Source organism: Mytilus edulis, chromosome 1 (genome assembly GCF_963676685.1).
Source record: "Mytilus edulis chromosome 1, xbMytEdul2.2, whole genome shotgun sequence".
Lineage (NCBI taxonomy): Eukaryota > Metazoa > Mollusca > Bivalvia > Mytilida > Mytilidae > Mytilus > Mytilus edulis.
The window spans coordinates 64,641,757-64,761,834 of NC_092344.1; the positions used below are offsets into that span (position 1 = coordinate 64,641,757).

At 31.5% G+C, this 120,078-nt stretch overlaps 4 protein-coding genes across 13 annotated transcripts; 2 read left to right on the plus strand and 2 right to left on the minus strand.

Moving 5' to 3' along the window:
- Positions 1-11,588: 11,588 nt before the first annotated feature.
- LOC139486824 (cilia- and flagella-associated protein 54-like) lies at positions 11,589-77,894 on the minus strand. 9 transcript variants are annotated; one of them, XM_071271823.1, is made up of 62 exons: positions 77,593-77,888; positions 76,746-76,851; positions 75,911-76,054; positions 72,570-72,741; positions 71,496-71,554; positions 70,183-70,326; positions 68,977-69,090; positions 67,440-67,964; positions 66,200-66,779; positions 65,693-65,928; positions 65,086-65,172; positions 63,269-63,604; positions 62,278-62,439; positions 61,118-61,297; positions 59,844-59,936; positions 59,337-59,519; positions 58,546-58,688; positions 57,985-58,132; positions 57,305-57,460; positions 56,880-57,002; positions 55,828-56,140; positions 55,458-55,475; positions 54,953-54,970; positions 53,802-53,894; positions 53,364-53,490; positions 52,816-52,918; positions 47,540-47,689; positions 47,051-47,119; positions 44,202-44,306; positions 43,234-43,331; positions 42,541-42,773; positions 41,782-41,969; positions 41,076-41,312; positions 40,483-40,712; positions 39,573-39,823; positions 38,890-39,045; positions 38,391-38,576; positions 37,715-37,802; positions 36,740-36,910; positions 36,204-36,270; positions 35,584-35,784; positions 34,883-35,146; positions 33,545-33,696; positions 32,859-33,007; positions 30,949-31,116; positions 30,056-30,236; positions 28,730-28,756; positions 27,094-27,296; positions 26,586-26,761; positions 24,880-25,059; positions 23,471-23,649; positions 22,817-22,941; positions 22,093-22,201; positions 21,244-21,424; positions 20,268-20,535; positions 19,140-19,265; positions 17,885-18,560; positions 16,738-16,891; positions 16,214-16,297; positions 15,199-15,219; positions 14,540-14,677; positions 12,341-12,690 (listed from the first exon to the last, which is right to left on the minus strand). In XM_071271823.1, exons 1-62 carry the CDS (start codon positions 77,781-77,783, stop codon positions 12,466-12,468), a joined length of 10,770 nt encoding a protein of 3,589 aa, XP_071127924.1. In that variant the 5' UTR covers positions 77,784-77,888; the 3' UTR covers positions 12,341-12,465. The 9 variants fall into 9 exon arrangements, with proteins under 9 accessions (XP_071127979.1, XP_071127924.1, XP_071127958.1 ...); XM_071271878.1 differs by lacking the exon at positions 14,540-14,677 and having other exon boundaries at positions 11,589-12,690; XM_071271857.1 differs by lacking the exon at positions 65,086-65,172 and having other exon boundaries at positions 77,593-77,894.
- A 2,506-nt stretch (positions 77,895-80,400) lies between these two features.
- On the plus strand, positions 80,401-85,451 carry LOC139486845 (myb-like protein AA). The gene is made up of 3 exons (XM_071271910.1): positions 80,401-80,488; positions 81,259-83,991; positions 84,457-85,451. The coding sequence occupies exons 2-3, from the start codon at positions 81,345-81,347 to the stop codon at positions 85,374-85,376; spliced, it is 3,567 nt and encodes a 1,188-aa protein (XP_071128011.1). The 5' UTR covers positions 80,401-80,488; positions 81,259-81,344; the 3' UTR covers positions 85,377-85,451.
- Positions 85,452-91,749: 6,298 nt separating this feature from the next.
- Positions 91,750-116,247, minus strand: LOC139486861 (slowpoke-binding protein-like). Of its 2 annotated transcripts, none has more exons than XM_071271935.1 (14): positions 116,136-116,247; positions 111,799-111,863; positions 110,850-110,947; positions 109,409-109,486; positions 108,863-109,011; positions 107,665-107,775; positions 106,581-106,676; positions 106,226-106,311; positions 105,284-105,390; positions 103,618-103,715; positions 97,422-97,475; positions 95,878-95,943; positions 95,487-95,551; positions 91,750-92,958 (listed from the first exon to the last, which is right to left on the minus strand). In XM_071271935.1, exons 1-14 carry the CDS (start codon positions 116,169-116,171, stop codon positions 92,643-92,645), a joined length of 1,425 nt encoding a protein of 474 aa, XP_071128036.1. In that variant the 5' UTR covers positions 116,172-116,247; the 3' UTR covers positions 91,750-92,642. The 2 variants fall into 2 exon arrangements, with proteins under 2 accessions (XP_071128036.1, XP_071128032.1); XM_071271931.1 differs by having other exon boundaries at positions 105,284-105,402.
- Positions 99,917-102,138, plus strand: LOC139486851 (uncharacterized). The gene has a single exon (XM_071271923.1). It carries the CDS (start codon positions 99,955-99,957, stop codon positions 101,653-101,655), a length of 1,701 nt encoding a protein of 566 aa, XP_071128024.1. The 5' UTR covers positions 99,917-99,954; the 3' UTR covers positions 101,656-102,138.
- Positions 116,248-120,078: the final 3,831 nt, after the last annotated feature.

Genomic DNA, 120,078 nt, shown 5'->3' on the forward strand with positions numbered 1-120,078 from the left:
ATTAAAACACTGTCGTAAATGCATTCTAGGTGTTTGCCAAATGAATTTATCTTTCCATGAAATGGCGTAATCATGATAGCTAAAATTGGTCATTCAAAATATATGAAAAAGGTGAGGTACTTGATGTCTCAGCTTACCATCCTTACCAGGACAGAAAAGAAGTGAAGGGAGAGAGTAGATGTCGTTATCTCTTACGATAAACCACACAACTGTTGTCAATGTTTGTTCGGATGTTTTACGTTAATTGTGCATTTTTATGAAGCATGTCCACACAATTGTGATCACAATTATTGTCATGTATGCAAATATCATTTTGGTTTCCTCGCACAATTTTGTTGATATTATGGAATTGCATGTATAACCATATGCAGTGCACGTAGGGAGTAACCTAACTAGAAAACTAGGTTTAACCCACATTTTCTTTCGGGAAATGCCTGTACTAAGTCAAGAATACAACGGGTTTTTTTCATTTGTAACGTTTATAGATAGTGTCGAGCATTACGTTTTGTCAGGTTCTATAGCCTTCCTCTCTATTTTAAATACCTTAGCGTTCGCGATCGGTATCTGTGTTTATAGTTTTGTTTTGTATTCATGAAACTCGTCAATGCCTTCTGAATTATAACAGTAGGGCAACTAAAGCAATCACTAAATTAATGAACATAGAAAACGAAATTAAACATAATTATATTAATATTTCATTGCAATTCTATTTTTTTTAACCCAAAGGGTTTTACTTGTACATTTGGTACAATGCAATGAAAGTTAATTTCAATGTTAAAACAATAAAGCAAAATAGTTGCATTGTATTCTTGGAGTGTAAAATTACATCTTATTTGTATGCATATAAAGTACAATAATAATTAAATGATTAACATACGAGAAATTCACATAATCAATTTATCGTCTTGAGTGCGTTAAAGCGAGAAATAACAATATACATTTACATGGATGTCAGAGTAAACCTGCACAATAATTTAGTAAACCTCTGTCAGGCTGTGTCATTGTATACTTTAAACGTAACTGCACATTTATTTAAACTCTAGTCGATTTAATGGTTTTATTATCGTTTTGTGAGATTTGTTCAAGATTTAATACGCTTTTCTTTTTTAAGTGAATTGGGGATGGGCATTTTTATAGTCAATTGACATGTCAAATAAGGATTGTGAACTTCTTAATTATGTTTTCCTAACTACAAAATTTGACTAAATTTAATCTTTAGTTGGACAAGTTTCAAAATTTCAATTTGAAATTTAAAGAAAACTTCACTACAATTTCAAAACTTGTTAATCTTTATTTTCTTGTATAATAGAACAGGAATGGTATGGGGTATTCATGACACAAAATCAGTATGTGCAGCTCAAAAAAACACAAAAGGATTTGGTACTCATCTCAAAGTCAGAGTGAGACCTTCAACAAGAAACAAATATATCTCACATCACTGCAAATTCAAGACGGTCCTTAGCACTGGTTGGAGCGGAAGTCTTTACAAACTGACGATCATGCAACAACTGTGATAATGCATTTTATAGCTGTATACGAGAAAATCTTCCATACCTATTTCAATAATCTTAAAATTGAGAATGTCGTTACGTTAAATGCGACCGAAAAAGGTTTACTCTGTAACTTTCTTAGAAATATATTGATAGAACAATGGACATTTCTCATTTATATTGTAATCTTTTTGCTTTTCAGAATTTTACAATTAAAATGCAAATAATTATCCGTATAGAACTTATTAAAATTATTGAAAGGCTGTATGTTTGGAATTAAATTCTGAATAAATTCATTGATGAATAGTTAACCCTCAAAAGTTCATACCATTTCTATTTTTTCTCGATCGTTCAAGATTGAATGGATTGTTATAGTTTGCAAACCAATACTAACTGTATATGAAGTAACAAACCTTTCTTAAAACAAAAAATAATAGCAAATAAATCGTCAGTTTTTTTCAGATTAAGATAATGCTTTTTTTTGGCAAAATTGATCTCGGTGTTACAATTTGTTTGATTTTAAATTGTCACGAACCTTCAGTCACAGTATGTAATATCAGCAGGTGATGAAATATCTCAGAACAGTCAACTCCATTATTGTATTGTGGTACATAATATATATCGTTTGAAGATTTTATGCTTTTTGAAAATAGTTTAAGTTCCCAATATTACAAAAAGGGATTAGTATTTGGGTTTTTTTTTTTTTTTTTTTTTTTTTTGAACTTTTTTGGATTTGAGCGTCACTGATGAGTCTTTTGTAGACGAAACGCGCATCTGGCGTATATATAAAATTTAGTCCTGGCATCTATGATGAGTTTATTATGACACTTTGAAAAACATTATTCTTATATTTTTCAATTGTAAATACACAAAATACCTACCTTAATATCTTAGTTATAACATCTCAATATTCTGTAAGTCGTGTACGCATGATCGGTAGGATGTTTCCAAAACAATCGAATATGGTATCTATGATGAGTTTAATCATATCAATCTATAGTCTCTTTCATACATCTAGATTAAATTTGCAATAGACAATATGCATAGTGATTTGAATGACAACCCTGGGCAATGCATGAATGTTGAAGTACTCTCAAGGTGTCATAAGAGTCTTTATGTATCGTAGATTGCAAGTGATAATGATCGTTACCGATTTTTACTGAAATCTATATTGTTGGAAAAATATTATTTACATTTGGTCTGTGGTCTCATTGTTTGCATTTTAATTGATGAGTGTTATTTGTAACAGTTTTTGTTCTAATAAACCAATTCAAAACTATATAATTAGATATCCTTTTTACCTTCTATACGTGACACCTGATCTAAATGAATGAAGGTTATTCAGTCACATGAGTGTCTAACCCTTTTAAAAAGAAAGGGGTTGTGGTAGATTTTTCTGTCTGTGCACGACCATTTTTATTGTTCAAGCATACACAGTCTTAAGTAAAATAGTTTTTCTCAAAAATAATTATTGGCAATTCCATTAATTCTAATTTGGAATTCACAGCAAGCTTTCAGTTCAGATTTTAAAAAGCACAATTCGGTATATCTCCTTTTGAATTATCTTTAAAAGCGATGAAAATCTCTTATTTTTATTCTCGATACCAAAACTTTAAAAAGATGCTCATTACTGTTTTTATTTCCAATCTTTCTATTGTAAAAGCTGGCCTTCAAAGCTATTGTGATAGAATATACTCAACAAGTGTCAACCATAAGTTTAATCTTATATTTCTACTAAAATCTTATAACTACAATTTTGCAATAATATGAAAGTTTTTCTGCGCTCTACCATCCAATTCCACATGTTCAATTCCAAGATCACTTTCATCGTGTTACTTAACAGTACCTTCTTACAAAAAAACATTCGAAGATTCAATTTCCTTGAACTAGGTCATTAAAAAACTTTACTTTGTGAAGAACTACATTGATTCCAACATCAAAAATACCGAATATTATATCATTAAAAAGAACTAATTTGTTGATTTTGTGGATTATTTTTTTCAACAAACAGTCGATGATTCAATTAGTACTTATTGTACATCCCTACTGGACGACTTCTTTATGCATACATATGAAGCAGAATAAATACCAAACCTTCTAAAAGGTAAAAAGAAAAGCAAAAGAAAAAGTAATTTTACTTTCAGTTCTATCGATGATGTCCACTCTCTAAACTATCCACAGTTCAGTGAGTGCTTGCATTTTTATATCTAAGAGAACTTAAAATAAAGGGAACTAAAACACCTTCTAGGTCTACGACATATGTTGTATTCCGTGTATATGTAATGGAAACATCTTGACGACTTCAAACAGGAATCTCTGACAAACTTTATATTAGGTTTCGCGTGAACAACTTCTCGTTTCTCAGTAATATTATCTTCTGTATCATCTTATGGCGTTAACATATCAGTCTGTGTATTTCCTGGCTCTTTAATTTTACTTATACTATAAGAAAACATTTAGATTATCTGAAGATGGGGTTATAACCTTGATTCTCTACCAAATAAAAACATGTATGTTAACTATCAGTTGTATGTATAATACAGCAAAATTTCCATGAGCATAGCAGACCAAGACATTGTCTTAGAATTTATATGTTTGAAGCCTACATGTGTACAAATATTGTGACTTGCGTTGATAAATAAAGGCAACAGTAGTATACCGCTGTTCGAAACTCATAAATCGATAGAAAAAAATCAAATCCTGGTTACAAACTAAAACTGAGGGAAACGCATTAAATATAAAAGGAGAACAACGACACAACATTAAAATGTAACACACACAGAAACGAAGTAAGCATTAAACAAAATCCGATGAGAATAACAAATATAACATCAAAACTAAATACATGAATTTGGGATCGAAAAGTACCGTCCCACGTCTTATAATAGTAATGTGAATTAACACTCGAATATAAGAGGAAACGAACGACACAACAGAAACACAACGTAAACATGTAACACACACAGAAACGAACTATAATATAACAAGGGCCATATTCCTGACTTGGTACAGGACGTTTTTTTAAAGAAAAAAATGGTGGGTTGAACCTGGTTTTGTGGCATGCCAAACCTCCCGCTTTAATGGCATTAATATTGTTAAATATAACATTAAAATGACAACACAACATAACAGGACTATACTACAAATTAATAGAACATACTGGACAAAGAAATAATCGAACAACAGCCAACAAAAGGCACCAGATTTAAAATTTAATACGCCAGGAGTGTGTCTCGTCAACACAAGACACACTAGCAACGCCCAGAAACAAAAGTTTAAAAGCCAAAACAAGTACAAAGTTGAAATGCAAAAGTTCAAAAAAGCTGATCTAAATACGGCCAGGGTTTTCTGCTTGGGATACGAACATCCTTATTATTTAGAATAATTTAGAACTAATAACAGGGAAAAAACTTAATATCATTACATAATCACTGTTTTTTTATTACTGATAAATTCAACGGCAGTCCGGTCTTTGGGTCATTCGAGTTAACAGCATGTCAGTACTTTGATTGTATAAAACTTTTTATACATATAGTTTGCGTGTCATTATATAGCACAAAAAACTAGCTGGTAGTTATAGTTTTTAATTGTATGTAAAAAAAATATTTATTATCACTTTATGCAGTGAGCGTATTATAAGTCGTCTTGAATATGTAGTAAAACCATGAAAACACTATAAAGACAGGTATTAACTGAAAATTTACAATCATCTATTTACATGATTTATACACATTTTATTACATTTGCAAATATTTAGTATTGACAGAACATGCAGAAGATCATGAACTATAATCAAGGTAAATAGTTAGCAGACCACATGCACATTCATGCAAAATGGTAATCTACTGATAAATTGTTGATCATTGTTATACCCTCACTTGGTAAAGTATAGCGTTTATTGCAAGCATACAATTATTACAAAGTAAACCTAGGTTACGACTACTTCCGGTTGCAGGTCCAGTTACATAAAAAAAAATGTAAAAAATCGGAAAATTTTAGAATTTTTGTCATCACATTTTAATTCATCGGCATATATTTGATTTGGCAGTTGTCATAAATATTTCTTTTGATTACAGTTTGCATTTATATTTGAATAACTTAATAAATTTAACGTTCTACTATTATAATAAACAGCTTCCATTCTATAGTCTTTTTTATCTTTAAATATATACAGTACTATAAATAGGTTTCAGAAATACAAATTGCGTCGTTCGGAAAAATAATTTATATTTCAAGAATTATATTGTGCTCGTTTGTTTACTAAGTTTACGAAATTTTACATAAACATCAAGCATTAACAATTAGTTTGTAAACTGAAATTGAATTCGAATGAATTTGATGTATAGTTTATGTAAATCATTCCATATTTTGTTCATATTTAAAATTTCTTACATTTTTTTTATAATACTTAGTTTTCAAAACCATTGTCAAGTAAGTATAGAATTTTTTTGTTCGAGGTTTTAATTTTAATAGGTCTAAATTCGATCCTCTATGTGGGGTAAATAAATATACTACATAATTAGCTATAAAGGACAGTTGTACAACACGTTGTGCGATAATATGGTGCGCTTTCTAGGGGGGTTTATATAATGATTTTTAAGAAAGGCATAAGCTAAAGTGAGAAGCAATATTCAGTGAGTGATTCCATTAATATATTTGAGAAAATAAAATTGAAATTTATCATCTCAACTAACGTGCTTTACATTAACTCATTTACAATGACGCTGGATTCTTTCGGATTGAATCACATCATCTTATATCTGATGAATGCTTTTTAAATAATGGATGAAAAATTTAAGTAACAATAATGTGTCCATAGTACAAGAATGCCCCACTTGCACTATCATTTTCTATGTTCAGTGGACCGTGAAATTCGGGTCAAAACTCTAATTTGAAAGTTCATATCATAAGGAACATTTGTTCAAAGTTTCAAGTTGATTTGATTTCAACCTAATCAAAAACTATCTTGACCAAAACCGTTTTCAAAAAAAAATTAACCTAAAGCGGGACGAACGAAAGGACGAATACACAGACCGAAAAACTAAATACCCATAAATTGGGTGCATAACAATAGGCGTGCTTATTGATTGCCAGCGAGGAAAAACAACCCTAGACCACAGAAAAGGTTAATAGTTCACTATGCGGTCGGAAAGTATGACCAAATCCATGCCGGAAAGACAGATAATAGGTCTAAGGTATGACAAACATTCGATACGATTGGCAACAGACTAACATATAGCAACCAGTGATCAACAATAACTGTATTGTAGGTTATTAGCCTTAAACAATCAAATAAAGGTTCAGGCGGTGTTTAACATGTGTATGCACTCTCAACCCTCCCCAAACCCGATCAGTGGTGTAAAGCATTTAAAACTGTTTTGTCAATTGAAATTGAATTCGAATGAATAGTTTATATGAATCAATCCATTTAACTTCGTTCATATTTGAAAATTTCTTACTTTTTTATATGATATTCAAAACCATTTTCAAGTTAGTATAGAAATGTTTTGTCCAAGGTAATAGCTTTAGTCTAAACCCGATCCTGATTGTGGGGTGAATAAATATACTACACATAGCTAATGTACAGATGTACAACTCGTTGTACGCTAATATGATGCGCTTTAAAAAGGGGATTTATATAATGATTTTTTAAGAACTGCATTAGCTAAAGTGAGAAGCAATATTAATATATTTGAGACTAGATGTGTAGAAACGACACGAATGGCCCCGTCTCAAAAAGTCAAAAAATCGGCAATTTCAACAACATAAGTGGACACAAACATGATGGTAGTCTTACTATCAAAAATCATCTCAAAATCTGAAGGCGAATAAAAAAAAAGTCAGTTTATATGAGATTTTCAACAACTTTGAAAGTCCAAAGCAAGTGATTTTGACAAAATTTAGCGGAGCGGAACGAAACATAAACTTGATCTGGAATTCATCATGGTTAACTCACATACCAAAATTTAGCCTAACATGAGACTGAAGGCGTTTACAAAATAAGTCAGTATAATGGTTCGTTGCGGAATGACGGAATAACGAAATAATGAAATGACGGACAAGGGTAAACCTATGTGGCACCGACAACTTAATTTGTTGCGGGGCCATACAAATGAAATTAAAATTGAACATGTCAACCAAAGGGCTTCATATGAATTCATTGACAATGACGCTGGATTTATTCGGACTGAATCACTTTAGCTTATATCTGATGAATGCTTTTTAAATAATGGATAAAAAAATTTAAATAACAATAATGTGTCCATAGTTAACGTATGCCCCACTTGCCCTATCTTTTTCTATGTTCAGGGGACCATGAAATTGGGGTCAAAACTGTTATGGGAAAGATCATATCTTAGGAAGCATGTGTTCAAAGTTTCAAGTTGATTGGACTTTGATTTAATCAAAAACTATCTTGACCAAAACTGTTATCAAAAAACTTTAACATAAAGCGGGACGAACGAAAGGACGGACACACAGACCGAAAAACTAAATGCCTATAAGTTCCGTTCATTAATCATGTGTTTCTTTGTCTTATGCGTTTTCCTATTTATTTGTATTGTAGTCCTGTAATATTATGTTGTCATTTCTATGTTATATTTAACATTGCCATTAAAGTGCGAGGTTTGGCATGCCACAAAATCAGGTTCAACCCACCATTTTTTCCTTTAAAAATGTCCTGTACCAAGTCAGGAATATGGCCATTGTTATATTATAGTTCGTTTCTGTGTGTGTTACAATTTAACGTTGCGTCATTTGTTTTCTCTTATTTTTTAGTGTAAATTGACATTGCGATAAAATGTGTCACGGTACTTGTCTATCCCAAATTCATGTCGATTTGGTTTTGATGTTATATTTGTTATTCTCGTGGGATTTTGTCTGACCTTGATCCGTTTCTGTGTGTGTTAGTTACATTGTAGTGTTGTGTCGTTGTTCTCCTCATATATTTATGCGTTTCCCTCAGTTTTAGTTTGATACCCCGATTTAGTTTTTTGTGCATGGATTTATGAGTTTGAACAGCGGTATACTACTGTTGCCTTTATCTATAAATGGGGTGCATAACAATAGGTGTGCTTGTTTGATTGCCAGCGAGAAAAAACAACCCTAGACCAGTGAAAAGGTTAATAGTTCACTATGCGGCCGGAAAGTATGACCAAATCCATTCCGGAGAGACAGATAATAAGTCTAAGGTATGACAAACATTTGATACGATTGGCAAAAGAATAACATATAGCAACCAGTCATCAACAATAACTTTATTGTAGGTTATTAGCCTTAAACAATCAAATAAAGGTTCAGGCGGTTTTTAACATGTTTATGAACTCTAAACCCGCCTCCAACCCCATCAGTGGTGCAAATCACAATAAAAACCAGGTGCTTCGCAGAGCTCAGCTTTATACGACCGCAGAAGTCGAACCCTGAACAGTTGGGGCAAGTATAGACACAACATTCAAGCTTGATACAGCTCTGAATTTGGATTGTGATTAAATAGTTGACACAACATAGGTTTCTGACACAGAATGAATGTGGTCTAAGAACTTAAACTTAAAAACTACCTATTATGGTCCAATATCCAAAATCAAAATACATGGTTAGATTCAGCATATCAAAGAACCCCAAGAATTTAATTTTTGAAGAAATCTAATAAAGTTCAATTTTGAACCCTTAATACCTTACTGTAGACCAATTTGAAAACGGGACCAAATATTAAGATTCTAAATACATGGTAAGATTCAGCATATCAAGGAACCCCAACAATTCAATTTTTGATGAAATCAAACAAAGTTTAATTTTGGACCCTTTTGGCCCCTAGTTCCTAAACTGTTGAGACCAAAACTCCCAAAATAAAATCAATCCCAACCTTAATTCCTTTTGTTGTTGTTACCCTTGTGTTTAAATGTCATAGATTTCTATTCACTTATAACAAAGTTCTTGTGCGAAAATCAAGAAAAATGCTTATGCGGGGCCTTTTTAGCCCCTACTTCCTAAACTATTCGAAGTAAAACTCCCAAAATCAACCCAAACCTCTTTTTTGTGGTCATTAAACTTGTGTTAAAATTTTATAGATTTCTATTTGCTTATACTAAAGTTATCGTGCGAAAACCAAGAAAAATGCTTATTTAGGCCCTTTTAAAGCCCCTAATTCCTTAACTGTTCGAACCAAAATCCAAAAATCAATCCTAACCTTCCTATTGTCGTCATAACCTTGTGTTTAAATTTCATAGATTTTTATTTACTTATACATAAGTTATTGTGCGAAAACCAAAAAGAATGCTTATTTGGGCCCTTTTTTTTGCCCCCAATTCATAAACTGTTGGGACCACAACCCCTAAAATCAATCCCAAGCTGTCTTTAGTGGTATTGAACCTCCTGTTAAAAATTTATAGAGATCCATTTACTAAAACTAAAGTTATTGTCCCGAAACTAAATGGGTCTTCGGACGATGATGGCGACGCAGAGGAGGCAGACAACGACAACACCATACCAATATACCAAACCAGTATGTAAACCTTATTTTGATTAAGCTGGAGTATTTACTTGCAAATATATCGTTCTTATTTGCAAATATATCGTTCTATCCAATAAAAGACCAAAGTCACCTGGAATAACTGTGGTTTTTGAAAAGATAAGTACTGTTGATTCCTCAATGAAGATTTCTTTGTGTTTTATACAGATTATAAGTTTACTAACATTGTGGTATATGTAAAGTGTGATCATCGATTACTTGTAACGTGACAAAAAGAAGATCAAAAACAATATTAACAACAATAAAGGTCTTATTTAACTTTGTGTCTATAGTTTTTTTTGTGTCAAATTGTGACTGTCTCAAGTTAGAAACCTTTATTTCAGTGGTTTCCGTTCGTAGCTGTATATTATCGTGGTTTTAGCTTGCTTTAATAGCTTCCTATGCGGTATGGGTTTTGCTCATTGTTGATGGCAGTGTAATTTGGTCTCATCCCATTATTTTATATTATCGAGTTTAAATTTCATTGTTGTGGTCTATGTTATGTCAACACGACTTTTGAAAAGCGGTTAACTACTGTGGCCTTTATCAATATGGATCGGGATTTTTCGAAGGGTTCTATAGTTCTATGAATTATTTTCGTTAGGAAGGCAACTTAAATGATATCCTTGATGTTCAAATAAAGTTATTATTATTGTTGCAACATTTGAAAAGGTTCAACATTCACTCCAACCTTCTTATCATTCTCAATTTAAGCATCTGTCCTCACAACAAGCTTTTAATCATAAAGAAGCTTCTATCCATGTTTAAATTCCCTGAAATTGTTGATATCTTCTCATAGCAATGCCTTCACCAACAAAATCTAACATTTCCATGTCCTGTCTTTAATAACTGTCATAGGTAATGCTTACGATTTATTACATGTTTCTTAATTTTTCTCTCTATCATAATATATCTGTTTGAAGTTACTATGTGATATTCTTTCAGTTAGCTTTGACTGACAATTTGACAGTCTATGATCACAGAATGGAAATTTCATACGAATTCAAAATCTGAATTCCTTTGTGCTGAAAATTGAATTTTTAATTGCCAAAATGTTGTCAGTCTCTTTTTTTTAGTACTGGTATGTTAAAGAAATATGCAAATGATTAAACCATAAATTCTTTTCATCAATATTTTGTTTTATTTTAATTGCTAGTTATAGCTACTCTACTTTCTTCATTGAATTTAGAATTATATTTTTTCATGTAGATTTGTATTTTGATACATATTTTTCAGGGGGAAAAATATTTTTCCCAAAACATTGTGCTACTTACTCTAAACTGAAAATTATGAAATTGCAGCTCAAATGGAGAAACTAAATAATTAGCACAAAATTAATGTTGTACCTTCAAATTTCTTTAATTTAGAAAATATAGCAAACCCTTGCAAAAATAAAACTGAGGTTAAATAGAAAACTAAGTAAAATTGTATGCATTCATTTATATGCTATGGCTTAGATAATGCAATTGCTATACATCTATGCTGCTGGTTAAGCATTCAAATAAATTAATTCATTTCTTACAATTCATACAGGCTGTTCAGACTCAATTCCTCATGTTAACTTTATTATAAATAAAACTCAAACAACAATAGAACTGCAAATAATGTAATAGGATATCCATATATTTAATAAAATATCTCTTTGAACAATATAAACAACAGCACACAAAAGTGTGTTCTATTACTGCAATTAAATACATGCTCTGCAAGTAAATAAACAAATTAAAAGTATATAAATTACAAAATTTTAATAAAAATAAATTAGTGTAAATATCACAGATTATCACAGAGGACGGACATAGAATAAGTGTACAATAATATTTTTCCCTTTATCATTTGTTTGAAATAAGTGAGATATTTATGGAATAAAACATAAATGAATAGGTGTGGTATTCATTTTGCATCTATTAACTGATAACGGTGGGTTTTATTTTTTTACAGGTTCTTATATAGAGATCTTTTCTCCTAATTATAATTTTATTCATGTTTTCCTTTCCTTATCATTTAACATATTTTTGTATGATAAAGATGGATAGGTCAATGTTTAAAACAAAAATCTTTCATGTATATAAATGTTCATTAGAATTCAATTTATATCTTCAGACCTGCTTCAAAAAAAGGCTTCACATAAACATGTATATGCATTAATTGGTGAAATGTGTTACTTAATTGTGTTTAGAGTTACACAATACACAGCTCTTATCTTTTCAAATCGATGCATTCTTATTATGACGGACTTGTTTTGACTGACTTGTTTTGAAAGAAAAAAACTACAAAAAAATATCTAAATTAAAAAAAAAATTCATTGACAACAATGAAATTGTCTTTTTGTAGCAAGAAATTAATCACACATATTAAAAAAAATCTTTTAAACCAAATATGACAGTCATTAAAGATGATAATTGTTTTAATTTTATTAACAACAGGTGGCAGTAAAAGTATCAAAGTATTGAAGGTCTATTTATTGTTCTAATTTGTTGCAATACTCTCTCTGAGAGACTCTTTGGTCAGTTCTTTTGTTGGTGAAGATGCTGCTGTATCTTTAGTGGACTCTTTACTCAGTGATGTATCAGATGTGTGCACTATCTTCAGCAGCCATTTGACCATTTCACCTCCGCATATCAAGGCACCAAAGCTTGGGTCAAATAAGTTTTCCAAGCATCTGATGTTTGTCTTGCTGACCTCAAATGGAATCTGTAAATTGAAGATCAGAAACAATGTCAAATGTATATCAAGATTTAAAGGTTTCTCAAAATAGAGAATTATTTACAAGATAAAAAAAAACATAGGTTTACAAAGAGGTGGTATGTGCATGGAATTAAAATACAAAAAAAATAATTTTCAAAGCCATAACCTTTGGTCAAATTTTACACTTGTAAAACTATAATCACAATAATGTGCATGCATCAATCTCAAATTTTAGTGTAAAAATTAAAAATAATAACAATTTTTCCTGACTGATTTTGGTCCCTAAATATTATTCAGTTGTAATCTAACTTTGAATTATGCCAAAGTCAATGATAATTTACTATCATATAATAAAAGAAGAACAATTACTATATTATGTCAATATGTCATGATTACTAATCCTTATGATTATTACTATTATAGATCATTTATACTACTGAAGTTTTTTCTATAATAAAAGCAGACTGAAAATATACCACTATAACTACTAAAGCATAAAGATATTGCACATGCTGGTGCACCAAGTTAACCCTTACTCTTTACTAGACAATGACAAAAATCAATGGTAAGTGAGCATAATATTCATTTCCAAACAGAGAGTGACTTCCCAGCAGATCATAAAATCAATTACATAGTATTTTTCAACACAATTAAAACTTGAAGACAAATGATCAAATCATTCTACAACACAGAAGATAGTAATATGTTAAACAAGAATGTTTCTATAGTACACTAAGTGCATTAAAATTAAAATTAAAGTATTTTCTTTTAAAAATGGTTGCACAGCAGATTTGAAAATCATTTACAAGGAAAAACTCAACATAATACAGTTTCAGATCAAATATCAAATAATTCCTGAACACAAACACTGAGCAATAAGTTATAACAATTTTGCATGTTCAGTGGGTACAAAAATATTTCTAACAAGCCCAACAATTCTGAAAAATAACTTACAAAGTAAATTTTATTAAAAACTAAGAATTCCACACTGCAACAAATGACCTGGACAATGCAATTGCAATCAGGCCCATAGCCAGGAATTTAACAGTCACAATTAGAACAAAACGTTGACTTTAACAGTGCTTATTGTTTCCGAACCCCCCCCCCCTGGCTACGGGTATGGCAATATTGGAGATACATGTAATATATGTTTTAGATTGATAACATACTGTTAGTTTAATGTTCATATATTTAGAACTGCTGTTAGTCTACTGTATGACTGTTTTTATTGTATATATTTAGACTGAACTCAGTAGATTTTCTATATTTTCATTTTGATACTGTACAAGAAAAAAAAAAATTAAAAATTAAAGAAACGTTTATGCAGAAAAGACATGCACCTTTTGCCATCTAATGTAGAATAGTAACTAGACTATCGATTCTATACAGTACACCTTAAAAGCATTTCAGATGAATATCACTCTTGCTGGTGCTGAGACAAACACTGTGCTCACTTATGATTTAAAGAAGTTACACATTGACTAACAAGTCATTTCTCTTGAAGGGAAAGTCAAAATTAAGGAGAAAACTCTTTAAGAATCAGTAATGCGTTAGATAATAGATAGTTTCATCAATTTTTTTTAGGCACACATGTGAAACTGAAGTAAACAACCTGTGTTACTTAATTAGAAGCTCAGTATGAGATTATGAAAATGATTGATCTAAATGTACCATTGATTTTCAGATGTGCATCCCTTGAATTAGATCTAGTCTAGTTTTTTAAATAGAATAATAAAATTTAGGGTAAATCTCTTACAATCACCAATTCTGAGTGGAAAATCACCAGCAAGAATGATTCTCAACTAAACCCATGTGTGTACTGTATATTGAAATGTTTATACTTTTGCCCTCCTACCTGTTTTCTAATGTCAGATTGTCTTACCATCCGAGCAGAAGTAATGTCTGACCTTGAACGTTTTGACATTGCGCTCGACATTGTTCTTGATTTTATAGGAGTATGTGGGTAAAACTCTGGTGCAGTTTTGGGTGGTAGCTGAAATCAGCCCTAATGTGTTAATATTGTGATTTCATACATAACTAACCGGGGTGAAAATCAAAAGTTTGTTATATGATTATTTGATTTTCAAAATAAGCTGAAAATAAATTATGTTATAAAATGCTTTTTATACATTGGATACTTCAATATGCTGGAAAGGTGGGTGACTACTAAGAATTACGGTGCAAAAACAAATATTACAAATAAAAAATTATCAAACAATATTTCAAATAATATTTTTAAAACAAGCAAATGAAAAAAGGAAATAACTACTTTGTGTGTTTAACTAGCATTGTGTGACAGTTTTGTATGTAACAGAGCATTGTGCAACTTTTTTTTATAAAATTATACCAAATGTGAACTAATTCTTAATAATGTGTGGGACAAATATAAATAAAATATAAATATTCTACATAATTATAAAACTGCATTTTAACATCTAAAAAATATACTATTTAAAAATGATAACATTTTTTGCCGTGTAAAAATTATGCAAGAATACATGATCATACATTTACCTTTTTCTTAATAGACTTTTTCTGTAAGACATTATTTCATTTTGGAATCAAATTCATTACTGAACCTATAGTCTTATTTCATTATGTCTGAATAAAATAGTTTCCTTATGTAATTTAAATCATACTTGGGTATGTTGAATCTATAGATGATTGATGGTTTCCCAAACAAGAGAGTATCTAGGCTACAATCTCATTGAAGGGGGATAGTTTAAAAGAAGATTGATAATTTGTTTATTCCTATTTTCTAGGCAACATCAATGACATAGGATTATGACATTATACTTTCTCTTTCTATTCAAGTGAGAAAATCCAATATTAAGTTGCATGATATGGAAAATAATTACATAAAAAAGTTCAAAGGAAAATTGGAGAAAATAGCAATAAAAGATCACATAAGGAGGCTCTAGGATACAAAAATTTCAGCTAAAATCTCACCATTTTTTTTTTCAGTACAAATTTTAATACACTATTAGTTGTTACTTTATGATATGGTACAAAAATCTACCCCAAAATATCAATTTGTATTGGCCCCAGATAACTTTTAAAATGTTCATAACATTGAAACAGCTCTAAGTTATCTCTCTTTGATTAAAAATGTCAATTTTTTTCAGTGCATTAAGTTTTTTTGCATAAAATTGAAAAATATTGATTTATATTCTCGAGCTCCACTTAAGTCTAGACATTTAAATTTTTGTGAAAGGTGATATTCTTAACATTTAATTATGAAAAGATCTGCATGATCTTTGTAAGTCAAAAGGTACATAATCACTAATCAGAAAGAACATAAACACTGCCAAACACAACATGAATTTTAAATGGCTTCAAAGCCAATTTTTTTTCGGTTAGAAAATGTTTGCACTTCAGCAGAAAAATTGAAGAGCAAATCAAACTTTTCCTATAATTCAATTGAGAAAAGAAATTAAAATAAAATTTTTTAAAAACATGCAACTGTTAATTGTGTGAATTGGAACACCAACACACCATTCATATACATGACAATTTATATAATACTTACATCAATAGGTAAGTTACTAGGCTCTGGTTCTGATACCATTCCTAGTAGTGACATTACATCTGTGATACACTGCATCAGTAAAGTCTGAAAAAGGGGGGAAAAAAACATTACAAATCCATGTGTATTGTGCAAAATTGACACAATATTTACATAGGTAACCAATTCAAAAGTAGTTGTGTTAACATGGTTGATCAAAGTGTAAACCAAGGAATTTAAAAAAAAAATCTAACTGACCAATAAAATTCACATATTTGTAGATTTGCAAATCATATCAGAAACATAGTAATTATAAGACCTTGTCAACACTACCTATGTTTCTGAAATTCTTCTTTGAAATAATAATCTTTTAAAGGATGTCTAATTCAAATATGGTATAAACAGACCATGCAAGAGCTGTATAGCCTCTCAAGACATCATCATCATATTGTATAAATTGAAGTAAGACCATACTCAGCAAAAATATCTGGACAACTTAGTGTTTATATGGCAACTTAAAACTTTAGTAGGTAGGTAAAAAAAGGTACCTCTAATTGTTCATCCCTCTGTACTTTAGGAGACAGTGCCTTTATCCTCTGTGTTTTCTTGGCCTTGGTAGAGGGTGTTGGTGATGGAGCAACTGGTTCCTTCTTCTGTTTCTCTTGAAGGGAAATTTCCCCTCTCTGACCCAATACTGCAAGCCTATTTTATAATAGCATCAATAATAAAAGGTATAATCAAATGTGATTAAAAAAATAAACAGTGCATAATAGAACAAATGTTGACTTTTGATAAGGTTGATACGATGATTTATCAACTTCAGAGATATGACATTAACCCTAGGCCATTGATCTCAGAGAATATCATATCTTTGGGGATGATCAATCATTGTATCATACTATCAAACTCTTCAAAAGTAAAAAAAATGTATAATATTTGAAGCTGCAACTATAAGCATTTTAAATTTATTGTCGTCATTGACAAGTCCATATGACATGATGTAAATTTGAAATCATAATTGGTTTAACCTTTTAAAACTATTTATGAATGAATGAAGAAGAATTTATCAAAAGTATGCACTATGGAAAATGATAAATATTAACAAAAAAATTACAGAAAATAAGAAATCAATTATTGGTTATTTACTAATCAATTCAAAAGGGATTTCTGTGAATATATTATTATTTGTTAGATACCCATTATTGTGGATTTTTGGGTAAAGGTAACCACTAATTAAAATGCAAATTCTAATGCAACAACGTTTGTAACGTTCATTTTGATTGGATAACGTCACTTTCTTACATGGCATCAATTGACAATTGTTGCTATGGGACATACGCGCAAGCGCAGACGGCATATGGCAGATTTTAAATACATGTTTTAACGTTTTTTTCTGTCAGTTTCATTAGAATGGAGATAACAATTTTGTATTTTAAGCTCAGACGGCATCAATTTGGGATTTGATGGTTGCAAATACCCGCTAACGCGTCGCCAGTAAACTTAATTTGCGACCATCAAATCCCCAATTGATGCCGTCGGAGCTTAAAATACAATACAGTTATCTCCTAATTTTATAAGGATTGGTATGCAGACTTTAGAAAAACCAAGAAATTAAATATCTATGAACTTACAAAATATCCTTTCACCAAAATTGATATCCACAAAAATATGTGAAGCCCTGGGTGGACTACTAACCTGTCATGGAGATCATTGAGTTGTGCCATAGAAATCCATTGTAATCCTTGTACAGTAGGCTGCGTTGTTTTCTTAAAAAGAGCATACAGCAACAACACCCTGGAGTCAGGTCCTTTAGCATCTGGATTCAGTGGGTCAGTCTCTTCCAAAGACGGTTGATAGAACTGCAGTGCCACCTGTGGCTCAGTGGGTGATGTCACAGGTCTGTCACTTGGCATGTATGGCTCCATGTTAGAACCAGGAGGTGGGAGGGGCTTGCCTGGATCTGCAGTGATTGCCAGGGGAATAGATGGATCCATATCTCCAGGATTGGTCTGGTTTTGAGAATATGACCTACAAATAACCTCTAAGTCCATTTTTGGTAATGCTGGTACAGGTAAGGTCAGCATTGATGGTGGATAAATTCCACAACAGGTGGAGCTATAAACTGACAGATTACTAGCTAAGTATGTATGTAGTCTGTTCAATCTGCCAATCCATGATCCACACAGTAACATTGATCTGACAACATCATGGTTCAATGATGTGTCGTACTGAGCATGACTGATGAACCCAAGGTCAAACCCTGGTCCAAGGTCACCTAACTCCTCAGCCATATCCTCTTGCTTATTTTTCTTTGTACTAGAAGCTGACACAGTAGCTGTGAAGCACATTCTTTGAAGTATAGTCTGATAACCTGTGAAATAGAGAAAATTGGACTTTACAAGTTTAAAATTAATGTACATGTAACTGAAATGTGTTTCTTTAATAGACAAGTTCTTAAAATTAATGTGCAAGGAATGTTTCTCATTTCTCATTTTTTTTATATAGATCAGACTTTTGGTTTTCCTGTTTGAATGGTTTTATTTTGGGGCCCTTTTAAATATAGCTTGCTGTTAAGTGTGAGCCAAGGCTACCTGTTGAAGGCAGTTATTTGACCTATAATGATTTACTTTTACAAATTGTGACTTGAAAGACAAGTTGTCTCATTGGCACTTGTACCACATCTTCTTCTATCTATGTAGCTTAAATAATAATGTTACATAGGCAAGTTCTATCTACGTTCTTTAGTTTTCTATAAGTGTTATGAAAAAGTTATGGACAATCCAAAATATATTATTTCAATTCAATGTACAAACATTTGAAATTCCCACAAGCCTTTTAGATTTTGAAAATAAGAGTAGCCTATACACTTAAAATGCATCAGTATGAGACATGAAAAACAAAAACTGAATTCTTTTTGCTTTCAATATTACAATGAATACTAATTTGAGACCTAATATATGTATCCATCCCAACTCCTTTGCAGTGTCCTTTGTTCTAGATACTTGTTCTTCATATGTCTCTACTTTCTTTGTTTCCTGAGCCTCTATGAGGGGAGCTAACTCTTCTTCTATTTCATCTGGAATAAGAAATACACAACATTGAAAATGATGAATAAATCCATGAAGTGAAATAGCAAGATATTTAAAAATGCTCGAAATCTTGCACTCTGTAAAAACATGTAAGCATCTGAATTCCTTTTTTTCATTTACCAAAATTTCATCTTTAAAATAGTTTTAATTTGGAGATTTATACTACTGACAGTCAAAGTATGATTTTCTGTTATTCAAAATAAAGACAGTATATCTTAAAGTAAACTACTATTCATCACACAAAAAAATCATATGTATCTTAATTGAAGAAATATTATAAGCTGAGGTAAAACAAACCCTTGTATGTATATGCTGTAAATTCATAAATCATTGCAAGGTTTTTATTAATGGGAAAGATGAGACTGAATGAGTATTCATTAGAACTTGCATTCTGATCTATCTGTATGCAGATTTTCCTCAAATGAAATTTAACTAATTATACATTTTCCTTCATTCTTTGAAAATTGCAATAATAAATACACGCATTAATTTCAACTAGAAGTATGTGAGATCTAATTGATTTTAATTTGCTGAGGATATCCTTCATTCTTTGAAAATTGCAATAATAAATACACGCATTAATTTCAACTAGAAGTATGTGAGATCTAATTGATTTTAATTTGCTAAGGATATCCTTCATTCTTTGAAAATTGCAATAATAAATACATGCATTAATTTCAACTAGAAGTATGTGAGATCTAATTGATTTTAATTTGCTGAGGATATCCTTCATTCTTTGAAAATTGCAATAATAAATACACGCATTAATTTCAACTAGAAGTATGTGAGATCTAATTGATTTTCATTTGCTGAGGATATCCTTCATTCTTTGAAAATTGCAATAATAAATACAGGCATTAATTTCAACTAGAAGTATGTGAGATCTAATTGATTTTAATTTGCTGAGGATTGTGTGACAGAGACAACTCTTTGACTTTATCTTTCTATCATCTATTCATGTAGACAAAAAAAGACATTAACAATCTTACTTTTGTACTTCTTCTTCTTCTTGCCCAGGGTATAGACACTAACAAGATCTAGAGATAAAAAGTCTGGTATATCATCCTGAGCTGTTTCTGATAGTGGCTGTGATGTTACAACTGTGTCACCAATCAATAACATTCTACTTCTCTGAGCCTGTGCCACTGCTGTGGCACACCTGATTGCCACATAGGCTGCTCTACGATGTTTCTCAGAATCATCCATATCTTCACTCTTACCAGACTTTGCTCTGCTGCTTAAACGGTCCTTCTTGCTCTGAAAATGTAAAAAGTTAAATAATAATTTACACAAAATTTAATTGTTTTTTGCTAGAAAACATGAAAACATTTATAAATGTTCAAACATTTTCTAAAAAGATCTTATTTGGTGTAGCTTCTTTAATGTCTGGAGACAAATCCTACTTCATTGGATTAGGTATTTTATATAAGCTAGTCTATTAGGAAGACAACTTGGGGTTCGTGTTGTTTATTCTTTAGTTTTCTATGTTGTGTCATGTGTACTATTGTTTTTCTGTTTGTCTTTTTCATTTTTAGCCATGGCGTTGTCAGTTTGTTTTAGATTTATGAGTTTGACTGTCCCTTTGGTATCTTTCATCCCTCTTTTATACAGCTATTTAGAAAAATATTATTATTTACCGTTTTCACTTCAATTTATTTCATTTTTTTTTTAAATAAAAACATGATATACTTACATTTTCCCTTTAGATAAAAAAAGATTAAAGAAATAACAATAAGAATATGATCAAACTTGCAAAAGTAAAAATTAAGTAATTTCTTTATTGAGACCTGTTCACAAGAAAGAAAATCCTGATTATAAAAACAGGCAAAAGGGGAGGTAAGCATTGAGAAATTTGTCACAATCTTCCTACTTTAAATTACATGAGATTTGAACACCAGTACATTACTGTTGTCCTTAGTTAAATTTGCATCCATTGCAATTTATGTAATCCATTTTCATACACACCTTATAAGATTTAGTACTGGTGGCTTTACTTTTGACAGAGTCCATTGTCCCTGGTCTAACACTGGCTGTTTCATCCATGCCATCTTGTATAATTTCCAGTGACCCGTTAGGCTTTAGAATCACTAGTCCAACAGCAAACAAATACACTAGGGCAACTTCTAAATAGGCTTGTCTCATCAACCTGTAATATATGAGTTGTATGTGAAATAAACATAGAAATAAAACCAAGTCTAACTTCTAAACCCAATCTGACTTTCTGTTCTTTTTGTAAAGTTTTTTTTTTTTTTTTTGTGTTAATCTGATGAGACTTGCCTTTTTAATCTGATTTTTATGTGTGTTCTTATGCCTTGCTGATACACTATTAATTCAATCTGTCACAATTTGTCTTGGCTTGAGTTTTACAATGATAACTGACATTGCATACAAGTGAGAGGTTTAGCTAGCTATAAAACCATGTTTGATCCACCATTTTCTATATAGGGAAATGCCTGTACCAAGTCAGGAATATGATAGTTGTTATTCATTTGTTGGATGTGTTTAAGCTTTTAAAATTGCCATTTGATTAGGGACGTTCATTTTTAAATTCAGTATATTAGTGATTTTACTTTTTTTCAGTATTTAGCATAAAATGACTTCAGTATTGATCCTGAAGCACTAATTTTGTAGATTTCATGGATGTATGTTAACCATATTTAAACGTTGAAAGTACAAATTTCATAGATTTCTATACATTATAAAAATAACAAAATCCAATATCAACGAAAAAATTTCGCTTCCTAAATCTGCACAATTCAATACTCATGAATACAAATAAATCCACAGTATACATTACATGTTTTAAATACGTACCCTAGATCATGGTCATTCCTGTAGGATGTCTTGATAGCCTGTAACAGAGTATCAGCAGCCTTCCTTGGTTGGACTTTACCATGTAACACCAACATCCTCTCTACTTTTCCTATAGTTAAAAAAAACCAAAAAAACATTTCATTATGTATGTTCTTGAAGATTACAGTATGTCATACATTACGAAAATCAGTGTCTCAAACTTACTCACAATCAAATACACTTTTATGTATATGTAGTAGTCAAATATCTGCTTTATATATATGGGTCAAAATGAAAAAAAAATGTTTATTTGATTTCTGAAGAAGGAAAAAAATGAAAAAAGTACTGGATTCTGATCTTAAATCATTAAAGTTTTTAGTACAGTTATTGTACTTTGACTAATATTCAGAAATCAACAAATTTGGCAATTAAAACAGTGAATTTTGTGTTTTGAGCACAAATTTTGCACCCAAGGTACAAAGTGGAGTTTTAAGACTGGACACAGAGTACCAAATTTAATACAACAAAAGCAAATTTCTACAATTAATGGCCCTTCTTTGATGTTTAAAGCAAAATACTTGAAAATCCTAAATTCTTACACCTAAAACATTAAAAATCGATGAAACAAAAGGGACCAAAGAGAAAAGCCAAACAGAAGTGATACTGAAATGCAAGATACAAATAAATAGGAGCTATATTTTGACATTTCTTTTTATTGTTTACCATCTTTTTTTTTAATTCTCACCTAAGTTGAACAGTATTTCAGCCTCTAAATTGGCCTCTCTGGACACACTAGCTTGAGATAGCTCTAAAGCTGTTGTTAATACCCCTAAAACTTCTGTCCATAATACAACAGGATCTTTGTCAGTTCTACAATTTAAGGAAATAAATAGTATTAAATAAGTTAATCACATTTTTTTTCTTATTGAAAAAATATTGAAATCTTTGTGCAGATTTTTGTATGTTATATCTTGTTGTTTGTTTTTGTTTTCTCATCACAACGGAACTATATATGAACTATTCAAACTCAAGGATGTTTCTCAGATACTTGTCGTCTGCTTTAACCCTTCGATGAGATTGTAGCCCAGAAACTTCTCGTTTGATGAACTTTCAATAATTTATAATAAGAATGTACACGGGTGTACAATTTGCACTATCATTTGTTATGTTCAGTGGACCATGAAATTGGGGTCAAAACTGTAATTTGGCATTAGAATTAGAAAGATCATATTATAAGGAACATGTGTACTAAGTTTAAAGTTGATTGCACTTCAACTTCATCAAAAACTACCTTGACCAAAAACTTTAACTGAACTGGGAGACAGACAGACAAACAAAATGATGCACAGACCCTAAAACATAATGCCCATAAAAGGGGCATAAAAGTTACATATCTTACCCATTCCTAATATATTTAGCAGCATTACGAGCCATGGCATGTCCTATACGTAGTTTGACCTGAGCTAAACGTAACATATGTGAAATATAAATATTCTTCATTGGACTGATAGGTGTTGAATAGAATGATTTCTCTCCTTCAGGGAAATAGTGCTGTATCTCTTCTCCTAATGTCTCCATCTATAAAATATTTATACTTATATATAATCACATTAAGGTGGTAGACCTTGGTTCAGGGAGATAACTCTTTAAATCAGTTAAGCGTTTGTAAAAGTCAAGTTCATCAATGTATTTTAAGCATTTACCTGAAACAGATTGAAATTAATCTATGTAACCTAGAAGCTTAAAATATATTTTTGAAAATGGTTGACACAAACGTACTGATGATTTTAAGAGTTATTTCCCTTAACCTAGGTCTACCTCCTTAAATGAATGTTTCATTAGAATCTGTAATTTTTATTGGCTGATACAATCTGGGCCTTCTAATGTAATATTTTATTTTCAAACAAAATACAACTGCTATAAATACACACGCAATCCATGGCATAATGTAAATCATGAGCATGTTGAGCTTGATGTAACTCTAATTTCATTGATGTAGTATACATATAAAATGTTATTGTATGAATTGAATGCTTCCCTTTATAATTTTATAATGTTGCATAGATGCCAACCCCCTTTTGACACAATCAGTAACAAACTATCAAATTTTCCTTATTCTTGAAAAGTTTTCAGTAATCATTCATAAACGTGCATTTACCAATAAAAATTACTGACGAGTGGTTGCAAAGTGATGTACACTAAAATTTGTCATTTAACATGTTGTCTGTAGTATGTATTCCATTCATTAATTGTTCAGATGTTCTCGACTCAAACATTTTTGTTTTATCAAGGAGAAGTAGAGAAAGGGGGAAAGCTACTTAATAAAATGCAAGTTTGCCTCTTCGGAAGTCAGTTAGTTACCCAACAATAGGTTGATAACTCCCGAGAAACCGGAAGCATTACATTGGCGTTTCCTAAATACTGGACCAGGACGGAAAAGTAATGATAAAAATCCGCGTTTTACAAAATTGAACGTCGATGATTGGGAATCCGTAACTATTCGACTTTGACCGTAATAGCGTAGTTTTTATCGCAAAATCGGAAAAACTACGGAAAAATCGTAATGGTTGGCATCTGTGATGTTGAACTTTTTTTAGTATGCTTGGGCAAAGCTTTTACACCCCAATAAAATTATAAATACAGGTATTCAATTATTAAATATAGTAAAATTTTCAATTAAAGCTGATGAAGCTCAAATATATTTTAACAGAATGATGCTGCCCTAAAACAGGATTCCGAAATCATGCTACTGCAATATACATCAATAGAAAGGATAAAAGAAAGATTGCAAATTGTAAAGATACCTACCTGTTTTAGAATAAGCTGTTGAGCACTGAGGTATTGAACTAATGTTTTCTCAGTAAACAAAACACTATCATTGTCCCTCTCAGCAGCCTGTAAGTCAGTCTTCAGGACCATACATGTAACCAGCTGTTGTTGTGTTGGGATTGACAATTTTGGTACTTTGTTCAGCAACATAATTGCGTCCTTTAAAAATAAATCCTCAGTTGTAAATTAATGATTCTAAAAGCCATTTGAGAGTTAAATGATATAAAACAAAGTTACCTTGGAAAATGTATTAACCTTAAGTATATGTAATATCACTTTGACCTCTGACCTTGAAACTGAATATGTTAAGGGCTCTAACCCATCAACAATCATTCTATCTAGTTTGTTACAATTTAGAAGTATTACTTGGCTATTATATACTATGCAGAAAACAAAGCTTTTAAATGACATAGAGTTAATACTGTCAGCATATCCCTCGATCAAAACAAATGTGAGAAAACACATCTTTTTCAATGAACTCAAAAAAAAGAAAACGTGCAGCAAGATCAGATTTATACTTTGACTCAGGGCTTCCAAAACGGTCATATATTCCGGTCATTTGTATAATGTCCAGTAAAAGTCCGGCTGTGCAAAGCATGAAACGGTCATATACTTTTTAGTTTTCAAGGCTTTTTTACATAATTCACGATCTTTTTGACCCAACCTTTTGCCTTTAACATCAACTCATTTCCCGTCATAAATCTGACATGATGATTTATTACTATCAAAACAACACCTAATCCAATACTTTCTCATTTTAATTAAGCCTAATTAGTAGTTGGACAGCTGAAATCTACCTGTTCAGGTGACAGGTGAGTTATGTTCAGTACCGGACATCGTATAAATTGATCGGTCTATTCACAATTTTTTTCTTACTTTTCAGAGGTTTGTTTGTAATTGATTTAGTTCAAATTATTAAAATTATTAGAAATTAGTTTATCAACATGATTTGATGAAAAATTTAAAAAGGTTTTAAATGAAAAATCGTCAGAACTACGTCGTATGATCTAGAACATGTGTGCGCATGTGCACAGGTGGGAATTTTAATTATGCATCCTACATTTCTTCAAAAATGCTGAAATTAGTATTGATACCTGTATCTAACTTTCATTTCAAGTATTTTGTTGAACAAATAACGTGGAAAGAGCTTCTTCACTCAGTTGTGGTTTGTAAACATACACGGATTTTACGTATCCGTTTATGGTCCATGTTTTACCATTGTCAAGTCAACATCCGGTTAGAACATGTGAAAACGAAACTAAAGTTTTTGACAATGTCATTTTGCACAAATAAAAAGTCTAAGGCAGATATGAGCACGCTGATGTGCACACTTCGAATGATGCACTGCCAATTTAACAGTTACATCCGAACATCATTTTTTTAATGTAATGTCAATCATTGGAATGGCCATCTGATTACCATAATTGCCTTTTGTGACTACATCTTAAGGAATTAAAATCGGGATCAGATATGATATGTCCAGCTCGCTCAAATATTTTTTGGAAGCCCTGCTTTGACTAGGGTAGTAAAGTATATTTTTTTCTTGCAATAAATTTTTATTTCAAAAATTTACAAGCTTGAAGCTCATTAATAAACATGTTTCGTGCAGCCCCATCCCCCACCTCTGTACAACCGTTCTTGACTAATATCTAATTATTAACACTTTCATATAATCATTAAAGTACCTCAATCAAAGATATAGTATTTTCTTGACTCTTTCCTTCCATGATGTTAAGCAGTGCCCCCTGGTACAGGAAATCAGCCTGAACTTCTAAATCCCCACATGCTTCAGCTTCACCTAATCCTTCTATACAATACTGACGACAGTCTGCCAACTCTTGTAGAACTTTAGTTTCTGGATCTATAAATTGAATAAAGAGCATGTTGAAAAACGATCAATTTATCAATATTAGTGAGATACCTTAAATTTACGTGGATATCAGAAATATTTACATATCCTTGAAAATAAATGCTGAAAGAAAAAGTGGGACTATCTATTATGTCGATCAATATTTACTATGACAAGACTAAATCTAGACTCTTTTTCTGTTCCTAGTTAATATCGTATCAATTTTCTTCTTTAACTGTTAGGTTCAAATTTGAGGAAAATTACTATATCTTTGTTATAAGACATTTGAACAGAGCTTATGTAAAGTAGTGTTAAACAAGATTAGAATCTATTCCATTTCTCACCTTTGACCTCTCCAAGGCCTCTAACCTCTATTAGAAGACATTTGACCAGAGCTTGTCTACAGTTAAGCCAGAGTCTGGCATCAAGCCTAGCTCTGCTTTGGAAGTTCTGGTACTGGAATAGACTGTTTTCAGGATTAGATACTGGTACATCCTTATACATATGTCTCCTTCTGCTTGTCCCATCACTCTTCAATGATGATGGCCTGGAAATTACAAAAAAAGTTGAAACAACATTTTTCAATTTAATCTGTAAACCAAATATAAAATCATTCCCTTTCATCATTTGTTCATAGAAGCCAAGAAAACTTTGATGAAGTTTTTTTCTTGTACAATGATTTTTGTAAAATTTCAAACTATCTGAAAGAAGGAAGTGGCTGTATGTAAAAATTGTTTACACCTTTCTGCTTTATATTATCAAGCTGCGGACAAAGTATATATTTAAAATCGTTCCCTTTCATGAATGCTTAGAAAACTTTACCAAGTTTTCTTTCCCTAAGTCTTTCAGATGGTTGGACAAACAGAATGATTCTGATTCCTCACACATCCTATTATTTGAAAAAAACTGTGCAAATAATTTTCAAAAACAATATAATATGAAGCAATGAAAATTAGCTGATTTCAATTGTTAGGTGGACATGCAATATGAATATTAACTGCTGAAAAGTTAAAATTGTCAACAACAAAAATAATAATAAATACAACAAACAAATGTATAAAACTATAACTTGTTATTTTTTCAATCTATCATTTAAACATGCAAATGTACTCTTAATATGAAAATATAATACAATGAAAAAACTATGAAAATTAGTTTAACTGGTACAATACTTTATGATCTAATCATAAAATATATCATATAAGTAATAACAAAAAATTCAAATTCTTCATGCATAACTGGACATTATATGCCTTAATCTTAGAAATCTCTGAACACTTGGCTGAAGTAAGAAACTTGTTGAAATGATGAAACTTAAACCTCTTCAGAATACATAGAATTCATCATAAATACCAAAGTTGCTGTTTAAAGATGTACACCTTATTTCAGGGAGATAACTCTTTAAATCAGTAATGCGTTTGTTTTTAAAAGTCAAGTTTCATCAATATATTTTAAGCATTTACCTGACACAGATTGGAAATAATCTATGTAACCTAGAAGCTTAGAATATACTTATGAAAGTGGTTGACATAAACATACTGACAATTTTAAGAGTTATTTCCCTTAACTAAGGTTACCTACTTAAATTAAGAGAGACATAAATTCAGCAACAAGTCCTTAATTATCTACCATGGATTCATTATTATAACGGGATAAAAATGTTCGTGGATATCATGTGTATATGTTAACCACAAATATAAATTTAAAACTAAGTACAAGTATTCTATAGGCAGGTATGCAGACTTTAGAAAATCCAAGCATCTACGAAAATACAATTTCTTCTCAATCCACGAAAATTGGTATCCACATTAATAAATGAATCCTCAGTAATCCACTTAATGTCAGGTCTATGATTTCTACGATCGGTATCTAAATTATTAAAATTAGGATTATAAAGTTTTCTACTATATCTATAATGATGTGAATTATAAATATAATAATTGTGAAATATAAAAATATAAGCTCGTAAAAAACTTTTACCTCTCTTGGCTACTTGCGCTTACAATCCTGTTAATGAATGTATGTAGTTAAAAAGATTACCTTCACATTGAAACAACAAGGGAGATAATAAGAGAGAGAGATCAGAAGCCTGAACCTCATGAAATTGAGCAGAACTTCTCAACTTAGTGCATTTAGGTCACCCTGACAAAAATTTTAATTCTATCAATATGTAACTCTGGACAATTAAAGATTGTCCTGGACTATCATAGATTTCAAACCAAGCACCAAATTGTCTACCATAAGAGTTGAGATCTGTTTCTGAGTAGCTAAGCTTGGAGAAAAGTTTAAGAAAAGATTTTTTTCAAACTATCAGAGTCTTCATGAAATTGAATATTCAAGAAATAAACTCATGGAGACCAACAGGCATTTTTGTACAATCCCCAATAATCAAATGAATCAGATGACTACCTATTCTTCTTCTTTAAATATAACAAACTGAATCATTTTTTTTCAAGATCCTGTGCAATCATTTTTTGAATATCCATAAATGAGGGGGGATAGGACCTTTATTGGGAGTCCGGTATAAGGGGTTTTAAGCACGGGATTTTGGGATTGACCCTTTTGGGATTTGGGAATTCTTTTTTTGGATGTCGGGATTTTAATTTATATAAATTCGGGACCTTAGTATTTCGTGTTTTTAAGCCCGGGATTTCGGGATCAGGACCCCTCCTACCCCCCACCCCCCTAAATATACTTGTATTATATCAGGATTTCATGTTTTTAAGCCCGGGATTTCAGGATCAGGACAATAATCAACATTTAAGACTGAAGAATAGAAAAGCCTAAATCACAGTTGCAAGAAAAACCAAAATCCTTTAAAGTTTTAATGATTTGTGTAAATTAAATTAATCCATAATTAAACAATCTACACCCATCTATAAAGACTCTCCACTAACCAATCAGATTCAGTACTGTAGAAAGATTCTGATAACAGTGGAGGTAATACTTCTCTGACCTCATGTTTTGTCTTAAATCTACAATATCTGCATGCGTTTAATATGATTTAATATGAATATATAATTCTTTCAAAGAAGATAAAGTGTCAATTTAAGTTCTTAAAAATTATCCGTTAAAACACATCAAAATTATAATTGCATAGGGTTTTCTTCTTGGAGATTAAAAATTTTATCTTTTTTTTACTTTTAACATATCAAAAAGGAAACAATTTGGAATAGTTATGTTCTTAGAATTTTTTTTTAATGGAACTTAGTAAATTAATAGACATTACTTAATTCCTTGAAATAGCTGCATTTAATTGGACATATTTAGAAATTTTAGGTGTCTAAACATTTACTCTGTACAAACCTTGGTTGGGCAATAACTTCTTTCCTCTTTTTGAATAATCGTGATGATTTCAGTAACTTGAGAGCTGACATGACAATCCTGGCAGCCATTGCAGAATGGTGTTTCTGACGAGCTATGGCAGCTTGTTGAAGTTTACACAGAACAACTAATTCCATCTCAGCAGCAGGTAAACCTTCCAGACCTAGAAATATATAAATGTGTATTACTAGTTTAACTTCTTTTCAAAAACTCCTAAAATTTTACTGTTAATTTAAAGCAATTTTTACATCATGTATTGGATAGGGCTTTGCATACTAAAATTCACAGCATAAATGATTGTAAGGCTTCTTTGAGAGATAAATAATTTTCAAGAAGGAATATTATTTTATTTAATTATACCTGTAAAGAATTTATTCTTCTTGAAAACATAATATATATTTTTAATTTCTCTCAAATTTTCAAGATAAATATCCATTACGTAAATCCTAATTTTGATTATGGACATCTATCTGTTATGCAGAAAAAAAAGATTTGTGCAAAACTTTTCCTAGACTAAAGGTAATTTTCATGTATTGCTGAGACAGTTGTCTATTGTTGAAATTGTTATCGCCACTCTTTAGTTTTTAGTGGTATGGTTTTCTGTCTAACTGACTTATACCACAAATATCTCCTTCTCTTTTTGTAGATTCATAATTATCTGTTGGGTATTAATTTTTTTGTGGATTTTGAGGGTAAAGGTGGACCACAAGTTCAAATGTTCAACGAAATACAAATGTTCTATGGGCTTGTATGCAGACTTGGCTAAACTACGAAATCAAATATCCATGAAAATCTAATGTTTCCTCAATTCACAAAAATTGCAGCCCACAAAAATATAAATAAATTCACAGTATTTGAAAGACAAATGTATTTACCATGTTTGTCATGTTCAGCATTTTCCTGTATCACCTCAGCAATGGTTCCTACCATCTGATCAGCTATAGCCAGTAGTGTCCCTTTGATCATTTCCTGTGTCAATGGTTTCTTACTGGCTGTAAATCTCTTGTTAGCATGCTTGTGTTGTACACTGTCAGCTTCCTCTTCTGTAAATATCAGAAACCAATAGATAATGATTTGGTATTTTAGAATCTAAAGGACTTCTTATTTCATTTTGCCAACAACGCAATGCAATTGACTTGACTGAACTATAAGTTTAAATTTTTTATTTAAACTTTGAGTTAACCAATACACTGGAATACGTCATAGAAGTCCATACAGAATTCAAAAGTTTCTTAAATGTGAACATCCATTACCAAAACATGTATAAATTCTTATTTCATTGGTGGGGTCTGAGAAAAAAAAAACCATGTGTTACATATTTGCTTTTTGTTCATTTTTTTATATAAATAAGGCCGTTAGTTTTTCTCATTTGAATTGTTTTAAATTGTCATTTTTCGGGACCTTTTATAGCCTACTATGCGGTATGGGCTTTTCTCATTGTTGAAGGCCGTATGGTGATCTATAGTTGTTAATTTCTGTGTCATTTTGGTCTCTTATGGAGAGTTGTCTCATTGGCAATCATATCTGTAGAACCGTAGCTCTTAGGTCATTATGTTATTTTTTTACTATTTGCGGACCATATTGAATCTCGTCGTTACGTCACGAAAAACAAGAAAAGATAACTCTTATAGGAAAACTTGTGTTGGTTTGTTTACGTTGTCTTTTATTTTATTTCCATGACTTTTTGAATGAAAGTACGTTTAATTAAAGTTAGATACTAACAGAAATAATAATTCTTTCAAGCAATTTAAATATTTAGTATGAATAATATGTTGTAAAGTCTTATTAACACTTGATTCTCGCTTAGAAATAAGTAAACAAATCAACACGTCTTTTTCTATAAGAGGTATCTGTTCTTGTTTTTCCTAGGCGTTCCTTACCTCCAACGTAGGAGATCGAGGATATTTGAGTTATCTTTTCTTGATTTTCGTGACGTCACGACGAGATTCAATATGGCCGAACAAAATAGGCGGAGAATGTATACAAATGGGAATAATTAGATAATAGTGTTTAGAAAATGAATATTCAAACATAAAAAGGTAGGTCATATCCTAGAAAAATATCTAACGAAACGAACTATATATATTGACAAGCTTTGCATTGATTATAAACAATATTTTTTGGGGAAATAAGTGCGACCTGAACCTGGGTCGCAATTCTGAACGTTTTGAAATAGGAAAAATTCGTAGCTCTATGGTCCGCAAATAGTCAAAAAATAACATAAGGACCTAAGAGCTACGGTTCCGCAGCTATGGCAATCATACCACATCTTCTTTTTTATAACTAAATAGCCCTTCATTTGGAATTGTATTTTGCCTATTCCATACAAACTCTATTCATTCATAAAAATTATTATTCTTGATTATTCATATTGAGAAAAAAAAATTATACAATTACTGTCTTTTGATGAGGTAAATATGGGGTTTTATTGACTTTTGAAAAAATGATATTCACTGAGGCCGACGGCCGAAGTGAATATCAGTTTTTCAAAAGTCAATTAAACCCCATATTTACCGAAACAAAAGACAGTAATTGTTTTATTCCATATTCCGAGAAAAGAAAATGTATTTAATGACAAACATATACCAAAACAAATTTTACACGAATCATTTTACCATAACGTTGCATGTAAAAGCGTGTGACGTTTAGCACGGTGAATAACACTTTCTCAAGTGAATATGCTTTTTTATTCAAAATCCAATTCATATAGAGAAACCTACTAAAATAATTCCAATATAGAATAAAAAATATTATCACTTTTCTCCCCTAATATTACTTGGCTTACCGTCTTCTTTCTTTGGGTCATTGGACTTTCCTGATTTAGTTGTAGCCCTGGATTGAGCACTGCTTGTTGAGAGTTTAACTCCTCTACTACCCAATCCACCTTTTGACATGGTACTCATGGTATATGGTTTAGCACCACTATCAGTTATCCTGAATAAAACAACAAATACATGAAAATGCTACCTATATATACTTTCTCTCAGAATTATGTACCAGAAGCAGACATTATTTCCATCACTTCTAAATTATCAGGCTTTGGCTTTAGATTAAATGTACATATTACTTATATAATTATGTTTCTTACAAACCAAAATAACAGAAATTCTGTTATTTCACATTTCAAACTACAGAAAAATGAAAACATAACTTTATAAAATTTCATGTGTATGAAGTGCTTTTATTGATTTACTATTGATTTTCTTCTTTTATTTCCATTTGTCTGTCATTTCTAAGTTTTTATGTAGTGAAAATGAAGAAGACATTTGACATAAACTTATGGAAATTTTTATATTTTTAACTAATATATTGATGGAAGTCCTGATAAGGCCAGGTGCAAAAAAGTAATATTTTCATATTTAGAACATCTCTTGACTTGTCTATACGGTATGGCTCAACTTTTCTAAAATGTTATAAAGAGCTATTATTGAAATTAAGTGTGGTCCATGGGCCTATGGCCATCGTACTTACAGTGTATCTTCTATCAGTGGAATAACATGGAGTGTCTCTGCCAGTTTGATGAACAAGTTGGCCTGGGCCAAAGACAGATGGCAAGTCATGTGTGGACCATACAGAGTTGCCAAACTGGAAGACAGTCTTTTATCCAATACCATCTCAAGCAGCTACAATGATTGAGAGAAGAATGAGTACTAATAATTGTGAAAAAAAAAACCATATCAAAATGTTGTAAATAAATATGAAATTCAGATATTTGTACTTTTCTAAGGAAAAATCTCACAGAAAATCATTATCTACAGAAAAATATCAGGGAAACTGTAAAATCTGATTTTAACAAGTGAAACTGCGAGCTACTGCTCACTGATGATACCCCCGCCACAAGTGGATAATATTAATAGTGTAAAAATATGCAAGTGTTCGGTAAACAGGAAGTTGTCGAGTGATGAATCTGAAAACGCATCACACGGTATAGCTGACTTATATAAATCCTGAAACCAAATTTCAGAAATCCTTGTATTGTAGTTCCTGAGAAAAATGTGACGAAAATTTTCAACTTGGCTATCATGTGTAAAATCATACAAGTGTTCGATAAACAGGAAGTTGTCGAGTGATCAATCTGAAAACGCATCATGCGGTATAGATGACTTAGATAAACCCTGAAACCAAATTTCAGAAATCCTTGTATTGTAGTTCCTGAGAAAAATGCGACGAAAAATATTCATGGGAGGACGGACTGACTGAAGGACTGACGGACTGACGGAAGGACAGACAGCGGTAAAACAGTATACCCCCCTTTTTTAAAGCGGGGGTATAAAGACAAAATCTATGACTTATTTTTTATGATAAAACTTTAAAATCTGTACAAGACAAGTACAGATTGAGTGTGCATTAATCCAATATAAATATTAATGTAATTCTTTTATATTTGAAAAAACAATAAATGGTAAACATGATGTGTCTCAATAATTTGTCTATCCTTTTCACCACAACATATCAAACATCATACACCAAATATTCAAAAATTAAAAAGATGTAAATCTTAAAATATTATAGCATGATTGTGTATCATGTCTAATTTTAAATAACTGGAAATAACACAAATACATAAATCTGAAAGTATCATAAATGCTGTGTTGGCCCTTATATTGGTAAGACTTATCATTTACAACAAAGCCATAGCATGTATCAAAATAGAGTAAATATTTAATTTATATTATATTAAGCTAATATGCAAACTTAATTGACAAATTGAAATGTAAGAAATCAGGTAATAATAAAAGTTTTTCTGGTAATGGAAATGATATGAATTAAATGTATTAGCTGAAAAAGTTTTAGTTTTATTATTCTCACCTTCAGGTTGTTAGGCTCTGTGATAGGTTTACTAGTGTTATACTTCAGAGAGCTCATTTTAGATTCCACCTGTCTGAAATTACTGTCTCCAATGTGTGGTAGTCTTTCTCCATGTAATAGTCTTTGCATAACAATAAATGCTTCATTAAACAGAGATAACTCTGTCAGAACCCTGACCTTTAAAATCCTTCCATCAACTGACCTCTGAAGGTCACGGCTAACAAATGTGGCTAAATAGGAGTATAATGTCAGAAGTGGAAGTACCTGTAAAGTTAATAAATGAAAAATAATATAAAATGCTTTTATTTAAATACAAGCAGCCATTGCTAAATGTTCTGAAATCTAGGAATCATTAATCAATATTCTAATATAAAGCAAATCCTTCAAACTTTTATTGTTGATTTCAACAAAATCTCTTGTTTCACATGAGAATGTGACAGTGTTTTTAAATAAAGCATAATGCATTGTATTTTTAAAACTGATCTCTACATCCACATATCATATCACACATATACTTTCAACAATGTGTATGGTTGCTTCTGCTACTTTTTTTTTTTTTTTTTTTTTTTTTTTTTTTTATCTAAGACCAAATCTCACTTTAACAAACAAATGATAAATGCATCTTGCTAATTCTTCAGTAATATTTCATATAAAAAAGATATAAGCAGTGAGTCTACATTCAGATCTCTTACAATACTTACAAACAAATTATGATTTCCTCTGGCTAATTCTTCTGTTACCCATCTCAATGCAGCAGCAAGTTGTCTGCCATCACTCCTGAACTTCTCCGACAAAAGGTCTATTCCTGGAACCAAGTTTGTAACTTCACAACCTTCTCCTACATCATACAAGGCATAGTCTCTATCAGCCCTGGGGTGGGGCAAAGATGATCTAAACAACGCCTTTAATGAATAAAACACATTTTGTAAAATTAAATTGGTGAAAGAAAGTACAAAATTTTAAAATCAGAAAAAAAAATCAAAATCTTAAAATCAGGAAAGAAATCTAATTTGTAAAGGAATACAGTCTCAAAATTGTGAATCTGGTTCAAGAAGTACTGAAAAACTTTCATTCATCCATAGTAAAAATAAAAAAAACTATGTATTCTTTTAAGATGTTTGATAGAATAAGATGTATTTTACCTCACATTGACCAATATCAATTTGATTCTCAGTGATATAAGTTAAGTTTTCAAAGCTAGTCCTCATTGAGATTAACAAAGAAAACAGAAATGGATTAAAGATTTACTTTTTAAGTTTATCAATAGTGATTTTTAACATATTAAATATCACAGAATCAAAGGAGTATTGAGTATACAAACCTTGAAGAAATATCCAGATAGAAAACAGCATTCCATCCTTAATCCTAAATCTGATGTCAATATGTATCTGCAAATATGAAACACAAGATTGAAAATGACACTGTGAAAGTTAAATCCTTTTGCATATTCATATAACTGCTCTTAAATACAATATTTTTATTCTGGAAATTATTATGGAATAATTTACAAGTTCAATATGATATAATGATCATGATCACAAAATAGTTTCAAACTAAAATTACATATTCTTAAAGAAGTGTGAATTTAAACTGTTAAATCAAATAAATATATAGAAATGATTGCCATACCAGTCAAAACCTAACCAAAGACAGTGGTAACCATTCACAAATTGTCTTCAATTCAGATAGTTTACAGTTTGCACTATGAATTGTGTGTTTCTACATTGTCAAATGTCATTTGTTGATCTTTAGTTGTCTATTCTTTTGAAAAACCATTTGTTATTCAGTTGCTGTATTGTTGACCATCCCCCATACATTCTTTTATTAGATGAAAATATAAGAAAATATAATGCTTACTGTGCTATATTAGAAGCCAGAACTCCTCCTACCATACATCCCCATAGACCACACCTCTGTAGCATGTCTCCACTGACATCTGAACTGTCCAGTAAACTCCTCCATGTATGGATAGCATCACTTGTATTCAACACCAGGTCAAGTGAATCTGACCAGTATTTATATGCTCCTCTACAATAATAAACAATAATAATTTAATGCATGAAATGTCCAAAGCCATGTAAATTAAAGCAGAACCGTAGGAACAATTATGTTTTTGGTAAAAATAGAATATGTAGAATAAATATTGTAAAAGCATGTATTTTAAGGAGGCTCAAGGGTATAAAAATTTCAGAATAAAATTAAACAGTTATTTTTCCTTACAAATATATTTATTACCTTATAAGATAATACTTTATCATATGGTACAAAAATCATTCAAAAATATCAATTTGTGTTGGCCCCAGATGACTTTTAAAATTTATGAGTCATTGAAAAAGCTCCTAATTATCTCCCTTTGGTGCAAAAATGCTATTTTTGGCATTAAAATTGAAATATCTTTTTTAACTCATCAGTGTCCTATATTTTTTATTATCATTTTCAAATAAGCTGTACTTAAACTCAACTTTTGTAAAATTTGAGCGATTTCTGTAATTTAGTTCTTTTTTTATTTTTGATATTACCTTTTTCTCTCCTATTAGTTCAACAGAAAAAAAGTAACTTTACAAAAATGTATGACCCGATCTTTTTATTTTATTTTTCTATTAAGTATAAGATAAAGTTCATTTGTAGAAAAATATAGCGAAATCCTATATTAAAATAAAATTTTGACTTAGACATGCAAGCCACCTTAACAAATAACCATGACTTTTTGGAATCAGACAAAACTGTAAAATTTAAATGTCATATCAAATTAAAATTTAAATGTCATATCAAATTAATACACATGCATGTATTATTCACTGTATCAAAAGTACTAATAAGAATTAACCATACCTAATGTTACCAGCATGGTACTGGAGATTTCCAAGTTCATGCATGGCTTGTGAAGCCAATCCTTTCTCTTTCTTGGCATTCAGCATGTCTGTTAATAAAAAGGTTAATCCAAAGTAAATCTCTTCCTCTATACGATAGAAATGAGTATGTTTTATATTCTTTTCCTCTTTTTTCTTCAGTTAATGGTATTTAGATTTATTAATAAATCAATGAGAGATACCTTTATCAGGGTTGTCAAAATGTATTGGATATTTCGTTTATTTACTTGGTCTCATTATACTAGAAAAAAAATTAAACATTTTTGTTAGTTATATCTAAAATTTGCCATCAACCTTTGATAGTTGAACTTCGTACTTAATATTTCAAAACCTTGAATCATTTGTTGAATTTCATGGATAATTAAAACAAACAAATACATAAAACCAAAATATTTCTTTTCCTTTTATCAGAGTAAAATAATCTTAATTTCCTGTAGGTACTGCTACATACATATAATGCTATAAAAAATTCTCATACATGTTTTGCAAAACTTATAAAAAAAACATCCCAAAAAATTCTGCATCTACAGTATACTCTTCATCTACACAGTTCAGTCCTTTTAAACATACTAGTAGCACACAACTCTGGGAAAATAACAACCAACTATTTAATAATAAGAGAAATATTCAAAGCATACCAATAGTTTTCTCATAAGATGACAGAACTGTAGGTAACTGTGATCTTGGCATACATGATGTCTGTACATCTTCTACATATTCAAACTCATCATGGCTGATATCCTGTGGCATGGTTGGTTGTGGTCTGGCAGTGTTTGGTTGGAATTCGACTTTAGATACCTGTCTACTTAGGAAACCATCACCTGCTGAAATAACAAACAAAAACACAAGATGTACTGTGTGTTATTACTCACTTATTATACACCCCCCCCCCCCTTTTTCCCCTTTTATAATCTTCAGTCAAAATAGAAAAAATTGAAAACATTTCATCACATTTTGATATAAACAGATTTTGGATGAAAGGTTCACTTTAATAACAGAGGCATGATAAAAATGTGAAATTGATTTTAACAATTCTTTGTTTTTAATTTTTTTTTATAATTTTTGAAAATATCAATAAAAAGTGTAATCTCTTTTATATTTTGAAAACTAAAATTTAGCTACTTATTTTGGACTTACAATTTAATTGCTGTCCAGCCAGATATAACATTAATAGTTTGCGACTGTGCTGTAGTGCCCTACTGGTGTATTGTGACTTATCTAACACATCTCTCAATGTCTGTAGACTATGTGGAATGTCCAGTGGTACAGATACTACTCTTTGTCCATCTTTACCTGCAATGGAAACTTTTCTATAAAATGTTGAAAACTGATAACTTCAATGTTTTTTTCTGCATGTCATAAGCTTATTTGTCAATTTAGCTTTAAAGTAACTATACTCAGACTAGATGATTTTAGTACAATTCCGAGACTGAAATAATGACTTTATGCAGTTCATTCAGTTTTCTAAAATAACTATAAATATTCAAACTTATTTGCCCAATTTGGCCTAAATTAACCCTACTGATACTAATACAGTTTTCATAAGAAGTGTGAGACTGTAAGAATGAAATTTGGAGTCCATTTTTTATTTCTGTTTTTCAAAAAACTATAATTATTCCATCTTTTTTTTTTATTTAACTTAGTTTGCTAGTATATTGTTCAAAAATAATCCACCATCGTTTGGGCTATTGGAAAAGTAGCATGCCCAATGTATCAAATTGTCTCAGCTGCACTTTTTGTTTTTTTCTGTTGCATACATTTTCATTTCATATGTTCAACAAACATTTTACTGACTAAGTATCAAAAGTAAAAAAACTTACTTGTGTAGACTCCGTGTCCCATGGGATCAATCTGTGCTCCAGGTGATATCTTAGACAAGTTAGATTTGTCTATATGAGTCAGTAGTTGGGCATGCAGATAGTCCTTAGCAGTCACTACACCTCCAATTTTCTGCATTAATGACAGATAGTGAGATTGTGGTGGTCCTTCACCCTTCAAGCTCTTTATTTTCTTCTGTAGCTGTCTCTGGGCTTGTACAAGTATAGGAATAATTTGTTCACCATACCGATCACTGAAGTAAATAAAATATAAGTGACTTCTGTTTCTGACAATCTATGTATGGGTAATTTTAAAAAGTGTTGAACATATTGAACTATGAAACTTTGTTGTCAAAGTTGTATTTCATGAATAATCAACAATGATCAAAATAATTAAACAAATATTCCTGAACTATTTAAAATTGTTGTTTGAAACAAATACATAGGCTGAACTAAAGAAATCTGGTTATAACATGTTTTTCATAATTAAAGAGCTGCTTCAACAATTTATTCAATAAACTATTTAACTTTCTAATGTGTAATTCATAAACTATTTAGCTGTTGTTGTTCCAAACATATCTTACATGAACTATTCAAATATTGGTTCAACAGTAGATGACCTTTGGAATTGTATTTTTTTCTTTTTTTTTATCGAATATCAAAATTGTTGTTATGAAAATACATTTCCTAAACCTAAACTTAGGTTTCAAACATTTACTTCATGCATTATTAAAGTGTGCTTTTTACATCAACCATTATTCTAAAAATTAAAACCTGATATCTTGCTTTTCCTTTATAGAAAATTGTCCTTTTGGCTCTTGCAAGCAAATTGCTTCACACATGTTCAAAGAGAAACTGAATTGTTCTGCTGTCAAAAATAAATATAAACTTAAATATCTATAAGTCTACTTACTTTGTCAGAGCACTAAACCTAAGGGCAATGTCAACCAACTTCTCCCACTTCTGTTCATAATACAGTAATTCTATCACACGTAGAATCAGACGCTTCACCCAACGAATGTCCAATGAACTCATATCATCCAAGGGATTTTCATGCTTTAAATTTGCTCCTCCCTTCTCATTTTTAATGTCCCCAGTCCATGATTCAAAATAATCTCCCAATTTTGTAGCTTTCTTTTTTGCCTAAAATTACACATTGTGAACAAATATTTATCAAATTAATGTTTTCAATTCAAATTTATTTACTTTGGTAGAAAGAAAATAACAGGCATCAGTACACAATTTTTTTTTTTAATTTTTAATTTTTATTATTTATAACTTCCAATTTACAACATAATATACACAAAAATAATAGCAATATATAATATATAAATCTATAGATATAATCTAATCAATACATCTTTCTATTACGAAGCAATTTTTTGGTTAATCTAGCAGGGACTCTGAATTTCAGCTTAATTTTGGATAAAAAATTTAGATAAAAAATGTCTCTCTATCTAAATAAATTCAATTTTGAAGACTGTAAATATCAGAAAAATAAAATACCTTTAATGCTTGAGCTTCCAGTACATTTTGGAATTGGACCATCATATCCAGAATACTGTCGGCAGCCATGTACATTGGCATCCAGACAAGTCCTCTGAGTTCATCAATGGTCACAAGTCCTTCCTCTCCTCCAGGCTGAGAACTGACAGCTCTGAGTAAGGCTGTATGGGCACAATTCCATAAAGCACGACAGGAATTCTGTAGTAAGGTCCAATGCTGTCCTCTATGGGCTAGTACCTATAATATTTTATGCTTGAATGATTTATCAATTTTTTTGATGATTGAATAAAAGTTGTGTATGACTCATGAAGTAAACTTAATACTTGAATTTCATTTAAATAGACCATAGTTTTTTCATTTATTTGTTTTTTGTAATTCTAGTTAAACTAAGAAAAGATTCTGGGTCAACATTTGGGATAATAGTTCATAGACCTTTTCTTATACCCCCTTTGTACAATTAGTGCTGGTATTAAAAAGAAAGACACAAAATTTATTTATTTGCATGCTCATTTATTCTTATAGTACACTGAATTTCATAGGAAACATTTTTGCCCTAGTTGGATAGTTTTTGTTTTTTGTTATTTTTTGCTTTATTTTGGTTTTTTTATCATTTGTTTTCTTTTTTTCTTGTACAGTACCAAATTTAGAGGTAAAACCCAAATAAAAGAAAACATAATGTAAACGAAATTAACAACCGAATACTTACAATAGCTCTGTTGAAGTATGCAAAGGATTTCTTCATAGATTCCAATGTAATTTTAGTTGATAGTATCAAAGTATCAATATTCTTAGGCTGAACCTTAGGAGGGTCTGCATTACTGGCTTCAGATCTATATGTCCTAGGTGTATCCTCCTGCTCTGGTGGAAAGAAATACATTGGTGGTGGAGGAGCACCTGTAAAACATAAACAGTTATTGTTATATTTACATACTTGCAGAGTATTGAATTTTTTTTTTACCTTATTGCATTTCAAGAAGAGTTACATACTCAAAATAAGTTCTAAATTGCTCTGACATCTGACATTTTTTTGTATTTCTGTGTCATTAGGACGTAAGTTTTCTGTGAATAAACTCTTCATAGATATTTGCTTTAAACTTTGTCTACAAAAGACTCATCAGTGATGCTCCAAATAGAGTACAAGGTTGAAGGGCAGTGAGGACCCCAAATGCAAGGTTTTGTCAATAACAGCTAAGGCAAACAAAAAAGAAAAAACATTAAAATCCCGGATCCAAAATTATGATGGAAAATTTTAAGTCTCAAAACTTAATATATCCATTTTCCAGTAGATAAATCATACATATTTCGATTCCTTATTCATTTTCCTCCATAAATATGTGACTCTATGTACCATACTGTTCCCCTGACAAATGAATAACAGACTAGGCTTAAACACAACCACCCATACTTCATTAATTTGAGGGCCTCCAATCTTCCTTAACCCAATAGATATTGGAACTACCCATACCAGTAGCTAAAGCAGCTGCTATTTCAATGCCAGTAGCTGTAGTCCTTGGTCTCTCATCAGCTAAGTCTAGGCTTTCATATACACGGTCCTCCCTGCTGGCCTTCATTACCCTCTGTAGTTCTTTCTGATCTTTCTTTGAGAGCTCAACATTCCTTGATGGTCCTCCTTCCCAGCCAACAATTAGGGTACCAGATGTCTCAAATGTAAACCATTCTTGGTCAAGGAAATTAGTTCTGAAAATAAGAGAAAAGTTTTAATATCTAGATCCACTTATAATTGTATATTTCTATTGATAATCATAATTCTTTGAAAATTACAAAAAATATTTTACATTAAAATTTTATTTCATGATTTAATTTCAGGTCTGTATTTTTCACTTCTAGAAAAAGCATGTTCTTATTGGTGACTATTTTGTGTACTGGTTTAACCATGGTTAGATGCATGTTATTTCTTGCAAGATTTACCACACTTGCTTCATTGAATTCATGTTCAGTTGGTATTATAAAATTTGTGTCAAACAGGAATATCTGAAAATTGGTAACGCAGGTACCCCTGACATAACTAAATTCAAGACCAAATTTAAAATCATCAATACAGAAACTTGAATTCAATTTAGGGAAAGTAACAGCTGAATGAAGGTGATTGCTATATACCACAATAACAGCAAGACATTTTCCATAATTAATCACTTACTTATACAAATTACTGCTGTATGCTCCCATCATTTTATCTCTGGTCTCAAGTTTGTGAAGAAAGTTGGAAAAGTTACTCAATCCTTGTATTAGTGACATCTGTGAAAATGAATTAAATTCAATTTCAAACAAAGTCGTAAATGCATATAAACTATTATAATTACATTACATAAATTAGCTTATTTTCAATGATAAAACAATATTGGCAAGGTATGTCTTATTCCTAATAAACTGCAAAATCAAATGACTGGATATCCTTTCCATGATAAAGTTACAACCATGCATGATCAAAATACATTTAACTTAACCTGTAATGTCATGGTTATAGAATATAATTGTAATTATAAGAATTGAATGCTTCTTTTTATTATAATGTAGGGTTGTAAAATGTGTAGAAAGTAAAAATCATTTACATACAAAAGGATTTTTACCATATAGCTACATAACATGTAAAATGTTAATATGATAACAAACAAAAACAAATGGAAGGTATTTGTATTTGATTGATTGAATGATTGTCAAAGTTAAGCTCCACTGTTCTTTTTGGCATTAAGTTTTCATTGGTAGAGGAAGACAGGATTGATGGAGAGAACCACTGACTTTCAACAGGAAAGCAGCCAATCCTAGTCCAGTAAGATTTGAGATGAACCCAGTGTTCTCCCCAGATATTTCAGTTAGCATCATGGTAAACAAGGAAATTTGAAATACCATCTTGTTTCAAAAAATTATAGCATCACATTCATAACATAATCTATAGGAAAACCAATTCAGATAGCATCACATTTCAAAATATAGCATCACATTACCATGATGCTAAAAGGCCCTAGGGAGAACACTGGTCAACCCACTTGCCATGTGCAGAGTTCATACTCACAACCTCAATGTTGACAGGCTAGTGATACAGTAGACCAACTATTTAGATCACTCAGCCACAGAGATACTTAACGTGTACATGTATTTGGTATTTACCTGACACCGCCATGGCATCTCATCCATACACCACCTCCTCAACTTCTTCCTCTTTACTGACATTCTGAAGATTTCTGGGAAATATTTGGAGCAGGTATCAATTGCCTAAATGAAAATGCAATTGATCAAATTGAATACAAATACATAGAAAAGATTTTAATTGAAAGATGAAATTTATGTGATGATTATAATTGACAAAATGAAAATTGAATTAAACAGTTTTGAGTCTCAAAAACGTTAAGTCATATTTTTTATGCTATATTTTGTAGTGTTGTCAACGGTTAACCGGTTAACCGGTTAATCGGTCGAAAGTCCGAATACCAAATACCAAAAACGCTAACCGGTTAACCGGACTTTTTTCAATTTCGATAGATTTGATATGCATTTGTGTTGAAAATCAAATCATTAAATAGTTATGTTTTATTTAAAAATTGTCGTCGTGGTAATTAGTTTGACAGATCAATTGTCCAGTATATTGATTGCTATTGTTAATCCTAAAAACATAAAATTAATTAGAGTTCGGGGCAGGATCTTTAAGAAACATAATTAGTAAACATGTTTTTTTAACAGCAGGGCTCACGCTACCAGGCGACTTGGGCGAAGAAGTCGCCTTCCCGACCGTCACTTCGCTTTCCCCGACCCCCAAAAGCGAAAACAAGTCGCCCTGTCCATGACGATACTCGCTTTCAGTCGCTTCCGTCATCGGACATTTTCAATTTTTACCAAGTTGATGAAACATCAATTTTTTATTGATAATTAAAGAAATTCAGACATAAACTATTCATTATCTTTAGAAAAGAGGTTGAAGCATTGTCTTCGCAGTGTGTAGCAGGTTATTTGATAAAAATACAACTTTTTATCACTTCGTGCATTTCTGCAAGTTCCGGTGCTTGTTACTCGAAAAACGTACATCAACCTAAATTTCGGCGGCAAAATAAGTTTGTCACTTCATTTAAACGTGATAAAAGTTGCCCCCAGTAAATGTTTAATCCATTTATTGTATTAAAAACGTCATGTTCCTTTCCAAATAACTTGTCAAACATCGTTTATTTTTGTAAATTTTCTTGCATTCGTCCGCCATTGACCGATTTCTAAACTACGGATCTGAACCGGACCAGCTATGATCGAAATCCGTACTTTTACAATAATTACTACCGACGCACGGATGGAACAGCTGACAGAAGAATATTGATCCCAAAGGGAAAAAATACACATACCACACGCATTAAGAGACTTTTGGTTACATCTAATTGATTGGTGTATATAATTCCCTATATTTTTTATGGATTGTTTCAAACTATTGATTAAACTTGCTTAACTCTGAGACTATTATACTAATAGCAATATATTATGGCCCAGCTTAATATCTTTTATATTTTTTTATGAGAAACACTGAATTTCATACACAAGATAATTTTAAATTAAATTGGAATTGATATATTATAATTTCTTTACATTTTTTAAAATATTTTTTTTTTTATAGTGCTAGATATTTAGTTGATAGTTTCTCACAAGAACCCTTAGTAAAACTTAAACAACTTTTAATTTCAAATGTTACTTTAATTGTAATTTTTTTACTCAGATATGAATTGAACAATATAAAAAGAACATTATTTACATATTGCCCTTTATACTATTGTAAAATCCAAACATTGTAGCGCACCGCACGAATGAGCACTTCTCCCTATCAGTTTCAAAAAGAGAAGTCACTTCTCCCTATAATTCTGAAGTAGTGTGAGCCCTGAACAGTAACTTTAAATCAGTAATGAGATATAATTTTACTAATTACTTCGTTATTTCGTTTTCGATCTAATATTGTGTAAACCTTGTACATTTAAATGTGCAACCTCCGTAGTGCAACGGTTAGACTTACTTTAAATTCAGAAATTGTGAAATGCAAACCAATGTGAATGTACTCAATGTATACGTGAAAATACGAGTAACATGCTTAAAGAAAAACGCAAACACAGTGAAGAAACATGTCGTACAGCATGTACAATGACCTATAGTTGTTAATTTCTGTGTTATTTTGGTCTCTTGTGAAGAATTGTCTCATCAGCATTCATACCACATCTTCTTTTTTATAATTAATAATTTCAAATTGAAACACACCCCATTATTTTCGGAGACAACAAGAGAAAAGGAAAGAATAATCGGTTTCAGACATATGACATATTCAATTCTACGAGATTAAGATTTTTTTTCTTATATTTTAATCTGAAGTTGGTACAAACGCTATTATAGTTGATACGGTGTATTTGATTATTAAAAGTCAAACTTCGCCAGGAATCCTCACAGACAAGCCTATAATGCTAAAGGAAAAACTTCAATTCTAAAAGCGTATTTATGACTTTGATGAAAGGTTGTCAAATTGACAATCATACCACATCTTATATCTATGTGTAGGGTTCTTTTGATAAGGCTTTCAAACACCAACTTAAATTACCAGTTAACCGGTTAATCAGTCGAACGATTATCCGAGTAACCGGTTAGGCAAAAGTGTACGATTTGACAACACTAATATTTTGATCAAAAGGAGCAGAGTATTTAGTCCAGAAAATGTATCAAGAAATCCTAAATTTCTGTAAGTTTTGATTTGTTTACTATTTCAATATAGAATATATTGAAAAACCAAACAGAAAATAAAATGTGTATATTTACTGAATGTCAATTATGGACTTTGTGATTAGGAACTTGGCACATTGTGTAGCTTTTAAAGACACCTCTATATGTCTTCTTGGAATTAATCTCACTGGACTGCTGTCTCATTGGTATGTACCCTTGATCTCAATTTATTCATAATCATTTTTACAGTTTTCATTAATAATTTGTTAGCATTTTTATAGTACCTTTACTTCTGCTTCTTCTTGAGCCTGTCTAAGAACATCATTGGCTATCCTAGCAGTAGATTGCATTGGCTGAAATACACAATTACAAATAAATTCTTTATAATTCAGTATAAAATATTTTCAGAATTTAACAAATAATGACGATGTATAAAACTTTATATATAAAATTCACATATTATTCAACTTTACAAACAGTAAAAGTTAAAATTTTAATTTTTTGAAGGCTTCATGGAAGATTAACATGTAATTGTTAAATGTGTTACCTTCTTTAAATAAAGAATATTATCATTATAAAGGAAAAAGACGAAAAACAGCAACAAAAACACTGTTTCTTAACTTTTTATTTAATCAAGTGCTTGCAAGTATTTTAGGAATTTAGGATTTTTTTAGTGGATTATTTTGGAAATTACAAAGTTAAGAGCCTAGCGATAAATTTGATGTCCTCTTTGACATGCCTATTCTTATAATATTCTATATACCCTAGCTTACCTTGTATTTCATTCTTTTCTTAGCTTTATTAGGAGACTGTTTTGGAAGTTGTGAAGCTTTAGAGCCAGCCATCTGAGAAGCAGCCTTAGAAGTACCAGCCTGTGACACCATTTTGGACTGTTTAGATGCAGCAGTTGCTCCTGCTCCTTCCTGAAATACCAAACAAAATAATGAAGTCCCTTTTCTTTATATGCATAAATCCTTGGAAATATTTGACCATTACTGCATGCCCATTTTACTTAAGGTAAATAATTTTATATATATTTTTTTTTTAAACTTTACAATTTTAAGTAAAAAAAATTTCATTGTATTATAATTGTTATAATTATTTTTTTTATTATTTTTTTACTATTATTAACCAGTCAGTTGGAAATAAAATTTTAGACTGGTCAAGAAACCAAAACTACAAGTGATGTCATCTGACTTAAATAAATATAATAGATTAAGAGGAGCTATGAACTTTATGAAGTTATACAATTATTCAAATTGATTCAATGTATCAAAAATCAAAATTAAGTTAGTTCTTTCAGCTTTGAACTTAACAAAATTCCCAAACTTTAGAAAAGTGCAATTTAAAAAAAAAAAAAAAAATATTTTCAAACAAGAATGTGTCCACAGTACACGGATGCCCCACTCGCACTATCATTTTCTATGTTTAAAGGACTGTGAAATTGGAATAAATTCTCTAATTTGGCATTAAAATTAGAATGATCTTATCAAAGGGAACATGTATACTAAGTTTCAAGTTGATTGGACTTCTACTTTATCAAAAACTTTAACCTGAAATTTGCACTATCATTTTCTATATTCAGTGAACCGTAAAATTGGGGTCAAAACTCTAATTTGGCATTTAAATTAGAAAGATCATATCATAGGGCACATGTATACTAAGTTTCAAGTTGACTGGACTTCAACTTCATCAAAAACTACCTTGACCAAAAACTTTAACCTGAAGCCAAAAACTTTAACCTGAAATTTGCACTATCATTTTCTATGTTCAGTGAACCGTAAAATTGGGGTCAAAACTCTAATTTGGCATTTAAATTAGAAAGATCATATCATAGGGCACATGTATACTAAGTTTCAAGTTGATTGGACTTCAACTTCATCAAAAACTACCTTGACCAAAAACTTTAACCTGAAGCCAAAAACTTTAACCTGAAATTTGCACTATCATTTTCTATGTTCAGTGGACCGTGAAATTGGGGTAAAATCTCTAATTTGGCATTAAAATTAGAAAGATCATATCATAGGGAACATGTGTACCAAGTTTGAAGTCGATTGGACTTCAACTTCATCAAAAACTACCTCGACCAAAAACTTTAACCTGAAGCGGGACAGACGGACGAACGAACAGACGAACGAACGAACGAACAGACGGACGGACGAACGAACGAACGGACGCACAGACCAGAAAACATAATGCCCCTCTACTATCGTAGGTGGGGCATAAAAAACTAAACTGTTGTAAGTTGTATCACAACAACCACTCGTACAACTAGATTTGGTTAGTAATTTACACAAACAACAGCCCAACAAATGACCCTCAGCAAGTCTTCTTTTCACACACATAAAAAATATGGTGACTTAAACTAGTATTTCAAGTACTTAGTCAACCTTAAAAACGAATCAGGTCTATAAACTTTTAACAATAAGCATATTGAAAATGCTGATGATGTTATCTATTGTGTATTGCCAAAATTCTCTTATTTGTATAACGATAAAAACAGCACACATAGATATTGTTAAAAAATACACATGTTGTCATAACTACAACATAGTTGTCACATAAAAACAAATTTGACACTATTTATAAATCATTCAGATAACAAGAATGTGTCCCCAGTACACAAATGCCCCACTCGCACTATCATTTTCTATGTTCAGTGGACCGTGAAATTGGGGTAAACCCTCTAATTTGGTATTAAAATTAAAAAGATCATATCATAGGGAACATGTATACTAAGTTTGAAGTCGATTGAACTTCAACTTCATCAAAAACTACCTTGACCAAAAACTTTAACCTGAAGCGGGACAGACGGACGGACGGACGAACAAACGGACGAACGGACGCACAGACCAGAAAACATAATGCCCCTCTACTATCGTAGGTGGGGCATAATAAAAACAGATTAGGTATTATATTTGCCACTTTCCCTCTAATCCATAGTTAGTTTCTTTGACACAGTAAACCAATTCACTCATATTAATATCTTAATAAATAATATTAAAGACATATGATTTTAACTGTAGAAAACTTCTCTCCAGAAAGCATCTTCATAGAAGCAAGCTAAAGAGCGATAAGACAGGATACTGATTGACAATAAAGTCAGGTTCTGTATATCTGCAATTCAATCTCGCTATAAAGAATTACCTCCCCTTAGCAAAATTTCAGTTTCTTACTTATTATTTGGAAGTGTAATTTCAAACTTTTAAAATATTATTTAGAAGTACTGCAGAGTATAATTTTACAAAATATCATTAAATATAATTCTACATTATCAAAAAATCAAACAAGAGCTTTTTTCTAAGCTACAATCTCACCAAATTGGACAGTTCTGAGATGAGATGTGACAGAGAAATATCCTGGCATTTGAACAGTGTTCTCCCCAGGATTTTTGGATAGCGCTGTGGTAAGCGCGTGATTTTCGACAATTCTCAGTAACTTTGTCGCGGCGCGCGGTTGGTTTGTAATTGATTTGTTATGTGTTTTTCTTATATAATGCTATTGATGTTTTCTCTTGTAATGATGTCCTCATCATGCTCATGGAAGTTACCCCTTTGTTTGCTAATGTTATTGTCTGGATATAGACATGATAGAAGAAAAGTCTTTTTGTCTCCATTGTAAATACATATAATCCTCATATCATCTGTCTATAAAACCCAAGGAGAAGTCTTTTCCATGGTGGGTCTATACCAGACTGCCTAGATGTGAAGATTTCTTATCACTAACAGGTGATGTTGCAGAACATATAGGACCAACAATAAAGTCATTGTCAGCTTCTGTGAGAAAGTTTTCAATGACAAGATTGGTATTTTTTACATTTACTTTTATTAACATTTCTAGCAAAGTACAACTTTTCAATAAAAATCAGTATAGTATTTCAAAGGAAGAAATGAAATTGCCCTTTTAATAATATTCAAATCTTATCAAAGACTTGCTTAAAAAAAAGGCTAAAATATTCCAATTATGAATATGAAAGAAATCCTTTAAAAATATTTTAAAGAGATTTTTTTATTTCAAAGGTGAATTACCAATCAAATACATTATGTATGCCAATTGAAACAACTACCACCTTTAAAGGTTTTGTTTGATAATTTTATAAACATTTGAATACATGCCACCAGATAAGTTTATCAAGATTTGACAATACTTCTTTTAGGTCTTTCCCTCCCAAATTATCTCCCTTACTGGCTGACATAACTTCCTGGTTACACCTGTGTCTTTTTTTAGCATTAAATACTATTCCTTATCCAAGCCATCCTCTGTTTACATTAAATTTAAAGCAATATTTAATTAAGATATATTGATGATTGGTTGACAAATATCGATATTTTATATATATTTACACAAAATTTTCGTTTTGTATTATTCTCTTATCCATTTGAAAAAGAGCCATGTATGGTCAAGTAATCGTAAAATACGGGCTTATAATGAATCCCTTGATAACAGGGATGCTTCTTTCAAGCAATACAGGTTCGACAGTTCGGTTGTAAACGCAAAAAAAGTAATGATATAATCGTAGATGGTTCAAAAAATGGTCGAGACAACGTTGTCAGGGAAGGGGGTAAAACTTCCCTTATATAATTTAGAAATGAACTTTTCAGCATCCGAGACATGTATTATATGTCTCTGTTAGCACTGTCCATTCCTTTCATACGTTTCGGCATCTTTATAAAGCGAAAAAATGTAGCAGTGTTCTGTTAACCTTACGACGTTTAACTTTTTCAAATCTTTGTTTATTTTGATCTCTCGACGCCATTTTGTAAAATTTATTAGACTGGTCCCGCGGAGTTACTTTAATACAACGGAAATAATTCTTTCAAACATCGTTAACCAGTCAATCACGTGATCCGAAAAGAAAAATAAGCGGGAAATTTTAAAAAATACGAAAAAAAATATAGCGAGGCGGTTGAACGGGATAGCGACGCGGTCAGTGCAATAGGACAGCGGGAAATTGAAATAGCGCTGAAAATCGCGGCGCTAAAACGGCCTGGGGAGAACACTGTTTGAAAGACCATTGATAATCTGTTTATTGCAATTTTGGCTATGACCTTGTTGATGATTACATTGACAACAGCATGTGCACCAGCATTACTTGAAAAATTATCACAAAATAGTGTTAATAAACAAAATTCACGAAATCATGATAAAAGTTGACATTTTACAACGAGAAATATTCAACCATGTTTCTTAATATTGCTTGCACTTGAAAAACTGAAATTTCATGAACATTTTTCAAAGGGAAATAATTCTTTATAGCCTGATTGAGGACCTAATTGCATATATACAGAACCTGAAAATAACAGCTACAAACACTTTTACATATATAATATATACCTGCTGTGGCAAAAACTTGATAAGAAGGGAAAAAAAAGAATAATAGATATCTTTCTCATTCCAAATTCACTAAATTTAAAACTATTGTGTTTTTTAACTTAATAAAAATATTATGCTATGATATGTTTACAACTATAACTGAATCATGAGATCTATATAAAATATTTAAAGGTAACAAATTGTCTTTATTATACTCTGACAAAAGAGAACGTGTTTTTGCAGACAAAATGACATGAAGGTGTTTTTGCAGACAAAATGTCATTTTGTTTTCCATTTATCTAATAAAATAAATTGTAAAATTGAAAGTAAACAATAAATAAACAAGTGAAACTGCGAGCTACTGCTCACTGATGATACTCCCGCTGCAAGTGGACAATTTTAATAGCGTAAAAATATGCATGCGTTTGGAAAACAGGAAGTTGTTGAGTGATGAATCTGAAAATGCATCACAAGGTATAGCTGACTTGTATAAATCCTGAAACCAAATTTCAGAAATCCTTGTATTGTAGTTCTTGAGAAAAATGTGACAAAAACTTTCAACTTGGCTATCATGAGTAAAATCATACAAGTGTTCCGTTAATAGGAAGTTGTCCAGTGATGAATCTGAAAACGCATCACATGGTATAGCTTACTTATATAAACCCAAAGCAGGGGTATAATAAAAGATTTCTAAATGATAACTTCAACTTAACCTTGTAACCCCTGTAAAATGTACCTTTTCTTTACTGTATTCTGCCATAGCTACAGCAAATCTTTTAGGGTCTTCCTGTGATCCTGTCTGCCCCTGTTGTTTTATTCCAAGGTAATGTTCATTTCGCCTAAAACATTAAATTGAATCAGACATATCAACACTGCTTATATTTTAAATATTCCACTCAAACCTAAACAACCACTTCTATAAAAAATCAATTCAATTAACAAAACCTGTAGAAAATAATGCTAAATATTTCTCTTTCATCGTATACCCTCCTTATATACATGCATGATTATATTTTAATTCTGGCTTCTGCTTTTCACTGCGGAAATTGTAAATAGGCAAAATTTTAGTGAAGAAAAAATATCTTAAACCAACATTATGGATAGTTGTCATTTGATTTTGTGAGAAAATCTTAAACTGTATTATTTTTCTCAAACTGAAGCTAATTTAAAGACGTTAAAACTGGTACAGTCATTGTTCCATATTTTTTAGTAACTTCTGGAGGTTTGAGGTAAATATTTTTTATAACATCATTAAAATAATCATATTTTTAAATGTCAGTATACCTTGTGAGAGAATTAGTAGTTTCCTCACACCAATCTACAAGTTGAGTATACAACCCTTCTGTTAAAGCTTTTTGAGCAACTTGTACAAAGTATTCTAAATACTTAGGTCGTTTCCTGAATTTCACAACTAAAATAGAAAAATAAACAGAGGCTTTAGCTAGGTAAACTTTAATAGGAGATTCAAAAACATTATTCATTTAAAAACAGATTTCTTTTATTCTCAGATTGTTATAATATTAGGATTATCAACTGTACTTTATCATTCAAACTTTTTAATGGATTTCATTTTTGGAAACTTTTGATTAATTCACCTATAAACATAGTGCAAGTCTAGTATCTTAATTTTAAAATTTATTTATAGAGGTATTGAACAAATTATGTCTAATTTCTTTTCAACAAAGTATTTTCATACCCTAAACATTCAAATTATATATTTACCTTCTCTATACGCCAATTTACTTGGCAGGTAAGCAATGTAGGCATGTAGGACAACAGGATCTTCAAAGCCAGTCAGTTCATGTTCATAATGTGCTGCAAAGACAATAAAATCTTTCATGAACCCTGAATTAAGATTTGTAGAACCTAAAAAATTGAGGTGTTGCAAGCAATATCTTATCCTCACAACACCTCTTCTTGTAAATTTTATTCAAAGTGCTTTACGTCACAGTGATATCTATGGTTTGTTGATGTAGATATGGACTGCAGCCCTAAATCAGTCATGCATGTAAGTAGTCATATAAGTCAAGATTGTAATTTTTGTTTGAACTTTAGTATTAAGAACCTGTTGTGGCTTTTTTCTATTCTTTCTTCCACTACATAGGGCATATTGTTGACGTTAACATAACTTTCCACCTTATGTACGAGGGTTTGGATGGGGTTAAATGATTACAGAATAATGCCCTTAAAAAATTAAGATTAGAGAATAACGGTCAAAAATAATGAAGATAAGAGAAATGCATGGTCTAATTTTTTGAAGATTAGAGAAAAAAGGGTTAATTTTTTGAAGATTAGAGAAAAAAGGGGTGAAAATTAAATGTTTACAGAATAACAGACCCCCCATCCAGACCCTTATGTACATGTTCTACTGTAAAAACTTTTAAGTTGTAGAATTTTAAAATTATTTGGTTTTTTGATTTCATTTTATTGTGCTGGATGGTTGAAGTAAATATATTTACTATCAGTAAAATATTATTGTTGTAAGAACATGTTTATAAGAAAGAAAACTTGTTGATTAATAACAAATGAACAAACATTAAATAATCAGAAGGCATGCTGAAACTCAATGATATTTGTCTTTATTATTGCTGAATGAATGTACTTATATGGTAAAGACCTCTCCTCTGAATACAAATTTCATGCAAGTCAATTCTTTAAATAATTGCTAGCTGTTAAAAAATGAAAATTACACAATGAAACATCTGAATTTGACATCTTTAGCTAAGATTAGATAATTTACATTTTTTTTTCACAAATGATGTGGGCCACAATTTGAAAAAAATGTTTCTTGCAAGTAAATTTGTAAACAGAGTGAGGATCTTTTGCAATAAAACATGAGAAAAAAATAAAACCATTTCAACTTGAAAACATACCCTCTTCAACAAAAACCACTGTAAACATAAAATATTTAAAATGTTTTTCAAATACTTAGGCTTTACCTTATATTAACCTAACAACATAGGTTAATCTATCAAAAAATTTAAAACCAGTATAATTCTATAAAATCTTAAAAGTTTAAAATCACATTTAAATCAGATAAAATATAAAATAACATATGGTAACACTATCACAAATAGCATATATCATGAACACACACATTTTAATCAACACATATCTTGAAAGCACAGATCTAAATTAACATGTATATGAAAACATAGATCTAATTTAAAACATAATATTAAATGCATATCAAGAAAAACACATATCATTTAAAAAACTTAAACTGCTGTAATAAATAGATTATTATACTTTCTGTTAATTTTCACAAAAACTTCTATTCTATAAACTTACACAATTGGAAAAAACGACCAATTTTGTATATTGCATGCTTTAATAAATCAACAAATGAATTATAATTTTTATAACAACAGAACATACCCTCTGTCTCATACTCAGCTACAATACATATTAAACAGTTGTGATATGGCGAATATAACACTCAGAAATTCATTCAATTTGATAAAACTTACTAGCAATTAACAACTGAAAGGGCATGCATGTAAAATCACAAATAGGTTAACAAACTGAATTTTTAAGGCAGTTTACTGAAAACTGTGCGAACAAGATGTCATCATTTGAGGTGCCATGCAAACTTATTTCTGCTGAAAAAAATCAAATCGTTATGCCATCAAAACAAATAACCAAATAAAAATATCACTATTAAATGCACCAATTTCAAAGGTTATACATTTAGGCTACACATTTACAGAGCTACTCAACCATAATAAACCTGATGAAATCCACTTACTCTGTTTAGAAAGGCTATACATATGAGCTACAAGAGCCTTAAGTTCCTCGTTCATGACTGAATCTTGGTCATCCTTGCCAGCCCCAGGTGCCTTCTTCATCTTTTTCTTCATCTTAGCCAGAGGAGCAGATTCCGCTTCATTGTCCCCAATAGACTGGTCAATTGGTCCATCTTTATCTGGACCATCAGGCTGTTCTTTCTGGTCCTTCTTTCTATCTTTCTTCTCATCTTCAGCTGTTTCTAAAGCAAGTAGTTTCTTTCCAGCTTCATTGAAGTTGTTGGCTAAACCTTTTTGACCCCATGACCTCAATACCTATAGAAAAATAAAACAGCTACTGTAGATTTATGTATTTTCAGGTATACCAATTTATGTATTTTCAAGTATACCAATTTATGTATTTTCAGGTATACCAATTTATGTATTTTCAGGTATACCAATTTATGTATTTTCAGGTATACCAATTTATGTATTTTCAGGTATACCAATTTATGTATTTTCAGGTATACCAATTTTTGTTGATTGTGGTAACTTTAACTTTCTTTGATATTTGATTTTGTTGTTTTAAAAATTAATGCATATATTCCCATAGAAAATTTATAATTTGTTTAGCATTTAAATGTGTGGTATCTCTGTAACTACCAAATTCTAAAATGTGTTTATTCTGATTATCTTTAACAGTTTGCATCAATGTAAGAAAGTCTCAAGCACAGTTCAACATGATGCATTCAAAAGAAATTGTTTAACAAATGTAAACAAATCTGACAAAACCAACCAACAGTAAGATTTTTTGTCACAAACAATTTTTTCAGGGTAAGATATTTTAAGGAACTCTACTCTCTGATGTCTGTAATTAGACAATTTTCACACTGTTAGAAGTTCTTCATCAAAGAAAACTCATTATTTTCCAAAAGTATTTCTGAACATATATTAATAACCATGAAAAAACTACTTTTCATAAAAAGTTTTGCACTAACAAGGCAGATTTTTTTTTAATGGCATAAACAAATCTACTTATATACTTTAAAAGCTTAATGTTTTCACAGGATCTTACCTTAGCCATGTGATATGTAATACAAGCTGTCATGTGATGTAAACTATCAGCTATATTCTGTTGCCTCTTTTGACGCAAACCAGTTGGTATTTCTTGAAGTACAGCATGGCATCTTTGAAGTACCTGTGAAAAAGATGAACTAAATAAAAATCTTATTGGCTTTAAATGATCACAAACATAAAAATTTGAACTCAGTGCCTTTCTAAAAAATACTCAGGAAATAAGAGTTTTGTGCTGTTTTAGAAGACAACAAATCCTATTTCTGTTGCATTATTTAATTAAATTTGTAATAATTTTGTGAAAATATGGACTTCACTTGGAGAAAACATTGTCAATATGCAAAAATAAATCCTGACTTTTTTTATGACTAGAGACAGGAAAAATGCATCTTTTTTGTTTGGCAAAATGTTAAATCAGTATCTAACCTGGATAACAGCCACAGATGGTATCTTGTAGAATATCAGAGGAGCTAGTAGTCCATAACACTGTACAACACCTTGTAAAGCTAAGTTAGCTTCATTCAGCCAGCCAGCCATTTCTATAGCTACAATCATCTTCTCACATTCCTTAAGTCTTCTCAACTGAAAAAACAAATCAAAATTTAATATTGTAATATGGAAGTTTTTTTCCATAAAAAAAACTATAAGGGGAGGGGGTATGCAAAGTAAAATGCAATTGTATCGGGGATGGCCAAAAAATGTGCCTTCCAACCCTGGCCTATAGCGTTTCTTGTAAACTTGGCAATGCCAATGTATAAATAATCTACTTTCTTTAATTCTTTTATAACAAATTATATTTTTCTGTTTGAATTTTCTTGGCTCTTCACATGTTGCTCTTGACTAGAGATTTATTACCTCATCATACAAAATTTTCATCATGATGAAAGTAGCTCAAAATGAAGCAAGATTATAAAATTTTTAAAACAATCAAATTGAAATTTAAATAAAAATATTATGATGAAATATTATATTTACTTAAATATTGATTTGAATAAAAACAAATGTGGTATGTAAGTCAATGAAACTGCAACCTGAAGAGTAATAACCAGACATCTTTAATCTATAGGGTAAAAATTTGTTGAACAATTCAATACTACATAACTCACTTGTCCTTTAAGTAAAGGTCCTCTATCATTGATGACATCACAGAAAAGTTGTCCCTCTCTTACAGCAATATCTACATTGATGAAGATACTGGTCAGGAACTGTCGTAAAAGCACAGGGGAAGTCAGGCATACTACTTTCTGGTTTAATCTGAAATAACAAAAAATATAGAAATGATTCAGAATCTCAAGTATCCATGATTATACAGTATAATATATCTGAAGTTACAAATTATAGCAATCTTTAAGTGTAATTTTAAAAGCTTAAGTGTCAATAACTGTTTTACATTATTTTTTGTCTGTTCTATTCTTTGTGTGAAATATAAAATTTTAAAATAATATCTATTTTGTAGTGCATTAAATAACTGATGTTTAATTAAAGTCTAGTTATAATATATAATTTCACCCATATTTTGGACAAATTAAATGATACTGTTGTCTTTTTTTATCTGGTATGCATTTTCATTTTAGGCTTGATACTACATTTCTGGGTCTCCTATATGGTTATATTAACAAGTCTTTAAAATAAAAAGATTGAAAACAGCATGAGAAATTGAGGATTACTTCATCAAATCTATAGCAAATGCTCCTTCTGATTGTGTATTATAGGTCACTCTCTGTGGCTCAGGAGGCTCAGCAATGAAATGGTCCCATAGAACATTACAGGCCTGTTTGGCTATATCATAACATCCAACCTGGTAGGCAATCTACAATACAAATTGTATAGTATTAACAGTATGTATTTTCAAAATCTACATTCATATATTATTGCAAATCTTCCATCCTACCAGTATTAAAACATCATTCATAAACCTAGTAGAATTTTCTTAAATAAATATAAAATGCAAGTTTTTATTCTTTTAAAGTGTATTCTGTAGTACATGTAATATTAAATCCATCATGTTAATTTCTGATTTCTCATTATCACAAATATACATATATTTTCTCATAAGAAAGTCAAAGTGAAAGATACGAAAAAAAATCTCTAAAAGATCTAAATGCAAATTATTTCATAAATTTCATTATGTTATGGTTGTCACTTGAAATATTGAAGTTTCACTTCAAAAATCTTCAGCAAAACTTCAATGTAAACCTTAAGTTTTTGTTATTTTGGAAATACCCTTTTCAATATTGATGACAGATCTTTTTTTAGTCAGTACAAAACAATTCATCATTGTCCAGTTACCTGAAAATTAAATGAAGTCACTTACCTGACTAAGAAAAGCTAATGTCATCAGTACAGGTAAGGGTCTTGATGATGAGATTGGTTTAGAGCTATCTCCTATACCACCTCCTATAATCTGTCCATCACCATTATAAGCTGCTAAAGCAAAAACTTAAGTGTAGTCACTTACCTGGCTTAGGAAGGCCCAAGTCATCAGTACAGGTAGGGGACTTGATGCTAAGATTGGTTTAGAGCTATCTCCTATACCACCTCCTATAATCTGTCCATCACCATTATAAGCTGCTACAGCAAAAACATATTTCTCATCTGGCTTCAATCCTGATACTCTAAGTTCTGATTGGTTGCTTGGTACCTGTTATATTATGCAAAATAAGAATTAATTATAAAGGAGCTAGTGAGATCTGTTAATTGGCACCTTATTCATATGCAAAATAAAATTTATCAATAATCAACAACAAAAAATTTGGTTGCCTTCACATTTCTTCTGTTTTTTTTTGTTTTTTTATTTTACAGTTTATAACAAATTTCTGAAAGTTTGGATACATTATATTAGATTAAACGTAATATAATAAAAGAGAATTTACTGATTCCCGATTAAAAAAATAACATAAACGTATCAAACATTTTTTTAAATAATCTTTTTCCATTTTATATTTTTGCTTTTCTACAGACTTACAGATTCTCCAGTTCCTGGCAAGAAATAATCATTGAGCCTCACTTTGACATTACTTCCAGATGATGACCTTGCAAACAACTTGTACCATGAAACCTGAATCAAATAATATAACATAATCCAAAATTAAGCATATTGAAAATTAACACGTATAAATCCTTAAATAAGTGCAAATATTTTCAGCTTTACAATATTTTTATACTTCATAAACATCTTCTATTGGTGAGGCCTCATTGAAAATCTTTGGTTTATTGTTTTAAGCACAAATCAGGCTGTTAGATTTTTAAACCTTTTGTTAAACAGGCCCTTTTATAGCTTTCTATACAGTATAGATTTTGTTCATTGTTGAAGGCTATTTTATAAACAGTAAAACCTACAAATATAACAGATTAATTGGACACAAAAATATCCATTTTTTTTGGTTTGTGTGTAATGTTTGTTTAATGTCTCAAAATTGTTGCCTTTCATCCAATTTTGTACATACCTATATAAAAACTTATCTTTGTGTTAACAAAATACAGTACATATCCAACACAGAAATCATGTTTGCTGTGTTATATTTCAATTTTTTGAATAGATGTTTTAAAACTGATTAGCTTATCTTTTTCAGAAGCTAAACTTGATATAAAAAACCTGACAAAAGTTGAAAAAGTTTTTAGAAAAATTCAGATACTGTGAATTAATTTATTTTTCGTGGGTATCAATTTTCGTGGATTGATGAAAACTTACATTTCAACGGAAATTTGATTTCTCGGTTTTACCCATCTCTGCAAAAAAAGCCTTTAGGAAATTTGTAATTCGTTGGACATCTGAATTCGTGGTTTACATGTTTCCACCAAAATTGGTATCCAACAAATAATAGTGACTCGACAGTAGATTGATTGTTGTGATTTTAACTTTCAGTACTAATATTTCATAAATATTAAAGACAAAGTTAAGGTAGTACCTAACACTACAGGGAGATAACTCTGTAAAGTCAGCTAAATGTTTTAATTACGTTGTGTTGTATTAAGCTTCTCAATGATCAAAATTGGTGTTTGTCAAATTGCTATATAACCAGTGTATTTTTTCTGATAAAATGGTTGGTTCAAAAATTTAAAATTTTTTATATTTTTATTAAAGTCTCAAAGTAAATACTTTGACAAAATTTTATAAAAATTAAACGAGCTAAATTAATTTTAGTGAATGTGTTGGGTACCACCTTTAAGTTCAGATTAAACTTGACCATGTGCAAGAAAATAGGTTAACATTTTATTTATGGTGTAAAGCAAACTTGCCTGTTGTCCATCCTCAGATTTAAAAGGTGAAGGTTTGAATATCATCATGGTATCTGTCCTACACAGAAGTATAGGTGCTGTTGGTACTTTGGTAGGTTTAGGATCAGTAACTACAGCATTATTGACGGTAAATATCATTTTCTCCTCAGTCTGAGCTTTCTGTATACATGCCACAGCATCCTGTATAGTGAGATTGTAAAATCAGTTAAAACAAAAACATCCTTTGTAAATATCTATTGATATAATATTGTAGACATTAACAGTATTTTGTGGCCAATTTGGAGTGTAAATATCAATGGTTGGTACCAAAAGCTTTACAAAAATAGTTCTACTTTTACATCTTGGCATGGTTATGATTGACCTTGAAACTCCTACATATTGAAATAATGGTTTTAATATTGATGGCAAACAAGGGCACTAACTGCTCATTCTCCTTTTAGCATTAAAAGTTGAATCATTTTCATGGTGATCCATATTGTTCTCTTTTTCTGTAGATTTATAAGAAATATGTTCTTTTTCCATGGCAATCCATGTATGGCAACCTTTTCTAAGACTGCAATAATGGCAAAATCAAAGAAAAGAATTCTGATAGAGAAAGAACATTTAAACCATTCAAAATCTATGAGAACAACAAAATCACATTCATTTATCAAAATAAATATCAGCTGTAAATATTACTCGATTTATTTCACTTGACTGGGCGGAGTTTAACCGGTTCGCTGATAATAAACCAGTCCATCTATAGATAGGTGTTTCAGGATAAACTCATCAATAAAGTGTCCAGTCATTCTTTTGTAAATTTCTTTGATGACACTGATAGGTGATTAGAAATCAGTAATAATTATAACGGCAATCATCCTAATCACACACATCTTCAAGTAGACTGTCCGTATGCAAATTTTAAAAATGTAAGCTCCGCCCGATCAGTTGAAATAACATTGGTAATAGATGTAAAGTATTAATTTTTAGATTCTTGCCATTTATCTATTTTCATAACTCTAAAGTTACATCACTTTAAAGTTAAGATATTCTATTTCAACAAGAAGCAGTTTGATAGAAAATTTAACCAAACAAACAAAATTAACAAGCAGGCACACACTACCTACCAATATTTTAGTGCAATGATGAATCTAAAAATAAATTGCTTTCAGATATTTTACCTGTAAAAGTTTTTTCTGTTCTTTTGTATATCCTACACCATCACTCAATAACAGAGACCTCTGCATAAGCAGAAGAGATTTAGATAACTGGTTTCTATTACACCTGGTTAAAAGTTCTTCATAGTTCTCGACATAACTACTCATCATTTCTCCATTCTCTCCCTAAAAAATAATTCTCCATTAGGTTTTTATCTTTCAATCAAGTTATATCTTTTTAATAGGCTGGTAAAGAAAAGTTTGGTTGAACAACAACAAAAAATCAAGTACTTTTTGACAAATCCAAACAATTTTGCCTAAAATCCGAAGACTATGATGCATGCTCCTTTTGATATAGTGTGATATATTTAATCTTATGATTTTTTTTCCGAAAAAATGTTAGAAACTGATGCAAATCCTGTAAAATACAATATATATTTTTTGTTATGATATCTACAGGTAAGGTTCCAGTTTTTACAAGTCTTGTTGAAGACTAGAAATAAAAAAAATCTCATTGAATATATTAAGTTATCATTTTATATACACTAAATTATTGATAAACATAAAAAAAAATTAAGAGTTCAAATGAAAGTCAAACTTTCAAAATCAGCAGAAATCATAAATACAACAACAAACTGGCTATAATTAATTTAAAGTAGCATAAACATGCAGAAAATTCAAAGTTTTGCTATCATATTAAGTAACTTATGATTTAATATAATTTGCAATATTCTTGGTCTGTTTGCTTTGTTTCATGATCTATCTATTACTTTTTGAGATAATTCATTACTCTCCATTTATTATTTTTCGATGGATACCAATTTTCAGGGGATTTGCAGGTACAGGTGAAGCAACGAATAACATATTTTCAATCGGCTTTGTATACAGAGATTGGCAAAACCACGAAATCAAATATCCACAAATATACAAGTTTTAACCAATCCACGTAAATTGATATCCACGAAAATAAATGAATCCACATTAGTTCAAAAAATACTTTGTTCAAGCAACTTACATATTCCATTTTAGAACAAGTTCTTCTTTTAAATGGCTGATTACTCTTAGGTGCTGGTTCAGGGGCCAGACTTGTAAGTTTTATGCTGACCCTATGATACATCAAGATGAGTTCAAGATGGAGATCTTTAATAGTATTCCATACTGCCATGGCAGAGCCTCTCATACTCTCTGGTATTAAGTCCATTTTACTGGCTTGAGCATCCTCATCTTTCGCATCGGTCATTGTGGTTGGTTCCCTTGTTCTTGGTCCTGGCGCTTCATCTTCTTTTGTATCTGTTATTTTTGTATTTTCTCTTGACTGAGGGTCTGGTGTGAAAACATCTTCATTCAAGTCCTAAAAACAAAAACAAAACAATTTCTTTCACATGCAGTTGTATTATAGTCACTTCAAGCCCAAGAAATCCAAAATTGTCTTGAATATGCATGAAATGTTTGCCACTGAATTTTCAGCATAGCACAATCAAGCCAACAAACAAAACTCATAGAAAAAAGGCAGATATTTTTACTTGATTTTTCATTTTTGTTTAAAAGGTCCATATAGCCTCCAGTCAACTGATTTTAGACAATAAAATACCCTTTTGTTTTGAATTTTTGATCGTCTTAAAACTAGATATAAGTCACAGCCCTAGCTCCAAAGAGATATTTCTCACAATTTTATAACTTTATAGTATAAGAATATAGATGCTTTGAATCCTTATATCTTTATGGGGAAATGCAAGAAATGTAAAACTAATAAGTAAAATAAAATTTACAAATTCTAGAAATACTGATATCTAATTATAATATGACATGACACGTAAATGTTGTAATGAAAGTAGCTGGAACTATGTTCCTTTCTTATTGTATATTTGTTTGTCTATGTTGGAACGTCACTGACATCGGCGTGAACAGAAGTAAAAGCTATATGTTATTAAATATTGGACTAGAACAGCTGTATTCCTATATATCTCCTCTTGCCACTTCAAATGTCTGAATGACTTTTTTGATACATTTATAATACTTTTTTACTTTAACAATTTTTAAGAAGCCAAAATATTTAGATATTTCATTGACATTGAGCCTGAAATTCACACAAATTTTCATTAGTGAAAAAAGAAAATGTTGATGCTTTAAATGTTTGAATCTGTGTTTAAATGTTATTATTTCACAATTCTGTTTCTAAAGTTTTACGTCCACACATAAAAAGTTAATGTTTGACATAATATGGTGCATCGATTGAACAAGACTTTGTTATAACTGTTACAGTAACAGAACTTAATCACATTCAAGTACTGTCTAATTTGTTATGAACAGTACACCACCACATATTAAGAGCTAACCGACACAAAACACATATAACTTCATTGTACCATTGTTAGAACATATATGGTTAAAAATAACAAAATAAAGTTAAAAACAAATTTCCAAACATGTAAATGTTTTCAATAACATCTTGTCATTTCACATGTTAGGCAATTCAAAAATATTTTTTTTTAGCTTCACACTTTCTAATCAAATTTTCAAAACATAAAATGTGTTTACTTTTTTTTTCATCCAAAAAAAAAGGTTAAGAATGGAAAGGTTTTCAATTTGTATTTTCCACTATTAAATATTTGAAGCAATTCCAAAATTTTGTTGTGATTTTATCAAATAAAATTTAATTCATGAGGAAAGTGTTCATAAGCTTAGAATTTCTTTTCTTTGGCCTCTGATGTAAAATATGTAGCAACCGCTGGGTTAAAACCCATCAGTTGGAATAGGACAGTTAATTTAACAGAATGTTGACCTGTTAGAGGTTTTGTCTTGTCTGTTAAGGGGAAGTCACTCCATACTTACTTGAGAACTGGCATTACTGCCAGCTATAGTTTGTATTTCTATATCATCCCTAATCATAGTGGGACACTTTTCCATTTCAGTGTCAAGCTATTAACAATACCATATACATATTTTGAACTTGATCAGAAAAGTTACAAATTGTCAGTTTAATATCATATGATAAAATTCACAAATAGCAGTGTTATATTTTCCTTATTCTACGATTTTTCTATGCATTTTTTAATTGAATTTAATACTGATATTTTTATAGAAATAATTGCTGGCATCTATGCATGAGAATATGAACAATAGACAAATTTACAAGATTAATTACTATGTATTCTGAAAATGCTGCATTCTTGTATTAAAAAGTTCCAAATTTTCTAAATACAGTTTGTTACTATTGCAAACCATACCCCTATGCCATTTTCTCAATATATCAAATTGTCCTCATCAATGGCAATCAATATTTTTAAATGTAAAATTGGAGCTTGGGCATAATTTAAGAGCTCTGATGCGCATGACACATAGAACTCTATTTTTGATAAACTAATAGAATCTTGTGTTGCTTCTTTTACATAGCTCTTCATAAAATTAGTGATTTTAATGTCAAAGGCATAGAAAATACCTTAGCCCAGGAAACATCAGCTATGCTTGTGCCATCTTGTTTGGCGCTAGCTTTTCTGGCATATGCCACATTCTGTAAGCCTAACTCTAGGATGTCTCTAGCCTGTAGGAGCTGGTTACGTGGATTCATGTTGATCATTGACATAGATAACATGGACGTACGACTGACCAATAACTGACTGCCATCTGTAGGCTGGGTGTCAGAAAATGATGATTCTTTTATTCCAGATGGATCACCTGAAAAAAACATACATAAACTTAAGTCTGAAGTAAATAATTGGTTGACTTAATAATTCTTAATATGAAATTCATATTTACAACATAAAAATGCATTTGCTAACCCATTCTTCTATAAGATTGTTCAATCTATATATCTAGATTAAGCAAAACTGTAAAACATGTTGCAGTAAAATAGTTTTTTACTGTAAATTCAGATATTATTATGTGCATTTATCAGTCAAAAATGATGCTTAAAAAGAAACTTTAAATTCACTTAACTAAAACAAACCTTCATCAATATTAGCACTACTCTCTAGTACCAGAGCCAATCTAAGGACCACCTCAGCAGTCAGGGCAGGATCTACACTACTAATACCACACCAACACAAAGCCTTGTGTACAACATCCAGTAGAAACACCCATTTACTTGGGTTTTCCATTTTTGTCAGGTACTTAGGGTTGTCACTAGATCCTGTCTGGTGTTTCTGGAATACATTCTTTGTCTTGTTCCAAAGAATCAGGGCAGCATCCACAATAATGTCTACTTCAATCCCAGACGGCTGAAATGGTCCATTGATCACAGACAGAAGACACTCAGCTGCAAGTATCATCTCGTCATTGACATTCATTGACCTAGAAGATGGTACTTGCTGTGTTGTAATCCCTGTGCCAGTTCCACCAAATGCACTTTCATGATCTTTGAATGAGTGACTGGTATCCTTAGTTTCCCTATCTTTGCTTGTATCTTTATCATCTTCAACAATTGATGTAACAGTTCGCTTGTGTCGTCTGCTTGGATTTAACTTCTCAAATGCCAGGAGCAATTCTAAAGCTTTTTCATCCCAGGAATATTTTTCCTCACCAATTAGCTGTTGGAAATATTATAAGATAAAAACTAGCTTTGAAGAGAAATGTACTAATTTACTTAGCATATTGTGTTTATGTAGGGATTCTTAAAACTTAGCCTTTGGACTCACCATATTCAGTGTGCAATTTTCAGTCAAACTTTTTGAAAATTGCTGAAAGTCATTTATGAGAGATTCTGCCTTAACATTGTTGAATGCTGCACAAAAGAATGTGAGAGCTTTTAAAAAATAACAGACTCTGTTCATTTACTATTCATGTAACTAATGTCACTAACAATACCTATTGTTTACGTTGCCTATTATCTACGTAACATTGCTTTGTGCTCAACAGCTCATAACTTGAATACAATTTGATATGAACACACGCCTTTCATTACTAACCCTTAAGCCAAGTACTAACCACAAGAAACATGATATACATATTATAGGGTAAATGTGTACTAAGTTTCAAGTTGATTGGACTTCAACTTCATCAAAAACTACCTCGACCAAAAACTTTAACCTGAAACAGGACAGACGGACGAACAGAGGAACTGTCAGACAAAAGAATGCACTGACCAGACAACATAATGCCCCTCTACTATCGTGAGTGGGGCATAAAAATCTTCAAAGTATACTAGAATGTTAAACATGAAAATAAAAACAGCAATCTTGACATCTTACCCGTAGATATCCTAAGACACTTTCAATCAAGGCATCAAACACATCCCACTGCTCAAAACAGAAGGCCATCTTGACAAGTTTAATGGCCCCATCAATAGTAGCTCCATCCTCTCCTTTAGTAGCCATTGCTATCAATGATCTGTCAGACACTACTCCGGCTAGGGCAGGGAGGTGATATTGACTCTGTGGTTTAATTGAGGCACCTCTCAATCCTCCTCCTCCAGCTAAGATCTCTTGTCCAGACATAAACAATTCCGCATATACATCAAGGATTTCTACTTCCCTATCAGCAGCTGGTGGGGATGTTAGTAAGATACGACGATTCGTATCATTCAGTGCTTCTAAAATGCACAGAAACTGGGAGGCACTTCCTTCAAACATATCAGCTAGTAATCTCTCAGTTGGTGTTCTTGGCCATGGCATGTTTTTTGCCTCTACCAAGTTAGCTCTGGTCTTTGGTCTCAACCATTCTTTTGGTTTTCTTCTTGTTTCATACACAGACCTTTTGAAAACCATAACTGCCATCTGAAATACAAAATTTAGATTTGCTTTATTTTAATACCGATAAATTTCCTTTACATCAATAAATCGGAGACCCAAAAGTCATGTTTACAATCAAACAAGATAGAAATCAATTGCTTATTTGTTTGCCATTAATCGATTAAGGTTTTCAAAAGAATTTGGTTTTGCTACACATTTTGAGTTCTCGAAATAAAAGTGACTTTCTCTTATTTGCTTTCATGTTTATCTTATTCAATTTTCGTTGTTTTTTGTTGGTTTTCATGGCAGCCAGTTTCTATTGGTGAAGGAAGCTGTAGTGCCCAGAGATAACCATGACCTTCAATAGGAAAACTGACAATCCTAGTAAATTAAGATTGGAGTCCAGTGCACCCACACAAGCAGAGTTCAAACTCACAACCTCAGTGTTGACTGGCTAGTGATTACAGTTACTGTAGTAGAACTACGTAGACCACTTGGCCACTGAGGCCCCTCCCAGCAGTATATTGGACTTAAGGATGTACTTAGGTGAGGTTAGGTGAAAATTAATAAATTAAGAAGTTAAAATTGATACTATAAGCTGGTAGAGCACTCTTTAAGGATAAAAATAAGTTAAAAATATTGATAGGTCATGGACCTCCTTTTCGAGATATTTGAGATTTAAAATATGGCGGGAATAGGCTGACTCAGACAACCTTTTATTTGCATTAATATTATTTGGGTCTCAAAACCAAAGAAAGAAAATCAAGAATCTTCTAAAATTTGGTAAATGACCTTTCGTGAGATAATAAATCCTATCTGAAAAAAATAAATGGGTGTTATGGGGCAAAATATTTTACATTGTATTGTATGGAAAAACACCAAGGAGTTCGAACATTTGAAACAAATTCCAAAACCTCACCTAAGTACATCCTTAAGCTCAGGTCCATATATGATAAATTTACCAATTATCTTAATAACATTTGAACATGTATGCTTTAAAGCAAAATTGAGCAATATCAAAGAAAATTCTGCTTTCCTAACATAAATAATTACTCACCTTCACTGTGGCATGTCTGAAGGATTCTGCTGAATCAGCACTTTCAGATGCACTGCTTAAACTTTCTAATTTGTTTAATTCATTAATTTTGGCTAATCCTCTTCTTGCAAAGGCCTAAAATAAAAGTATATATGTTAACGTTAACATTCTCATTAAATATGCCATTTAAACAAGATCCTCCCAAGAGCCTGAATTGCTCACCCGACAGAAATATGCCATTTAATGCGGGGTTCACACATTGTCGATTATTGCTCCCATTTGAGATCAGACAGCGATACGACACGAAAAGTGAAAAAGTCGGATTAGTATCCTCAATTATCTGGAATGTCCTATTATTGTCTGAACGCAGTCGTTTTAGTTCGTAACAAATTCCTACTGGTCGGGAAGGGTCCGAATAGTTCGGTAAAGCACCCCGACAGTTAGGTGCGTCCCGTAACATTCGGGGAAACTCGGCCGATTTTGTCTAGTCGGATTACAATCGTGCCTATGTCGTGACAGATTCTGCTGTATCCGATCGAATTCCTAACAATGTTCTGTGTATTCTGGACGGTGTCCTGTTGAACGGGAATGATCTGGAGAAGTCCCGACAATAACAGAATACAATACGACTGAGACCAGACAAAGCCGTTTGCAATGCGATAGAGCGGACCGTGATAGGATTACGTTCCAACAGTACCTGATCATCCCGATTAAGCCGACAGTTTTCGAAAGGATAACTTCCGTCAACGTCGGTTCACTGTCTTGTCACTATCTGATCTCTGTCGGATTACATTCGGTAAAATCGGGACGCAGTCGTGACAGACTCGGTCGAATTTTACCTGGCAAAAGATACAAATCAAATTTTTATCCACGATTCACAGGATCTTGATCAGACTTTTAATCAGGAATGGTCCTGTCAAGGACGCCAGAACAAATCGTGAATGTGTGACCCCAGCTTAACATTAAAACTTCTATTTGGGAACAGGGTAAAATGTTCAGTTGGAAATCATGCTAAAGTATATATATCAAGTTTTTCAGAGATTGTAAGTTGGAAATGTCTATTCAAACTTGGTACAAAGTATTTACTTATCAATTAAAATTGAATGATAAAAAGAAAATATCCAACCTACCAACTATGCATAAAGATAAAAAGTTAAAATTTTCCACTAAAGCCTATGCAAAAAGTTTTATTTTAAACAGGATTTGTTCAAGTTATAAGTTATATACCTCAGCATGATGTGATGCTTTACAATCAAAATAAGACTGGCAAACAGCTGTATAAAGTGTAGATCTCCATGGTAAATATTTGACTGACAGCAGTGGGACAGATGTCTCCATACACATACATGCCCATAACAGGAATTCTAAAACCTGAAATATGTAAAACGACACCACTGTAAAAAGCATCGATGAACATTTGAGAAATGATGATTTAAATTTAATAAAAAGAACATTTTTTTCAAATAATGTATTAATTTCTATGAATCATCTTCATACATGGATTGATGGATTTAGATTTATTTAGAGAACATGAGATTTACTGTGTATACTATTTTAAGACTAATAATACAGGACATGATTATCACTGTTCTAAATAAATTCTATACTGAGCCAAAAAAGTTTACCAACATAAATATAAAATTTAATTTTATTAAAAAATCATAACATATAATTTTGATAATAAAAAAATGGAATTATGACATGTCAGAAGCAACATGAATGTTTAACACTCATATTCATTAGGATATTTTTTTGAATGGAGCGCAGGAGGGTCAAAAAGCTGAAATGAGTATAGTGTTATTCAAAATCAATTTCTCGGCCATGCTTTAAGGGCATCAATTAAGGATTGGCAGGCACACCAGCAGCTGCCCTTAGTCAATGCACTACTCTTGTGGCCACAAAAAACTTGTCCCGTGTTGACGTAAAGCGAAGGTAGCGCTCCTCTCTTGACGATGGTTGTTTTTGTTCTACGACATATCGACCTATCCTGTGCTGTTGCAATTTGTTGATATCTGTTTTTTAGTCCCTAAACTGTTGACTTATGCACATTAAATCGAGCCAAGACGTCAGCAACACTCATGCCGGCATCTACCATTCCAAGAGCCATCTGACAGTCATTTTTGGAGAGGCCTGATTGACGCCTCATGCAATTTTTTCAAACGTTTATGTGTTTTTCAGAAACAACCAAAAAAAAATTCAAAAAAAAAGTGTTGCTAAACTTTTTTGGCTCAGTATATATTTGTATGTAAAGTTACTTGTTGATACTGTTATTACATTGTAATTATGCTATGCTATTGAAGGCTATAGTAAATATGCTTCTGGTAAAGATGTGTTTTCATGTTTTTCATTTAGGCCCTTTTGTAATTTGAGCTCTCAGGTCTTTTATATTTTTGGCTTTTCCAAGCAAGTGTTTCTGATCCCATCACAAATTCATTTTACAGAATTATGTATTATAAATAATTGGCAAAACTCTTTTTCCCCTTTTGACATCTGATATTGCGGCGATACCTGATAACATATATCAATAGTATTATACTTACCCTAGCTGAATGACCAAGGGACATCAGATGTCTAGATATACTGTAGATATGAATGGTTCCTAAAATTGAAAAAAAAAATACAAAGTGTCAGAACAAGAAGACAAATAACTCATCAGTTAATTTTCATAAATGTATAACAATAATATCATTCAAGAATACACACCAGAAGTGAATATGTAGCTAAGAATTTCTAATGAATCACAATATTTCAGGCAATCCTGATTTTTTTTCCAGAAAAATGTATACTTTTTTTTTTAAAGGATACAATAAACATTAATCTTGTTTCATTACCAAGTTAATCTTGCGGCTGCTAATGTGGAAATTTTTCTTTCAGGTAAAAAACTTAAATAACTTGATCCATTATTTCACATTATTTCTCATGATAATGAATAATTCAAACTATATTTTTAATAGAAACTGAATATTTACAATTTATATTAGTTAGTATTCAATTGAAGAACATAGAGAACCAGTATCTATCAGAAATTTTAAATATTTAAATCAAAGGTCTAAATGCAAATAGAGGGAGAAAGGATAAACATTTTGTATCTGGAAATAAATTTGATGCTGCTAATTTTTTTGTGAAATCTTTAAGAAGCCCAGCACTGTCCCTGAGTGATAAGGAGTACAATATTCAAATGAAATAGCTTTATGTTGTCATTAAAGATGTTTGCTTGTCATGTTTTGGAATTTTTGTCAGATTTTCGGAATCCTCTGGTTTTATCCATTTGAATGCCTTAAAAAATTTGCCCACTGACCCCCATTTTTCTTTTTATAAATCTTTTACATGTATACATATAAGCCATCTGTAAAAGTCTTATAAAATCCTTGTTATTTTTTAATACTTTTTAAGCACTTAAACTTGTCAATGATAAAGCTATGAAAAATCAAGAGAGAACATTTTCGCGCCAAAATTTTAATGGATAATCATGATATCTTGAAAACAAGCACATTGACATATATATTTTTTAACTCTTTCAGTTCCTTTAATAATCCCCTATCAATTAACACTTGTGTTATGAAAAGCTTGTTATTTTAAAACTGAGTAGCAAACTTCCTTAAAAAATTACTTACCATTGTAAACTAGCCAACATAATGACTCCTTTGGTAGTACAACCTGCATTACAAGTCTAAGAAAGGACAGTATATGTACACATTTGTCTGTTGACTGTGTATTTTGAAGTTTTGGATCAACCATACGAACTGTTTGGTACATGCTTATACTTTTCCCCATTAAGGCACGAAACTGAAAAAAAAGTATCAAAATAAATAATTAAGTTCTCTTTAATTATACAAATGCAAATTATCAGTTTACTATAAATCAACCTTTCTATGTTAAAAATCAATTTTAAATGTATGCCTTTATGCAAGCTTCTCGTTTCTTCATTTTATATAGATAAGACCGTTGGTTTTCACGTTTGAATGGTTTTACACTAGTAATTTTGGGGCCCTTTATAGCTTGTTGTTCGGTGTGAGCCAAGGCTCCGTGTTGAAGGCCGTACATTGACCTATCAGGGGCGTAGCTAGAAAGAAACAATGTGCAAGCAAATACCGCCGAGTGGAGCGAGGCGAAAAATTTTTGGGACCCTTTTATATATACAGAAAAATGTTTTCTTTTCCGGTTTTAGAGGAGCTATATGTAGATAGGACTTATAAAAAATGTATGAATGTAAAAATATTAATAAATCTTCTGAATAGAGTAATACATAAACAACACACATTTGTGATACAGAATTTCCTCAAAATTGTCCAAAATCTGCTCTTCGGATCTAGGCAGAAACAAACTTCTCTACTACTTTAATTGTCACTTGAATAGTCACACTGAAATGCCGATGAATATGCAGTAATGCTAGTAACTGTCGTCGTTCATTGTTGATCGTACATTTGTTTTCAATATACGTAAAAAATAATGAGACTTTCCAATACTGTTTTGGCGTGTTTGCAGGGTGATTGGCTCTGGTAGTCTGTCAACCACATCGCCTCGGCATATTTTCAACGATATCGAAGGGTTCTGATAATTCTAATGCCGATTGGTACATCTCATTCCAAACTGATGAACCGTACACTGTAAAATGTGCTCCATAAACTACATGTCTTAGACTGAGTATTACAAATTCAAATCTTGTAAAAGATACAAGTTACTGTCTGATTTTGTCATAATCTCCAATAACACTTTTATTTTGAAACCAAATGCCGTTATTTAATGATATTTCATCAATTAAAAGAGTGACAACATAGGTGTTTCCTTTAACATTCAATCTATAAATTTTTATTTTGCCATATTTTTTTTTTGCCGGTATGCCGAATCGATGTGCACGCAACTGCGTGTTAGCGTATAGGGAGCTACGCGCCTGCCTATAATGGTTCACTTTTTTAAAATTATCATTTGGATGGAGAGTTGTCTCATTGGCGCTCATACCACATCTTCCTATATCTATCTACTTTAGACTAATAAATGTTAACAAAAATTGTCAGTACTTTACTCTTTGATCGGAACATATACTACATATAAATCATTTTCAGTCCTAACTCCTTTTACAGTTATGAAATAAACATGTCTGTTCTAATAACAGTATTTAAAACTTTTCAATTCAAAAAGAGGTTAGTTTCATTTATATTTACCTGCACACAAAATTTTGCATTTTCTTTTTTACTTGTAAATATTCAAAATTTCTTACAAAAAAATGTTCAGCTTAAAATCAATGCTGTGTAAAACAGATATCCAATCTTTAAGACAAATGGAATAAAATCCTAAGATTTTGCTGTAACCATTGGTTGGATATTCAAGAAAACACTGACTTTTTTTGGTACTAAATCTTCATGCAGATTATTTGTTAATATATAAGTAAACCTATTAGAAAATATCAGGCCTACATTTTTTTTCATGTCTCTATGTCTTTTTATTTTACAGGCTTATTTGTCTTGGAGTATGGAATGACAGTCAGCTAAAGAGTACATGCATGAGTTAAGGTTTTTATTCTTCACTTGTTACTGTATAATTATGTAGTAAGTTGAATGATAATACAATTTGAACACACAAATAAACATGCAATTGAGATCTACTTACAATTACAGCAACACCATTTAAACATGCATATGTTATTTTATTAATCCATTTCATGTTATTTTTATCTTACTTTTTGAAATTAAGTTATACATTCAAAATATAAATGCAATCTGTGGCAACCAATTTTTTTTAAATATTTTTAACAAACATTTATTATGCACAACAAACATTTATCATGCAGATTAAAAGATCTTGGTGAAAATGAGTTGTCTCCCATTTTGTCTAGATTGAAGAAAAAAAAACATTATAATTTAATAATTGACAAGTATATATTTGTTAAACAAGTGCATACAAATTGAATATAAAATTTACTTTAAACTTAATTTGTGTAAGTATGGTGTAATTATATATATCATGGATTTAAAGATGACAATTATGAGGGAGCAGGGTTGGGGTCGGAGGGGTCCTGATCCCGTAATCACTGGCTTAAAAACATGAAATTCAGAGGTCGAGAACAAAACAAAAAAAAATCCCGACATCCTGAACACAAAAAAAAATAATCCAGGATCACGAAAAGGTCAATCACGAAATCATGAGCTTAAAAACACCTGATTCTGACGTCCCGAAAAAAGGTCCTGCCCTCCCTCAATTATCAAAATTGAAACATGTATAAGAGGAGACAACTCTGTTTAACACCTGTTTTAAGATATGTTTACTTTGAATTGTTTAATATACAGTATTTAATCTTTACGTTAAAATTATGCAAACATTTACCTGCTTAACAAAAAAATCCTTTTTCTGTAGAAAAGTTAACATTAATACTACTACACATTCAGATAAAATAGTGAAAATATTTTCTTCATAATTTTTTTATTTTAGTTGTAGAAAATTAATTAAGTGATGTTTGTGTTAAGAAATCTTTAGTTTACTATGTTGTGTTTTGTTGACTAATCTTAAGTCATGTTGTTTTCTATCTTTCTAAGACTATCTTTGTTTACTACCCTTTTTAAATATATGGTTGGAACTCTTCACAATGATTGTATTTTATTTTAATTTGGATCAACACACAACTGATGAGTTTTTACTTAAAGTTCCAACTCCTGAAACAATAGTTGAAAATAATAGTTCTTTTTCCTTTTTCAGTCTATTCATTATCAAACTACCATGCAATATGGCCAAATTCTTTAACTATCAATACAGTTTATTCTATCAAGGGTATAAATCAAACAAATATCTTGAGTGTTCTCCCAGAAAACATTTGAAGCCCTGAAATTGAAAAAATAACAAACCACAAATATTTTAATTATTTTTCATGTTTACTGAATATGAATGTACTTGCTTTTTTGGGTTCATTAAGAATTTTTAATTTCTTTTAACTTTAAAAATATGCTTTCTGTTTCAGACTTACTGTCAATCCAGCATTTTCACTATCAAAACCTTCTGGGAAGAATGTCATTCTAAAGATATCAACATCAGTAATCTCTTCCACATTGATGTTACCAAAATGTAACAAATATCTGTCATAGCACTGCCATAATGCTAAACTGTATTCCTAAAAATATAAAATTCATAAACATGAATAATTGTTATATGAAGGATTCTTATTAAGGATGTTCGCTTGTCATGTTTTTAAACTTTTGTCAGATTTTAAGACTCCTCTTGTTTTATCCTATTGAATGCCCTTAAAAAATTTGCCCACTAACCATGCTAACCCCCATTTTTCTTTTAATTAATCTTTTACATGTATAATTATGATCCATCTGTAAAAGTCTTATACAATCTTTGTTATTTTTTAATAGTTTTTGAGAACTTTAACTTGTCAATGATAAAGCTATCAAAAATCAAGAGAGAACATTTTCCTGCAAAATTTCAAGTTGTCTCGAAAACAAGCACACTGACCTATATGTTTTTTTTTCGCTTTTTTTGTTCTTTTATAAAATGTCCTTTCAATATATAATAGTGTAATGAAAAGCTTGTTATTTTGAAACTGAGTAGAGAACTTCCTTATAAAGAGTCCAGGAGTTCTGTACTATGGGTGGTAAAACTTGTACTCAAAAACAAAATGTGTGCTTAAAACACCAAATACAATTACGTCATTTAGATTGGTTGATATTTTAGGTTGTTTATAGATTATATGGATTGAATTAATAAAAATAAGACACTGTTCTTCCAGTTCTAAACTGATGAGGGGAAATCAGTAATCAATATAATTATTTTTAGAAAATATTAAGAACTCTAATTACCCGAACAGTCATCAGAAAATCACCCATTTGCAGCAATTTTTCTTGGTAGTAAATCTCTGGTAGCTTTGGCTCATATTTGTTCCACAATTCAAAGAGGGTGTCTGACCTAAAACAAAAGAATCAATTTAGAAAACTTTCAAATATATTTAAAAAAAGCTGTTTCAATTTAGCTACAGTGACAGTTAACATTCATTTAATATAAGTTTTGTCATAATGTAAATACAGTGAAATAGACCATTCCCAACATAAAACTTAAATTGTTAACTGTTAAATGGTAGAATTTATTCAGATTTTATTTACAAATTAAAAAACTTTTGTCTGAAGCATAAATAAACGTAGGTTAAAAAACTGTCAAAATAGGTGCAATTTGGGTACCCTCACGTCAGATACTTAAGTGGTTGAGCTAAGGAAGTACTTCTTTGAGGGGGCAGGACCTTTTTTCGGGACATCGGGATTGAGTGTTTTTAAGTTCGGGATTTATCCTTTTGAGATCCGGGAATTCTTTTTGTGAATTTCAGGATGTCAGGATTTAAATTCCTTTGAATTCAGGAACTCGATCAGGATTTCATTTTTAAGCCCGGGATTTCAGGATCAGGGACCCCTAGGACTCGATCTGATCCCTCCCCTTTCTTTAGCTCAGTCAGTATACATGCTGCCTTGTAACAAAGTGGTATTGGTGGAGATGTGCATTTTTGTTATGAAAATCATGCTCTCCGGTTACAAATGCAAGGGGAGGCACCTGCTAGTGCTAGTTCAGTAGTTGCATGCATATCTATCACGTCTATGGATCATTGGATGGCAATTAACATTATAAAATTATTAAATTTATTGTGAATCTAATACTAACGCCCTAGAAGAAGGTTCGTCTGCAGGCTTTTTGTAGCCAGGGCTATTTCGTTTACGCATATAACCCATAAACTTTTTTATTTCTTGGTCCAGCGACTGGAAAACTGGATTTGTTTTGTCCTTGCTGTAGAAAGAACTTGGTTGACCCCTGTTAATAGAGGCAACCGCAGCACTCTTCAACAATGCGGCCATTTCACAGTATTAATTTTTATTATTCTGTTCTAAGTAAGAATTGTCATTTGATGTTTATGTTTTTAAAAGTTTACGCCGCCATTTTCCACGCCATGCAGTCGCTATGGAATTAAGGGGAAGTAAGTCTAGTCACAAAACTTTAATTTTCCCGCCATTTAAATTATTAATTAAAAATATCTTGCCGATCATTAGTGAACAAAACAGTGTCAAATTATTCTCGTAATTACGGTGTTCCTATAATATGAAACGTTTGAGAAAAATATTAGTAAATTTTTAAACAGAGCAGTTAAAACTTAAGTTTTTAATATCGTTTATATAACAGTTGTTAATATCAGTTCACAATGTGAATTAAAGAACTTAATAATTTAGGTAAATTTTTGTTTAATATTGAAAAAATTCGTAATATGTAGTTGTATTAATTATTTATCATATAAATTTAATTTCATTCTCCGCCATACATGTATTGTGTATAATTATTGTATTTATATTTCACTGATACAAAATATTGTAAAATTGTATATTCTATAAGCTGTATTGCTTCTGAATAAAGTATTATTATTAAAAAAAATGAAGACTCTTTAATCAGTCCAAATTGATAAGTATATAACACATTTTTATATATTTCTCTATCTTTATGCCTGGTATTTTTTCTATATTCTTGATCATTCTTAAGTTTATATTTAATTTAAAAAAAAAAAACATCTCTTTAGCCATTCATTCTTTGATTTTCCAGTTCAGTTCGATCACTACTTTTATCTTCTATTGCCCTTTATGACCTATTCTATAAACCACATATAGACATGAAAATAACCGATTTGTTAACTACATTGATGTTACAGGCTCAATCGAAATAACTTCGTTGTATTTATAATTTATATTATGCCAGTCTGGAGTCAATTTTGCAAAAATACTTAATTACGACCTAGATTTATCGTAAGCATACTGAATCATCATTCATAACTCAGAGGCGGATTTAGAGGAGGCAGTCAGTGGACCCCCACTTATGAAACAGTCTGGATCCGCCACTGTAACTTATGATCATGGCAATCTTAATCGTAAGTTTGTTTATGCCGGAAATTCCTGAATTCATCTGTGAACAACAGTTGTAAAACATTATAGATATCATGGATATAACTAAAACTTTAAATCGTTTTACCAGGTAAAGAATGTTGTTGGATTATTATGCCAAATAGGCCGTTGCCAAAAGTCTACAAGGGTTGAGATCTCATAAACATGTTAAACCCCGCCGCATTTTTGCGCCTGTCCCAAGTGAGGAGCCTCTGGCCTTTGTTAGTCTTGTACGCCTCCGGGTGCGAGAATTTCTCGCTGCATTGAAGACCTGTTGGTGACCTTCTGCTGTTGTCTGTTCCATGTTCGGGTTGTTGTCTCTTTGACACATTCCCCACTTCCATTCTCAATTTTATTAATTCATACATCTGTTAAACACATATTGGTAACACATTATACATGTACTACTATTACATGTATTATGGGGCAAACAAATGAGAGAGTTTGTCCGAATATTTCATCGGTTTTCTATGTTTATATTATCACTCCATCGTATTTTCTCTGAAACTGCGACCGTATACCCCATTTGAACAAACATGCACTTTTATTAAAGTCGACGTTCTGTTTGAGTTGTCACTATTTATAATCATAGTTGAGCTTTTGCTTGTCGCCAATCAATGACACCGCCCTCACCCCCCCTTTTTCCCCCATCCCATAAACCCCAATCTTCTTGAATTTTTCTGGCTACGCTCCTCCCATTTAAATCGACCATTATATCCGTCCAATACTCAGTATACTGCTATTTTTTTTTATAAAGTCCAAAAGCAATGTTTATAGTGGGTACTCGTAATCCTACATCCTGTCGATGCTGGTTTGCTTATATTTTCACAATACACAGTGACTTTCGTTTCTCAGACTGTTTGTGAAGTCTTTACATTCATTCCGTTGAATGTGTACTGATTGATACTTCAAGTTTTTCTGGGAAAACTGATTATTTATTTATTAGCTGAAATTGGCTTTGCGTTAGCTGCATGTAGCCGCAAGTACTCTTTTATTGGTACTTTCAACTTCGTGTCTTTTTTTTTAATTGTTAGTAGGTTTGTTTGTGTTTCGTACCGATCTTTTGCGTTCAGTCATTTGCAACTGTTTTCACAGTTTGTTTGATGGTTGAGCTCACACAGAAACGTTTATCCCTGCCGAATTCTGCATGTATCAGTCATAAGTGAGGGTTTGGATGGGGGGGGGTCTGTTATTCTGTAAACATTTAATTTTCACCCCTTTTTTCTCTAATCTTTAAAAAAATGACCCCTTTTTCTCTAATCTTCAAAAAATTAACCCCTTTTTTCTCTAATCTTCATTTTTTTGCCCGTTATTCTTTAATCATTTAACCCCACCCATAAGTCAGGAGCCTGTAATTCAACGGTTGTCGTTGGTTAATTTGTTTTGCATCACATATTTATTTTTCGTAAATTGACAATTTGTAACGCATAAACTAGGCTGTTATTTTTCTCGACTGAATTGTTTTATATTTTATGTCGGTGCTTTTTACAGCTATGTTTGAGTAATTTATAAAATCTATTCTTTCAATTTATTTCCAACGTGTAAAGACATGAAAAACTAGTCGCAACGTCACAATATGACGAGAACGTTGCCACGAGACTACTAAGCGATCTATATGTTAACTTCGTGTATCCAAAGTAAGTATTTATAATAAAGCATGTTGCTATAATTCTTTACTTAGAAAATAATATAACTTGGTATACTGTACACTATGAAGAACAGAGACGTGCAAAAATTATTTGGTCACATTGGTATATACTAGTAATCAAAATAGAAAACTAAAAGCACACATCAAGTGTGTGTAGATGGACCATGTATTTTCAAAAATTTAAGTTTTCTATGCATTATTATTGCTTCACTCTCATGTTAAAACCAGATTTTGACTGTGAAATGGAATTATAAGGAGTCTGAATGATATAATACGTAAAAAAAAAATTTCAGCATTTTACTCGTATCCTGTATATTTTGTCATTTTATATATACTTCGCGTGTAAACGAAAATATGAGGCGTATACGCCAAAGATACAACAATCTAAAGTATTCAACAACCAAAATTATGAAAAATAAATCTACTATTAGACGAATAGAAGTCCGTCCACATACGGTCTTCTACAATTGGCAAGCTTAAGTGAATTGTTACAATGTAAATATTTTAAAAAAAAATGGAAACACCACAATGTAAACTTAATGCGTCCGATGCGCTTTTATGGATTTACCTTTACCACAAACGCTCAAAGCTGAATATTTGAAAGCCAAGAATGTATAAAACCGAAACAGTTGAAAAGCTGTATAATCAAAAATGATCTAGAATATTTGCCAAATCCTTATAAGCTCTACCAACGAAAATTGTACTGTGTGTAAATAATTTAAAATGGTTGCTATTATTCCTCATTTTTTCTTTCTAAAGCGCAATCAATAATACAGATGAGTGTTGAAAGCAAACATCACAACAGAAACAACAATGGGCTGATGATAAACAGCTAAGCTCTCCGAATGGCTGGAGGTAAGGAGACAGGATTTAAAAATTTCAATATTGTAAAACCAAATTCACCAGCTACACAAAACAGTCTGCATGCTGAAATTGAACAACCCACAGCAGGAAGTTCAAATGTTCAGCAGAGTCCCACAGGCAGGAGTCCGGAACACATGATAGATCATTGGAAAAGTTTTCTAGCAGTTTCCTCAAAAGAACCCTCCAAGAATTCGAAGCTACAGCAAAACGTCTCTTCTAAAACACAGACATCACAACTATCAGATATACCAAACTCGCAATACAATAAAGGCGAACAATATAGTTATGGCAACGTAGGCACTATCATATCACTACCAAACAATACAGCCCAATTTCAAAATTCAAAAACAAGTCCAGTTAATATCGTCACATCTCGCGGAAACCAGATTTTAACCGTGGATCCAAACCAATATGTTAACCCTGAATGTCAAGTTTTTACTGCTGGAAATTTTCAAGATCAGAATACAAGTCTCCAAAAACAGCCAATAACTTTTTTCAACAGTTCGCCACAACCAGAGAGCAATGTTTCTTCCCCTGAACACAGAGTAGTAATTGCTGAAAACATAGAACAACCCTTGGTTCCGACAAAGTCAGTATCTCCGACAAAGACACCGAAAAGTAATGTTAAATGGAATATAGAAAAATTAGTACAAAACGATGATGATATGTCACTTGAAAAGAACAAAATACTAATGAATCTTCATAATGATGAAAGAAAACCACCACAAGGTATACTGAAGTCAACTCCGCCAATAAAGGAACAACACAATCGTCCCTATTTATATGGAAGCCAAAAAGGTCAGCAAACTTCAGAATCAGAAAAACGGGTGAATCTAATGTTCAAACAACCTGCACAACAACGTGATTTAAACAAATCTGTACAGGAACAACGGAATCTGCAAAACATCCACCAAAGTCCATCATCCTCGCTAGCAACTCCACAAAAAGTCCATCAAATGCAACCGCAATCACAATACCTGTATTCTGCACATCAACCTAGTCAGACTCACGGTCAACAGCCTGCTTACCATGAAAACAATTATCCGAATCTACAAGTTAACCAACAACAATATACACCAAACAATGCTTACCAACAACCAAAATATCCACAGAATATACAGAATCAACAGCTACAGAACCCACCAAGCATTGCCAACCAACAGCGTCAATGTCCACCGAACAGTACTAATCAACCGATACAATATCAATCTAACCTGACTAATCACCAACTACAACATCCTACGGACTCGGCTTATCAACAGCTTCAGTTTTCACCAAACACGGCTTATCAACAACAACAGTATTCAACGAACATGACTAATCACCAAATTTTGTATTCACCAAACACGTCTGATCAAGAATTACAATATACGCCACCGAATACGGCTAATCAGCAATCTCAGTTTTCATTTAACCCTGCTAATCAACAACTACCATATTCATCGAACATGGCTAGACAACAGCTGCAGTTTTCACCAAACACAGGGAATAAACACCTTCAATATTCACCGAACATGGATAATCAACAGTCACATGTACATGTATATTCACAAAAGATGACTAATCATCAACTACAAGATACGCCATCGAAAACAGCTGATCAACATCTTCAACATTCACCAATCAAGGCTGATCAACAAACACCGTATTCTACAAACACAGTTAATCAAAAGTTACAATATACGCAACATAATACGACGAAACAGCCATCGCCTCAATCACCAGACACGGCTGATCAACAACAACTATATTCATCGAATATGACTTGTCAACAACCACCGTATTCACATGAAAAAGTCAACCAACCGCATCAATATTCTCAAAACATAAGCAGACAACCGTTTGGATCTCGCGAACAATATCAACCAAACAAAGGCAATGAGGAACATGTTCAAGTCTCGCAGCTCAAACACGAAAGTTTCAACAAGAGTATTGCTGATCAACAGGATTTTCAACAGTTAGGACAGAAACATGAAAGTTTTTATACTGACCAACCGCTCACACAAGATCATCATCCCCAGCAGGTTGCAAAGGTTGAGAGGGGACAACAAGAACAAAATCGTATTGAAAATCATTATCCTAATTTAGGTAACCAATCGACTGCTCAGCATATACAAAATCAACATACTGAAGTTCAAACAAGTTCACTAGCAAGTCAGAGACTTCACCATACACCAACACAAAATGGAAGTTTATATGCTCATGCAGCGCTTTCACCGTTTACAAAACAGACAAGGAGTACAGACGAGATTGTTATAGCTGAAAATCAACATGCCGCACAAATATCGACGATACCAAATGCAAAAGAGACAGACGATAATAAGAAAGAAAAAATACAATCACAGAAGAGAAAGGCTCTACCACCATGTAAAATGAAAGACAGTAAACAAAATATAGAACTTGATTTTATTGCTTCGCCACCTGTACTATTTACTCCTGAATATCTAATGTTAAAAATACCAAAACAAGAGACATCAAATTCAAAAGCAGTGAGTAATGAGAAAAATAAAAAGCGATGCCAATCTCCAGTTGATGGTTCTGAAAGTTTAGAGTCAGGGCCTGTAAAGAAGTTGAAGTTAGAGGAGGCTAGAATTTGTACTGCAAGTATAGACCAGTATCCCGAAAGCGGTAAGTAAAACTATTGGTTCGGGAATATGCATATTATACATGTATTGTAGCGTTTCACACACTTAACTGTCTTTCGATTCTTTTACTCTTTTTTTAACGTAATGGAATTACATGAATTGCATTTTGTTTTCATGTGCACCGAAAGCAGATCACTGCATCAGGCAGTTACGGCGTTCCACACGCATAACATACTAATATGAACCTGAACATTTATATATACATCAAGCTACTATCGGGAACATGAAATAACAATTGCATATATTATATTTTGTATAAAAACATAAAAAAAAAAATTTTTTTATTAGACCAGTGTGAGAGTAATTATTAAATGTGTTTCGAATAAAACTTCATGGCCTTGTTTGCTAATATTGTGAACTATTTAATGAAAATAAAAAATAAACTAACTTAAATATAGATATAAAATAACAATTCAGGTTTGTTTATTTGTTTAAATTTTATTTATAGAGGAATCCCGAAGAAGTGTCCAAATTTACAAAAGAGGATTTAAAAAATATTTACTATCAAGGTATGAAGAGGATAAGAGAATGTTAGCACATTCTATAACTAAAATCCAGTGTGAGAAGCCCGGTCCTCCACCAAATAACGATTCTGTTTTGCATGCAACGTCAAATATACCATTGAAAAGGACATACGCATCATGTGACCTTGCACCTAAAGACCCGGCACCAGACGGCGTTGGCAATAAAACAAATGAACATATCGCATTGTCTGTAGGAAACAAAGAAAATACTAAAATATCAAGAAACGACATTAATGTAGTGTTAGACAAAGAAACGAACACAGAATCACCAAAGCAATGTAACGAGCAGTCCTCCGTTCAAGAACCGATTTTGTCAGACCTAGATAACACTTCAACTTCTTTTCCTACAGAAAATGGAAGTGAAATATCCTTGAACCAAATCAGGTTAGATCTGACAATGTCATCTGACAGTTCAGTGGCTTCAGATACTGAAAAAAGTTTAAAAAATGATGTTTCACAATGTAGTGGTGATCAATGTAGTGAAATCGCCGATTGCACAGATTCCACACATCTACTAGGACATGATGATTCTACAAATGCACGTGATAAAAATAACCACACATCGATAAAACCGGTTACTGTCCTATCGACATTCTTCAGCCAATCAACTAATCAAATGATTTTGCCATCATTTGACCAAGGCAGAAACATTGGTTTTTTAATAGATTTTAATCCGCGGCGATTTGGTATCATTGAACACGAAGGCCATCTCGAACAAAATTTTAATGCGATTCCTGCTAAACCTACATTCAGCTACAGAATGACACAAAATCAGCGCTGGAACAATCTTTTGGCAGTTCGCAACACAGCCCTACTTTACCAGAAATTTACTCAGACAGTATAATAATTATTATTTTCTCATATAAATGATGTATTTTGAATAAGAATTCACAATAAAAAAAACTAAAATAAAAAAAAACTGTTAGTGACAGTACTAGTACACGTCTAGGTGGCATACTTGTAAAGTCGGAGACGGTTTAGGCGGCTTACATTTCAAAAAACCTTAATGTCCAGGTCTATGATAAAATACCTTAGTGGTCACGATGCAAATATGAAATATTATAAACGAACAATAAAGAGATGTTAGGAATAAATTTGTCAATGAGACGTCATCTAAGCAAGAGAGACCCCTTAAAAGTCAAAATAAAAAAACAAATTTAACAATCACTAACAAAACTACAAAGTAATATCAACTTGCCATATTTCTAGTTTAACCATACTTTATTAAGTTTCCACCATGGTCACTTTGATATCAAAAGGAATATAAAACTGTAAGAAAACGTGGAATAGCGAATTCCGTGCTCAAAACATGTGTTTATCAGGCTAGACAACTTAGAGACACACAAAACCAGGTTAGATAAAACATACTTTATATATAACACTCCCACTAAATATTTAAACGCTTGATTGGTTGATTGTTATTTGCTTAACTTCCAGTGTCAAATATTTCATGCATATTTAAGGAGAAACTTATAAAGAACGGGTGGATTGGTGTTTAACGGTGTTTAACGCCCAGTGGCACATATTTCATGCATATCCAGGACGCCCCTTAAAAGAATTGGTGCCGGATTGATGTTTAACGTCCAATGGTACATAAATCATGCATATTCAGAACGATACTTGAAAGGACGGGTGGATTGTTGTGTAACGTCCAGTGGCACATATTTCATGCACTTTTTCGGTGATTGCACATAGAAATATTTGGTTAATTTGGATTAAATTGATTCAGCTGTTCTTGATAAAAATTCCAACCAATCAAAGGTTAGTGTTATAACATTGTGATGAAATTGAGAAAGGAAATGGGGAATGTGTCAAAGCGACAACAACCCGATCATAGAGCAGACAACAGTCGAAAGCCACCAATGGGTCTTCAATGTAGCGAGAATTCCCGCACCCGTAGGTGTCCTTCAGCTGGCCCCTAAAAATATGTATACTAGTACAGTGATAATGGACGTCATACTAAACTCCGAATTATACACAAGAAACTAAAAGTAAAAATCATACAAGACTAACAAAGGCCAGAGGCTCCTGACTTTGGACAGGCGCAAAATTGTGGCGAAGTTAAACATGTTTATGAGATCTCAACCCTCCCCCTATACCTCTAGCCAATGTAGAAAAGTAAACGCATAACAATACGCACATTAAAATTCAGTTCAAGAGAAGTCCGAGTCCGATGTCAAAAGATGTAAAAAAAAAAAAAAAAAAAAAATGACAATAATACATAAATAACAACAGACTACTACCAGTTAACTGACATGCCAGCTCCAGACCTCAATTAAACTGATTGAAAGATTATGTCTTCATCATACGAATATCAGGCACACTCCCTCCCGTTAGGGGTTAAGTATCGTACTATCATAAAATATGAACATGAACTTGTTCGTTTATAAATCCACCTTTTGCTCACTGAATAAAGAACATGAGCATGTTTACCTTTTAAATCAAAAACTCAAAGTTACTGCTGTCCTTAGCATGTAAAGTTTTAAAACAAGAGTGCACACGATGAAATGTCTCGTCTTCTTTACTAACCATTGATATTATGTTGATGGTCCTAAAAATAATGCTTTACTACAACTATCACATAAACTTAACATGATCCAAGAAAATGAGGTCAAGGTCATATAAACCAAACGAGAATTACTTGTTCTCCTTACAATCATTCAATACACACACTAAATATAGTTGACCTATTGCTTATAGTTTCTAAGAAACAGACTTAACCAAGAAAACTAAACATTGACCAATGAACCATGAAAATGAGGTCAAGGTCAGATGAACTATTCAAAGCAGATATGTACAGCTTACAATCCTTCCATACAACAAATATAGTTGACCAATTGCTTATAGTTTAAGAAAAACAGACCATAACACAAAAACTTAAATGAGCAAACTGTGAAAATGAGGTCAAGGTCAAATAAAACCTACGAGACTGGCATGTACATCATTAAATATTTCCATAAACCAAATATAGTTGACATATTACTTATAGTATCAGAAGAAAAAAAGACCAAAGCTCAGAAACTTAACTTTGACCACTGAACCATGAAAATGAGGTCAAGGTTAGATGACACCTGCTAGTTGGACATGTACTAACAACTTACAATCATTCCATACACCAAATATAGTAGAGTTATTGCATACAGTATAAGAAAAACAGATCAAAGCACAAACTTTACTATAACCACTGATCCATGAAAATGAGGTCAAGTCAGATGACACCTGCCAGTTGGACATGTACACCTTACAATCCTTCCATACTCCAAATATACTAGACCTATTGCTTATTTCTGAAATGCAGACTTGACCACCAAAACTTAACCTTGTTCACTAATCCATGAAATGAGGTCGAGGTCAAGTGAAAACTGTCTGACAGACATGAGGACCTTGCAAGGTACACACATACCAAATGTATTTACCCTATTACTCATAATAAGAGAGAAACTTTTTTTTCAAGTGGTCACTGAACCATGAAAATGAGGCCAAGGACAATGAATATGTGACAGACGGAAAGTTTGTAAAAGAAGGCATATATATATACAAAGTATGAAGCATTCGGGTCTTCAACCTTCTAAAATATAAAGCTTTAAAGAAGTGAGTTAACGCTGTCGCTGGATCACTATCCCTATGTCCAGCTTTCTGCAACAAAAGTCACAGGCTCTACAAAAATGAATTAAGTCAGGTGACTCCTGTAAAGCAGACATATGCACCTTACAATGAGTCTGAAGACTATACATTGCTGACCTATTATGAAAAGCAGCACTGTCTGTCAAGGCTTTAAAAGATTTGATGACAAAGCTGAATTAAATTCAATTATTTTGGGGTATGGGGTTCTGTATGCTTACCAAACCCATGACAGTACTTTCCAGTATGTTTGTTTTGACCAGGACGTTTTGGTAGTGTTACATCTGTTATAGGGTAGTTTTTGTATTTAAAGTTTTTTATGTCATTTTTGGAAAACATTTTATTTTGATTTTATTAAAAGGAAAATTGTAAAAAATTATGTCAGGTTAATTTTGTTCTGTCAGCATGTCACTAATTACTAATGGCAAAAGTATTATAATTAGATTTATCTTTCAATTGGCTTAATTAAATTGACACTTTTATTATATTTTACCTTTGGCAGTTTTGTAGTAAATTGTGATCACTCAAATTACATAAATTTATAGTTAGTAATACTCGTCATAATTTGAACCCTTACTAGATGTGCTATAAATTGTACAGTCAACTTTTTGAAATCAATTGAAGTCACGAAGCAGTCACAATGTAGTCATGATGTAGTCGTCAGTGTGGTCTCGTCGGTGTTATCCAGAAAGGAGTGCTTCCAAAGCCAAACAGGCTCGGCTACTTCAGGAGAGACGCTTACTCAAAAGACAGCTCAACACAACTTTAACTATTCAAGCCAGACAACATCAACTTGGAATATTACGAACATTTTGGACTTAACTTTAACTGTGAATTAGTGAACTAGTGACTTTATTATTTGGAACATTTGGACTTTATTTATTTGTAAATTGTTTTGGCATCATTATTATTATTTGGACCTGTTACTATATAAAATTGTTACAACTTGCTGCTTGCTTTATAGTTTTGCCTGCCATTGCTTAAGTCTTGTGAAAGACTGACCCACTGTGCCTTGGGCTGTGCATGTTCGATAGTCCCCCTTAAACTCGACGTGCATTCGCTCTTGGTGACAGATTTTACAATGCCTATCCAAATTATTGTGCAAAGAATTCTTCTCAAAAAAATGTCAGGTCCATCTTAAACTTGCAATGAGGTGCGAGTTTTTTTATGCCCTTGTTGAAGGCATTACTATTATGACTTTGAGATGAAAAACAGCAATACAAACGCTTTTTTTTTTAAATTTTTTTTATTTGCAATAACTGATTTTGTGTCATGGATCGATATCCTTTTTTTTAACTATTATAACCAACAAAACCTCTCATTTCCTTATTGCTTAATGTTACAGTTACATCTAAAAGCAAATCAAACATCTGATTTATAAACATGATAAAATAACAAATCTAAAACTTCAATAAATTTATTAAATATAATTAATATATCTTTACATAATTTTACAAAGAGTCAATTCTTAAAACAAACATGCCATTTTTTAACAACAAAAAAGAACAATGAACAACAGTTAAACATTCACAACTTTTCCATAAAAGATCACAGATTCTGATACTAATCAAGCTATCAGTTTAAAAAAAGCTTTTATAAAATGGACCACTTTCAAGATAAATGGCTTTACTGAGATCAGCATTATACAACCACAACATTTCAACATATACATAAGTAAACATGTACCAGGCAACTTATGGACCTAGTATTGTGCTTAGCACAGTGATAGGATTGACAAAATAATTCTTTATTATCGGAAACTCGTATATTTTCCCTTTGATCTTACTGCCTAATATTTTCGAGTATCAATGTTCTGGCTGTATCACTGAAAATATTAGGCAATACATTGCGCGACGTCATAACATTGCGTGACGTCATAATTACCGATAAACAGAATAATAGGTAGTTGAGTTTTTGATACTGACTATATCATGTGGAATATCTTAACTCGCCCTAACGGGCTTGTCTAGATATTCCACATGATATAGTCAGTATCAAAAACTCAACTACCTATTATTCTATATATATGAGTATTAATCAGCAATTTGTACATTTCCCTTTGATCTTTCTGCCTAATATGACATGTTTAAACATGTTTAACCCCGCCGCATTTTTGCGCCTGTCCCAAGTCAGGAGCCTCTGGCCTTTGTTAGTCTTGTATTATTTTAATTTTAGTTTCTTGTGTACAATTTGGAAATTAGTATGGCGTTCATTATCACTGGACTAGTATATATTTGTTTAGGGGCCAGCTGAAGGACGCCTCCGGGTGCGGGAATTTCTCGCTACATTGAAGACCTGTTGGTGACCCTCTGCTGTTGTTTTTTATTTGGTCGGGTTGTTGTCTCTTTGACACATTCCCCATTTCCATTCTCAATTTTATTTCGATCATGGACAGGACCCAATACTGAAAAAAGGCAATGACTTCAAATATCAGTGCAGAAACGTCATTTGTCAATTTATGAATATGATGGAAGTCAAATAACTTCAGGGCCTCAATAAGCTTTTTTGTTTAAATTGACTGATAGTTATATTAAAATGTTTGACTTATATTTATTCATAAATAATAGTTATTTGCAGCTTGAAAATTGCATTACATCAATGGACAAAATGGCTTATATCTAACAGGGGGATACGTATACAATGTGTAGTCTACTTTCATAAGAGATAATCTTTGATATTAATTGCTACATTTGACTTTTAAGGACCATATGTGGAAGAAAAAAAATCAATTCAGTGTCGGGTAAAATAAAAAAAAATATAATAAAGTCAGACTTAGTCTCTTATTTACTAAATATTTTACCACAAAAAGTTGACCTAAATTCCAGATTTATTTTAAAGTGCCAATGATTAATCTCAAATTTTAGTTCATTTATCATCTCAATAATAAGTTCATGCATTATTTCTGAATTTAAAGTGGATGGATAGATTTTGGTTTTATAGTCCCAAAATCTATTGTAACAGTTTGGGTTGGTCTGTCATGTGTTTGGCTTTCATCTTGCATCTATTTCGTTGAGGAGTCTGGTATGGATTTTACAGTAATAAATTTCATTCTATGAAAATATACATAACTTTCTATAATTCTTTGTCAATTTATCCCTTTCTGCACCCATTGAATAAAAAAATTTATTTAACGTGTGGTTCAATGATCTCAGTTCTTCATTGGTTAAAATTCGATTATGATGTCAAATTTTTTTGTTTTCTTCTCGGAATTTCCTATTGTGACAGCATGAAAAAAGGCAACCATACCTGATGATGTCACATATAAAGAACACATCTTTTAGCAGATCAGTTGCAAAGAAGGAATAAGTTTGGCTGCATATTGTTTGAAAATCATTAGAGAAACAGATTCCACCACCAAATCTCGTGTAATACGATATTTATCTACTCTTGACAGTTAAATTTTAAATATTTAAAACGCTGTGCAAGCCTCGCCTTTTAAATTTGAAAATTTTACTGTCTGGAGTGGATTAATATTGTATCACACTCAATGCAGTGGTAGAATCTAACTTTATATACTAATTTTCTACACATAACTACATCATTTTAATTAATTTAAACAAATATCAAAAACATCAACAAATAAATTAATATAAATAAACAATACATTAGATTTGAATTACTGAAGCACCATACAAGTTTAAAATAAATAAATGGCACAATATTTGATATCACATTTATGTTTTTTCCCTAGAAAACAAAGGTACACAGACTTTTAGAACTCTTTCAATTCAAATCATCAGAATGCATGGGGATAGCTTGAAAACATAAACCCCCTAGTTACACAATCACTTTAAGGAAGCAATTAAGGACTCTTACTATTGTAAATTAAAGTCATTATCAAACTAGTCATGGAGTATTATACCTATCTTTCAGAAACCAAGATAGAAGGCATGATGATCAGAACAAAAACAATCATTTTCTGAACACTGACATTCAATTTAAAGATGAAATGTTGGTCAAAGAACCTCCTTTAAATCTGAAGTAAAACAGAGAAATTCAATTATTGCTGAGTGACATTTCTAAGATTATATAATTTTTGCTAGACTAATAGCTATATTTCACTCTTGCAATGGCATCCTAAAATTGTCTAAGCAAGCATTATTTGCAAAGTTTCAAAATTTTCCTTTCAGCATGTATTGTTGCTCTTATTAACATATAATGTTGATGGGAGCGGGACAAAAGACCCCTGTTAATAGTTATAGTGTTAAAGAAATTTCATGTCCCAGTAATTTTACTTCATAATTGTAAAATTCCTTCTACAGTTAGAGCTATACTATAAAATTTATACATTTTATATGATGCAAAACCAAAACAAGTTGATTAAGTAGCTGTCTCCAAGTATCAATAAAGAAACTTAAATGTAAACAGTTTTTAACAATTTTGAGAGTATCTTTGAACATATTCCTTTTTAAAAGTATTTTGAATCATAGCAAAATTTAATTAATCTAACATGTATAAAATGTCTAACAGATATGAGAATGTCACAGTTTTAAACTTTTGGAGCACTTCTGTCATTAGTGGTTGCCTTCTTCAATTTCAATCCATGTCTGATATCTCCTAAAAGTGCACTTCTTTCATTGGTAGCAGCTGGAGCATTCACTGCTGGTGGAGGAGGTGGACCTTGAGCAGGTGGTGGAGGCGGAGCTAATGGAGGCGGTGGAGCTTTAGGTGGAGGCGGAGCTACAGGAGCAGGAGGTGCTTTTGGGGGCTGAGCTGAAGACTTGGATAACGATTTTGAAGATGAGTACATTTTAGCATCTTTAGAACTTTTTTCTATGGATGTCGTTTTTCTCAAGGAGGACTTTCTGAAAATATAAATTAAATGCATGATATGAAAACATATAAAAAATCAGTACTCTCTTAATACTAGAGAAAATGAATAAAGGGCTGCGCTTTAGCGCATGATACGCCCGTTGCTCTTTTAACTTGTCTTTTATGCTTTAAATGAATTTTTATGATCAACTAGAAATATATATACAAATCAAAAGGGATGTTACATTAATATATTCACCAAAGTTTCATAAAATCCCCCTTTTTAAAGTATAAAAATTCATTACTTAAGAAAACGTAAAATCTAAAATTTATAAAAATGAAAAGGGAGCTTATGTCAATAGATATAAACAATTTATCAAAGTTGCATAAAATTTTGTGAAAGTGTTAGTTATTGTCCCAAAATTGGAAAATCCCCCTCTTTTTTAAGCATAAAAATTCATAACACGGAAATGTAAAATCTGAAATTTATAAAAATTGAAAGGGAGCTTACATCAATAGATATAAACAATTCACCAAAGTTTCATGGACATTGGTGAAAGCCTTTTTGAGTTATTGTCCGAAGTGTTGAAAATCCCCCTTTTTTTTATGAATAAAGCCCCATAAATCCAAAACTTAAAATCTGAAATTTATAAAAATTGAAAGGGAGTTTACATCAATAGATATAAACAATTCACCAAAGTTTCATGGACATTGGTGAAAGCCTTTTTGAGTTATTGGCCGAAGTGTTGAAAATCCCCCTTTTTTTATGAATAAAGCCCCATAAATCCAAAACTTAAAATCTGAAATTTATAAAAATTGAAAGGGAGCTTACATCAATAGATATAAACAATTCACCAAAGTTTCATGGACATTGGTGAAAGCCTTTTTGAGTTATTGTCCGAAGTGTTGAAAATCCCCCTTTTTTTTATGAATAAAGCCCCATAAATCCAAAACTTAAAATCTGAAATTTATAAAAATTGAAAGGGAGCTTACATCAATAGATATAAACAATTCACCAAAGTTTCATGGACATTGGTGAAAGCCTTTTTGAGTTATTGTCCGAAGTGTTGAAAATCCCCCCTTTTTTATAAATAAAGCCCCATAAATCCAAAACTTAAAATCTGAAATTTATCAAAATTGAAAGGGAGCTTACATCAATAGATATAAACAATTCACCAAAGTTTCATGGACATTGGTGAAAGCCTTTTTGAGTTATTGTCCGAAGTGTTGAAAATCCCCCTTTTTTTTATGAATAAAGCCCCATAAATCCAAAACTTAAAATCTGAAATTTATAAAAATTGAAAGGGAGTTTACATCAATAGATATAAACAATTCACCAAAGTTTCATGGACATTGGTGAAAGCCTTTTTGAGTTATTGGCCGAAGTGTTGAAAATCCCCCTTTTTTTATGAATAAAGCCCCATAAATCCAAAACTTAAAATCTGAAATTTATAAAAATTGAAAGGGAGCTTACATCAATAGATATAAACAATTCACCAAAGTTTCATGGACATTGGTGAAAGCCTTTTTGAGTTATTGTCCGAAGTGTTGAAAATCCCCCTTTTTTTTATGAATAAAGCCCCATAAATCCAAAACTTAAAATCTGAAATTTATAAAAATTGAAAGGGAGCTTACATCAATAGATATAAACAATTCACCAAAGTTTCATGGACATTGGTGAAAGCCTTTTTGAGTTATTGTCCGAAGTGTTGAAAATCCCCCCTTTTTTATAAATAAAGCCCCATAAATCCAAAACTTAAAATCTGAAATTTATCAAAATTGAAAGGGAGCTTACATCAATAGATATAAACAATTCACCAAAGTTTCATGGACATTGGTGAAAGCCTTTTTGAGTTATTGTCCGAAGTGTTGAAAATCCCCCCTTTTTTATGAATAAAGCCCCATAAATCCAAAACTTAAAATCTGAAATTCAAAAAAAACGAAAGGGAGCTTACGTCAATAGATATAAACAATTCACTTAAGTTTCATGGAAATTGGTGAAAGCGTTTTTGAGTTATTGTCCGAAGTGTGGACGACGGACGGACGGACGGACGGACAGACGGACGGTACGACGGTAGGACAGACGGACGGACGGACAACGGTATACCATAATACGTCCCGTCTAAAAGACGACGGGCGTATAAAAACCCATAAATAACCTCTTAAAGTTTTACCTTCAGTAATACTTTTTGCTATTAGTCTGTTATGTAATGGTTTTCAGTTTCATATGACACAGATCTCTTTCTCTTCATATTCATACTAAGCTGCAAAATTATTTGCACATCTTAGGCTATTAAATTTCAAATCAGATCTTTCCTGTTAAAAAAAAGTCTAGAAGAATAGCCTTCAATATGTTGAAAAGCAGCAACTTTTGCATGTTTAAAGTTAGTTAAGAATCAGTAAAAATTGATTTGACTGACACTCAATATTTTTACATTTTACCTCTTAAAGATTATTCTATATATTTTAATCCTCATAATGGTTTTTAAACTAAACATGAATGAGATGGTTATTGTCATCCTTTGTAATGTTGTGATGTCAAGTATACAAATACCCTTAAAAGTGACAAACAAATATTTACTTTGAAAGCTGTCTCCCTTTCTTTACTGTTTTCAGTAATGACTTCATGGGTTGTGAGTAGCTGATCTACAAATATGGATAAAACAAATTTATTTCAAAGTACACTATTAACATGAGGAAGACACAGGGGCTCAGAATTAACATATTAAATTTGTACTTTGAACTTTATGACACTTGAATCATAATTTATGATGATCACTGAACCTGAATTAAAATATGAAAATGTAACAGAAAAAAAATCTAAAATAACTAGTATTCTACCTTTATAATGTCATGAAATACCAAATGTTTTATCAAATATTTTTGTTAAAACAAAAATAATTGTCATTTTAACTGACTGATATTTTGTCATGGACAAATCATAACCAAAAGTTATAAGAACTAAGACTTACAGGTGCTGGATTAAATTTGGCAAGCTCTAATAATTTCTCATGACAAAAAAAGTCTAACTCAGAAATCTGAAAGATAAAAAAAATAAATGAATTAAAGAACCTTTGTAAGCATGCTCACATACCCCACACCATCAAATTGTCACTGGATAAACAAATCACAATCACAAATGCATTGACAATCTGTTGCAGTAGTACATTAAGGCAAATATATTCAAAGAGGCATAACTCTTAGAAAAAAGTCAATATGCACATCGACATAGTGTGTCCTTATTATCAAACAAGAATGTGTCCTTATTAAAAAACAAGAATGTGTCCAAAGAACACGGATGCCCCACTCCCACTATCATTTTCCATGTTCAATGGACCGTGAAATTGGGTAAAAAATCTTATTTGGCAATAAAATAAGAAGATCATACAATGGGGAACATGTGTACTAAGATTTAATTTGATTGGACTTCAACTTCATCAAAAACTAGCTTGACCACAAACTTTAACCTGAAACTTGCACTTTTATTTTCTATGCTCAGTGAACCATGAAATTGGACTCAAAAGTCAAATTTGGCTCTAAAATCAGAAAGATCATATCATAAAGAACATGTGTACTAAGTTTCAAGTTGATTGGACATCAGCTTCATCAAAAACTACCTTGACCAAAAACTTTAACCTGAAGCGGAACGAACAGACAAATGGATGAATGAACGAACACACAGACTGGTCATAAACATTAAACCCTCCGCAACTTGTTGCGTGGAGTATAATAAAACATGAGTATGAACATAAGTAGCATATTATTTTGTTTAAATCATTAACAACAAGAATGTGTTCATACTAAATGTACTAGACTATCATTTTCTATTTTCAGTGGACCATGAAATTGGGTTAAAAATTCTAATTCGGCTATAAAATTAGAAAGATCAAATCATAAGGAACATGTTTACTAAGTTTCAAGTTAATTGGACTTCAGCTTCATCAAAAACTACCTTGATCGAAAACTTAAATCTGAAGCTGGACCGCCGTACGAACAGAAGAACTAACGGCGCACAGACCAAAAACATAATGCACATATATTGGGCATGAACATCATCATTTTTTTTTTAAATCTTATCACTTATTGTTTCATGACAGAGGAGTGTGACTACAGAATATCTTTCACCTGATTTTTATTGTGTGTGAAACATTAGGGTATTTTATTGCAACCAATGTAATAAAAATTTTCTTTTTTTTTAGTGAAGAGTTTTACAGTTGACCATGGCTTCAATTACATAGGATTTAATATACTCTCAAAGCATATTATTAGATTTGTATTGCATGCATGTACATTTTAATTTGTGTTGCTCAGTTTTTAGTTTTGTATACTGTTTTTTGTCTTTTTGTTTTCTACTTTTTTTTGCCAATGTGTTGTCAGTTTATTTTGGACTTCAGAGTTTGAATTTCCCTTTGGTATCTTTTGCCTCTTTTTTTACACTGAGTTTAGATATGTTAATAACCTAAGTTAAATTAGCAAAGAGCATGAAAAGAAAGAGTTTTTTCTTTAAGAAATATACCTCTTTGATTGATGGATATTTTCCACTTCTATTTTCAAATATATTATTTAAAACCTGAAATTAAAATACAGAAATAAATAAGTTATCGACATATAACACAACTGTTTAATCCTAAGGAACAATGAATTAAAAATGTTTTAACAATTAAATATCAATGCAAAAGAAAAAAAGCTGCAAAACATTGGTTTCATACTTAGCTGTGGATGCAAAACAATCTCATATATTTCAAATAACAAATAAAGCTTAAATACATCAAAAATAGAAGCCTAATCTTTTAAAGTTTCAGCATCATACATGTATACCATTACTGAGAGTGAGATACAGTCATACTGGAACCTTACTTGGATTCAAAGATAAGTGGACACAGTATTTGACTCAGTGCTGTAATCATGGTAATACCAAAATGAAAGTGGAAGCCAATAAATATCAAATAAAAATTTCATGAAGTATATATAAACTGTTTCCTCAGCATTTATAAGATTAATTAATGTTAAAGAATAACTGTTACATCAATGTAGTTGAAGATTTATCAGTGGCAAATGTACATTGAATGGTTCTGTGAATCCACAAGCGACATTGGCAACTCTTAAACTACAGTAATGTTATTCTTTTTCAGATAAACTCATCATAGATACCAGGATTTAAATTTTGCATTTACACAAAACTCATCAGTGACGCTTGTATCCAAAAAAGTTACAAAGGCCAAAAAAAAGTATGAAGTTGAAAAGCATTGAGGACCAAAATTCCTAAAAGTTTTGCCAAATCCAGGTAAGGTATTCTATTCCTGTGGTAGAAAAGGCTTAGTATTTCAAAAATTTAAAGTTTTGTAAACAGTTAATTTATAAATATGACCATATCAATGGTAATTAAGGTCAATGCATTAGAAAAAAAGTTAGTGAATTTAAGCTAAAAAAAATTAAACAACACAAAATTCTGTGAAATACACTGGTGTACAATGAAGTATTTGGGTGGATTACATCATGGCAGAACTTGTGGTCATACAGGAGGGTTTGGATGGGGTTAAATGATTAAAGAATAATTCCCTTAAAAAATGAAGATTAGAGAATAACGGGCAAAATAAATGAAGATTATAGAAATGTGTGGTCTAAATTTTTGAAGATTAGAGAAAAAAGGGGTTAATTTTTTGAAGATTAAAGAAAAAAGGGGTAAAATTAAATGTTTACAGAATAACAGACCCCCCCCCCCCCCCCCCCCTCCCCCAAAATCCAGACCCTCATACAGGGAAAACTTTCAACATTTTTTTGAAAGATGTTGCAGAAAGGTGTTGTCTTTATTTTATTTTAATTTTATTGTATAAATTAAACATCTGAATTTTCATACAAATACAAATTGTTTCATATGTTTGTGTCAAATTGTCTTTTAAAATGCTTTCAAAATCTTCCATTTTGAAATACTTTACAGACATGATTCACCATATTAGGGTGGAGGAAGATGAGGAAGATAACCTCAATTTTAAAGATTACTTTAACAATGCCACATTGATATTTTTAGAACACATATTATATTCCAGATCCGTTCACAAGTTATGTAATATTCTTGACATTATAATATCATTTTGTAACATGAATATCACAGCAATGAGCATATATTTCATTGATACATTTCTGGATAAGTTCATGGATATGTTATGATCAATGTACTATGACTTTATTTTGTGTATCTCAAAATTAGTGATTAACCTTGGAAGATTCAGACATCAAGTCAGTACCATAGGGTTTTGATTGCATTTCATGCAATCTTTACCCCAAAACTGTCTTTCAGGGGCAATAAGTCATATAAGGGTTAATTAGCCATCTCAAAAACTTCACTCTAATTTTATTCTAATTTTGATAAACAGTGGACACGTTTGATGATGGATCAAATCGCTCTACCGTATACAATTAGGGAAAAAATTCAAAGGAACATTCTGGTAAATTTTAGTAAACTTTTATCTTTTAAGTAATAGAAGCTTGGAGATTTAAAAAGAAAAGTCTAAGTTGACAAAGCTAACAAGTGATGACAATTTATACCTCACAAAACCTCTTTAAAATGTATGAATAAAACTGAATCATTTTAAATCTTTTGTGTGTTAGGGACGACATCAAAAGATCGATGTAGGATAAAAAACTTAAATCAAATAGTTTGGGGGTGGGGGGTTAAAATTCTGCAAATTTTGTATATCTAAAATCGATTTTTACATATATCCCTATTGGTAAATCAATGTTTCCCAAATTAAGTTAAGAGAGGGGTGTGGGGGTCAGTGAAAAAACTATGTGAATTAAGTTTTTATCCGACATTGAACTTTTGATGTCGTCCCTTATCAATGTCCTCAAATTATTAAATTGTTAACTACACATTTATTTGTATCAGTCCTATAATATTTGAATGATAAAAACTTTTAAAGTATTTATCAACTTGAAGTCATGTGAATGTATTGTATGACCTTGTTATCAATCTAATCTGTAGAAATTATCTAACAATGAGGAGACAAAATATATCTAAAGTCACATTTAGTCAGTGAATAAGTATAATAATGGCGTTTTCCCAGTCAATTGGGAAAGCACAGACTCCAGCTTTGTGTCAGTTCTGTGAGGAATCGCCAGAGATTAAGTGGAAGTGTATAAACTGTGACCTATTTCTATGTCAACTGTGCTGTTCAAAGATACATAGTAAAATCAAAGCATCAATGAAACATGAAATTATGAACTTAAAAGATTTTGAAATGGAGAATTTTGCCACAGCATCGCGTAAAGTTGACCTTGAAAACATGGAATGCACAATCCATCCCAATCAGAAATGTTTTGTTTTCTGTAAAGATTGCAGTGAGCCCTCTTGTTCCAAATGTTTAATGGAGACTCATAAATTGCATGACTATAAAGCCATTGATGAAGAGTATAAAGAAATAATCTATGAAATGAAGGAACTAATAAAACAATTAGAAGCAAATCTTAAACACTTCAGTAATGAAAAGGAACATCTGCAAAAGAAGCTTTCTGATGGTGATGACAATTTCAAAGAAACAAGGGATTTAATTTTACAAACTGAGAAAAAAATGAAAGAGGTTATTTCAAAACATGCTAAAGACCTCTTACAAGAACTTGAAGCAAAATGGAAACCATCAGAAAATATAATCAAAAGAGAACTTTCTGTCATTTCAAAGAATGAGGAGGAGATGGAAACAAGGAGAGACAATCTATACAAAGCACTGCAGTCTCATCAAGCCATAGACATTTTCTCTACAAGTAAAACTTTAGATAAGTCATTGACAAAATATTCGGTTCGAAATATCAAAACCAATAAAACAAAGTTCATTCCTACAAATACGAAAGTGAAAAAAGGAAGTCAGTCATTGCTTGGTGACATTTATACAATTCCTGTCATAGAGGTGATCAACACATATCACATTGATGTTGGAAATGTGACAAACATTCTATTCTATAGTGACAAAATGGCATTTATAGGAAGTGGCGCGAGTTCAAAAATACAAAAAATAAAATTTCAAGCTAATAGTATCGAAGAAGTGAGTGAAATTGAGATCACTGTGCCCGATATGGCAAGGATTAACGATGATGAAATACTTGTTTCAATTGGAAGAAGTGATCTAAAAAAATATACCACTGGGGGACATTTAACCACATTCAAGTCCTTTTCTCCCTTAGATACTACATGTGTTCATGTAAATAGACACAATAAGATAATAGTAGGTTTAACGGATTCTAATCCAAATATATTTCTTATTACAAAAGACAGTCACAGAAAAGTTGTGATTATGAACCTGGATGGTGATATACAACATACTATTGAATATGACAGAGATAATCAGAGACTGTTTACATGGCCTTATAGAACCATAAGTTTCAATGATAGGATAGTAGTTGTAGATTTTATAAACAATAAAAGGGAGGGTAGAGTAGTAGTGTTTGGTTATGGGGGACAACTCTATTGGACCTACAATGGATGTAGTAATATAATTTCCGATCAGGTTCAGTTTCATCCAGCAGATGTGACAATAACCTCTACAACAATGATTTTAGTTACTGACCAATGCAATCATGCTATACATGTATTAAATCCTGCTGGAGAGCTTATTGTATGTTGTGATGTAAAAGCTTTAGGAATAGAATTACCTGCAAGTCTGGCTATTGACAATAATGAAGTTCTATGGATTGGATGTAACGCATGGACACGTGATAAAATTAAAAAGGCTAAGATTATCTGTGTTAAACTAAATTAATTTGGAAGTTTCTGTCACAATGCATCAAACATAATTACAAAAAATTATTCACATATATATTTGTATTAATCTGAAAGGCCAGATCTATGTTTTGATCTATAAATGTTAACAATAGACAGCAGGGGACCCTTGATTATAGTATTTCAATTTCTATGAATTGTTTCCACTTTGTCAATTGTATTAAATAAGACTGGAATCAGGTATTATATACCAGAAAAGTTCATGACCTGGGATTATTGAAATGTGATCCCTGAGTGTACGTTTTAAGCAGAGGCCAATTTAGGTGGGAGCAAGGTGCCTGGGGTCCCCTTTTTTGGGAAAATTATTGTATAGAGAATCAGTGAAGTACAGTGAGTAGAGGATGTTTCAAATGTAATTATTTTCATATAACAATGTAGTTTGTAGTTTAATGATGTTCATTTTGTTGGTAGTTAGGGATCATCCCACACATGTTATTTGTGAAATAAAGAAATATCTCAACAATTTTTAGTTCATTGATCCAAAGGGCCAGTTAAAGCTTAAGTGTCATCCTTATGCTTTCATAGTTCCTTCCTGTCTGTCATTTGTCAGTCAATGTTTTAAAAAAAAAACATTTTTTACTTAAACTGGCAATTGTAAGGTGATTCCGGGAGAAAACAAGATGAAATTGAGAAATTCACCATGCACTTGTTGAACTGGAAATATTGAACAAAGAAAATTCAAATTCAAACATCAGTGGCAATATTTGATGATGGGTTTAATCCATAGATACAATTTTCAAACTCGATTTCTGACTCTCATCATAGTGTCATGACTGTGGATTCAGGTAACATTTTGCCTAGTAGTTGGACTATATTGCAGTTTAAGTATTGATGAAAATATAGTGACAAAATATTTTAATGTGTACACTTACAAAAGGACATGAAAATTTTAAGTGTCCTCTAGAATAATAAATTGGGATAACACATGCTTACAAACACCTATTCAATTCAACTTTCATTTTCCTTATAAATGACATAATGAAACTGAAGTTTAAAGGAACATATATATTTGGTAATGAATTACTGGAGACTCATAAACATACGACTTTTCAATTTTTTCATATCCTTTAAATTATAAATTCTACTATAATAGAGCTGTATTTTTTTAATCCCCATGTGCAGCAATCATTTTGGGACCACCCCCTGCTACATTCGCCAAAATTTGATTGAAATGTCCTATTGTGATTTTCCAACGGGGACAAAATGACCCAATAATTTATTACTTGGCATATAGTATTACTTATGTAACAATGAGCACCAAGTCAAAACAAACCAAACACAGACATTGTTGTCCCATTTGGAGTAATTGTGGTTTGCTGTATAAAAGTGTAACATGTCTCCATTGCTTACACTATATTAGAAAATTAACAAAACAATAAGAAGAAATAAAATTCTTCCACAAACTCTGATTTAAGGAAATCTTGAATTTATAATGACATTATAGAATTTGAAAAAAAATATTTAATGAGCAATAAATAAAACATCAAAATTAAGACAAGAGTGCAGAAGCTAAAATATATCACCTAGTCTACTTATCATTGAATTCATGTTGGAAGTCTAGGATATGGAAGTTTTACAACATGCATCAAATAAACTTAACGTCATTAATGTTTTATGAAAATGTGATAACTGTCAGTTGGTTCATGCCAGACAAACATGTATACACCTAAAAATCATTCCATACACCAAATAAAGTGATCCCATTGTTAATATTACCTGAGAAACAGAACACACCAAAAAATTGACCAATGATATTCATTGATATCAAGCAATTTATAAAATTGAAAATGGAAATGAGGAATATGTCCAAAAGACAACAAACCAAACCAAAAAGCAGACAACAGCAGAAGACCACCAATGGGTCTCCAAAGCAGTGTAAAAATCCTGCACCCTGAGGTAGGCCTCAGCTGGCCCCTAAATTTGCTAGAAGATTTCAACTTACATTTACAGCATCAGGACTTTTACACTCAGACAAGTCCACTGGTGTTGGGTGGGCTGTCAGTAGCTGTTTGCCAGTACACATCTCATAAAACAAATGACCTGAAATATCATGTATAACATACTAATTGTATAAACCTTTCAATTAACAAAGGAGTAGGGGCAATAAGGCTCTTATTTGGCCCAAAAATTACTGCAAATTTAAAAGTTATCATACATATTCTTAATTTTCTTTAATTTAAAAACAAAACAATTTTGACATTGAACAAGTTACCATGGCAACAAATCATGACTTAATTTGCATATTTTGTAAAATTTGGTGATTTTCCTTGTTTTTCATCAAATTTTAAGTATATTTTAGATTGAAAAAGTATGTGCACACCCAAAAAACAACTTTATATTTCGTTAGATTATGTCAATAGTTGTAATAAAGCTTCTGTTAAATTATTTTGTTGTTTCTTGGCTGCGCACGATGTTTCCGCAATGGAAATAAAGATACAAAACTGCATAAATTATTTTTGGGCCAAAACCAGGCCTTAATGCTCCTACTCCAGTAAGAATGGGATATATTTTGAGATTTTGGGGTTGAAAATTTAAAACTTTAAACTCAATTGAAGGGCTTTCCACCTACAAGTTTATACTTGTTCATTATTTTAGTTTCAATGAACTGAAGTAATAATACAGGAAATTTTTGTTTTTTTTAAATAGTGGTGAAAAATTATATAAATTCATAGGTCACTCAAGGGATGAGAAAAACGTTTGGCTTCCACTGATTTCAAATCAACACAGGTCTTTAAACATGTTAAATCTTTTAATCAAATATATCTGCTTCGTATGAAGATCGAAAGATAGCTAACTTTACATAAGTTCCAAAATTATGAGGTTTCTATATATTATTTACTCAAAAAAAGGAAACGATTTCCAGTTTAAAATAATTTGTATGCTCACAATACACTGATTAAAAAAATACACACTTTTGCTTGATATAAGGGAGACAATTGGTTTGAAAATAAATTTTCAGGTGTCATATGACAGCTTACATAAGTAATTACACAAATTCCCAAAACAAATGTTTTTTTTTTATTTTCTTTTACTTGATAAGGGAGATAATTTGCTACTACTGGTTTACTGAATGTCACTTCTGGTGTTACATCATTTGTTACTTTATGTTGATTCCAAAAATATATGGTAAAATATAAAATTAATAATGGAAATGGGGATTATATCAAAGAGACAACAACCCAAGCAAAGTGCAATTTTCTAAGTCTCATACATATTATCTAAATATGATGTATGTCAGTTTATTTTAAACAGTGCAGTCTGCACAGTTAGCCACTAGTCCGATGCCCCAGACTAGTAAAATTTCATTAGGACTAATAAGTTTTTGCAAAACTTTGTTTGGCCCAATCAGAAAAATGTCAGAATATTGGTCTTCGGACTAGTAGTTGAAAAAGATTTTGGTGCAGACTGATTAGTTTGAATGTTCCTCTGATATCTTTATATGCCTCTCTTTGTGTGTACTTTTCTAACATGATATATGTATTTATTGTACATTTTCTATGAATCACATAAGTATTTCTATGCTGCATGTACTATTGAAAATTTAATTTTGCAACACTGTGGTGTGGGGTAAAACACTATAATATGAATATCAATTTTAACATACTTACCAAAACAGACACTGTCTATGGCATCTATTTGTTTACTAATTTTTTTCTGTATGAGGGGATAAAGTTTTGATGTATATCCTAAGAATGAATTCTCTATGGCAGCCAACCTACAGATAACACTAAAATTATGTAAAAAGTTTATATTACTACCAATTTATCAAGCAACCTATGCCTGACATTTGTTATCTGAGCACGATTTGATTCCTTAAGACTAAGTAACAAAAGGCAATCATGGTAATCAGTTGGGCATCATATGAACATTGATTAACATATAAACAGTATTATACTTCTTGACTTTTGATACAACTTCGATGTACTGACATAAACTGTCAGATTGAAAGTTCATCATTCGAACTGTGCAAATTAAGCATACTTATATCTGTCTTAAAATCTTCATTTGTGTTAAATTCTTTGTCAAAAGCTTTACTTTTGTTTTTACAAGCCACATTTTTCATCTACATGTACCAGATCTTGACTTGTCAATAGTAAAACATGAACCAGAGATAGATACGTAAAATCTGTGTTTAGGTAGCTCTTTCCTCCCTATTACTTCAAGAAAATACTTCAAGAAATGAACATTATAAAAAGGTATAAATGATTATTTAAGCAAAGTAACTACTGTCTCACTAGCCTGTCAACACTGAGGCTGAGAGTTTGAAACCCTGACGTCTGGCAGGTGCACCCAACTCCAATCTTGATTGACTAGGATTGTCAGTTTTTTTACTGAAAGACAGTTGTTCTCTCCTGGCACTCAACTTCAGTCACCAAATAAAAACTGACCATCATGAAAAAACACAATAGTGTTGAAAGTGGTGTTAGACACTAATCAACCAATAAAATTAATGTCACAAATTAAAACTGGATATGACTATTAAATAAACCAACAGTCAAATAATGTCTTTGCTACATTGATATTTAGTCAAAATAAATACTTCAACTCACGTGCAACATCCATCAGATATCATAACATTACTAGAAGTTAAATGCCCATGTGTTGGAAACCCTTTGCTGTCTAAATACAGTAATGCCTAAAATAATATGACATCTTTTATAAAGTAAGTTGTAGATTTTTATTTTTGTCACTTTGCGTAAATTCCTTTCTGTATTTAAAATATAATGCATAATTATAGATAAATATATTCCAATGGTTAAATTAAAAATTAAACAAAGGTCACTTAATTTCAAGTTAAAATTTACCAATCCATTAGTTCAAAGAATTGAAGAGCTTTTATCATCATTGTAAGGCCCTTAATATGCCATCATTTGTACAAAAATCAGATTTAAACTACATTTTTACCTCTAAAATCTGTCTCCCAAAAAGTTTAACTTGAGTATTTATTAATCCTTTGGTTTTGTGGAAATATTTATCTTGGTAACTTCCTGAATAGCGTTTCTGAAAGTGATAAAAAATGGAAATTAAAAATGTTCAAAAGGAAATAAATAAAAAATAACAAGATGTAATGCGAGCTTTTGCATCATTTATATACCTTACTTTCTATTAGACTGAAATCTGTTAAAACTAACTGGTATGCTGGCACTCCTGGTTTAATATTTAATAAAATATTTATGGTGTTTGCTACTTTCTGTAGCAGTCAAAAGTCACTTGTAACTTAATTTAAACATATTTATTTATAGTGGATTGGGAAACAAGTTTTGCAACTATTATTTATCCCTTTCCACTTTGTGGGTGAGAGTGCTGCCTTGTAGCGGCATTAGCCTGCTCTTTTTCGAAATCTACAAGGATGTCTTTGACGTGCAAGAGATATGGCTCTCTCTTAACACGGGTCAGCCATTAATCGTCCCCTTCCGATGGACTATCATTGTTTCCTCAAGACCATACTCACAAATGGTGTGGAGAGAGCCGAAAATTCAGTCCCTGAAATTTTCATCCAGGAACGGGAATCGAACAAGGTACCTTTGTGTTAGTAGTCCGATGCACTAACCACTACACCACAGCTCTCTTAAGTTCCTTGGCTGATATATCATGGTGGTCAGCTTTTAATGGAGTAAACCAGAGATACACATACGTTATCACAAACTTCTATAAGAAAACTGGCAATCCTCGTCAATTTCAATCAGTGTCAACCACACCTCACCATGAAAGGATTTCAAACTTAAAACTTCAGTGTACACAGGCTAGCGTTCATTGTAAATGCTCTTCTTGTGGCGTTTTTTAATTGTTCACCAAAGCTAACACGATTCAGAGAAATTTGTTCTCCATACTGTCAATTTGGTCTTCAAAACATTTCCACCATGCAGAAAAAAATATTATTTTCAGAATTTAATAGTCCTGCTGAGGCAAGAAAGTGCAACGCATAAAACAAACACTAACAATTCATCATACTATCTGAAGGAATCAGAGACAAGGTATAAAATTTTACCTGGAAAATATAATCTTTAAGTGACCCTCTACTTGCTACAGGCTGAACAACAACAACAAGCTTCTGGTCTATTACAAAATCTATATCTGTTGTCGGGAAAATATATGGATGCTGGAAAAATTAAACAACAATATCTGAATTAAGCAATAAACATATGATAAATTATAATTAGAAAATCTGTTTTAATATTCTGGCAAAATTATTAGTTGCCACATTTTTTCCAATGTAAAAGTAAGATGATGTGGTATGATTACCAATGAGACAAAAAAAAATACCAAATTTCTTTTAATATAAAAACAAGAAATTATGTTTTTTCTATGGTCGGGTTGTTGTCTCTTTGACACATTCCCCATTTCCATTCTCAATTTTATTAGATTTTCAATGGGTTGACAACTATCCACTAGAGTTCAAATGAATTAGATATAAGCAACTTTAGGTCACTTAACAACTATCCAGTTCACCCATGACCAAAACTGATACTTACATAGATAACATTAGCCCCTGTTACTGAATTTGCCAGTACCAATTTCATGCTATAAAATGTGCATTATAAAATTCTTCAATAGATTTACAATTCGAAATTAACTTTTTAAGGAGGCTCGCGGGTATAAGATTTTCAGAAAAAAAATTAAACATTAATTTTTCATTACAAATTTTATTTATTACCTTTTAAAGTAGTTGTTACTTTATCATATGGTACAAAAATTATTCCCAAAAATCAATTTGTGTTGGCCCTAGCGGACTTTTAAAATGTAGATATCTCCCTTTGGTGCAAAAAATGCCATTTTTTTTTGGCATCAAAATTGAAATATCTTTTTTAACTCATCGGTGACCTATATTTTTTTATTGTTGTTTTTGAATAAGCTGTACATAAACTGAATAATTGTAAAATTTTAGCGATTTCTGTAATTTAGTTCTTTTTTTATTTCAATATTATCACTGTTTCTGCTATTAGTTCAACAGAAAAAAAGGACATTAACAAAAATGTATGCTTCTTTTGAAGGCAGATTGTTAGCGTAAATGAACAGTGACCCCATTTTTTTATTTCATTTTTCTATTAAGTATAAGATGAAGTAAATTTATAGAAAAATATAAAAAAATGCTATATTAAATAGAAAATTTCATTAAAACCCGCGAGCCCCCTTAATGAGAAAAACATGGAAGCAAATTCATCCGTATAAAATAAGGAATATTTTACTTTTAATATTGAAAACAATTCTTTTAATGTTCTTCTTGTTGATGAACTGAATGGTATAGGAATGTTAGAACACAACTGTGTTATTGTCAAAACATTTTCTTTATTCATGCTGTCTTTGACACTAAACCAATGGCGACCAAATCTAGAACCTGAAAAATAAGAAAAAAAGTACACTTTATTATTAAAGCCATTAAGTACTGTAAATTCAGAAATAATATGGCTGGTGAGTATCGCAATAATATGAACTCACCTTCTGATAACTAAAACATTGACCTGTAAGCAGATTTTTTCGAAATCACAATAATTAAACTCATATTTGTGTCCATTTTGAAAAATCACAATAATAAACGTGCACACATGCAATAATTTCTGAATTAACATGATTCAATGATCTCCATATCATGCGAGTTCTTGTCTGTAGTTAAAGAAGTAGAGATAAATTTTTCATGATCTCCTGTTATTTGTTTGAAGGTTCAAAGATTACCACCACAACTTATCTTATTTATATATAAAGATGAAAAACACATCAGCTAAATTTAGACTTACCAATATTTTCCATCCTTTGGACAGAATCGTATTGTGGATTAGATCTCATATAAAATTGACAACTCATCCATGCTTCATCTACAATTCAAAATAATATAATTTCAATTTCAATGAATAACTAAGCAGTGAAATTAGGATGGCGTTCATTATTACTGAACTAGTATATATTTGTTTAGGGGCCAGCTGAAGGATGCCTCCGGGTGTGGGAATTTCTCGCTACATTGAAGACCTGTTGGTGACCTTCTGCTGTTTTATTTTTTTTTTCTTTTTTCTATGGTCGGGTTGTTGTCTCTTTGGCACATTCCCCATTTCCATTCTCAATTTTTAGTTACCATTGTTACATGTGTGAAAGAATCAAATGTGCAAAACAATAATTTCCTTGGGATAAACAAATTTTTAACAAATTATTAGAACATCATCTTAAAACTTATACCAAAGTAACATTGATTTGCTGTCATTGAACAAAATGACATACAGAAGAAAAGTATTAAAGATGCTTGCTACAATGTATATATATGTACACACATTTTTTACATTCCTTTCATATTTTGATTTTTTTTGGTAATTCATACAGCTTTTCCCTAGGTTAAGTAGTTAAATGCTTGCTCTGCAACCCCAAATTTTTCAAATATTTGTTTTTCAAACTATATATCACAATGTTGACTGCTGTACCCCTATTTTTTGACATTTTTACCTATTGTGTCTGTTTGTTTTGTTCATGCATCGCTGACAATATAATGGAATTTGATGTGACTGTCATACAAGTGAGAGGTTTAGCTAGCTATAAAACTAGGTTCAATCCACCATTTTCTACATTTGAAAATGCCTGTACCAAGTCAGGAATATGACAGTTCTTGTCCATTCGTTTTGATTTTGCCATGTCATTATGGACTGCCTGAATTAATTTTCCTCTGAGTTCAGTATTTTAGTGATTTAAATTTCAAATACACATCTGTCAAATTTTTCAAATTCTCCTTGTTTCTACTACCGATATATGTTTCTACAGTTTCACATTTGCTTAATACATTTTATATAAAAAAAAATACAAAATACATTTTCCTTGACAAAATTTATCAAATAATTGTGATACAAGATCAATAACATAGTATTTTTGCTATAATTTTGCAATATTCTACTTCACATCATAAAGACTTTGGTATCATTTTTAATTAAGAAATAATTTATGCAAGCTATACTTTATTGTAGTTGTAACATGGGTAGGTATTATATTCATGAATATAATGCCTACCCATGTTAAAACTACAATTAAGTCTAGCTTGCATCAATTATTTCTATTCTGATAAGGACAATTAAGGTCATTTCTATGTCTGATGTGTATAAGTATAGAACGATCGTGTAGGCTTTTCTATGAACCTCCCTTTTTGTTTGGGGAAAAAGCAAACGACTGTTAACTATAATTTATAAAATTATGAAATCAAACCTCTCAAAATGTTTTCCTGCTGAGTCTTTTCAAATCTGATTTTCTGTGGTAGCGACTGTTCATCCCTCAATGCTGTGTAGTCAAAGCGACGACATCGTCTATTACAAGAAAACATATTTTTCATTTTAATGTCAGATTCTGTTGTCTTCAATTAATTTTTATATGTCTTGTTAATATATACAAGTACAATTCTATTAAAGAGGATATTAAAATGAAAGCAACATGATTAGTGCCACTGAAGTACAAGCATAGCACAAGAGTTTTCAAAAAATTTCAGGAGCATGCTTCACAAAACATCTTTTGACTAGAATGAATATCAGTTATACATGTTATACTGAAATGTTCATGATTTACATTTTTTATCCTTATATATCATGTATATATCTTTGAAATATATGAACTTCTTGGTCACACTGTATATCATTTTTTTTTTAAATAAGTGTAAATTAAAAATAACACTATACATTTCATGGGCGTATAATATAAAACAGGTTTTGTGTGGTGACCGTGACTATATATATAGTGTCTCATAAGCCTTTCTAGGCTGGGTATTTGTCTTATTTTATCATTGTGCAATGTATATTATATAATCTGTATAAAAAATCTGTAGACAAGTATGTGACACTTTAATAAAATAAATTATTATTATTATTATTATTATTATTTACTAAAATAAAAGTCTGACTTCTTGACCGAGAAAACCTTATTCTCAACTATTTCATTGATTTGTAGGAAAATTATAAATGAATAATTTTTTTACATTTCAAAATATTTTTAAATCAAAATATGATATTGCAGTACGTCTTGATCATTTCCCCAAACTTCCACAGAATTTTCTATTCAACTTTTCTGTAACTTTTTCTAATTTTTGTAGTGATGGTTCCAATGTTTGATTGCAGTCATAAGTTAGAACTCTTAAACGAATGACAATGAAAAATATATGACATACCTGCACATGCAATAAATTATAATAACTACAGCAATCAATAGGACAACACCAGCTACTATTGGAACCTGTAAATAATTTTATATTGATGATTAAAACAACAAAAGACAATCCAAAATATAACAAAAGACTCAACATATTCAAGTTGATTCTATGCAAAATGTAACAGTTGAACAAACAAGATGATTCAGTAAAAAATATAACAGTAGTTCACACAAAGTGATTCAGTAAAAGATTTAACAGTAATAAACACAAAATGATTTAGTGAAAAATATAAGTCATGACAGTAGTACACAGTAGCAAACCACAATATTATTTATGTGTACTGGGTAAATTTCCCTGTCTTGTTGCCTACATAAACATCATAATAAGCTTTACTATTTAAATATTGGTTTTGTATCCCTCAAATACCAGTTCCTACTGCTATGCATGTTATATTATCTTCAATACTATTTATTCTGTAATGCTTAGCCCGAATTAACTCCAAAGCCAAATTATGCCTGGTCAAAATATTTTGTTTGTCCTAGACCATGTTCACCATGTACACTTGTTCTAAGAAAGATAAATTTATTTAATACTCATATTTTTATAAAGCTTTGTTTAATTTGCATTCCATTAAGATAATCTCTACCATTTTACATTATTCTAACGGTAAACCATGTACACGAGTGAGGTTTATGAAATTTTTCAGATGTTTAGACTTTTGGGTTCTTTTCCTACGATATTGGGTAACATTCTTTTGCCACTGCCTATCACCCATGCACTTTTCTTTCCATAGAAGACATCAATAGCTCATAAAAAAGTCATATGATACCAAAATTTAAGTGGATTCTAAATTTTTTTTTCTTATGATTTCAGCTAGACCCAACTAAAGCCAATGCTTAACCCTTTCACCGATTGCTGCCCAGACAGAAGCTACTCTGAGACGATGGCTTCCCTGGCTACTTTTACTCAGGTGGGAGATCTTCATAATAAATGTCAATAAAAACTTGTTTGTAGTTATTTGTGTATTTATTTTATTCACTAACACCATGTTCACAGTTTGGTTTATGTTTTGATAACGTTTCTTCATAAAATATTCAAATTTTCAAATATTCAGCATTATATGAGTGAAATTCTCAAATTTCTGCTCTTTGACCCCAAATCGTAATTTTTTAACCCAAAACAGCAAACTTTTGAAAAATTTTATGAGGCTGTACAAATTCCTCACACTGAACGATGTCCATTCCAAGTGTTTTGTACATAAAACGACATTTTATGTTAAAAAAGTTTACTAGTTTTGCTTCAATTCTTCCATATTCTTTCAAAAAAAATGTGTCCTCATTTCAAATTCTCGAAAAAAATCCTCTGATTTTGACACGGTTTTCAACAAACGGAAGCGCCATGTTTACACTTTCATCCGGGTATTCATTAAAGAAAGATAACTCATGTTTGCACTTTTGAGCAGGAAATATAAAAGATGTATTCTGATCCCGGTAAAACGGGACTCATTGTCAGCCGTCTGAAGCGTGAATCCCGGTAAACCTGGACTCATCGGCGAAAGGGTTAATATAATGGTAAAAGTCTGAGTCAGCCTTTTCCTGCATTTCTAAAAAAAATCAAATATCCCAAAACCCTTATTCTGCTCTTTTAATAAACTTAGATTGAAATTAAATGACTTATCTATACCATGTATACTACTCAGAGGAGAGATGGATTTAATTAAGCCACAACTCCTCTGAAACCATACAAAAATCAGAATATCAATGACAAAAATATTTTGGATGACAATAAATATATGTTTTGTACTTCCTAAATTTGTCTTTGAAACAATCTTTTTTTCCACAAAAAACGCATTAATAGAAAATCAATGAGGCCTAAATTAAAATATTGTTTGTTTGCCCTTTTCCGACCCTATGTTTTGAAACAGGGTAGGTAGGTAGGTAAAATATTTTATTTTTTTTCCCAAAAAAATAACTTGGCTCGGTATATTATTTGTCATGGATAGGGAGGTAGGTATAATATTTTATTTTATAGATACAAACTCTGCATAATGTCATTTGTGTCCGTTTTGTTTTTGCAAATACGTTTTCAGGGACTATTAGTTTTATAAAAAAATATCACGTAGAATGTGAAGCTAATTCATATGCACAGTACTATTTTGTTTTCAAAATATCAAAATATAGTGCTGTGCCGCATATCTTCAACGTTTATATGCCTGGAACTTTGAAGAGTTTGATCTTGCACTTATATTCTGTACTACGTACCTTGTATGTTTACCTAAGATTTTCTGTAAAAGATAACTTTGTACTGATTAGATCTATGTCCGGGCAGACATACATTACTAGTAGAAAAAGTCCCTAGAGTGTTAAAATGCTACAAGACTTAAAACTCTGAAAATTGTCACGTATTTTACATCGCCTTTATAAATGATCTGTATGGAAAACTTGGCGATTTTACTGCCAGATATTCTCCACTTTACAGGGTTTTGTCACTTGATTCATGTCAGATATAAATAATATAGCGGCATCGTTAACATAATCATCCTGATCTGCGGATCACAAAAGGCCATCCCTACATAGAATAAAACGTCCGTTTACAAATTAGTTTGTACACACGTTGATAATTTTGTATCAAACCAACTTATTTGTAAATGAACCCTGCTCTTATAAAGGTACAGAGTAGCGTACGTGATTTCAGTAAGCGTTCACATGCTGAACATCGATTTCAAACAAATGCTTTGAAACTTCAAATGCAAGTGTTAATGTCAAACGCTCAGGTGATACCAAACGGACTGGACATTATACGTTAAAGATAAAACCCGAGAATTCCGGTTAAAATTGTTTTGAGCGGGAAATACAAATATAAGATTTTTGGTAGGAACGAAAAAATAAATTAAAATAAAAACTTGCTGGTAAATACAAATAAAAGATTTTCAGGCGCCACGAATTTATAGGGTCGGTCGGTAAAGGGCAAACAATCAATATTTTAATTTAAGCCTGAAAATAGGACATTTCCTGTATTGTTTTGTAAGTATGTAAGTGCATTAGTTTTCTAAATTAAACGACATCCATCTGTTTTACAAAATGCAGAACTGTCCATTGGGAAAATGAAAGGGGCATTGAACTTGTGGAAGTGATCCTCTACCCTTTTTATATGTAAACACAAGTTTATAAAATTTATGTAGGAGAAACGTTTTTATGATGAATAAGGTATAAGAAAAAAAGATTGCATTTTAAAAATATATATTTATATTGTTAACAGGTTCATTTTTTTATATTCCCTAGCTTAGAGAGAAAAACAGTATTAAATTTGAACTTCTATCATCATCTTAAGGTTCATCATAACCTTTTGGCTAAAATGTCCGTATTTACACCCCAAATTTTACTCTGAATACAGACTAACCTATACACCTGCAACAGTTTTAAGGGATGGCAGGAACTAGATATATAAATTTTAAATGCATTTTATGTTTCAGAAAATTATAAACTTTTCTAGATTTTGCTATCCATTTTTTTTCGTTCCTGCAGAAGGTGCAAAAATTAGTAGTGAAAACGATTGAGAAGCTCCCCTCATATAATCAATGTTGTGAGTAGTATTGATTTAAATGGACAATAGACACCTGTAAACAATAGGTGATTTAACAGGTTTAAACTGTGTAACTGAGTGGACCGAATCAAATGAAACTCGGGTGTTTGTTTATTTTGCTATCTTCTGCAGACTGGAAAAAAATGAACATCAAAATCCAGGTAAGTTTTTAATTTTCTGAAACGTAGACTTCATATAACTTTTATATATCTAGTTCCTGCCATGCCTTTAAACTTTCCTGGATGTACCAGTTTTACCTGTACTCATAGTAATTTTAGAGGTGTAAACACGGCCATATTTTTCAATTCCTTATGATGAACCTTAATTCATATCAGCCGGTTCCACTCGTTTTATTTTCAGCCATATTTAACCCGGTCACGTGATAGGGCGAACTAGGCATAGCCCGACCTATAACAAATGAAGCAGCCCCACAGGCACCTGAATTCTGTACCCCTACCGATTTTTACGTGTTTACGCTCCTACCCAATGTTTTGACTAAAAGTTTAAGTCTTTTATCACTTATAACTGTATGAACTATCTTAAAACAATTGTATGTATGCATGTTTTCTATTTTTTGCGTTATTGTATAATTGTTGTTATTGATAAACGTTACGGAGGGATATTTCAATCCGGCAGTAAAGTATATGGAAGAGACTTTCTCTGAGTGTTTTTGACTTTGGAAGTTCAGTTTCGACCCAACTTTTTTGTTCGTTTTCTCAGGTTTTCGAAATTCATGGTTCGTATTTATGGAATTGTGTACATCTATCATTTACCCAGACATTATCCTCTAAGAAAGTTCTAAATGACATTTCTTCAATTCAGCAGTAACATCATTTAAACTTTGAGATGTTGCACCGTGTGCTAATCGTTCAAGGGAGATCATATGACAGACGACGGAAGTTTACACGGGGGACAACTCTATTTTTTCCAAATTGACATTTGGCGGGAAAACCGATTAGTAATTTAAAAAAAAGTCATTTCAGTTCAAAGTGCCTACAATGTTCACTAGTTCGACAGTAAATAACGAAATGGTGTAATATAAATCGTAATGTTGAAATTCCAACCTGTGAACAGTATATATGATGAATATTAAAAATATGGCAGTGGTTATTTTGCATGCTCTGATTAAAATATTTTAATCCAAGCCGGCAAAATAGCCTATTCTAAAGAATTGGCTATTTTGCCGGCTCCAGCAATATAGTCAATTCGTTATTTTGCAGGTTCTTTGTAAAGAATGAAATTTAATATTTTAAAAAGTACTATGAAAATGTGCACTGTCAACATAAAAGAATCCAATACTGACCGTTATATTCGTTAATTAAAACATTTCTCTGTCAAAAGTGTAAATATATTAATAACATGTATATGTATGCATAAAAATAAAATCTCATATTTTTTAACTGTATGTTATGAACCGGTATTGCATCATAAATTTGATAAAACATTATACAATATAACAAAGTGAATCACATGCATGTCTTAAAATATACGGTATGGATTTGTTTTAGAGCCGCAAAATTCAACGGAAATTGTCCCTGACATGAAATCAATGCTTGCAATGTACTAAATGTACTGAACGATGATCCCCATGAATAATTAATGTGCTAGTTCCCATTTAATAATGATGAAAAAACATAATCCCTTTTTGCTGGTGATAGATATATCTGAACCTAGTCATATGTATATGCTTTTCCATTTTTGAAATTTGTCCATCATAAAGAATCAAAAGATGCATGATATGATACACAACAAGATAAATGTCAACCAGATACTAAAAGTTAGAAACTCCGAGTAGAAACTATTATAGTTCGCCGTAACGGCAGTCTTTTACTACAATAAGCAAAACCCATGATATATACCGCATTTATACAATAAAGCTTTCCGAAAGGCCACGACATGCATGAATCGATAAATTCAATGGTAAACAACTCAAACGAGATAACCAACGGCCTGATTTATGTTTTGCGGCTTATTGTGTTGATGAGCTGCTGTCTATATTAATTAAGCTTCCTTAAGACATGTTAGAATCATTGGCTTTTTTTTTTAAAGGTCATAAAAACTACACGAGGGCAGGGGTCTTATTGTAACATGGCTATTGAATATTGTAAATTTATCACTCATGTTTTTATGTTTTTTTATATCTTTTTTGTATACTGTTTTTTGTTTATCTTTTGTTTAAACTTTTATTGCCATACACATTGTAATACAATTGAATGTATTAAAACGGCTTATTATAATAGGAAAACTGTGAGATGAATCCTTTCTTCTTCCAAAGTAGCAACATATTTGAATCTGTATATCTTGATGCATGATCATTCCTGATATTTATTGAATTTATTAAAACGTACGTCTTAATAGGAAATATGCGAGACGAATCTCTTCTTCTACAAAATTAGCAACGTATCTGAATCTGTATATCTAGATGCATTTTCTATTTCTGATATTCATTGAATTTATTAAAACCACTTCTTAATAGGAAAACTGTGAGAAGATCGAATCCTTTCATCTTCCAAAGTAGCAACGTACATGTACTTGAATTTGTATACAAAGATGCATTTTCTATTTCTGATATGATCTATTGCATTTATTTCAATAGGCTACTGTAAGACGAATCTTTTCTTCTTCCAAAATAGCGCCGTTCTTGAATTTGTATACATATCCAGATGATCCGAGATACATTTTCTATTTCTGCTATTCATCCATAAAGATGTTAAGGGAATTGTTCTATCAGATGTTTCCATTTGTAGTTCTCTGTGATATATACAATGATAGATGTAACGAATAATGAGACACAAATAACTTTATATATTGCCTAGGAGAATGATATATGATCAGATTAGTTCTTTTGATTTTCTTTATTGATCAAGATTATGTCACGTGATCGATGCTAATCAAGTATACGGATTCTTATATCAGTGAAAGTTTTGATGTAGTCTACAGTAAAATAAATATAAATACGTCTAGACGTATTAACGAAAAATAAGGCAGGATGTAATTTGTTATAGCTCAGACCAAAACGTACGAAATGTAAATGGTTGTATAAAAAGGCCATTCAAGAAGCTGTTTCCAGATAATATTCATCAATGTATGTAGGATGTATTAGGAGAAGCATATCATAACTGCGATAGCCTTTCTAAGATATGTATAATATCCATTGGGAATTTGAGACTATTTAATTCCATATAAAATCTAACTTGTTCGTATTCTTGTTAAACGGTTTGGATTGGTCAGGTTTATTCAAAACAATTATTATAACACATTTTGATGTGAAATATATGATTTTTGTCAAACTGTACAGACTTCTTCGAAATCAATCCTCGAAATTAGAAGACCAATTAATATTGGTGTTTTACTGACATTTAAATCAGTCCAAATATAATGGAATTTTATTATAATCCACGGAGCAAATCGGATAAGCAACCTTGAACAAACAGGGGATTTCATCATACATTCACACCAACGCCAGCATGCCTTATTGAAAAACGCAATTTCTATTATACGTATGCAGCGTTTTCCATGTCTTCACTGATATCGCCGATCGACGTCATATCATACCCCAACCTTGTCTCTCAGTCCGATATTGGTGTCTCGAGATGATTCCCTTTCAATGTATAATGATATCTTTGTTAATTAAGTTTTCTACAGTTTCATCAAATTTTTATATGTTCATAGTTTTGTCCAATGCTATATGATATAAAACCAATAATCATGTATTTCTAAATATTTGAACTGTTCATTGACTGATTTTGACATTTTGAGACTGAAATTTTCTAGTTTAAATTCTGTATATGGCCACTGATATTTCATTTAATAGACAAAATAACTGTATAAGAATGCTTTATCTCAAAATATACGTAACTATTCTTCGTCATATTTTAGATACGCGTGCAAACGTGTGTGATTTTTCTTTTTATTCGTGGGGGCCATACAAAGTTTCTAATTGTTCCTGTACGATTTTGAAAAAAAAGTTTTAAAAAAAAATGGTGAAGAAAAGCATAAATGATTGGCGACTTTTGTAAATATACTGTTCTTCTTTGTGGCCATATATAAATGTATATAATGTTATCAATATACTGTTCTAATGGATGACCTGAAAAAAGTACATATTTTGTGAAGACAGAAGGAATAGTCTAATCGACTTATTTTGTCGTTATGTTTCAGGCGGCATGTTTCATCATAAAGTCAGACAGTACCTTAAACTCATATTAAAATATATTAATTTTACAACAATAGAGAAAACCATTAAATTGATTGGTTTCCAATTTCATTGCTATTCTAAAACTACATCATACTGACTCAATTTCAATTAAGCTTTTATTTTTATATCAAGCCGATTAATAATGACATCCGAAAACAACTTCTACCGACTAATGCTTACGTCTTTGTTCAGACTCATTTCTCAGCCCAACGTGCAAAATTTAATTTGTATCGAATTTATTCTATTTCAATAAAACAATAAACTAAGCAGACAGTAATCAATATAAATGTGTGGTAAATAGTATCATGAGATCTTTAGAGAGAACTCGGTTGCCTCGTAGGTGTAATTTTTAATTCCGATTGTCTACAGGGTTTACTTTGACATACAGCTAGTCCAATCAAAGTTATATTATTTTTGAATTGAAGAATATATAGCTACTCTTGTACATACTGAAGCAGTGCGCTATATCGTTTTCAAAGAGCGGTGATACATAGCCAAGCCACACGTTCAATACAACA

Coding starts and splice junctions, on each gene's coding strand:
- LOC139486824 (XM_071271823.1), bottom strand. CDS start 77,783: ATGGCCGCATTGTTGAAGAGTGCTGCGGTTGCCTCTATTAACAGGGGT. Junction 63,605..65,085: donor GCAGTAATGCCAGTTCTCAA/GTAAGTATGGAG, acceptor TTTTGTTTTTAG/GACTTGAATGAAGATGTTTT. Junction 35,147..35,583: donor GAGGAAATCATAATTTGTTT/GTAAGTATTGTA, acceptor TTAACTTTACAG/GTACTTCCACTTCTGACATT.
- LOC139486851 (XM_071271923.1), top strand. CDS start 99,955: ATGGCGTTTTCCCAGTCAATTGGGAAAGCACAGACTCCAGCTTTGTGT.
- LOC139486861 (XM_071271931.1), bottom strand. CDS start 116,171: ATGTCATTTAGAACTTTCTTAGAGGATAATGTCTGG. Junction 110,948..111,798: donor ATAATTTATTGCATGTGCAG/GTATGTCATATA, acceptor TTCTTGTAATAG/ACGATGTCGTCGCTTTGACT. Junction 103,716..105,283: donor CATAGACAGTGTCTGTTTTG/GTAAGTATGTTA, acceptor ATGATATTTCAG/GTCATTTGTTTTATGAGATG.
- LOC139486845 (XM_071271910.1), top strand. CDS start 81,345: ATGGCTGGAGGTAAGGAGACAGGATTTAAAAATTTCAATATTGTAAAA. Junction 83,992..84,456: donor AGACCAGTATCCCGAAAGCG/GTAAGTAAAACT, acceptor TTTTATTTATAG/AGGAATCCCGAAGAAGTGTC.